The sequence below is a fragment of the Rana temporaria genome, chromosome 10, assembly GCF_905171775.1.
Source record: "Rana temporaria chromosome 10, aRanTem1.1, whole genome shotgun sequence".
In the NCBI taxonomy this organism is placed as follows: Eukaryota; Metazoa; Chordata; class Amphibia; order Anura; family Ranidae; genus Rana; species Rana temporaria.
Genome location: NC_053498.1, coordinates 11,724,399 through 11,868,577, shown reverse-complemented (window position 1 = coordinate 11,868,577; position 144,179 = coordinate 11,724,399). Strand labels below are relative to the sequence as shown.

Here is a 144,179-nt window from a genome sequence, read left to right as displayed (position 1 = left end):
GACGGTCTATACCATGTTATGTACAAATGTAAGCCAGTGTGACAAGAGTGGAAGTGTCAGCCTCCTCTTTGGAAAGAAGGTGAAGATAGGTACATCCTGTTGTACCACTGACCACTGCATTCCAACTTTGCCCTCCCGTAAGACCCTCCTTCTGTTTTTTTCTTTGCTGTACCCTGTTCTGTAATGCAATAGGTGCACAGGCAGCAATAAAATCCCTTCTCTGCTCTACCCAAATTTAGATAGAATGGCCCAGATTCACATACATCGGCGCATATTTATGCGGGCGTAGCTTATCTAATATACGCTACGCCTACGCAGCGCACAGAGGCCATCACAGTGTCCCGCAATGAAACTGACACAGCCACCCCCCTGGGCAGGGCCGGATTCGCTCTCCCTGCCGCCCCAAGGCCAGGTTCCGCAATGCACCCCCCTCCCCGCCAACCGAACCCCCCCCCCCACCCAAATCAACTGAGAATGGCAACCAGGTGGCACAGTTCTAATAGTTTTTATTTTGTAGCGTGTCATTTACTTTTTTTATTTCTGTCTAATTTTACTATTATTTTTAATATTGTTTTTCTTGTTCTTTACTTTTTAATTTTAATAATTTAATTATTTTTTTATCAATTTTTTTTTCACTTGGTAATAAAGTTATCACACAGGAGAAAACAATTCCCTGTGTGATGGCAATTGGAAGTGACAGGTTCTCTTTATTGACTCTGTCACCTCCAAAACACGAGTCCTAGCACTGTGCTAGAACTCCTGTCACAGCTCAGCTCAGCTCATTGTGTACATCGGTGGCAGGGACAGTCACTGGAGACAGACTCGGCAGCCTGGGGGAGGACGGAGTCCCGAAGACAGAGCCAGTAGAGAGAGGTATGTGGGGGGGGGATGGCAGAATACATTGCCGCAATCACTTAAGGAGCAAGCGGATTCCGCCCCTTGGTGCCCTGCCGCCCCGAGGCCTGGCCTCAGTGGCCTTGTGGGAAATCCGGGCCTGCCCCCGGGCCAATCTGACGCCCCAAAAAAGGCCGCCACATCACCGCTTTACTCACTGACAGTACTTGCCCTGGCCGGGAATGCCTGGAGGAGCACAATCCCCGCCCCCTGCTTGTGATTGGAGACATTCTAAATCCCACCTCTTGTGTCCAATCACTGTGCTGTGATTCGTTACAGCACAAGCTGATTTTTGGGAAGGGAGGGTGTCCCTGATTGGTCGTTTGGAAATGTGGTCAACTTAACCAGTTCCCGACCGCCGCATGTATATGTACGTCCACAGAATGGCACGTACAGGCAAATGGGCGTACATGTATGTCCTTGCCTTCTAGCGGGTGGGGGGTCCGATTGGGACCCCCGCTACATGCGGCGGTCGGGTTCCCTCGGGGAGCGATCCGGGACGACGGCGCGGCTATTTGTTTATAGCCGCTCCGTCGCGATCGCTCCCCGGAGCTGAAGAACGGGGAGAGCCGTATGTGAACACGGCTTCCCCGTGCTTCACTGTGGCGGCGTATCGATCGAGTGATCCCTTTTATAGGGAGACTCGATCGATGATGTCAGTCCTACAGCCACACCCCCCTACAGTTGTAAACACACACTAGGTGAACCCTAACTCCTACAGCGCCCCCTGTGGTTAACTCCCAAACTGCAACTGTCATTTTCACAGTAAACAATGCAATTTAAATGCATTTTTTGCTGTGAAAATGACAATGGTCCCAAAAATGTGTCAAAATTGTCCGAAGTGTCCGCCATAATGTCGCAGTGACGAAAAAAATCGCTGATCGCCGCCATTAGTAGTAAAAAAAAATAATTAATAAAAATGCAATAAAACTATCCCCTATTTTGTAAACGCTATAAATTGTGCGCAAACCAATCGATAAATGCTTATTGCGATTTTTTTTACTAAAAATAGGTCGAAGAATACGTATCGGCCTAAACTGAGGAAAAATTTTTTTTTAGATATGTTTTTGGGGGATATTTATTATAACAAAAAGTAAAAAATATTGAATTTTTTTCAAAATTGTCGCTCTTTTTTTGTTTATAGCGCAAAAAATAAAAAACGCAGAGGTGATCAAATACCACCAAAAGAAAGCTCTATTTGTGGGGAAAAAAGGACGCCAATTTTGTTTGGAAGCCACGTCGCACGACTGCGCAATTGTCTGTTAAAGCGACGCAGTGCCGAATCGCAAAACCTGGCCTGGGCATTTAGCTCCCTAAAGGTCCGGGGCTTAAGTGGTTAATCAGGACTGTATTAGCAAACAAGGGACTCATATACATTAATACAGATGCAATAGTTATATAGTATAGCTTACAATAATGATATATAATATAAATATTATTGCGTGATTTTATATTTCACAAAAGGAACAAATACAAAGAGAACAGAATACTTTTTAATAGAAGTACATGGTACAACAGAAACTTCTCGGGCATATGATATGTTTTGGTAACATTTTAGGAACCTTGGGCCAGATTCACAGCGGAAATACGCTGGCGTATCTACTGATACGCCGGCGTATTTTCAAATTTGCCGCGTCGTATCTTGATTTGGAATCCTCAAACCAAGATACGACGGCTTTTGGCATAGATCCGACAGGCGTACGGCTTCGTACGCCTTCGGATCGTAGGTGTAATTCTCCGGCGGCCGCTGGGTGGAGTTTGCGTCATTTGCCAGCGTCGGGTATGCAAATGAGCTGTTTACGGCGATCCACGAAGGTACGCGCGTTCGTCGCATTCTCTTATGTCGTCGCTAGTCGGTTTTTCCGGTCGCAATTTTAAGCCTGCTATTTCATGGCTTAGATTTAGACCAGCCATGTTAAAGTATGGCCGTCGTTCCCGCGTCGAATTTCAAATATTTTTTTTTTGCGTAAGACGCCCGGGAATACGAAAGTACGTTACGCACGTCGCCGTTCAAAAAACACGTCGGGGCGCCGTAATTTTGCGCAAAGCACGGCGGGAAATTTTCACACGGAGCGTGCGCAGAACGTTCGGTGGGGGAGCGCACCTAATTTAAATGGTACACGCCCCATTTGAATTAGGCGGGGCTTGCGCCGGACGGCTTTACGTTACACCGCCGTAAGTTTACACGCAAGTGCTTGGTGAATCAGGCACTTGCGCTGAAAAGTTGCGGCGGTGTAACGTAAATGAATTACGTTACGCCGCAGCGCAGGTACATGATTCTGGCCCCTTGTCTGTAGAAGGTTTACCGCATTAAAAAATATGTGCCCTTTATATTCCATTTTTTTTTTTTCTTCTTTAAGTACCCGCTGGCAATTCAGTGTCCAATGGATTGAAATGCCCATCCTGCTTGTCGTTTTATTCTCCTTGGTGTAACTCTTCAGATACCATGCAATGCACAGGGAATGAGAACATATGTCTTCTTCAGACTGTACACATAAGAGGTAAGTATAACAGATGGAGGCAACGTTGGCTAAGAACATTATTTTTTTAACATATCATTCACCCCTTTCTATTATTAGATGAGAAAAGTATTTATATGAAAAATATAATACAATTCGAAGCAGCACTATACCAAAATTATATTTTTCTTTTATCATTGAAAAAGTCATTGGGCCAGATCCACAAAGTTACGCTGGCGTATCTATTGATAGCGTAACTTCTAGGTTGCTCTGGCGTATCTTTGTTTTGTATCTACAAAACAAGATACGCCTGAAGCTGGGCTAGATCCGACTGGCGTACGTCTTAGTACGCCGTCGGATCTAAGGTGCATATTTACGCTGGCCGCTAGATGGCGTTTCCGTCAATTTCCGCGTCGAGTATGCAAATTACCTAGATACGGCGATCCACGAACGTACGTCAGGCCGGCGCATTTTTTTACGTCGTTTTCGTAAGGCTTTTTTTGGGGTATAGTTACCCCTGCTATATGAGGCGTACTCAATGTTAAGTATGGACGTCGGGCCAGCGTCAAATTTTTAAAATCTTATGTCGTTTGCGTAAGTCGTTCGCGAATAGGGCTTTGCGCAGAATTACGTTCACGTCGAAAGCATTGGCTTGTTGCGGGTTAATTTGGAGCATGCGCACTGGGATACCTCCACGGACGGCGCATGCGCCGTTAAAAAAAAACGTCATTTACGTCGGGTCAAGACGTATTAACATAAAACACGCCCCCATCTCATCCATTTGAATTGCGCGCCCTTACACCGACAAAGTTACACTACGCCGCCGTAACTTACGGCACAAATTCTTTCAGGATAAGGAAAATACGCTGTAAGTAAAGGCGGCGTAGTGTATCAGAGATACGTTACGCCGGACGGAACAATGCGCCGCGCTACGTGGATCTGGCCCATTATACTCAAGTAATAAAAAAAAAAAATGCTCAGTGATTCTCAAATGTTGAAATGTATAATACAATAATAACTAGCCGCAATAAAAAAGAAACATAATACAGCTGCGCTGTGTGAATCTTATGTCAATAAAAAAAAAATACATAACAAAAATGCACCTCTAGTGACAAAATGAATCAAATAATGTCCATTTGCAATCACAATAATGTAATGTCCATCTTATCCTTAATATAAACAACGAAGTGTGAACAGTGAGCCCACCACCTCAACACATACAGCTTCTTACCAGATTACTAAACCCCCAATTATCGGAGGTCTGGCATAGCATGAAGCTAGGTGGGTCTTCAGCCACGGACTTTGATTAGCTGATCCCCTTGACAACGTCTGTTTAGACGAAACGGTGCGGGGTGGAGCCTGTTCTGACTTCACCCATGCTTTGCTGGAGCTGGCACCAGATGCTTTTTAACTGTTTAGTTCGCTAACAAGATGTTTTGTAAGTAAATTATTTGGCTGATATTTAATAAATATTCAAAGGTACTACACCATTGGAGACTTATGTTTTCTTTTCCCGGCTTAACCGCTGAGCAAAAGAGGGAGATTACATTGGAGTTCTCACTGGAGGTGCCGTATGTGTCAGAAGATCCATGGTGCAAGACCCATGCAGCTTCATGCTAATCTGGTAAGAGCAGCGGCGGCTAGTGGTACATTTTTTAAGGGGGGGGTGGCAAAAAATGCACCCACATCCGCCCCCCCCCTCCCCCCCGGTCGGTCGGGTCACCCCCACACCTCCTCCAATCAGTCGGTCACCAGCTCTGCACTTACCCCATCTAGGTCACGGGCAGTGCTTCCTCCGGGTGACGGCTTCCACTGGCATACTCAATGTTAAGTATGGCCGTCGTTCCCGCGTCTAATTTTAAAAATTTTAGGTCGTTTGCGTAAGTCGTCCGTGAACGGGGCTGGACGCCATTTACGGTCACGTCGAAAACAATGACGTCCTTGCGACGTCATTTGGAGCAATGCACCCTGGGAGTTTTTACGGACGGCGCATTGGAAAGTTCGTTTGGCGCGGGGACACGCTTCATTTAAATGAAACACGCCCCCCTACCCGCCCAATTTGAATACCGCCGCGAGAGATACACTACGCCGCCGTAAGTTATGGCGCAAATTCGTTGAGGATTCAAACCAAAGCCAGGTAAGTTACAGCGGTGTAGCGTATCTTACATCTGCGCCGGGCGCAGTGTATGTATGTGGATCTGCCCCTATATGTTGAGAACCAATCAGATGTGCTCATATGAATGATGTCATTTTGTCTATAAAGCTGTGCTGGCAATAAAGTTCCTACTCTTAACGTTGGGACGGTGAAGGATGTAGACTAAACTCTCCTTGTGTCTGCATGTTTCACTATTATGAATTTGAATCAGAGGCAGAATGGGTTATGCTCTAGAGTTGTACTAGAGGTTTATCCTTTTCAATACATTTCCCAATTTAATCATTTATATTTTGATATTTTTCAGAGGCTGTACCACGGTCAACAGCATATCGTGGTTGCACCACAAAAAGCATCTGCGATCTCGGCAACCTTTCTTACAGCCACAACGGAATATTCACAGACGTTCGGTTCCGCTGCACTAGTGGAGGCACCATGGGTCCCCAAACGCACTTCTACTTCCCGTCTATCATTTGTCTTTTATTCTTGAAATTACAATTTCTATTGTGAACAATTACTTTGATTACTTCAATAGCAAAAAAGCATGTGCCCATGTGGAAAAGAACAGTTTTCTCTGCAATACTCACCTTTAATCGAATAGAACGTTCACTCAATCCTTCTGTTGACATCATTGTTCTGCTTGGATAAGGACCATCCTCATCCAACCTACTTCCCATGAGCCCAAGCTGTCATGGACCCTCCTCTTAGGCAAGGGTCCTGACAGAGGTGTATTTAGGTTTTGTGCTGCCCTAGGCCTGACTCTGCACCTCTGTCCCCTCCCCGCACCTCTGTCCCCTCCCCGCACCTCTGGCCCCTCCCCGCACCTCTGGCCCCTCCCCATACCTCTGTACCCTCCCCGCACCTCTGTACCCTCCCCGCACCTCTGTCCCCTCCCCGCACCTCTGTCCCCTCCCCGCACCTCTGGCCCCTCCCTGCACCTCTGTCCCCTCCCCATACCTCTGTAACCTCCCCGCACCTCTGTACCCTCCCCATACCTCTGTCCCCTCCCTGCACCTCTGTCCCCTCCCCGCACCTCTGTACCCCCTCCCCATACCTCTGTCCCCTCCCTGCACCTCTGTCCCCTCCCCGCACCTCTGTACCCCCTCCCCGCACCATCCCCGCACCTCTGTTTATGTCTGTACCCTCCCCCTAAATTTATGAGGGAGCCGGAAGGCGGATGCGGGAGCCGATTAAATAAAAGGACGGATCAAGGGTCTTTTCTTTTCATGCGGGGGGCGGCTTTGGTGCCCGTGGGTGCCGCCCCCCACAAAGTGCCGCCCTAGGCCTAGGCCTTGTCGGCCTAGGCCAAGATACATCCCTGGGTCCTGAATTGGGCATCGGGGGGGCTGTGGAAAATTAGAGTTCAGCTTCTTAAAAAAAATATATATATTTTTTTTTGCAAACTGCATAACTGTTTTCCTTTCTTTCAAATTGTAACAATGTAACACACTTTTGGTATTAATAAAACTACAATTCCTTCTGTTTTTTGAGACACGACTTAAAGTGGCTGTAAAGACTAAGATAATAAAAATAAATAACAAACATGTTGGGCCAGATTCACATACAAATACGTTACGCTGCGGCGGCGTAACGTATCCCATTTATGTTACACCGCTGCAAGTTTACAGCGTAAGTGCCTGATTCACAAAGCACTTACCTGTAAACTTGCGGCGGCGTAGCGTAAATCCGCTCGGCGCAAGCCCGCCTAATTCAAATGGGGCGGGCACCATTTAAATTAGGCGCGTTCCCGCGCCGAACGTACTGCGCATGCTCCGCCCGTAAAATTACCCGGCGTGCATTGCGCTAAATGACGTCGCAAGGACGTCATTGGTTTCGACGTTAACGTAAATGGCGTCCAGCGCCATTCACGGACGACTTACGCAAACGACGTGAAATTTAAAATTTCGACGCGGGAACGACGGCCATACTTAACATTGGTTACACCACCTAGAGGGCATGCTTAGTTTTACGCGACGCATCTCTACGGAAACAACGTAAATTTAGATTGACGGGCAAAGCGGACGTTCGTGAATCGGCGTAACTAGTCATTTGCATATTCTACGCCGACTGCAATGGAATCGCCACCTAGCGGCCGGACTAGAATTGCAGCCTAAGATCCGACGGTGTAACACAGTTACACCTGTCGGATCTTAGGGCTATCTATGCGTAATCTGAATCTATGAATCAGCCGCATAGATACGACAATCGTATCTCAGAGATACGACGGCGTATCAGGAGATACGCCGTCGTATCTCTTTTGTGAATCTGGCCCGTTATACTTACCTGCTCTGTGCAGTTGATTTTGCACAGAACAGACCAGATCCTCTTTTCCTTGCGTCCCTCTTGAGTGCTTTTGGCCCCTCCCACCAGTTGAGTGCCCCCACAGCAATCAGCTTGCTATGGGGGCACCCGAGCTGAGCCACAGCTCCCTGTTTCCATTCAGACATGGAGCCGTGACCCGCCTCCCCCCTTCTCTCCTCATAGGCTGACTGACTTTGATTGACAGCAGGGGAAACCAATAGTGCTGCGCTGCTACCTCAACCAATAAGGAGGGGTGGATCTAGATGGATACACACAGATCCACGGTCCTGGCTCTGTAACTGCCAATCGCGGGTGCCTGGCGGCCATCGCGGCCGCCAGGCACGCTCATCGACACCTGAGTGACGCGGCGGGCACACGTCGCACACCAGTGGCCTTGTGGCCGTCATTCTACAATAGCCGGGATGCCAAGTGGTTAAACGAGATTCTACATTGACCAAATATCCGAGGATCCTACACCTGCATTGGATCATGACAGGGAGAGCGATGAACAAGAACCTCTAACAATCATATATAAATATATTGAGCTATATCATGAAGAACTTTCAAAGAAATGCGGTGCTAAGATATGTCTGGTGAAAGTGTTTCCTTGGGGACAACCAGAGAAGGCTGTCGGATGTATGCTCTTTTAGAAGACCAAAGAAGTCATTCATTTTCCACTTCAGAGTTCTTCAACATGTTTAATGTACTGTCCTATACCCTGCAATCATGTGCTGGCCAATTTCTGTTTTGATATAATACATGTATGAAATCTTTTGCCTACTTAGGCAGGTCCGCAGGCAATATGGATTCAGGAATACCTCTGAGTTTGACATTATTCCTGCGAGACCTGTCTTCTAAATCGGCCAGTATGGCGCGCATCCACATGTTTGTTCCTCTCTGACATCATCGTACACATCAATGACTCCATTTATTGTGGAGGCACATTCATTCATGCTCCTTTCTATGTGTGTCACTCTATCATCCAGAGAATGGATATCTGAGGTGATCTTAGTGAAGAGTGAGGAGAGATCAGTCATTAACCACTTGACAACCGAGGACGTCCATGGACGTCCTCAACTTTGTGCGGTGATATCTGAGACTTCGGACCAATTATATCTGAATGATGCCTGCAGCTTCAGATTACTTTGTCACTAAGCCAAGTCCAACGCATTTCATCACAATGAACGTCGTCCAGGGGCATGAGATTCTTGAAAACTCATCTTTTCAGGGAATCCTATCCCCCTTTACCTAAAAACGTAACTGTTAATTCTCTCATCAGCTTATTCCTCACACTTATTGCCTTTTGCACTATTTGCCTCTCCCTATAAGATTATAAGCTCTTATGAGCAGGGCTTTCCTAACCCACTTGAATTGCATTTTATTGTAACTGTATTGTCTCCCTTTATAATGTGAAACATTGCTCAAATTGTTGGTACTATATAAACACTGTATAATTATATGATAATGATTTGTTACCACACACTGCCTCCAACAGTTCCTTCTTGCACGTGTTTTTGTGCTTAGAGCAGGATTATGTCTAAATTAAGCCCTGCATAGATTCTTACGCACGATCGGAATTTCCGACAACAAAACCGTGGTTCCTTTTTTCCGACAGATGTTGGCTCAAACTTGTCTTGCGATCCTGTGGATCCTATCAATTATTAAATCGCGGGGGGTGGCGCCTCAGGGACAATGATATATATGAGATCTTTTGCCTACTTAGACAGGTCCGCAGGCAATATGGATTCAGGAATACCTCTGAGTTTGACATTATTCCTGCGAGACCTGTCTTCTAAATCGGCCAGCATGGGGCATCCATGTTTGTTCCTCTCTGACATCATCATACACATCAATGACTCCATTTACTGTGGAGGCACATTCATTCATGCTCCTTTCAATGTGTGTCACTCTATCATCCAGAGAATGGATATCTGAGGTGATCTTAGTGAAGAGTGAGGAGAGATTAGTTGCAGAGACAGGAGCATATCTTTTAGAGTGGAATCAAGTACAGGTTGGCCTGAGGTGGGGAAAGAGGCCATTGACGAGTGTAAGGCCTGGATGGAAAGGAGGGGGTTGAAAGCCGGGGTCTCAATTAGTGATGGAGCCGGCCGCTGCGGCGGCGTGTCAAGCCGCATTTTTGCTTTTACTGGGCTGCTGGTGAGGGGGTCTCGGTCAGGGGAGTGATCGGAGGGTACAGGGGGATTCTGGCTGCCCGATCCCTCCGGAATATAATCCGGGAGATCTGTGTATGAGTCCCACGGCGCGGCCTGGCCGGCGCCATCCTTAATTTCACTGACCTTCCCCGCCGGCTTGAAGGAGAATTCCATCAGTTTCTGAGGCTTATACTCAGTCAGCCTCTTCCTGCACATGTCTCCTGTGATCCTGGGTGCTGTAGGAGCAAGGACGGCGATGGATGGAGTTGCTCGCAAATTCAGATGGTCAAGAACGCGGAGACGTACAACACTACGACAAGCCGAGAAAAATTAAGTACAATGATTCCGAGCATGTGTCGAATTGGTTCCGAGCGTGGCTACACACAAATCGGAATTTCTGACAAGAACTTTTTGTCGTCGGAAAAATTGAGAGCCTGCTCTCAAACATTTTTTGTCGGAGAGATAGAAATATTGCCTGTGGTTTATAAGATTCATTTGTACCTTAACCTGACGTCTGTAGCTGTCAGACGTATGTCATGCATGTATTAGCATGACCAATATATCTGCTTACACTTGTCTGTTCCGAAAGCTAGAGAAGTCATCATTGTCACACCTATTAATAGCATCTCAAACCTTTTCAGAGCAATGAAGAGTCTCCTCCTGTTTTGCTCCACACCTGCAACTAAATACAATATGATTGAGGATTTTACCGGACATTTTTCAGAAAAGACTGAGACTTCGGACCAATTACACCGATCTATGGGAAGCTGTATAATGCAACCCTTTCTTGGAATTCTGCTGGCGGTGCTTTCGGCTCTTGTAGCAACGAGTAAGTAGATTGTAAATGTTCAAATAACATCTAAATGTTAATTTTAATATAATGTTAATCGATTTCAGAGCGCCTAGTTTAATCAGACCTATAGCTCTGTCTAAGTAAGGGGTGTATCAGACCTCTGCAGGGAGACCACTGCTTTCACACAGAGAGCAAGTGTCCATCAATGAAGCATGCTGGATGACTTTTCAACTCTGATGCCGCGTACACACGACCATTTTTCGGGTTCTAAAAAATGACGTTTTTAAGGGTCTAGAAAAAAACAACGTTTTTTTTCAACCCGATTATTAAAACGGCCTTGCCTACACACGATCGTGAAAAAAAAATGCTCTAGAAAAGCGCGGTGACGTACAACACGTACGCCGACACTCTAAAGGGGAAGTTTCATGCGGATGGCGCCACCCTTGGGGCTGCTTTAGCTGATTTCGTGTGAGTAAAAGACGATTTGCGCTTTTCTGTCTGTTACAGCTTGATGAATGTGCTTACTCCATTACGAACACTAGTTTTGCCAGAACGAGCGCTCCCGTCTCATAACTTGCTTCTGAGCACACACGACCGTTTTTTTACAACCTTAAAAACGACATTGTTAAAAAACGTAGTGAAAAAATAGAGCATGTTCGAAATTTTTAATGCCCATTTTTTAGATCGTGAAAAATGCTCTGGAGCCCACACACGATCGTTTTTAATGACATAAAAAAAAAACGCAATTTTTTAGAACCCAAAAAATTGTCGTGTGTACGCGGCATGATAATGGCTGCTTTCTACAGAAAACAAACTTTAAGACTTTGAACAAATTTGCTTTGATGTACCTGGAATGACTTAAAGGGGTTGTAAAGGTCCGTTTTTTATTTTCTAAATAGGTTCCTTTAGGCCCCTTTCACACTGGGGCGGGAGCCGCGGTGGCGGTATAACGCAGCTAAAAATAGCGGCACTATACCGCCGGGATTGCCGCGGGAATCAGCCGCTAGCGGTGCGGTATTAACCTCCGCTAGCGGCCGATAAAGGGTTAATACCGCCCGCAATGCGCCTCTATAGAGGCGCATTGTGGGCGGTATTGCCATGGTTTCCCATTGTTTTCAATGGGAAGGAGCGGTGAAGGAGCGGTATACATGCCGCTCCTCTCACCGCTCCAAAGATGCTGCTGACAGGAGATTTGTTTGTCTCCCGCCAGCGCATCGCCCCAGTGTGAAAGCCCTCTGGCTTTTTACATTGAGTCTGCAGTGAAGGAGTTTTTCAGGTAGGAAGGCTGTCGCTCCAGGTGAGCACACTAGAACAATCAATGTCCACTCAGGAACCAATGGGTGCCGGCAATGCACGGGATATGCAAAGGAAGAGAGATATGGACAGCCACACTCCAATTTCTTAAAAAGACGTGCCCTTTATTGGGTAAAGGAAAAATGCACTACAAGTATCAGCACACAGTGGGAAAAACAGCTGACGCGTTTCGCATTGGATATCAATGCTTAGTCATAGCTACCAAATGACTAAGCATTGATATCCAATGCGAAACGCGTCAACTGTTTTTCCCACTTTGTGCTGATACTTGTAGTGCATTTTTCCTTTACCCAATAAAGGGCACGTCTTTTTAAGAAATTGGAGTGCGGCTGTCCATATCTCTGTTCCTTTGCATAAGGAGTTTTTCAGGCGGGATAGCAGTCTTAGGGTCTTAGGGTGTTTTTGCAGTGCCTCAGTGTGAAAGGGCAAGACGTTTTTACAGCGCTTTCAATTAATTTTAATGGAGAGGGGCGTTTTTGTAGCGTTTTTTTCAGCGCCCAAAAGCTGCTCCAAAGATGCTGCTTGCAGGACTTAGGCCTCGTACACACGACCGAGTTTCTCGGCAAAAAACAGCAAGAAACTTGCTGGGAGATATTTTTTTGCAGAGGAAACCGGTCGAGTGTACAAAAGAGAGCAAGTTCTCTATTTCCTCGATGGGAATGGAGAAACTTGCCTTGTCGAGTTCCTCGACAGCCTGACAAGGAACTCAACGAGGAAAACGATGTGTTTCGCCCGTCGAGTTCCTCAGTCGTGTGTACGAGGCTTCAGTGTGAAAGGGTCCATTGAGATGCATGGAGAGCATTTTATGAGCGTTTTAATAGCGCTATTTTTAACGCTAAAAAGCTGTAAAAACGCTTCAGTGTGAAAGGGGTCTAAGAAGGGAAATGGAAGGAAAAAGTAAGTGAACCAACAATGAACTAGCTTAAAGGTACCTATTACAAATATAAAAAACATACCTTTACAACCACTTTAACTACTTCAATACCGGGCATTTTCACCCCCTTCCTGCCCAGGCCAATTTTCAGCTTTTGAATGACGATTGCACAGTCATGCAACACTGTAGCTATATGAAATTTAGTCTGGTCTTTAAGGGGGAAAATCTTTTGGTCTGTAAGTGGTTAAACTGTAAACATAATGTATCTAATTTTAGGTTACTCACTCTCCTGCATACAATGTTCCTCTGAAACATCCACCTCCTGCTCAGGATCCAGTGTTTCTTGTTCTTCGGGCTCTTTGTGTACGGCTATATACACACTACAAACTATAGGTAAGTTATCTTTCAACATGAAACTCTATGTGGAAGGAGCATTACGTTTTTTATCCAGGGATGGGGGGGTCTCATTAGAAGGCACCACCTTCCCATAATAGAAACATTAGTAACAAAGTGCAGGAATGGGAGTTTCAAGGTGCCAAATTAATCAATTGAAACAAAATAAAAAAAATAACAAGATTTTATTAAATAAACATTTAAAAAATTTCAAATCAACAAATGAAAATTCATACGATCATAGTACATGTTATGTTCATCTCTGAGCTGAAAATACCATATACTATGATTGTATGAATTTTCATTTGTTGATTTTAACATTTTTAAATGTTTATTTAATAACATTTTGTTATTTTTTTTTTTGATTTTGTTTCAATTGATTTGGCACTTTGAAACTCCCATTTCCGCACTTTGGCCCGGATTCACAAAGCACTTACGCCGACGTATCTCGAGATACGCCGCGTAAGTGCAAATATGTGCCGTCGTATCTGTGCGCCGTGCCCACAAAACTAAGATACGCCTAAAAACAGGCTTCATTCCACGACGCAACTTGCCTACACCGGCGTAGAGTGGGCGCATATTTACGCTGGACGCATGTGGCGCTCCCATTGATTTTCTATTCAAATATGCAAATAAGGGAGATCCGCCGATTCACGATCGTACTTGCGCCCGACGCAGGCTACGACTGGTGCGCGTAAGTTGTACGTCCGGCGTAAAGTTAAGCCCCATAAAGGAGGTGTAACTCAGCAGCATCCATCGATGCAAAGGGCTGCACCAGGGAACACAAGCCGGCGTATTTTACGTAGTTTACGTTGGACGTGAATATGACTAGGCGTAGGTTACATTCACGCCGTAGGCAGTGATCCGGCGTATCTTAGGCAGTTGTTCCGACGTACAATAGGAGAGGTAACTGTCAGCGCAGATACAAAGCACATGTATGGGTAGGGGTATGGTGATTAGTCCATTGGAAATAATAGTAACAGGCAGTTCAGTGGTTAAAAAATGCAGGTGATTTGGCTGTTCAATGGCGGCTGCTGTCCTCAGAGAGCTGACTCTGTGGTAAACAAAAGAGGGGTAGAGAAAGGAAGCGCCACCTAAGTGCAGTATTAAAGAGGTTCTTTTAATGACACATTGTACAAAACACACTTACAAGAAGGTAAGGAAAGAAGGCTCATCTGTAACATCCTGTAGTCCTCGTATCGGATCCATGGGCTGCATAGAAGTGAAGAAAGAAGAATGTGTGGAGTCTTCAGGCCTGTCATGTGGCCATCAGGATGAGGCCTGTTCCAGCCTCACAGGTCACGTGACAGGTCACGTGATTATTTCCGAGGAACACTTCCGGGAGGAGGGTCAGACAGGGAGAACAAAGGGTGATTGGGCTATGCGCTCGGAGCCACTTCTCCTTCTATTGGCCTGATCCACACATTCTGCTTTCTTCACTTCTAAGCAGCCCATGGATCCGGGACGAGGACTACAGGATGTTACAGATGAGCCTTCTTTCCTTACATTCTTGTAAGTGTGTTTTGTACAATGTGTCATTAAAATAACCTCTTTAATACTGCACTTAGGTGGCGCTTCCTTTCTCTACCCCTCAGTTGTTCCGACGTGATTGTGAGCATGCGCACTGAGATGCGCCCACGGGGCGGCGCATGCTCAGTTGGCGATACGTATCTGTCTGGCGCTCAGCCCATCATTTGCATGGGGTCACGCCTCATTAGCATGGCTCACGCCCACTTCCACTTACGCCGACTTACACCTGAGAAACCCAGCGCAGATTTGGGAGGAAGTGCTTTGTGAAATCAGTGCTTGCCTCTCTGCGCTGCGTGAGCGTAAAGGAGATACGCTACGGCGGCATAAATATGCGCCAGTGTCTGTGAATCCGGGCCTTTGTTACTAATGAAACTCAATGTGTTTGCTCCTTTACTCTTATCTCCAATTAGATGTCAAGATGGACAAGTCACGCCTTTACCATTTTATTGGTCTATCTTTTGAACCACCCCTGATTAATATGGCCCCTTCCTCCTCTTTTTAACTACACTCTGTGAGGGTCCCTGTGCCTCCAAGTGCAGAATATTTCTATTAGAACATCATGTCTCTCTTGTGTTGTGTACAAGAAGTGTAAGTCTTGTGAGGGGTTAGCTCGGTAGCGGGGTGTGTGACCCCTTGGTTGGGTTCACCACACACTGAATTTCTACAGACTGGCAGTCGAAGACGGTTGAAAACAAAGTTCTTGGTTTATTCTTCCATCCTGCTGGAAAACAATTGCAAGCATCCAAACAGCATAAACAAAATCAAACATAAAATAAATCCTAGCCACTCTGGGCGTCTACCTTCCACATAGAAATCTATGGAGTCTGGCTCAGCCTAACGCTGGGCAGACAATGCTGGTCATACAGCACAAACAGTAGTCTTTTGACATTTATAACACAGGAAAAAGTCAATGGTCTCCTCACCTCATCAGGAGACTTTCTGGCACTGCTCTCCTACTCACACAGCCTTAGGAGTGATGCAGCCAATTAGTGGTTATCCTCTGGGCTACTTTATAGAGGCCTTTAATTGCCTCACTCTGAACAGCTGGAGTCTTCCAACGGCCCTTAGCCTTCCTGGCTATTTCTGGCAGCCGACGCCTAATAATGATTGGTGTATTGTCTAACAAGGCAGAAATGTATGTCCCGACTGTGACAACACCCACAGATTTACCTGACTTCCTGTCACAGTCTTCAATGTTTTAGACAAAATTTGGGTAAGATAAATGCTTTATCTTTGTCACCCCTTGAAGGTTTTACTTTACCCATAACAACTTGATAAAAAAATAATGTTCTTTAGCAGGGAACATAAATTCCACAATTATAATAATGCCACCAAAATTAGTGTGTGCTTTCCCCATTATTATTTTTTTATTATTCTGTAACCCTTCTCTCCCTTTCCTAGGGTATTTACATCTAAGCATCATGACCCCAATGGAGAATATGCTTGATATTTAGAGATATTTCGACATGTTTTATTGTTGTTCTGTTGTAGCCTACCTATCAGTGGTGGTCCGTCTATAGAGGGCGCTGGAGCGTCGCCCCCTCTGGTGGCTCCGCACCTCCACTGAAATAACATACATTCATGCATTGCATGAATGTATGTTATTGTTGCCGCTGCCGCTGGTCTATTCAGAGATGGCCGGAAATTGAGCCCCGACCACCTGAATAACGGCAGCTGGTTGGCTGTGCGGAAGTGCCTATCAGAGCCAGCTTTCCGAGTAGAGCCCTTGTCTCCCGGAAGCTTATCCTTGGAGCGTATGGGGGGTGCGTCCCTTGGATAAGACTGACGGCCATCTCAGCCAATCAGGTTCACCGATTCTGGTTATCGGTAACCTGATTGGTTGAAGCGTCACCAAGGCAGGAGAAGACATCGAGGGACATGGAAGGAGAAAGGTAAGTGCATTTTACAAGGCACAGCGGCGACAATTGACACAGAGGCAACAAAGGGCACAGTGCCATCAATGGGCACAGTGGCGACAAAGGGCACAGTGGCATCAATGGGCACAGTGGCAACAATTAAAAGGAACAGTGACATGCACAGTGGCAACAATGGGCACAGTGGTGACAATTAAAGGACACAGTGGTGACAATTGGCACAGTGGGGACAATTGAGGGGCACAGTGGCTGCGTTTGATGGCATGGCACAGTGGTGACAATTGATGGCACAGTGGCTGTGTTTGATGGCATGGCTCAGTGACAGCGTTTGATGGCATGGCACAGTGGCTGCGTTTGATGGCATGGCACAGTGACTGCATTTGATGGCATGGCACAGTGGTGCGAATTGATGGCATAGTGACTGCATTTGATGGCATGGCACAGTGGTGATAATTGATGGCACAGTGGCTGCGTTTGATGGCATGGCACAGTGGTGATAATTGATGGCACAGTGGCTGCGTTTGATGGCATGGCACAGTGGTGACAATTGATGGCACAGTGGCTGCGTTTGATGGCATTGCACAGTGACTGCATTTGATGGCATGGCACAGTGGTGACAATTGATGGCACAGTGGCTGAATTTGATGGGCACAGTGAGGCTGCAATTTTTTTTCTTTTTTTTTTTTTTTCGTTTGCGCCCCCCCCAAAAATTTTGAGCACCAGCCACCACTGCTACCTATGTGACTATATATGGCTCATAGACTCATTTCTACCATTCAAATATTTTCAATAAACCGGTTATGTAAAAATTTGTGTGTGTGGTAAATTGCTTCTAGCATTGTTCCTGTTTCCTATTGCAGGACGCGGCCATTTTGCTGAAGCCCAGAGCCCCTGAACAACAGCAAATCATAAAGCGTAACTAAACCCATCGATTTAAAGTTTAAAAAAAAAAAACGGTTAAATTCCTGGAATGCCGGGATTGCTGACACATTGGCTTGTGTCCTCAACCAAACTGTTGTGATAACTGATCACATGTGCAGCATCATGGCAGTTGCAGATGAAACAGAAGCAGCTTTCTTGGTTGTAAAGGGTAAGAGGTTTGAATTCCACTTTAAGCCTGTCAGCTGATCGGCCTCTACAAATTCAGCAGTGCCTAAAAATGGAGAGCATCTGAGCATGTGCAGAGCAGGGTGAGACAGTGCTTTACGGTGTTTTAAATAGTATAGGCCAGGGATATGCAATTAGCGGACCTCCAGCTGTTGCAAAACATCATGCCTCTGCCTCTGGGTGTTATGCTTTGTGGTTATCAGAGTCTTGCTATGCCTCATGGGACTTGTAGTTCTGCAACAGCTGGAGGTCCGCTAATTGAATAAACCTGGTATAGGCCCTTACGTTTAATGTTTTACATCGCTATACCTACAAAAGGGGCCTGGCTGAAGTGATCTAGCAGGACTTAATTTTCTGACTAAAGTTCCACTTTAAGCATTTCTTGAATTCCGTGATAAAAGCGGAGTTCCACCCAAAAATGGAACTTCCGCTTTTTGGAATCCACCCCGCCCCCCCTCCGGTGTCACATTTTGCACTTTTCAGGGGGGAGCAGATACCTGTGTAATACCGGTATTTGCTCCCACTTTCAGGCATAGATCATCACGGTGACCTACGCCACGTCTGGCACCTTCTCTGCCCCCCCCCCACTGTCTTCTGTGAGACACACAGGTCCCAAAAGACAGCAGGGACCAGTGGGATCGTGCAGCGTGACTCGCGCATGCGCAGTAGGGAACCACTTCCTGATTCGCTTACCAAAGATGCCAGCGCCTTCCCCCGAGAGCCAAGGGACAGATTGGCTTTGGGTGCCAACTGGGCGCCCTGGACAGGTAAGTGTCCTAATATTAAAAGTCGGCAGCTGCAGTATTTGTAGCTGCTGACTTTTAAACATTTTATTTTTTTCAGCGGAACTCCCCTTTAAGTTTCATGACAGAATTGGCAGTTGCTTGTTTATTTCCAGGTAACAGCAGCTTAACTTCCTATACAATGACATGTGCACCCCAAAGCCAGTGTGACGTCAATGGAACCATTGGCATCACCGTAGGAAACATTAAGATGGCCTCATCATGCTGTTCTACTGACAACTGCATACCAAGTTTGCCTTCTTGTAAGTAGTTTTTACTTTCTCTGCACAGCACATTATTGTAAAATAAAACACTCAATTATTACTAAAGCATACAGAAAAGACACAATTAGGCCTGATTCACACCTAGGGCATTTTTAGTGCTTTTTGCAGAATTGCACTACAGCCCATTTATCATGGTTTCCTACGGGACAAGTTGTGTAGTGCAAATCTGCAAAAAGCACTAAAAATTGCCATAGGTGTGAATCAGGCCTTATGCCGCGTACACGCGACTGGTTTTATCGGGTTCTAAAATTTTTTTTTATGTCATTAAAAACGATGGTGTGTGTGGGCTCCAGAGCATTTTTCACAATGTAAAAAAATGGGCATTAAAAAATTTCGAACATGCTCTGATTTTTCACGTAGTTTTTAAGGTTGTCGTATTTTACGTCGTAAAAAATGGTCGTGTGTGGGCTTTGACGACGTGAAAAAACGCGCATGTTCAGAAGCAAGTTATGAGACGTGAGCGCTCGTTCTGGTAAAACTAGCGTTCGTAATGGAGTAAGCACATTCATCACGCTGTAACAGACAGAAAAGCGCAAATCGTCTTTTACTAACACGAAATCAGCTAAAGCAGCCCCAAGGGTGGCGTCATTCCGCATGGAACTTCCCTTTATAGTGCCGTCGTAAGTGTTGTACGTCACCGCACTTTAACAAAGGTATTCGGCACAATTATATTACAGAAACACACACATTGTACATTATATATACTGTAATAGAATGGATTATAGGATTTTACAAGCATTTTAGCTCAGTTCACACTGGGGATTCCTGACAGGCAGGGAGGGAGAGGGGGAGAGAAGACAGCACATTACATGGTAAGACCTACCCCGAAAATAAGCCCTACTGTGTCTTTTGTTGTCAAAATTAATATAACACCCAGGCTTATTTTCGGGGGAAACACGGTAGTATCAGAGGCGCAGCAGCGGCGGAGGACTGTGTCTGTGTCCCAACTGAATGGTAGCAAAAATTCATTGATGGGCACTGGTGAGGCTGCATTTGAGGGGTACTGGTGAGGCTTGCATTGATGGTGCTCGTGAGGTTGCATTTGATGGTTCTTGGGAGGCTGCATTGATGGGCGCTGGTGAGGCTGCATTTGATGGGTTCTTTGGAGGCTGCATTGATGGGCGCTTATGAGGCTGCATTTGATAGGCGCTGGTGGGTTGCATTTGATGGGTGCTTGGGAGGCTGCATTGATGGGCGCTGGTGAGGCTTCATTGATGGGCGCTGGTGGGTTGCATTTGATAGGTGCTTCATTAAAAAGGTGCGGCATACATGGGCAGGGCAAAGGGGGTGGGGTCAGGGTGAAGCCAAGGGGGGCTGCAAAATGAGGTTTAGCCTAGGGCAGTAATGGCGAACCTTGGCACCCCAGATGTTTTGGAACTACATTTCCATGATGCTCAGCTACTCTGAAGAGTGCCTAAGCATCATGGGAAATGTAGTTCCAAAACATCTGGGGTGCCAAGGTTCGCCATCACTGGCCTAGGGTGTCCTTGCACCAGTCCTGGCTGTTCCATATCTCCTATTGCAACAAGAATGTATAGGAGAAGTAAAAAAACAAGTTGTCCACCATCCAACACCAGTTAAACTGCCACATTTCAGAAATTTGCCAGTCACAGGAGCCCAAACACGCACAATAAAAAAGGTTCATATCAGTTGTTCTAGAATTCTCTACGGTTGCAATATGGCCAATAGTAACTATACAAGGATCTTCTAATTTCATACTGTTGTGACTGACTCTTTTTTCCTTCTCTAAGTACCAGCAATCAGCTCAGTGGTCCAATGGGTTGAGATGTAGAAGTTGCGTTTCTTCGTATTCCACCTGGTGCTACAGTTTATCCAACATCCAGTGCATGGGCAATGAGACCATGTGTCTTCTGCGGAGTAAAACCCAATCAGGTAAATAGTATAGAAAGCCTCCCTGCTAATCAACAAATGTGTTCTCTTAATCATATCACTCACAGACCAATAATACCGGATTAAGTGAAAGTTATCATTATTATTTTATACAGGATTTATATAACAGTTTATGCAGTACAGTGGAACCTCGGATTACGAGCATAATCCATTCCAGGAAAATGCTCGTAATCCAAAGCACTTGCATATCAAAGCGAGTTTCCACATTGAAGTCAATGGAAACTAAAAAAAAATGTTCTGCATTGACTTTAATGGCATGCAATACCACATGTGGCCAGAGATGGGGGGGGGCGCCGGAGAGCCTCGGAAACAGCCGAAGGCCTTGAGGACAGCTCGGTTGACCTCGGCAAACCTTGGGAACGGCGTATTTCCGAGTCTTTCCAAACATTTCCATATGGTTTGCCATCGATTAAGATTGCCCCCCACCTTAGGCCAAACGCGGTACCGCACGACGCTTTGGCCTGAATCCTGAGACAACACTCGCAAAGTTAGGATTTTTCAATATACAGTGCTTATAGTGCGAAACACTCGTTAACCACGTTACTCACAATCAGAGGTTCCACTGTACTTTACAATACAGAATAGACATGTGCACAGAATTTTTTTTCGTTTTTTTTTGTTCTTTTCGTATCATTCCGTAGGCTTCGTTTCCGTTTCGTTTTTCGTAAGACGCCCGTTTTCCTGTTCGTTCCCGTTCGTTTTTCGTACGACGAGATTTTTCGTATTCCGATCGTTTCGTATTTTCGTTACCGTTTTATTTTCGTACATGCGGGATGGTTCGTTATTCTGTTTAATTCATGTTCATTTCACTTGTTAGACAATAATTTTCGTGAATTTTCGTCAATGATTTGCATTCTGTGTTTTGGATTCCTTTTTCTGTTCGTGTTTTCGGTCGTGTGTTCGTGTGACATCTATGACAATTTGTTGTGGATGTCATGTGGGCATGCGACTGAAGATACGAACAGAAAAAGGATTTTCGTCATTTTGTAGTTTCGTAGATTATATCGCGGGATTCGCGGCACTTTCAACACGCGGCTCATCCATATTAACGATTGTTAAGCCCCATACTCTTGGTCAGACTTTTTTTAACAACAAACATAAAAACGATCGTTTTCCGTTCGTTCTCAGAAAATTTGTTCGTTTTTAAACTCCATCAGAAAACGATTTTTGGGTTCAAAAGGCTGCCAACTGATCTCCCTTCAGATGAAAATCCACAGAAAAGTTTATTTTGCTTTACTGTACTACTCAGCACAAAAGAGAAGCTGCTTTACTAACTACACTCACTGCCCATTCAAAAAAAAGAAAATTACATCTGTGGCAAGGGATTTGCATTCTGTGTTTTGGGTCCCTTTTTCTTTTGGTGTTTTCGGTCGTGTGTTCGTGTGACATCTGTGGCAAAAGATTTGCATTCTGTTGAATCCAAAATACGAACAGAAAAAAGGAATTCAAAATACAGGGTGCGGGTCTTTTTGTTGTGGATGTCGTGTGAGCATACGACTGAGGGTGCGAACAGAGAAGGGATTCAAACAGGATACAGAATGCAAATCTTTTGTTGTGGATGTCGTGTGAACATACGGCTGAGGATACGAACAGAGAGGAGATTCAAACAGGATACAGAATGCAAATCTTTTGTTGTGGATGTCGTGTGAACATACGGCTGAGGATACGAACAGAGAGGAGATTCAAACAGGATACAGAATGCAAATCTTTTGTTATAGATGTAATTTTTGTTCTTTTGCCGTTTTCGTTTTGTCGTATTTTCGTCAGATCGTTCGTTTCGTATTTGCGGTTGTTCGTTATGCAGCTCATTCGTAATCCTGTCATTTTCGTATTTTGGTGCTTTATTTTTTTTCGTATGTACACATTATCTGAGGGGTACGATAATGAACATTTTCGTAAGAAAATAACATTCGTGACGAACGGGAAATGCACATATCTAATACAGAATAAAGGGGGACAGTACAATTACCATACAGTTCAATACAGAAGGAATAGGAGGCACCTGCTCTTGGAACTTACAATATAAAGGGAGGGGAGGGTGGTACACAGGTAGATAGCTGCAGGGGAGGATCTGATGTAGGTGACTCAAGTACAGTTCTTAGGTTGAAGTAGGGTGGGCTTCCTAAATAAATGCGTTTTCAGGGATCGCCTGAGGTGGACAGGGTAGGAACTGACTAGACATACTGTGGAATGGAGTTCCAGAGGATGGGAGAGGCTGTGGAGAAGTCCTGTAAGCGAGCATAGGGATGAGGTAACAAGGGAGCTAGAGAGCAGGAGGTCTTGGGAAGAGCGAAGAGGACGATTTGAGTGATGTCTGCAGATGAGGTTGGGTGATGTAGCTAGGGGCAAAGTTGTGGATGGCCTTGTATGTTGTGGTTAGTATTTTTTTATTTTATTTTTATACGGGTGGAGTAGGGGAACCATTTCGATATATCTAGGGAATGCAACTTTTAGGAACTGGGTAAAACACATGTCCAGTAGTAGTTAAAAATGAATAATGATAGTGTAATGGCGCATACACGCGGTCGGAATTTCCGACAACAAATGTTCGATGGGAGCTTGTGTCACGTACCTGGTAGGAGTCTGATATGAAGAGGTCGGCCTCCCTTGTATCTCTACCCAAGCCCCACTGAAGGGGGGAACAGATGGCGGCTAGGGACAGGAGGAACACGAGAGCCAGGGAATGTTGCTTGCAGAACTTGCGATGAGAGTCCGGAGGCTAGGTGATACAAGCAGGACAGCAGGTAAGGAGCTGGGTATGAAACTCAGAAGACCAGCTGGTGTTAAAGAAGAACTCCAACCCACTCACAGGTTCAGGCCTGGTGGCTCGTCAGAACTTCCTGTGGTCAGGAGACAGGAGGATACTGGATCCAGGAGAGCAGGGATGGTAGGAAACCAGCACAAGTTCCCAGAGGCAGCGTTGGTGCCGGACAGATGATGGAAGCAGGATCGTGAGGGAAACCGGGTTCGGTAACAGGCGGGCTGCAAGGTACAAGTGTCACGATCGCTATCGTGCCAAACAGACAGCGAGGCGTGGTCACGCCCCCAAGTGGCTCTGGGTGGGATTGAACCCAGGACTTCTTCTTCACTGCTCCAGATCTTTGCCACTGAGCCACTTCTCAAGTTCATATTCTGCTTGCTGTCCATCAAAGCCTGGTTCTGAACTATGTGCTGATTGCCTAGTCTTTGAATCTCCCTGCAATCTGCACCTGTTTATCCCTGGTCCAGCTGAGGCAGGTTTCCTATCAACCAGGGTATAAAGCCCAGGCCTCACTATGAGGCAGGTGTCAGTTCATTGTACTCTGCTTGTCCTGTCTGTGCCAACGGTTTCCTGTGTTCCTGTGATTGACTTCATTTACAAGACTGACCCCGGCTTCTGACCCTTTGGCTTACGTACCCTGGATTTGCTGTACTCCTGCCATCACCTGGAACTGCTCTAAAGGCTCAGGCTATCTCCTAATTCAGCCATCTCCAGCTACAGGCATCTCCATCTGGAGCCATCTCTACCTACAGGCCGGACTTCATTCCACAGCCAGTCACAACCTGGGAACTCAACCCAGCCTGGAATGGTCATCAGAACCGCAAGTATCTTACACATAATACCATATACAGTCATACTGTGATCCGCCTGTTTTGCTTACCTTTAGGACTTGGCTTGCTGAACATTACATTGCTTGTCAGAACTTTCCTGGTTACTTATCTGAGTACTGCAAGTTATTGCTATCGGTTTTTCATTACTTATATCATTGCCATAGACTCATGCATTAATCCGGCCTGCTTACAAGTCACAGCCTAGCTAATTACCTAAACAGCCATTTAAGAACTTTATTCCTAAGTATTTACATCTGCTTATACATAGCTTATGAATTAATAAGCATTCATGATTAAGTTGATTCTCTAAAAAGAGGTTGTGATGAACTAAACCCTAAACTCTTTGACCATACAAGAGAGTGAAGTAGTGGTTTAACCCTGAGAAACCTCTGCAGATGAGATCCAATTAAATCATAACTAAACTCATACGCAGGAGCGTTACATATGAGCATACAAACCTGCAAAATGGACTCCACTCAAGGTAAGCCCTTACAACAAGGCATAAGCAGGAGCAAGGTCAGGTGGAAGCCGGAGTCAGGTACCAGTAATCAGGATATATCAGAGTTCAAGCAGAGTCAATAGGAAGCCATGATCAGTAAATGGGTATCATGCAGGTATAACAGAGTTCAGAGGATCAGGACACAGCTGAAGACCAGTCAGCACTGAAGAGAGTCTGAGAGAGCCTTATATAGACCATCTAGCGCCAACTAGCGCTAAGGATGCGCTCCTACGCATGCACGTCAATCATTGCGCATGCGCAATGGTGTTCTGGAAGTCTGTTGTTGTCTGGGAACACGCGCATGCGCACCTGTGCGCGCCAGGCGTGAATTATCAGTTCTCTTACATTGCAACCCCTTAAGGGCAGCCTCGAGTATAAACGGTATGTCCTTCTTTTTTTTTTTTATTCAGATTTTTTTTTTTTCATAACAAATAAACAACAGAAGCAACCAATAAAAAAACAAAACAAAAGAAGAAACCAACTAAAATCTAAACCAAGGTCAAATCACCATTGCAAATGGTATCAGCATTAGTACATGTGATACATCATCATCTAATTCTCCCATAATGTTCACAGATATTCAGAGATACAGAAATCTCTATCAGATGTCCGTAGTTGAATTTTTTTCTCTTTTTCTACAGGTTCCCAACCAATGGCCCTCCGTGGATGTGCCACTAAAAGCATCTGCGATCTCAAAGTCCAGTCTTACAAAGTCAGTGGCCTGTCAACCAACATTGAGCATATCTGTACTAGTGGAGGCAACAGCAACAGTTTCTGCATCCTCACTGTTGTCTGCATTTTGCTGTTGAAGCTTTTACTTTAAAATTAAAAAAAATATATATTTATGCACGTATTTCTTTCTATTTAATGAACATGAATTAGTTAGCCTAATAAATTCCACTTGTTATCACAAGGAGCAACCGTTTCCTTCCAATATCTGTTTTTGTTAAGCACATAGCTAAAGAATTTCTCCATTCTGCAACACCCCACACCCCACACCCTACACCCCACACCCTACACACCACACACACACCCTACAACCCACACCTCACACCCCCCCACACCCAAACCCTACACCCCACACCCACACTCCACACCCTACACCCCACACCCAAACCCTACACCCCACACCCAACACAGCACACCCTACACCCCACACCACACACCCCACACCCCACACCATACACCCCACACCCAACACCCTACACCCCACACCCTACACACCACACACACACCCTACAACCCACACCTTCCACACCCTACACCCCACACCCTACACCCTACACCCCACACCCTACACCCTACACCCCACACCCAACACAGCACACCCTACACCCCACACCCCACACCACACACCCTACACCCCACACCATACACCCCACACCCTACACCCAACACACCACACCCTACACACCACACCCAACACACCACACCCTACATCCCACACCCTACATCCCACACCCTACACCCTACATCCTACACCCTACACCCTACATCCCACACCCCACACCCTACACCCTACAATCCCACACCCTACACCCTACAACCCACACCCAGCACCCCACATCCCACACCCAACACTCCACACCCTACACCCCACACACACACACCCTACAACCCACACCCCCACCCAAACCCTACACCCCACACCCACACTCCACACCCCACACCCTACACCCAAACCCTACACCCAACACAGCACACCCTATACCCCACACCCAACACACCACACCCTACACCCTACATCCCTACACCCAACACCCCACACCCTACATCCCACACCCCACACCCTACATCCCACACCCCACACACTACACCCTCCGTGGCTAGAACAGCCTCAACTCTTCTGGCAAAGCTTTCCACAAAATGTTGAAGTGTGTCTGTGCAAATATGTGTCGCCAAAAGGTAAGGTACTGAGGTTATACACAAAAATGGATAAAGGCGTTGGCGCTCACAATGTGGAATGCTATTCAAACATGCGCTAATCTAAAAAAAATCAATAAGCGTATATTGATTGGTTTGCGCAAAAGTTATAGTGTTTACAGTACAAACTATGGGAAAGATTTATGGCATTTTATGGCATTTTTATTTTTATTTTTTTACTAGTAATGGTGGTGATCTGCGATTTTTAGCGGTACTGAACAAACACTTTTGACACTTTTTTGGGACCATCGACAAATATACAATGTTTTAGGAAAAACCTAAAGACCCACCTCTTCTGAAGGACCAGGACCAGGACAACACTGGATGACACTGGATGCAAAGCGCCTTGAGGCGATTAAGTTTGCATTTGTTGCGCTATACAAGTTATTCACTCACTCAGTGCTATAAAAAATGCACTGATTACTGTGTAAATGTCACTGGCAGTGAAAGGATTAACACTAGGGGGCGATCAAGGGGTTAATTGTGTGTTCTAACTGTGTGGGGATGGGAGTGACTAGGAGAGGAGACATATCTTTTTCCTACTTAGTAGGAACAAACTATATGTTTCCTCTTCCCTGACAGAACAGGCATTTGTGTGTTTATCCCCATGCTGGCGCTCGTGTCCACCTGCTACGTGCATCGGGTTCCCCGCCGTGGAACGGGGAGATGCTGATGTAAACAAGCATTTCCCCGCTCTGCCTAGTGACAATGACAGTGATCACGGCTTCCTGTAATCGGAAGCGGTAATCACTGTCTTGTCACACACAGCCCATCCCCCCTACAGTAGGAAGCACTCCCTAGGGCACACTTAACCTCTACAGCGTCACCTACTGTAGTGGTTAACCTTCACTGCCAGTGTCATTTTCACAGTTATCAGTGCATTTTCATAGCACTGATCGCTGTCAAAATGACAATGGTCCCAAAAATGTGTCAAAAGTGTCCGATGTGTCCTCCATAATGTCACAGTCACGATAAAAATTGCCGATTGCCGCCATTACTAGTAAAAAAAAAAATTATGAATAAAAATGCCATACAACAATCCCCTATTTTGTAGATGCTATAACTTTTGCGCAAACCGATCAATAAGCGATTATTGCGATTTATTTTTACCAAAAGTATGTAGAAGAATACGTATCGGCCTAAACTGAGGAAAAAAACAATTTTTATATATATTTTTGGGGGATATTTATTATAACAAAAAGTAAAAAATATTTAATTTTTTTCAAAATTGTCGCTTTATTTTTGTTTATAGCGCAAAAAATAAAAACCGCAGAGGTGATCAAATACCACCAAAAGAAAGCTCTATTTGTGGGAAAAAAAGGACGCCAATTTTGTTTGGGAGCCACGTTGCACAACCGCGCAATTGTCAGTTAAAGCGACGCAGTGCCGAATCGCAAAAAGTGGCCTGGTCTTTAACCAGACTAATGGTCTGGGGCTTAAGTTGTTAATAATAAAAGTTGGTTTAATTTTTAAATGTGCACTTAAAAATATGTGTTGAGGCTAAACCCAAAGGGGAAATAACAGATATAATAAAGATAGATAAAAAAAGAAAGCAGAAAAGTATAATTCAGTCAGATGGAGTACATTGATATACTGTTTGTTTTATTAAGATATTAGAATATCCAATTCTACAAGTGTTTTATGCGTTTTGTCAAAAAAAAATTGTCTAAAAATTGAAAATCAATAAAAAAATATAAAAAAGATCAGAAAGAACGTTGCCTTCAAATTTAATCCGATCTTTTGAAGGTGTTTTTTTATTTATTTATTTTTTCCACAGTCCATTCCACTCCAATTAAATTGCCACACCTCAGAAATATATGGAGCTTTGTTATTTTACTCAGTTGTTCACCACGGGTTTTTCCAAATGAATTGACCTCAGCCCTAGTAATAGACTAAATAAATTCATTGATGTATTTTATGAACTTTTTAAAAATACAAAATTGGGGACCCTTCACAAAACGAATACAGAGGCCAACACTAGTAAACAAGCTGTTAATAATCTACCTATAGCCAGGGATGGACTGGCCATCGGGAGTTTTCCGGTGTGCCGATGGCTCAGTGGGCCGGCTTCAGTGACAGCGGACCGCCGCCCCCCCTCCGCGCCTCTGTCTCTCCCTCCCCGCAGCGCTCACCTGGGGGGGGGACAGAGAAGCAGGGGGAGGAGCAGAGGAGCATGGGGGGGACAGAGGAGCATGGGGGGGACCAGAGGTGCAGAAGGGGATGACAGAGGAGCATGGGGGGGGACCAGAAGGACCACGGGAAGGGGACAAACAGCTGACTCAACAGCTATGGCCTGGGAGTTTCTCTCTTCTGCCTAATCTTGTCCCATTAGGGGGCACCAAACTGATTCTTTGCCCCCGGGTGAAATAATGTCTAGCTTCCCCACTGGTACTGCCTGTAAGCAGGGATGGACTGGCCATTGACTACAGGGAGTTTCCCGGTTGGCCGATGGCTCAGTGGGCCGGCTTCAGTGACAGCGGACCGCCGCCCCCCCCCCTCCGCTCCTCTATCTCTCCCTCCTCGCAGAGCTCACCTCCTCTCCCTCCCCGCAGCGCTCACCTGGGGGGGGACAGAGAATCAGGGGAAGGACCAGAGGAGCAGGGGGGAGGATCAGAGGAGCAGGGGGAGGGGACAAACAGCTGACTCAACAGCTATGGACTGGGAGTTTCTCACTTCTGCCTAAACTTGTCCCATAAGGGGGGGCACCGGACTGATTCTTTGCCCCGGGTGAAATAATGTCTAGCTTCCCCACTGGTACTGCCTATAAGAGTACCAGTACCAGCCGTTCTACTCTAAGTGGCTAGTGAAGGGGGAGAGGGGGGTTGGGTGGCCGAGGGGAGGGGTGCGGGAGTTGTCCGGCAGCCATGGGAGAGACCTGTCAAAGTGGGCCAGTCTGGATGAAGTCCAGGGCCAAATTTTTGTCCCAGTCCAGCCCTGCCTATAGCTAAAATAAAAAAAAATCTCGAGGAAGAATTTTGGGGGGTGTGGAAGGAAATTGGAGGCAGCATATAAATATGATACAGTACAATGTTATTGTTTTCCTCATATTTCTACGTAGATATTTAATCTTCGATTTAATAAATGTCAAAACAAAATACTGATTTTAGAATGATATTTTACTTGACAGTTTTTCAACAATGTACACAGGGATGTGACCTTTACCGGTTGTATCACCTCTTTCTATTGAAGGACAAACAATAACTGACACGGTACCTGCTACACTCCTCCTTTTTGTGTGAAACTGACAACCTCTATTTTTCCACATTTTAAGAAGACTTGCATTGTTTTTTTGTAAATAAAAAGCATCTGATTGCTATTTTTAAAATATATTTAATGATCCAGTATGGTTGTATGTGTAAAAATGTGCAAGCTATGTTTTTCACACTTTTATTCACTAAAATATATTTTTGTTTTTAAATATTTTTTTATTGAGATTTTAATTGAAAAATTTCAATAATTAAACATTTCAATAAATAAATCATTTAACATTTTAATAATTAAAAAAAGGAATAAAAATTAAATACAGAGGATGCACATACACCTACAGAGGATTTTTTTTTTATATAAATGTAACAAATCGGTACAAAATTAAATAATAATTAATTTGCTTTGAGAAGAAGAAAGTAAAAAAGGGTGGGTATGGGATTTGAAGATTTTTTTCAAGATTAAAAAAAAAAAGAAATGTTGAAAATATTTTTTGCGGATGTATAAATAAGTGGAGGATCCCAGACTTTCCAGAAATTTTATTTTTATCATTTAAGACAGCTAAGAGGTCATTGAGCATTAGCCAGTTCAGTTTTGAAGTAAGCCAGATATAATATATACTGTAGGCGACCGCGATATTGTGTCAATCTCGCTCCCTTTCTCGACGAGATTGACCACCTGGCCTTCAGGAGAAAGATCAAGACCCATCTCTTCTGAGGGTCCAGGGAATGGATACCAAGCGCCCAGAGGCGATTCAGTTCGCATGTGTTGCGCTATATAAGTTTCTCACTCACTCACTTACTCACCTACGAGATCCGACTTGGATTCCCGCCAATTCTAGCCGCAGTGTTTGGTATGAATCATGAGGGGGAACTCCACGCCAAATTTTAAATAAAAAAACCATGGTTTCCCCCCAGGGGCATACCAGGCCTTAGGTCTGGTATGGATTGTAAGGAGAACCCCCTACGCAGAAAAAACGGCGTGGGGGTCCCCCCACAATCCATACCAGACCCGTATCCAAGCACACGCCCGGCCGGTCAGAAAGGAGTGGGGATGAGAGCGCCCCCCCTCCTGAGCCGTACCAGGCCGCATGCCCTCAACATGGGGGGGTTGGGTGCTCTGGGGCAGGGGGGCGCCCTGCGGCCCCCCCACCCCAAAGTACCCTGTCCCCATGTTGATAAGGACAGGGCCTCTTCCCGACAACCCTGGCCGTTGGTTGTCGGGGTCTGCGGGGGGGGGCTTATCGGAATCTGGGAGCCCCTTTAATAAGGGGGCCCCCAGATACCGGCCCCCCACCCTAGGTGAATGAATATGGGGTACATCGTACCCCTACCCATTCACCTGGAGGAAAAGTGTCAAAAAAATAAACACACAACACAGGGTTTTAAAATAATTTATTAGTCAGCTCCGGGGGTCTTCTCCGCTCTCCGGGGGGTCTTCTCCACTCTCCGGGGGTCTTCTTCCATCTTCTCCGCTGTCATCTCGGCGCTCCCCGGTTCTTCTCCCGCTCGCTCTCCGGGCCTGGCCGCCGCTATCTTCTTTTTAGCTCTATAGCGGGCGCAGCCCGCTCTTCTTTGCCGTCTTCTGCCTTCTTCTTTTCTTCCGATGTTGACGCAACGCTTCTTCCCGCTGTAATGCCGGGTGCGCGGCTCGCACCGATTTATATAGGCCTCTTATGACGTCACAGTCCCATCATGCTCCTGTGGGCGCCCCCCTGCCCAGAGCACCCAACCCCCCCATGTTGAGGGCATGCGGCCTGTACGGCTCAGGAGGGGGGGCGCCCTCGTCCCCCTCCTTTCCTGACCGGCCGGGCGGCGTGCTTGGATACGGGTCTGGTATGGATTGTGGGGGACCCCCACGTTGTTTTTTTCGGCGTAGGGGGTTCTCCTTACAATCCATACCAGACCTAAGGGCCTGGTATGCCCCTGGGGGGGAACCATGCCGTTTTTTTATTTAAAATTTGGCGTGGAGTTCCCCCTCATGATTCATACCAAACGCCGCGGCTAGAATTGGCGGGAATCCAAGTCGGCTTTTTCCCCATCGCAGAGAGCCGGCTCTGCGCTATCTCCCGCGACGGGGCTTGTAGGTGGTCAATCTCGCCGAGAAAGGGAGCGAGATTGACACAATATCGCGGTCACCTACAGTATTTTGGGAGAGGCCTGGAAGCTTCATTAAAGGATGCACCGTGTACTGAGAGGCTTGATGATCGCCTATCAGACTTGAGTTCTGCGAGAATTAACCTAAAGAGATCCGGGTGCTGAATCCTGAGCTAGGGGATTCTGGACCAAAAGTGTCTCAACTCAAAGGAAGGTCTGTGGCAGAGACTGTAATTTGTTCCATGCGCCACTCCGGTTGCTAGGCCGGTGAGAGAGTCCAATCCGGGTGTGCAATACCCACTCTGGCTAGAGTGGCGACGAAAGCTGTGTTGCTGGAAGCAGAAGTGTTTCTGGATTGAAATCCTACACCTGAACCTATCTACTTGTTACCCTTCCACCTTTTTTCATCCACTTCTTCTTTCCTTTCCAAGTTCTACAAACAAATCTTAGAAAAAGAAGTGTAAAGTGTGGACATTGAACTTTCTCAACTCTCATCTACCACCCTGGACGGCGAGAAGATAGAGGTAACATGCCGCCCGAAAATATCCAGCAGCTCCTTCGGGGGTAGTGCTACATATATAAATATATATATATATATATATATATATATATATATACGACTGTGTAAATATATATATATACATATATATATATATATATATATATATATATATATGTTAATACACTGCCTGACGTCTATTAGATACTGTGTACACCGCCTGCACTGTATTGGCTACTATACAACGGCTGCACTGTATTGTATATTGTGTACACATCAGAAGTGTAGTAGAAACTGTACACACTGTGTTAGATACTGTGTGCACTGCCTGAAGTGTATTAGAAACAGTACACCATATAGACTACACTGAATGCAGAGTATACTGTATATATATATATATATATATATATATATATATATATATATATATATACATATATATATCTATATATATAAAACTCAACGTGTGTGTGTATGTATGTATGTATGTATGTATGTTCCAGCATCACGTCCAAACGGCTAAAGATATTAACATGAAACTTGGCACACATGTTACTTATATGTCAGCAACAAACATAGGATATGTGGTTTAACCCTTACCCACCCCCATTTGCCATGGTCGGGGTTTTCCTTTAAAGTCCCATTCAACTCTATGGGAAATACATGTTACTTCATAACTTCCAAACGGCTGTACATATTTCGATAACACTTGGTCACATGTTACTTATATGTCCACTTAAACTATAGGATAGTTAATTTATCCCTTAACTACCCCCATTTGTGAGGGTCGGGGTTTTTGTTTAAAGTCCAATGCAAATCAATGGGAAATGTATGTTCCCACATAACTTCTGTACGCCTGGAGATATTTCAATAATACCTGGTTAACATATTACTTATATGCCAAATAAAAATATATGACAGTTAAATTAACCCTTACCTACACCCTTACCTACACCCTTATATAAAATGGGTATATTTATATTACTATGATTTTCCTCCCCAAAAGGTTAAGATAGGAAGACCGGGCAACGCCGGGTATTCAGCTAGTATATATATATATATTTAATACACTGCCTGACGTCTATTAGAAACTGAACACACTATATTGGATACTGTGTACACTGCCTGCACTGTATTAGCAGCTGTACACCACTGGATGCACTGTAGTTATAGGCTACACTGAATGTGGAGTATATATATATATATATATATATATATATATATATATTAATACACCACCTGAAGTGTATTAGAAACAGTACACGACCAAATGCACTGTAGATATAGGCTACACTGGATGCAGAGTATATATATACATTAATACACTGCCTGCACTGACTGAATATGAAGTAAACACTGAATATATAGTCTATGCTAAATGCAGAGTACAGTGGAACCTCGGATTGCGAGTAACGCGGTTAACGAGCATTCCGCAATGCGAGCACTGTATTTAAAAAAAAAACTAACTTGATTTGTGAGTGTTGTCTCGCAAAATGAGCAGGATTCAGGCCAAAGCGGTGTGCAATACCACGTTTGGCGTGAGGTGGGAGGGCACCGGAGCCAGGCGGAGCCGAACGGCGCTGTTTCGGAAATGCACGATAGGCTCGAGGACAGCTCGGCTGATCTTGGCAAATCTCGGGAAAGGAGTCTTTTCCAGGTTTGTCGAGGTCAGCCGAGGTGTCCTCGGGCCTTTATGGACATTTCCGAGGCTCTCTGGTGCCCCCCCCACCTCTGGCCGCATGCGGTATTGCATGCCATTGAAGTCAATGCGAAACAAATTATTTCCGTTTCCATTGACTTCAATGGGGAAACTTGCTTTGATATGCGAGTACTTTGGATTAAGAGCATTCTCCTGGAATGGATTATGCTTGTAATTCGAGGTTCCACTTTGTGTATATATATATATATATATATATATATATATATATATATATATATATAGTACAGACCAAAAGTTTGGACACACCTTCTCAATCAAAGAGTTTTCTTTATTTTCATGACTATTAAAATTGTAGATTCACACTGAAGGCATCAAAACTATGAAGTAACACATATGGAATTATACATAACAAAAAAAGTGTGAAACAACTGAAAATATATTTCATATTAGGTTCTTCCATCTTTTGCAGCAGACACATCTCTAGAACTGGTAAGAGGAGACTGTGAGAATCAGGCCTTCATGGTAGAATATCTGCTAGGAAACCACTGCTAAAGAAAGGCAACAAGCAGAAGAGACTTGTTTGGGATAAAGAACACAAGGAATGGACATTAGACCAGTGGAAATCTGTGCTTTGGTCTGATGAGTCCAAACTTGAGATCTTTGGTTCCAACCCCCGTGTCTTTGTGCGACGCAGAAAAGGTGAACGGATGGACTCTACATGCCTGGTTCCCACCGTGAAGCATGGAGGAGGAGGTGTGATGGTGTGGGGGTGCTTTGCTGGTGACACTTTTGGGATTTAATCAAAATTGAAGGCATACTGAACCAGCATGGCTACCACAGCATCTTGCAGCGGCATGCTATTCCATCCGGTTTGCGTTTAGTTGGACCATCATTTATTTTTCAACAGGACAATGACCCCAAACACACCTCCAGGCTGTGTAAGGGCAATTTGACCAAGAAGGAGAGTGATGGGGTGCTGCGCCAGGTGACTACCTCTTGAAGCTCATCGAGAGAATGCCAAGAGTGTGCCAAGCAGTAATCAAAGCAAAAGGTGGCTACTTTGAAGAACCTAGAATATGAAATATATTTTATTTATTTTTATATTTCGTTTTGATGCCTTCAGTGTGAATCTACAATTTTCATAGTCATGAAAATAATGAAAACTCTTTGAATGAGAAGGTGTGTCCAAACTTTTGGTCTGTACTGTATTATATATTAGACTGACTGTAAATATATATACATAATATATATATCAATCAAATACACTGCCACTAAACTGAATAAACATCCTGCTTAATCTAACTCAAGCTATCTCTCCGTCCACACCAACAACACTACACACGGCCGCTCTGTAAGCAGCCTTATATAGTGCGGGGCGCGGACTTAATCCCCCTGAGCCATGATCGGCCAAAGGCATCTTGGCTTTGGCCAATTATGGCTCTCTCAGCAGAGTGCGCTGTGATTGGCCAAAGCATGCAGGTCAGGTGCATGCTTTGGCCAATCATCATATAGCAATTCACTGCGATCTCGCAGTGCATTATGGGGCATTCCGCGGCACTCTAATTTTCTGCGAACGCCCCATATTCTTTTCGGTTTGTTTTCAAAACAGACGAACACCCGATGTTCGAGCCAAACTTAAGTTCAACTCGAACCGTGGGCTCATCCCTATTGTTGAGTATTGGAAATTTTATGAGTTCTTGCAGAGCAATATTTCAATGACAGGTCCTCCTATTCTATGACATCACTGAAAACAAATAGGTGTTGCCTTATTGTAAGAAGGTCACCACTCCTTTTTTTTTTTTTTCTAAATGTAGTAAAAGACCCTAAGGCACTTCGAAAGGGACATCATGCCACTCCTACATACTGTACATCTACAACTACCTGAAGGTTTGCATTCCTAGTAAGTGACTTCACCTAGTTCTAATGACCCATTCGACTCTCTGCTGGAATGAGGTTAAGATCAAGGTAACTCTTTCAAGATACCGAGAAAAACCAAATTGCACGATGTTTTCTATTAGGGATCCTGTGCCTACTCTCGGCTCTCACAGCTCCTTGTAAGTATTATTTTAAATCATTTTAATTTTAATAATTTTTAACTATAGATATATAAGAGTTTTTATTTAATTCATGTGACTGTAATTTTCACATCTCATTGATCTCAGCTTAAACATTGAAAACTGAAAAGAATCCCTATTCTGGTGTGTTAACTTTGTGAAAGTAGAACTTTGTCCAAAATAAAAAACTACATACTGTAAATGATGCCTTCTTCAGGAACATTAATACAGCAGTTTTGATTTTCTAAGTCCCCCAGTAGGTCTATATATTTTCTTTCAACACTTTCTTTAACAGAGTGACAAAGCTGTTCATTTGCATGAAATACACAGAAGTGTTGTCTCTCTTTGGCCATGATGGTCCTAGATGGACATATCATTTTACTAAAACTTTTTGGGCAGTTGCATTAACTTCTTCTTCTTCTTCTTCTTCTTCTTCTATATTTACATTACATTATATTACATTAACTTCTTCTTCTTCTTTTACATTCATTTCTTCTTTTTCTTCTTCTACTTTTACATTAACTTCTTCTCTTCTTTTACTTAACTTCTTCTTCTTCTTCTTCTATATTTACATTCATTATATTACATTAACTTCTTCTTCTTCTTCTTCTTCTTCTCTTCTTCTTCTTCTTCTTCTTCTTCTTTTCTTCTTCTTCTTCTTCTTCTTTCTTCTTCTTCTTCTTCTTCTTTTCTCTTCTTCTTTACTTCTTCTTCTTCTTCTTCTTTCTTCTTCTTCTTCTTCTTCTTCTTCTTCTTCTTCTTTCTTCTTCTTCTTCTTTTCTTCTTCTTTTCTTTTTTTTCATTCTTTCTTCTTCTTCTTCTTCTTCTTCTTCTTCTCTTCCTTCTTCTTCTTCTTCTTCCTCTTCTTCTTCTTCTTTCTTCTTCCTTCTTCTTCTTCTTCTTCTTCTTTCTTCTTTCTTCTTCTTTTTCTTCTTTTTTTTTTCTTCTTCTTTTTCTTCTTCTTCTTCTTCTTCTTCTTCTTCTTCTTCTTCTTTTTTCTTCTTCTTCTTCTTCTTCTTCTTCTTCTTCTTCTTCTTCTTCTTCTTCTCTCTCTGTTTCTTCTCTTCTTCTTCTTCTTCTTCTTCTTCTTCTTCTTCTTCTTCTTCTTCTTCTTCTTCTTCTTCTTCTTCTTCTTCTTCTTCTTCTTTCTTCTTCTTCTTCTTCTTCTTCTTCTTCTTCTTCTTCTTCTCTCTTCTTCTTCTTCTTCTTCTTCTTCTTCTTCTTCTTCTGTTTCTTCTTCTTCTTCTTCTTCTTCTTCTTCTTCTTCTTCTTCTTCTTCTTCTTTCTCTTTTTCTTCTTTTCTTCTTCTTCTTCTCTCTTCTTTTTTTTCTTCTTCTTCTTCTTCTTCTTCTTCTTCTTCTTCTTTTCTTCTTCTTCTTTTTTTCTTCTTCTTCTTCTTCTTCTTCTTCTTCTCTTCTCTTTTACATTACATTACATTATATTACATTAACTTCTTCTTCTTCTTCTTCTCTTCTCTTCTTCTTCTTCTTTTCTTCTTTCTTCTTTTCTTCTCTTCTTCTTCTTCTTTCTCTTCTTCTTCTTCTTCTTCTTCTTCTTTATATTTACATTACATTACATTATATTACATTAACTTCTTCTTCTTCTTCTTTTCTTCTCTTCTTCTTTCTTCTTCTTCTTCTCTTCTTCTTCTTCTTCTTTTATATTTACATTACATTACATTATATTACATTAACTTCTTCTTCTTCTTCTTCTTCTTCTTCTTCTTCTTCTTTTATATTTACATTACATTACATTATATTACATTAACTTCTTCTTTCTTCTTCTTCTTCTTCTTCTTCTTCTTCTTCTTCTTCTTCTTCTTCTTCTTCTTCTTCTTCTTCTTCTTCTTCTTTCTTCTTCTTCTTATATTTACATTACATTACATTATATTACATTAACTTCTCTTCTTCTTCTTCTCTGATGATGATGATGATTATTATTATATTTATCTGATAATGATGATTATTATTATTATTATATTATTATTATTATAAAAGCTGGCCATTGTAGGTGCCCCAATAGTGTTAAAGGGTTGTAAAGGTATTTTTTTTCTCTAAATAGCTTCCTTTACCTTAGTGCAGTCCTCCTTCACTTACCTCATCCTTCCATTTTGCTTTTAAATGTCCTTATTTCTTCTGAGAAATCCTCACTTCCTGTTCTTCTGTCTGTAACTCCACACAGTAATGCAAGGCTTTCTCCCTGGTGTGGAGTGTCCTGCTCGCCCCCTCCCTTGGACTACAGGAGAGTCAGAACGCTCCCACTAACACACAGCTCCTTTCTCTATCTGCAACGTAGAGAGCGTCCTGACTCTCCTGTAGTCCAAGGGAGAGTAAAAAAAAAATTACCTTTACAACCCTTTAAGCTGGCCAAAGGCGGTTTTAACCTTCACTTCCTGTCCCATAGTTAAAATGAAGTGAGAGGAAATCTCTCAAAATCTAAAAAAATGAAGGAAATACATTGGGTTCCCCAGGTCACCAGAACGAATGCCCCCATTAGAAGATTTCTCTTCTATAAGACCCCTTTTACACTGGGGCGGGAGGTGCGGTGGCAGTATAGCTATTTTAGCGGCTCTATACCGTCGGAATTGCGGCGGTATTCGGCCACTAGCGGTGCGGTTTTAACCCCCACTAGCAGGCGAAAAATGGTTAATACCGTCTGCAGAGGCGCATTGCCGGCGGTATAGCCGCAGTTTCCCATTGCTTTCAATAGGAAGGAGCAGGGAGGAGCGGTGGAGGAGCGGTGGAGGAGCGGTAAACACACCGCTCCTCTTACCGCTCCAAAGATGCTGCTAGCAGGACTTTTGGAGCGGTCCTGCTAGCGCACTGCTCCAGTGTGAAAGCCCTCAGGCTTTCACACTGGAGAAACAACAGCCGCTGTTTAGGGTCGGTTTGCAGGCACTATTTTTAGCGCAATAGCGCCTGCAAACCGCCTCAGTGTGAAAGGGGCCTTACTGTTCTGGGCAGTGCCGATCCTGACCTCCCTGGGGCCCTAAGCAAAATTACATGTCACATTAAAGTAGGAGAAGTGGGGGGGGGGCGCTGCCGACAGTGACATGTCACATGTCACATTGAAGATTAAAGTTGAGAAGCGGGGGGAGGGGGTGTTCTGCTGTCGGAAATGATATCTTAAATTACAGTGAGAAGCAGGGGTGCTGACTTCTTACCCCTTCTCCCATGCAGCCAGCGAGTTGTGAGAAGCGGGGTGAGGGGATAAAAATGACTTCTCACCAGGCGGGGCCTCTAGTAATTTGGGGGCCCTCCGCAGCTTTGCGGGGCCTAAGCGGCTTGCATAGTGAGCCTATAGGGTGGATCAGCCCTGGTTCTGGGGATAACCCACAATTTGGTATTTTTTGTGACTTTCACTTTAGATGATACTGGTAAACAGGACTAATAGAGAGGGTGAATCTCCCTAACCAGGGCAGAGGTAGCAATAAAAACCTAGAAGATGTTTTAACCCCTCTCCACTTTGTCTAAAGCTCTAAAAAAGTTTTGCTTTTAGTTATACATTGATCCCTCCCTACTTTATCCAAAACTAAAAAAACTTAATTTGAAAAAAACTAATTTTGAATATCCATACACTTTACGACAGAAGAAAATCAAAAGTCAATCTCCAAATTATTTTGAACTTGGTCGAAACTCGTAAACCCCAATTCTTCCTCTGACCTGTAAGACATGGCGTCAGTTTCGTTTATCTTTCAGTCTGGAATCCTTTCCTCCGTCACACAAGCATATCGTAGAGCAATGTTTTTTTACAAAAAATTCCTGTCTGTCAATGACATTAGGTTCACTACAGGCTACCTAATTAGTCAACTAACAATAGCCTTTGTTCGTACTTGAAGAGATTTTGACATGAAGTCTTAAGCCTCGTACACACGCTCGGTTTTCTCGGCCGAGTAAATCGAGCGTGTGTACGAGGCTTTCAGGTTTTTGGAAATGTGGCCAGAATCTCAACGAGAAAAATAGAGCTCCTCTCTATTTTCTCGGGATTCTTGTCGGCCTGTTTCCCGACGAGAAACCCGAGAGTGTGTAAACTTACCTGTAGCCGTGGAAACCCGCGCATGCTCGAAATGACTTTGACATCTCCCTTGGCTTCCTTTTTTAAATAAAAAAACAGCTTGCAGACCCCAAAGGTCCCCCAAAATATATAGCAGAATCTAAGGGGTTGATTTACTTTAACCAGTAGAATGCAAACTCTTGTGCAGCTGTGCATGGTAGCCAATCAGCTTCTAGCTTCAGCTTGTTCAATTAAGCTTTGATAAGAAACCTGGAAGCTTATTGTTTTTATGCTGAGTTGCACTTTATTTAGCATTCTCCAGTTTAAGTAAATCAACCCTAAGGGTCTATTATGTATTGTGGGTAACGCAAACTGTTAGGCCCCGTACACACGACCGAACATGTCCGCTGAAACTGGTCCGCGGACCAGTTTCCGCGGACATGTCCGACCGTGTGTAGGGCTTAGCGGACATTTTTCTGGCCTAGCGGACAGGTTTCCAGCGGACAAAAGTTTCTTAGCATGCTAAGAAACTTGTCTGCTGGAAACCTGTCCGTCGGACATGTCCGCTGGTTAGTACGTCTAACCAGCGGACCGAAATCTCGCGCATGCGTCAAATTGATTCGACGCATGCGTGGAAGCATTGCACTTCCGGTTTGAGAACGTCGGTTTAGTCTACTTCACTGCGTTCTCTGTCCGCGGGGATTTTGGTCTGATGGTGTGTACACACATCAGACCAAAATCTCCCAGCAGACATGTCCGATGAAAACGGTCCGCGGACCGTTTTCATCGGACATGTCTGCTCGTGTGTACAAGGCCTTAGACAGGATAATTTGGTTGTTTGCAGGCTGGTTGGAGTTAAGCTGGGAATTTCCTTTGGTTTTGTTTGACATGTATTGTGGGTTAACCTTTGGAGGAGTCTGTGTGGTGATGTCATAATGGTTGGTGAGGATGTGGCAGGTGAAAGCACCTGCTACTTCCTTAGCAACTGTGGACAGCTGGAAGCTGTCACATTCATCTATGGTGCACGCCCTAAACATTCGCCATTCAGATGAACATCTGAACAGCCAGTGTCTGGTCCGAACCTCCCTTATTAAAGGAGTTGTAAAGGCACACCTTTTGTTTATCCTAATGCAATCTGTGCATTAGGATAAAAAGCCTTCTCTGTGCAGCAGCCCCCCTCAGCCCCTCTAACACTTACCTGAGGTCCCTCTCTTTCCAACGATGTGCACAAGTGTCTCAGCCGTCCGAGATTCTCCCCTGATTGGCTGAAACAAAGCAGTGGCGCCATTGGCTCCCGCTGCTGTTAATTAAAGTCAGCCAGCCAATCAGGGGAGAGAGGGGGTGGGGGCGGGTCACGGCTCCATGTCTGAACGTGACTCAGCTTGGGTGCTCCCATAGCAAGCTGCTTGCTGTGGGAGCACTGAACTGGAGGGAGGGGCCAGTAGACCAGAAGAGGGGCCCGAGAAGAGGAAGATCTGGGCTGTTCTGTGCGAAACCATTACAGAGAGCAAGTAAATATAACAGGATTGTTAATTGTATAGGGAAAAAATTTAGACTTTACAATCACTTTAAGATTAAATTAGCCAGACCAAACATAATAAAATACACATGTATCTCAATATCTGAGTATATATAAGTTGGCAATGCATCCGTGTATGTTAATATATTTCTGTTTTGAAAATTGTATAGATAGGCAAATTCTATCATCATATTGATTGGTGGTTCCAAATTAATAATAACTACTGCAGTAGGGAACAGATACAAAAAGATACACTCAACATCTTTCCAAATACATTTATTTTTCGGACAAAAACGAAATTCCGAAACAAAATATTTCAGTGTGCACATGTCTATTTACAATATTACTGTTTTACTTATGCCTGCAATGCAATGCCAAATGTAACCCTTTTATTCCCCAAACCAGGCCATTCTCTCAACTGTACAGAATGCATGTCAACAAACGCCACATCCTGCACAGGTTTTGCCGTCAGCTGCCCTGATCGCTATGTGTGTGCAACCTCATATACAGAATCCACTGCAGGTGAGTTCCATTCAAAGGTTAGGTCACTCAAAACATGTCTAATTCCAAAAAAACTGCCCTAACCCTACTATTATTTATACCCCATTAAATACAACCCCCCACCCTCCTTCTTCCATAGCAGATGTTCATAAGTGGCCTAGGCACACCTAACCAAATCACAAATCGTATTCCCAGAGCTACAATTCATACATAATTTAATAGGTACCATTTCTATTGATTTGTGATAATAAAATGTATAATGCCAAAAATCTATCAATGTCCCAATTAATCTTCCCCACCAAAAAAATGTGCTCAGTGCATAAAGCTGCTTGGTGCTTAAAAGAGAAGTATGAACTTTTCTTTATTTTACATTTATACTTACCAGTGGATGGTTTATTGCCATTTTTATTATTATTATTTTACTAGTAATGGTGCAGATCTGCGATTTTTATCATGGCTGTGATATTGCGGCAGACACTTTTGACGCTATTTTGGGACCATTGTCATTTATACAGCGATCAGTGCTATAAAAATGCACTGATTACTGTGTAAATGACACTGGCAGGGAAGGGGGTTAACCACTAGGGAGTGAGGAAGGGGTTAATTGTATCCTAGGAAGTGATTCTTACTGTGTGGGGGCTGGGGTGACAGGGAGCAGTAGATCACTGTCCTGTTTCTAGGCAGAATAGGGAAATGCCTTGTTTACACAGGCATCTCCCCGTTCTGCCGCTTGGTGACACGATCGCGGGATGCCGGTGGACATCGAGTCCGTGGTCAGTCCATATAGTTCAGTCCCTTATTACACGCCCCTGTGACGTCTGTTCTTGGCATACTGCACACGTTTCAAAGTCCTTTAATTAGCACAAAATGTCCTTGTGTCATACAGGGATCCCATTGAATTCACAGGGGTTTTCTCTTCAAACCCATATACTGTAGCTAAGGGAGAGAAGAAGGAGGAGGGATGGTTTTGATATTATTAGTCTCTTTGTCCAATTGCTGAGATGTATTGTAACTTTAAAACATTATGGCCCGGATTCACAAAGCACTTGCGCCGACGTATCTCCAGATACGCCGCGTAAGTGCAAATATCCGTCGTCTTATCTGTGCGCCGTGCCCACAAAACTAAGATACGCCTGAAAATAGGCTCCATCCGACCGACGTAACTTGCCTACGCCGGCGTAGAGTGGGCGCATATTTACGCTGGACGTATTTGGCGCTCCCATTGATTTTCTATTCACATATGCAAATGAGGAGATAGGCCGATTCACGAACGTACGTCCATCCGACGCAGTGCGCGTAAAGTCATACGTCCGGCGTAAAGTTTAATTGCCCCATAAAGGAGGTGTAACTCAGCAGCATCCATGCAAAGGCTGCACCAGGGAACACAAGCCGACGTATTTTACGTAGGACGTGAATATGACTAGGCGTAGGTTACGTTCACGCCGTAGGCAGTGATCCGACGTATCTTAGGCAGTTGTTCCGACGTGATTGTGAGCATGCGCACTGAGATGCTCCCACGGGACGGCGCATGCCCAGTTGGCGATACGTATCCTGTCTGGCGCTCGGCCCATCATTTGCATGGGGTCACGCCTCATTAGCATGGCTCACGCCCACTTCCACTTACGCCGACTTACGCCTTGGAAACCCAGCGCAGATTTGGAAGCACTGGCTTTGTGAATTTTGTGCTTGCCTCTCTGCGCTGCATCGGCGTAGCGTAAAGGAGATACGCTACGGCGGCATAAATATGCGCCAGTGTCTGTGAATCCGGGCCTATATTCCGTTGTTTCACTTAAGGAATATAACAGTATTGTAGTATATACCCATACATACATATGCATATAATCTTATTTAGATCAAGCAATAAGGCCCCGTACACACGACCAAACATGTAATGCTGAAACTGGTCCGCGGACCAGTTTCAGCATACATGTTCGGTCATGTGTAGGCGCGAGCGGGCAGAATTCCAGCAAACATTTGCCCGCCGGGCCTTTTCCCAGCGGGCAAATATTCCTGGACTTGTTTTAAAACCGTCCGCTGGAATCCTGCCCGCTCGGACATGTATGGTCGTCAGTACAGACCTACCGTACATGTCCGAGCGCCCGCCGTCCCTCGCATGCGTCGAATGGACTTTGACGCATGCGTGGAAGCATTTAAAAGGCAGGCCCGCCCACGTCGCCGCGTCATCGTCGCATCATCATCGCGGCGACGGCGCGGACACGCCCCGCGCACTGTTTTATGTTTACGTGCGGACTTTCTGTACGATGGTTAGTACAGCCATCGTACAGAAGTCCCCGGGCAGACATGTACGGGTGAAAACGATCCGACGGACCCGGCTTTCATCGTACATGTTTTCCTGTGTGTACCGGCCTTAAAGGAAATAAAACAAATAAACAATATAATGAAAGAAAGGCAACACTTCAGTGGTTCTAATCATAACACAAAAATATTCATTTTAGTACTTCCATCACACCGCGGGCACGGTCACGGAGCTACAGTAGGAGACAGATTATCTACGTTAGGCAGTCGGCAAGTGGTTAACACTGAGAACCGAGCGATCAAATACCACAGACCGCTTTCTGCTGAAAAAGGGTCTCGGGAGTGCAAAACGAATTGCCCTCCTGTGAGGAGAAGCTCAGCCAAACAAACCAAGGCTGGACTTCTCCTTTAAAGGAGTGTCCCCGCATTGTTCGCCATTTTGTAAATGTCCTGACTTTAGACTGATGAGACTGAAGTCTAGTGATTTTATTTTATTTACAATGATGCTATAAATTGAATTGAACTAAGTTTAGCAATAATTCACATTAGGATGAATGTAGGTTGGTGTGTAGGCTGCATGCTACTCATCCAGAGGCTCCTAAAACGGTAATTGGCTTTTAAAGCGGCACACAAGGGCTTTTTGCTACATTTATTAAGTGCAAAGGAGTGTAGCTTTATGGCATAGGAATCACATATTAATAAAATGATTTGGTGTTGATTGGTCACAGGTGGATCAAACTCTACAAGGTACATCCGCCTCATGTGCACCTTTAAGTGTCTGTAATAAAGTCGGAAGCATTAGTAGTACTTATGGTAACGTAAAGACATCCACCTCATGTTGCTATACAGAGAACTGCACTGCATCCATTCTGGCAGGTAAGAGAATATATAAAAATTTTAGGTACAATTTTCTTCGATGTTTACTTTGTGTTGACTGATTAGATTTATAATTGAATATGTTTTGTAATTATCTTTATATGTACTGGCTATGTCTGCACACTTTCGACCAGGAGCTTACACAAAAATCACTATCTTTCTTATATCCCCCAAGGGATCATCACATGCACTCTCTTCTTTCTTGTCTGTATACTCTGGCATAAGCTCCCAGCAATAACACTGCCCAGGGCTTTTTTTCAGGGGGGAACGCAGTTCTGGCACCTCCAGCACTGAATGTATGTAATGGCAAGGGGTGCTGTTGTGTGCTGCAGGGTCTATTGATTATGGCTGCTGGGGAAACTATCATGTCTGGAGGGGATCTAGAGTTGCATGAGGTTGGGGTATCTATTGTTACTGGGGGAGGGTAATTTGTTAGTGGGATGGATCTACTGTTGAGGGAGGGGGTCTATTGTTGCTGGTTGCTGGAGGGTCTATTGATGCTGGTTGCAGGGAGATCTGTTGTTGCTGCCAGGGGTCTATTGTTGCGGGTGATCCATTGTTGCTGAGGGGTCTATCGTTTTATGGATGCTGGAGGGTCTGCTGATGCTGGCTGCAAGGAATCTGTTGTTGCTGCTGGGGGGTATTTTGTTGCAGGTGATCCATTGTTGCTGGGGGATCTATTGTTTCTGGGGAGTCTATCGTTGCTGGGTTCTGGAGGGTCTGCTGATGCTTGCTGCAATGGATCTGTTGTTGTAGTGGGGGTATTTTGCTGCAGGTGGTACATTGTTGTTGGGGGATCTATTTTTGCTGAGGCATGGGATCTATTTTTCCTCTTTTCCTGTTATCATTAAAAAATTCCATACTAATTACTTAAAGGGGTTGCAAACCCTTGTGTTTTGTTCACCTTAATGCATCCTGGCAGTCACCGGCCCCCCAGCCCCCCTCATTTTACTTACCTGAGCCCTTTCATCTCCTTGGCGCGTCCCTGCTGTCCTCCTCACCATGGTGTCCTGGCTTTGATTGGATAGATTGATAGCAGGGCAGCTATTGGCTCCCACTGCTGTCAATCAAATCCAATGACGCAGGTGCCAGGAGGCGGGGCCGAGTCATACACTCGGCATCTATGCAATCAGGAGTGCGCCCGCAAGGTAACCCCCTCAGGAGGGCACTTCTCCTAGGGGGTTATCTAATGCAGGAGGAGCCGCTAGAGCCGCCAAGGGACGAGACTGTAATGCCACAATAGTTACTTGGTTCCGTATTCTCTAAAAGGGGCAGTACTGGGAGGTGGGTAGGGGTGTGGAATCAAGGAACGGTGCTTGGAGGTTGGTAGCAGTGGAGACAAGGGGTGACTGTCATAAACCATGAATCAGAACGAGACATAAGTACAGTTAATTCACACTTGTTTAATAATAAAAATAAAAAGGTGAACAGAGTAAGCGTAGTCAAAACATAGCCAGAGTTCAGTAACCGGATTGGGAAGTTGGCCAAGCCAATGTCCAAGAGCCAGCGATAAAGGTAGACATACAGCAAGCAGGACCTGTAGCCAGAGGGATCATCAGTCAAGCAGGTCTTCAACAGGAACGCAGGAGAAAGTCTCTTGTGATGTTAACACAGGCGAAGGCAAAGAGCAAATGAACTGGAAGGCTTTAAGTAGGCAGAGCTGATGAGCGGGATCATCTACAGGTGGATCACTGTGGAGAGATGGGAGCTGGCAATTAGCTGACAGCTGAGCTGCCAGCACAGAGAAGGAAGGGCTGAGCCCAGCCCTGACAGTGACTCAAAAAGAGGGAATTCCTGCGCCTATTCTCTACAAAAGAATTTGAATCCTGGGTGTCACTGAAGGGTGACCGCTGACAACAAGCAGAGCCAAACGCAATACAGAATTACAGAGAAGGAACATAATCTAACAGCCTATGGGTCAAGGAAGGTGTCTAAAAAGCATTGTCAAAGTTATAGCTGAGGTCAGAGCAGACAACAGGCAAAGATGGGAAATGGGGCTTAAAGCGGGAGTTCACCCATTTGTAAAAAAAAAAAATTTCTCCCCTTAGCTTCCTGCTCGTTCGGTCTAGGGGAATCGGCTATTTGTATTAAAATATGAGCAGTACTTACCCGTTTTCGAGCTGCATCTTCTTCCGTCGCTTCCGGGTATGGGTCTTCGGGAGCGGGCGTTCCTTCTTGATTGACAGGCTTCCGACGGTCGCATCCATCGCGTCACTCGTAGCCGAAAGAAGCCGAACGTCGGTGCGGCTCTATACTGCGCCTGCGCACCGACGTTCGGCTTCTTTCGGAAAATCGTGACGCGATGGATGCGACCGTCGGAAGCCTCTCGGAAGCCTGTCAATCAAGAAGGAACGCCCATTCCCGAAGCCCATACCCGGAAGCGACGGAGAGGATGCATCTCGTAAACGGGTAAGTACTGCACATATTTTAAAATAAATAGCCGATTCCCCTAGTAAAAACGAGCAGGAATCTAAGGGGGAAAAGTGCCCTCTAAGGGTGAACCCCCGCTTTAAGTTATATAGATTGTTTCCCTAACCATTTTCTATGGACATTTATGTTTAGTTCACATGCTGCCATCTAGTAACCCTTTGTGGTATGCATTTGTATTTTCTATGATCCTTTCTCTGATGTATGACACACTTCCTTTGTATGTAATGCTCCACTCCTTCTTCCTGAGATTGTACTATCTGTGTAATGGAGGCAGCTAACAGGCCACATGTAACAGGGCACATGTATTCTGCATAGTAAGCTACAGACAATATAATTTTTTGACCACATAAGTACCACAACCCATTCATCTAAAAGCACCTCTGCGAATAGAATCGGTACTTGGTGAGTTAAGCTATCTGATGAGGATTGTCTTCAGTGATTATATCTTCTTATACAGGCCAGGCATAGAGGTCTCACAAGGGATAAATCGCTTCACAACAGTCGGAGTCAGAATAGGAACCAAGGGACCAAAGAATAGTCCATAGCAAGAATAATCTATTAGCAGGGAGTGCCAGACATGTGGAATCACAAATATTTGAACTGGCACTCCTTACATTTTCTCAGCCTAATTTACGCAATCATGCTTGAGGTCAGGAGTGCAGCAACAGAGTGACTATGCCGTGGTACTGAGTTTCATCCAGCAGATGGCAGAGGATGCCATCTGATCATTACAATAGCATAGTACTTTCCTTCTATTGGTGACCGCATCTGAAAGTAATGTATTTTTTCCTACAGTGCGATAGGCACATTCGTCTTTAATCTTCTGCAATCATTTGCTTGATAAAGAATCATTCATCTTTTTCCGTATACACCTTTCTTTTCTTCTGAAAAAAAAATAAAAAATAAAGTTTAGAGTCATAATGCTTGGATCCACCATCTAGATCAGACTTTCTTAATATTTTCATCCCAGAGAAAAACCTTGAAAAAATGTTTTGATCTCAGGGAACCTCTGCTAAAAAATGACTAAAGCTACAAATCATGAGCATGATGGAAGAATGCTCCTTGTACTTGAGGTCATTGGGAAGGATTCTCCCCTTACAGATCATTAACAACTTCCGGACCGCCGCACGCTAGACATGTGCACACTGAAATATTTTGTTTTGGAATTCGTTTTCGTCCGAAAAATAAATTCATTTAGTTACTCCAGAAATTTGTTTTTGATCTATTTCGTTTTTCGTAAAAAAAATGCAATCGTCCGAAAATCCGAATGAATTAAGCTTGAATCTGTCAGGCTTATGGTGTCTGTCGCATGTTCTAAGAAGATTCGACGGAGCAGCGAAAACTTACGACGCGGCAATCGTACATTTCTGGTCGAATGTTCCGCCTACAAGCTATAGTAGAATTCTAATGTTGTATGACACTAGAAATAATTATATTTATAAATTATTATTACTAGTCAACCAACATTAGAATTCTTCTATAGCCTATGGGCGGGGCATTTGACCATAAGACCCGGTTCACACTGGGGCTCAGCCGCCTGGCGTGTCGCGTCCCATTTAATGCAATGGAACCGTTCTAATAGGAGCGAAGCAAGTCGCTCCGACTTAGAAAAAAGGTTCCTGTAGTATTTCGGGGGCGGCTCGGGGCGCTCTGCATTGACTTCTATACAGAATTCATTTTGCGAATCGCCTCTGAAGTCGTCCTCAGGACGACTTGCAGAGTCGCCCCCGAAGTCGTGCCGGCGATCGTTTGTTTTAGCTACTTCGTCAAATCTTCATGTCGAATCTTTTCTCTCTATGTCAAATCTTTTCCTTCTATGTCAAATCTTTTCTCTCTATGTCGAATCTTTTCTCTCTATGTCGAATCTTTTCTCTCTATGTCGACTCTTCTTCACGTCTCTATAATGTCGAATCTTTTCTCTCTATGTCGAATCTTTTCTCTCTATGTTGAATCTTTTCTCTCTATGTCGAATCTTTTCTCTCTATGTCGAATCTTTTCTCTCTACGTCGAATCTTTTCTCTCTATGTCGAATCTTTTCTCTCTATGTCGAATCTTTTCTCTCTATGTCGAATCTTTTCTCTCTATGTCGAATCTTTTCTCTCTATGCCGACTCTTCTTCATGTCTCTATAATGTCAAATCTTTTCTCTCTATGTCGAATCTTTTCTCTTTATGTAGAATAATATTGGACTAATAGAGTTAAGGTTAGGCACATTTGTTTATGTCGGATCTTTCGGTTTTCACTTTCTGCGCTTTCGTTATCGACAAAAATGCATTCGGACGAAAACGAATGCACATGTCTACTGCACGCCAATATATAAGTCGGCTGTTTAAAGAGGGAAATCTTTGTTATGGCAGCAGCTAGCGTCATTGCTCTTAAAGGGACATTTTTTTATTTTTCAAATACTTTTTTTTTTAATTGCATTTTAGTGTAAATATGAAATGTGAGGTATTTTTGACTTCAGATCTCATATTTAGGAGGACCTGTCATGCTTTTTTTTCTATAACAGGGGATGTTTACATTCCTTGTAATAGGTATTACCGTAAAGTGACACTTTTTTTTTTTGTAAAAAAAAAAAAACAGGCTAAAAAAATTTAAATAAATAAGAAAAAATTACACCAAGCTCGCGTGCAGAAGCGAACGCATACGTGAGCAGCGTCCACATATGAAAACTGTGTTCAAACCACACATGTGAGGTATCGCCGCGATCGGTAGAGCGAAAGTAATAATTCTAGCCCTAGACCTCCTCTGTAACTCAAAACATGCAACCTGTAGAATTTTTTAAACGTTGCCTATGGAGTGTTTATCGCCATTCCACGAGCGGGTGCAATTTTAAAGCGTGACATGTTGGGTATTAATTTACTCGGCTTAACATTATCTTTCACAATATAAAACACATTGGGCTAATTTTACTGTTGTCCTATTTTTTAATTAAAAATATATATATTTTTCCCCAAAAAAAAGTGCGCTTGTAAGACCGCTGCACAAACACGGTGTGACAAAGTATTGCAACAACATTTTATTCTCTAGGGTGTTAGAAAACATTTATAATGTTTGGGGTTCTAAGTAATTTTCTAGCAAAAAATGTTTTTTTTTATTTTGAAAAGAACAAATCTCAGAAAGAGGTTCGGTCCTTAAGTGGTTAAAAAAAGATCAAATGTGTCAGTGGGAACTTATCTGAGAGCCAGAAATTGCTCATTGCTCAAGGAACCCCTAGCAACCCTGGTGAAGAAAGTCTGATCTACTGTAGATGATATTATTGAAACACCAATGGCCTGTGGGTTAGAACAGGGGTCTCCAAACATTCTAAACAGAGGGCCGGTTTATTGTCCTTCAGACTCTTGGAGGGCCAGACTTTGGACAGCGGTAGTGAAAATTTTCCTGGCATCAGTGGGAGTAAACATCCGATATTAGAGGAGAGGAATAGTGCCCCATTGCTGGTATCATAGGGAGGAATAGTGCCCCATTAGTGGTGTCAGTGGGAGAAATGGTGCTCCATTGTCAGTGTCAGATGGCAGAATAGTGTCTCGTATCATTGGGAGGGATAGTGCTCCAAGGGCCAGATAAAGGCAAACAAAGGGCCGCATCCGGCCCTCGGGCCGCAGTTTGGAGACCACTGGGTTAGAAGATACACCCTGCAAACAGCTTTTAAAAAAGCATAAATTTTTTTTTTTTAAGTACCATCTGTCAGCTCTGAACCCAATGGAGTGACATGTCCGACCTGCCAGTCGTCTTCCTCCAGTTGGTGTTACGAAGAAAAGACTGTTGACTGTACCGGAGAGGAGAAAGTATGTGCTCTTTACTCTACTGACATAGACGGTGAGTCTTTTTTGTTTTTAGGTCTGTTAAGTGTATACTATTGAAAATGTATTATTATACGTGTTTGATAAGTATTTTTTTTTTAAATAGGATTATTATTATTATTACAGGAAACAGGTCCTCCATTAGAGGCTGTGCCAACCAAAATATCTGCAGCACTCAGAAATATACGGTCAATGGAACAAACATTTCTTACCAGTCTACTTGCTATTGTGGAGGTATTCTATAATGTTGTAGAAAGGAATACAAACATGAAACCAACTATCTGCAATTTCTTGAACTAAGCCTACAGTTAACGAGAAAAATTGAAAAATAATCTCTTTCTCCTCCACTTCGTTTTAGCTTTTGAATACAGTGGAACCTTGGGGCCAGATCCACATACAATTAGAAAGGCGCAGCGTATGTGAGATACACTACGCCGCTGTAACTTACTTTTTAATTCTTTGAATCCACAAAGAATTCGCGCCGTAAGTTACGACGGCGTAGTGTATCTCTCGGCACGTAATTCAAATCGACGAGTAGGGGGCGGGTTTCATTTAAATGAAGCGCGTCCCCGCGCCGAATGAACGGCACATGCGCCGTCCCTAAATTTCCCGCCGTGCATTGCGCTAAATGACGTCACAACGGCGTCATTTTTTTAACTTAGACGTGAATTACGTCCATCCCTATTCACGGACGACTTACGCAAAAAAAAATAAAAAATTAAATTTCGATGCAGGAACGACGGCCATACTTAACAAGGCAAGTCTAACTATATGCCGCAAAATACCAGCTTTAAGTATACACCGGAAAAAGCCGACTAGAGACGACGTAAGAAAATGCGACGGCCGCGTGTACCTTCGTGGATCGTCGGAAATAGCTAATTTGCATACCCGACGCGGAAAACGACGCGAACTCCACCCAGCGGACGCCGAAGTATTGCATCTACGATCCGAAGGCGTACGAAGCCGTACGCCTGTCGGATCGAACCCAGATGCCGTAGTATCTTGGTTTGAGGATTCAAACTAAAGATACGACGCGGGAAATTTGAAAGTACGCCGGCGTATCAGTAGATACGCCGGCGTACTCTCTCTGTGGTTCTGGCCCTTGGTTTATAAGTAACGCAGTTAACAAGCATTTTGAAAGACGAGCATCTTTTTTTTTTTTTTTTCTGACTCGGTTTGCAAATGTTGTCTCGCAAAACAAGCAGAATTCAAGCTAATAGTGCCACATTGCTGGTATCATAGGGAGGAATAGTGCCCCATCAGTGGTGTCAGTGGGAGAAATGGTGCTCCATTGTCGGTGTCAGATGGCAGAATAGTGTCTCGTATCATTGGGAGGGATAGTGCTCCAAGGGCCAGGGTGTCTCTGAGTCTTTCTGAGGGTTTCTGAGGTCAGCCGAGGCTCTCCAGCGCCCCCCCCCACCTCTGGCCACATGCGATATTGCATGCCACAAGTCAACGCGGAACAAATTATTTTCGCTTCCATTGACTTCTATGGGGAAACTCGCTTTCATATGCGAGTGCTTTGGATTGCAAGAATTCTCCTGGAACGGATTATGCTCATAATCCAAGGTTCCACTGTACATTTTTGTTTAAAAGGTTTGACACATAAGGGCTTTGAGGGCTGTAAGAAGCTTCTTTTGGCTTATTTTTTTCTGATTTCCCTAGACTGTGTCTCAATGTTTCCATTTGTTAGCCCCATCATAATCCCAGGTAGGGTTGCAGAAGCTTCCCAAAGCAATCTGCACCATTTTGCATAATTTGTAGATCTTTATTAACCACTTTTTTGGGTGCTGGTTTGGATTCCCACTGACTTCAAAGGGACTTCTAGTTTGGAAATTCTGAGTTTCAACTGTTAACGAGTTTTAAAAATAATCTAACTTTTTCATAAATTCACTCCTCTGTAGATGATAGTAATATGGGAGTAAGGTGTAATTAAGAAACCTGTGTGACACCAATGAGAAGGTAAATGAGCCAGTAGAGGAAACCCTACCCTCTGCTTTCTCAGGGAACCCAACAAAGCCAATATTGTTTCTTCTTTGGCGGTCCTCCATGTCCCCCAATTTATCAGTGTGGGCAGTGATTTCTCTTTGCATAGTTTGTGCCGTACTTTCTAATGGACGGACAACGTCCTCCACGGCACTCATTATGTGTTCAGCTTCTGTGATACTCTCTCCGATATTTTGCACATCTTGCTTAATAAATGAAATTTCTGCCCTCATGCCATCTATATGCGCCGTCAGGGTGGTTTGGCATGTGAATATGGCCTCCATTATTTGCTTCAGGGAAGGTTCCCCTTCCCCCCACTGCTAGCGCTGGGTACCCTGGCTCCGTGTGGGGCAGCCTGTCTAATGAGAGGCCCCTTCTCAGCCCTCTGACCTGTGGGGCAGCGGGCTTACCTTGCTGGAGGTAGTGGGGGAATGAGCCTCTCTGCCCTGCTGTATGTTGTCTGGGTCCCATTCCATCTCCTCGTGGTGGCCGCCATCTTGGGATTCCCATGCAAAGTGTGACAAACAATCTGATACCGAATCCATGAGTGCTGGCCTGTATTTAACCATTTCCCACCGTTCCGTCCACTCCAGGGTGTATTAGGGTGTAGGTTTGGTGCAGGATCCGTGTCTCTGAAACTCAGGATGTCCGTAGGAGAATTTGTCCCAGCCGAAGCTCTCACTCAGCGCTGCTTACATGTCCGCCACTAGCTCCGCCTCTGGCTCACCCATTTTTAGTTTTATAAATGATCATGGAAGCAGTTTCCTGCAGGAGAAACTTGCCCTTGCTTTTACAGAATTCTAGGAGAGAGGTGAGTGAAATTTGTACTTGGCTAGTGAAAGACACTGATATATATTTTTTTTTCTAATTTAAGGCAATTCTAGTAACACCTATTGCCCAGACACCAACGTAACCTGTCCTTCTGGCACCATATGTGCAAGAGTTCAAACTCTAAGTACTGTTGGTAAGTTGAACAAGCATTTTCAATACTAGACTAACATCACTATGTGGAAAGACTTTTCATCTTTAATAAGCAATTGTGCTCTTTTACAGGTAGTGCAAGTTCTGAAATAAATAGGACCGCATGTTTACCAATATACCAGTGTGGAATCTCCAGTAGTGCCACCTTTCTCGGTGGCACATTAAGAATGATGACCATCTGTTCAACTAATAACTGCAATCTAAGTAATCCAACTTGTAAGTGACCATTTGCATAGTATACTATATCAGTTTCTGGGACATGGTATGCTTTTGAGTTGATTTTTTTTATGTTGAATTGAGAATTACATTTTTTTATATACTAACTCAGATGTCTGTAGCAATCTGCTCCTTTTAATAAAAAAAAAAGTAGAAAAAAATACTAAAATTACCATAGTACCAACTATCCATCCCATATAAGGAAGAGTAACATTCCAAGTTCATCCTGAAATTCTACAGCGTGATTGAAACGTAACTCCCTATTTTAAAAATCTTATTTTTTAATCATTATTTTTACAAAAAAAATGAATATGAGAAGAACACACATAACATGGAGTTTTATTTAAAATTCGATATGTGCACCAGCATTCGTACAGAATATTGAAGACTATGGGCCAGATTCACGTAGAAATGGGCTACGCTGCGGCGGCGTAACGTATCCCATTTACGTTACACCGCCGCAAGTTTACAGCGTAAGTGCCTGATTCACAAAGCACTTACCTGTAAACTTGCGTAAGTGCCTGATTCACAAAGCACTTACCTGTAAACTTGCGGCGGCGTAGCGTAAATCCGCCCGGCGCAAGCCCGCCTAATTCAAATGGGGCGGGACCATTTAAATTAGGCGCGTTCCCGCGCCGAACGTACTGCGCATGCTCTGTCCCTAAAAGGGCCGTCCCTAAAATTTCCCGACGTGCATTGCGCTAAATGACGTCGCAAGGACGTCATTGGTTTTGACATTAACGTAAATGGCGTCAAGCGCAATTCACGGACGACTTACGCAAACGACGTGAAATTTAAAAATTCGACGTGGGAACGACGGCCATACTTAACATTGGTTAGACCACCTAGAGGGCATGCTTAGTTTTACGCGACGTATATCTACGGAAACTACCTAAATTTAGAGCGACGGGCAAAGCGGACGTTCGTGAATCGGCATAAGTAGTCATTTGCATATTCTACGCCGACCGCAATGGAATCGCCACCTAGCGGACGGCCTAGAATTGCAGCCTAAGATCCGACGGTGTAAGTCACTTACATCTGTCGGATCTTAGGGCTATCTATGCGTAACCTGATTCTATGAATCAGGCGCATAGATACGACAATCGTATCTCAGAGATACGACGGCGTATCAGGAGATACGCCGTCGTATCTCTTTTGTGAATCTGGCCCTTGATTTTTATGCAAGATGGTGCTTCTCCACACTTTGCTATTATTGTTCGTGAATGGCTTGACTATAGTAATTCAGATAAACCTCTCTTTACCATATTACCCAAAATTATACCTTAACTTATGAATAACCAGGCGACATCCATAACAAATTATTTCAAAATCTTTATTTCACTACACAATCCTTCACAGATACAATTGCCACCCTGTTAGGAGATGATTGAAGGCATTGACCAAATTTCCCTCGTACCAGCGTGGCCATCCAAGATCCCAGTCGCAATGCGCCGACTCAAGGACCATAGCACTCCCTAACCGCGAAAACCAACACAACACATTACATACAATCCCAACATAATAGGGCGGGAGGGTGGGAGCTTCCTCTTCCTGTGCTGCCCACAACTAAACTGCAGACCTTCCCCCAAGCCCCTCCTACCGGGAAATATTAACTCTGGCCACCCCCTTCAAGCTGAAAATGTCCCTCCCTACTTTTTAACCCCTTCTTCGGTTTCCATGCCAGTCCTCTGCCTATACTCTGTATTTAGCTCCGGGCTTCTCTGAATGAACATTTTCCTGGGAGATGGTTGGGTGGACGTGGTCCGTGTGAGTGGCCGGCCAGAAGACCTGATTTAACACCCTGCTACTTTTTTCTTTGGGGTTGGTTGAAGGAACAAGTTTACTCTATGAAACCAAAGACTTTAGAATAACTTGAAGGGCAACTACGAGAAGTTATTTCTGCCATCAGTTCTCCATGTTATGTGTGTTCTTCTCATATTCATTATTTTGTAAAAATAATGATTAAAAACTAAATTATATGATTTTTATATTAAAACTAAACTACATTAGACATTGTTCGGCAACATTTGGTTTCACTAACCAAAAATATTCTTACAGTCAAGGATTGCCTCAATCATTTTCTCATTTATTTTAAATCCCACAGGGTCAAGTCTTAATTCAACAGTCAATGGGGTGACATGTCCTGCCTGTATGTCCAGTAATTCTGAATGGTGTACAGCGAAGACTATCATGGGATGCACTGGGAGTGAGACCGTGTGTATGGTCCACACCGAAAAACTGTTGGGTATGTCTACTGCGACTTTCCATTCCACTGATGTTTTAGCTGTATTATCATCAGTTGTTTATCATTATAAAATTTAACATTTTGTCATTTGTATATGAATTCTAAAGCAGTTCTTTTTTCCCTACAACAGGAACCCCATCTGTCATGCGTGGCTGTACTACTAGAAGTAACTGTTATCTTGGCCAACTATCTCACAGTGCTAAAGGATCTGAATTTGATTTTAAGTTTATCTGCCCTACAGGAGGTAAGTACAAATTGTATAACATACCTTATGTATGCTAGAGTGACTGCCTAAAGGTGCCTACAGATTCCGGTTGCAGCCTTCTAAACTGTACCAGATGAATGGTGGCATCTTTGAGCCCCCCACAAAGCCCTACACACGCACATTTTTATTGCCACATCACTAGACGTAACTGTTATCTTGGCCAAATATCTCACAGCGCAAACAGATCTGAATATGATGTTAAGTTTATTTGGTCTACAGGAGGTACTAAGTATGATAGGGTAGTTGTCTACAGGTGCTTACTTATACCTCATACACTGTACGAGGAGAATGGTGGTAGCTTCAAGCTTGCCACTAAGTTCCTCTTGGCACATCACTGTAAAGAACAGTCTACTAGGCCACTTGGCCACTAGGGATGTGTAGAAGGTAGGAAGGGAAGGTCAAGCTTTGAAACCATCAGGAAGTGCTGAAGTTTGGCCAGGGGGGTCTCACAAGACCCCCGGGAACCGTTCTAACGATCGGGACCGAAATGTCCGATTCTGGGTCACCTGATCGCTGTGATAACCTCAGTCACTGTGAAGTCCGCCCCTTGCGTTTTCTGTCTCTGTGAATAGACAAGAGAGATACATTGTATATTTCTCTGTCCTTGCAGAGAGAAAAAAAAATTGTGTGTAGAAAAACAAATAATAATAATAATAATTACAAAAAAATGTAATTAAAATGTAACAAAATACCTAGATCAAGGTTTGAGGTAGTGTTTGGGTCAATAGTCAAGGTCAGTATTTTTTGGACAGTATTTTTTAATTAGTATCAGTGTCAGTTTATTTTAGGTAGGATAAAATCAAAACAAAATGGGCACTATTGTTTCTGGGCTATACTACGGCTACGAACAACAACTAACATACACATATGTGGTATCTCTGCGATCCTCAGGAGAATTTATTTTGGGTTGTTGTTTGGTGGTAGGTTATGGTAGTAGCAATAAGTTTACAGCTAAATGTAAAAAATATATACCGTATATACTCGAGTATAAGCCGAGTTTTTCAGCACATTTTTTTGTGCTGAAAATGCCCCCCTCGGCTTACACTCGACTCACCTTTTTGAGCCTGATCTCCCAGACTTTAGGGACCCATTACCGGCTGTTGTAGGTCCCCTGGGTCCCAAACTTGGCACACATGTAGCCCCACTCTTCCTCTATAAGAGTGCAAAGTTTGTTGTCCAGGGGACCTAAGGCCGGGGAGCACCGATTTTCCAATGCCGGGCACCCCTTCCATAGACTCCCATGTTAAATGGTAAATTCTCCGGTGACTCCGGAACGTGGCACACATGTAGCCCCATTTCTCCTCTACAAGTGTGCAAAGTTTGTTGTCTGGGGGACCTATGGCTGGGGAGCACCGATTTTTCAAAGCCGGGCACCCCTTTCATAGACTCCCATGTTAAACGTCAGTCTAGTCATGGACACAGTGAGGCATGGGCACAGTGAGGCATGGGCACAGTGAGGCATGGGCACAGTGAGGCATGGGCACAGTGAGGCATGGACACAGTGAGGCATGCACATGGACACAGTGAGGCAAAGTGAGGCACAATGAGGCATGCAGATGGACACCCTAGGCTTATACTCGAGTCAATGCGTTTTCTCATAGCTAGATTCAGAAAGATTTACGCCGGCGTATCAGTAGATACGTCAACGTAACTCTGAATCTGCGCTGTCGTAAGTTTAAGTGTATTCTTAAACTGAGATACACTTAAACCTAGCTAAGATACGACAGCCTGCGCTGTCGTATCTTAGGGTGCAATATTTAGGCTGGCCGCTAGGTGCCGCTTCCGTTGAGTTCGGCGTAGAATATGTAAATGACTAGATACGCCTATTCACGCCCGTCGCAGTAAAGATACGTCGTTTACGTAAGGCGTTTTCAGGCGTAAAGTTATTCCATCAAATAGCTGGACTAGTCAATGTTAAGTATGGCTGTCGTTCCCGCGTCGAAATGTGAACATTTTACGTTGTTTGCGTAAGTCGTCCGTGAATAGGGCTGGACGTAATTTACGTTCACGTCGAAACCAATACGTCCTTGCGGCGTACTTTGGAGCAATGCACACTGGGATATGTACACGGACGGCGCATGACGTTCGTAAAAAATGTCAATCACGTCTGGTCTCCCCCCATTAACATAAAACACGCCCCCTCATCCTAATTTGAATTAGGCGCGCTTACGCCGGCTCCATTTACGCTACGCTGCCGTAAGTTAGGAGGCAAGTACTTTGTGAATACAGTACTTGCCTCTCTGACTTAAGGCGGCGTAGCGTAAATACGATACGCTACAGCCGCCTTAAAGTTGCGGCGCTCTCTCTGAATCCAGCTAATATTTTTTTGTGGTAAAATTAGGGGCCTCGGCTTATATTCGGGTCGGCTTATACTCGAGTATATACGGAATATATATTTTTTACTATTTTAGGCCAGTTTTCCTTTGATAATAAAAACAAATAACAAATCTGAAGAAATACATTACCATTTACCACTAAAATTAATCAATTTATCTGAACATTTTTTGTATAATCCACCTGGATGCAAAAAATAGTTGCATTGATATGTATGGTTTTACTAACACACGTCAAAGTTGCAAACTTGGGCTTAGGCGTTAAGATTTGTTTTACCCTTAGGTGCAAAGGGGCTGAGCAAAAGACTAATGCCGCGTACACACGGTCGGAATTTCCGACAACAAATGTTCGATGTGAGCTTGTTGTCTGAAAATCCGACCGTGTGTAGGCTCCATCGGACATTTGCTGCCGGAATTTACGACTACAAAAATTTGAGAGCTGGTTCTCAATTTTTCCTGACAACAGAAGTTCTTGTCGGAAACAGTTCAACGCACAACAAATAGACGCATGCTCGGAATCATTGAACTCTTTTTTTCTCAGCTCGTTGTGGTGTTGTACGTACAAAACACCACATTCTTGATGTTCGGAATTTCCGACAACATTTGTGTGGCCGTGTGTATGCCAGACAAGTTTGAGCCAACATCCGTCGGAAAAAAAATCCACGTGTTTTGTTGTTGAAATGTCCGATCGTGTGTACGCGGCATAAGGCTTCAAAAATGTGCCCTCACTCTATCTTTTTTTTATTTTTATTCCTCAATTGTAGGCTATAACATCTCATGCATGGAGTGTATGGACTCAACCAACTGCACAGGAAATAGTGTCACCTGCCCTACTGGCTCTGTCTGTGCAACCTCATATACAGAATCCAATATAGGTGAGTTACATTTTCAAGAGCTTCTTTCAATAAAGTGCTAATTCTACTACGCACCACACGAACTAGAGGAGATTCCAGCAGAATCTAAGGCCCGGATTCACAAAGCACTTGCGCCGATATATCTCAAGATACGCCGCGTAAGTGCAAATATGCGCCGTTGTATCTGTGCGCCGGACCCACAAACTAATAGGTAGATTCAAGTAGATGTGCCTAAACTTGCGGCGGCGTAGCTTAGTCTGTTTAGGCTACGCCGCCGTAAGTTAGCTAGGCAAGTACATGATTCACAATGTACTTACCTGCTAAGTTACGGCGGCGTAGCCTAAATCGGCGGGCGTAAGGGCGCCTAATTCAAATGTGTTTGAGGGGGGCGTGTTTTATGTCAATGGGGCTTGACCTTACGTTTTTTACGTTTTTTGCGAACTGCGCATGCGCCGGGCGCCTACATTTCCCAGTGTGCATTGCGGCTAAGTACGCCGCACGGGCCTATTGATTTCGACGTGGACGTAAACGACATAAATTCCGATTCATGGACGACTTACGCAAACAACGTAAAAAATTTGAATTTCGAATCGGTAACGGCGGTCATACTTAACATTACTATTCCATTAGGGCTAAGCTCTAACTTTAGGCGGCATATCTCTAACGTAAACGGCGTAAAAGTACTGCGTCGGCCAGGCGTACGTTCGTGAATCGTCGTATCTACTCATTTACATATTCTACGCCGACCGCAATGGAAGCGCCACCTAGCGAGCATCCGAAATATTGCGCCGTCCTCTCTTAGATATTTTTAAGCGTATCTCTGTTTGAGCATACACTTAAACATAAGTCGGCTTAGATTCTGAGTTAGGTCGGCTTATCTACTGATAAAACAGCCTAACTCTTACTGAATCTACCTATAAGATACGCCTAAAAATAGGCTTCATCCCGCCGTCGTAACTTGCCTACGCCGGCGTAGCGTGGGCACATATTTAGGCTGGACGCATGGTGGCGCTCCCAATGATCAGCCATTTAAATATGCAAATGAGGAAAATACGGCGATTCAAGAACGTATGTGCGCCCGACGCAGGCTACGAGTGGTGCGCGTAAGTTGTACGTCCGGCGTAAAGTTAAGCCCCATAAAGGAGGTGTAACCCAGCAGCAGACATGCAAAGGTCTGCACCAAGGAATACAAGCCGGCGTATTTTACGTAGTTTACATTTGACGTGAGTCTGGCTGGGCGTAGGATACGTTCATGGCGTAGGCAGTGATCCGGCGTATCTTAGGCAGTTGTTCCGATGTGGTTGTGAGCATGCACAGGGGGATGCGTCCACGCCACGACGCATGCGCAGTTCATTAAATGTACTTGTCTGGCGCTCGGACCATCATTTGTATGGGGTCACGCCTCATTTGCATGGGTTTGCATGGGTCAAGCCCACTTCCACCTACGCCGGCCTGCGCCTTCGAAACCTACGCCGCGCCGAGGCAGCGTTGGGAGCACTGGCTTCCTGAATTCCATGCTTGCCTCTCTGCGCTGTTTTGGCATGGCGTACAGCGTTTGCGTTACAGCGGCGTAATGTGCGCCCAACTCTCTGTGAATCCGGGCCTAAGTCTTCTTCCGAGGTACGGCGGCTGCTAAAGGCAGTAGACCATTTCAGATACAAGTCAAAAGATCAATGGGTAGATTCACGTAGGGGCGCTTAAAATTAGGACGGCCTAGCCTACTCTTTTTAGGCTACACCGCCGAAAATTATTTAGGTTAGAAGTGATTCTCAAACCACTTACCTTCAAATTTTCGGCGGCGTAGCCTAAAACAAGTGGGCGTAAGCGCGCCTAATTCAAATGACTGGGAGGGGGGCGTGTAGTATTGAAATACACTGCGCATGCGCCGGGCGACTACATCTCCCAGTGCGCATTGCGGCTAAGTAGGCCGTACGGGCCTATTGATTTCGACGTGTACGTAAACGACGTAAATCCCGATTCGTGGACGACTTGCGCAAACGACGTAAAAAATTCGAACCTCGCAGCGGGAACGGCGGCCATACTTAACATTGTTATTCCACCTCATAGGTGGAATAACTTTAGGCGGCCTATCGCGTACGGAAACAACGTAACTCGACGGTGTAGGCCCGGCGTACGCTCGTAAATCGTCGGGAATCGGCGTATCCCCTCATTTACATAATCTAGGCCGGCCGCAATGTAAGCGCCATCTAGCGGCCAAAATAAACATTGCAACCTAAGATAGAATGGCACAAGCCAGCCTATCTTAGGTATGTTTAAGTGTATCTCTGTTTAAGAATACACTTAAACATAGGCCGGCTTAGATTCAGAGTTAGGTCGGCTTATCTGTAGATAAGCCGGCCTAACTCTTTGTGAATCTACCTACAAGAGTCAGGATTTCATGGTTGATTTCCAATGCTGTGGCAGGACCCCTCCTCATTACTATGCAGATGGGTCAAAAGGAAAACTAAATTAGGATATTATTTCCATGTCTTGACGTTTCATATAATTTATATATGTATAGGGAAATGTATAGTAAATTTATTTATTTCAAATAATTAACAGGTGGATCAGTTTCTAACAAGACAGTCATCAGGTCATGTGCACCTTTAGGCCAGTGTGGCAGAATTGGATCTGTTAGCTCCCCTTATGGTAACATAAAGATGTCTTCTTCATGCTGTGCTTTTGACAACTGTTCTTCATCCATCCTGACAGGTAATAAATGTACTTACATGCACCACACACACACACATTAGTGGGCCTTATTTGTTAAAGCAAGGGTGTAGAACTCATTGTTTTTTTTTATCGTGACTGTGACATTATGGCGGACACTGTTGACACATTTTTGGGACCATTGTCATTTTTACAGCGATCAGTGCTATAAAAATGCACTAATTACTGTGAAAATGACACTGGCAGGGAAGGGGTTAACCACTAGGTGGCGCTGAAGGGGTTAAGTGTGCCCTAGGGAGTGATTCTAACTGTCAGGCCTCGTACACACGAGGTCTGAAGGACCGTTTTCATCGGTCCAAACCGATCATGTGTAGGCCCCATAGGTTATTTAACCATAGGTTAAAAAAATGGCAACTTGCTTTAAAATTTAACCGATGGATTGCTAACCGATAGGTCAAAACCAATCGTTAGTAGGCACAACCATCGGTTAAAAATCCACGCCGGCTCAGAATCAAGTTGACGCATGCTTGGAAGCATTGAACTTTGTTTTTTTCAGCACGTCGTTGTGTTTTACGTCACCGCGTTCTGACGCGATCATTTTTTTAACTGATGGTGTGTAGGCGCGACGGACCATCAGTCAGCTTCATAGGTTAACCTAGGACAACGGTCCTTCAGACCGTTGTCCTCTGGTTAACCTATCGTGTGTACGAGGCCTTAGGGTGAGGAGCCACCAGTGACATGTAACTGATCACTGTTCCCAATCACAGGGAACAGTAGATCACTGATGTGTCACTAGGCAGAACAGGGGAAATGCCTTGTTTACAAAGGCATCCCCCTGTTCTGTCTTTGCCGACCAAAAAAACGCGGGCCACCCCGGGAACATAGAGTTCCCGGGACCCGCGGGCGCAGTCACGAGGCACGTGCACGCTCCCGCTGGGCGGCAGATTTAAAGGGACGTACAGGTACGCCCATTTGCCTGCCCGTGCCATCGTTGTGTGGCAGTCGGCAAGCGGTTAACCATTCCCTACTTTATCCAAAATCAAAAATCACTCAATAAAAAATAAATAAATAAATAGCTTTACACTTTAAGGGCCCTTTCACACGGAGCGGATCCGTAATTGATCCGCCCCGTGTGTGTCCGTCGGCTCAGCGGGGATCCTCCATAAATCCCCGCTGAGCTGTCGGCGGACAGGGCGGTCCCCGCACACTGTGAGACCGCCCTGTCTTTGCTCTGCTCTTCTCTATGGGGAATAGGATGACTACAGACCGTGTGTCCGTATTTATCCGATTGGTTTCCGCCAGATGGAAGAAAAATAGGGTTTTCTTCCGTCTGAAAAAGCGGAACTTTGCGGACGCGGATCGTTACGGACGTTAGCGGATGCATCATCCGCTAACGTCTGCAATCCCATAGGGAACCATTACAAGTCCGTAAACGACCCTAAGGCCTCATTCACACGACGGACCGTTCAGGTCCGCCTATCAGTTTTGACAGCGGACCTGAACGGCCGCTCCATGCAATCCTATGGAGCGTCGGATGTCAGCGGAGACATGTCCACTGACATCCGACCCTATCCGATCCGCTAAAAACAGACGTATGAGGCCTCGTACACACGACAGAGATTCTCGGCAGAATTCGCCGAGAAACTCGGTCAAAACCCGGATTCTGCCGAGAATCTCTGTCGTCTGTACAGTTTTGGCTCGATGGAGCCGCCGAGGAGCTCGACGAGAAAATAGAGAACATGTTCTCTATTTTCTCGTTGGCCGCGTTGTTCTATAGGAGAAGGCGGCCCGCCGAACTCCTCGGCGGCTTCATCCCAAAACGAGACGAGGAACTCAAAGTGCCAAGCACGTCGAGTTCCTCTGTCGTGTGTACGGGGCCTGAGGGGCACGTCCCCATCCGTCCATGCAGATTGGATCGGGTAAGGCCCCTTTCACATTAGCGGACCGTTCGTCCGCTTTTTACAAGTCCGGATGTAATGCATCCCTATGGGATCGCGTCCGTTAGCGGATGGAGCATCCGCTAACGTCCGAAACCATCCACGTCCGTCAGGATTCGGTTTTTCGGACGGAAGAAAACCCTATTTTTCTTCCGTCCGGCGGAACGGATCGGATGAAGACGGACACACGGTCCGTCTGCATCCGATTCCCCATAGGGAGAGTGGAGAAGAGACAGGGCGGTCTCTGCACAGTGTGCGGGGACCGCCCTATCCGCCGACAGCTCAGCGGGGATTACGGATGCTCCCCGCTGAGCCGACGGACACACACGGAGCGGACACAAAAACGGTCCGCTCCGTGTGAAAGAGGCCCCTTCTTAAGCCCCATTCACACGAGGCGGACTCCGTTCCTACGGAGTCCGCCTGCTCCTGCCAGCTCAGCGGGAGATCAGTCCGAAGATCTCCGCTGAGCCGACGGATGACAAGCTTCTCTCTGCTCACTGAGCGGGGAGGGGTATGTCGAGCGCCGCTGTCTCCTATGGAGCGATCTGATGAAAACGGACAGCATGTCCGTTTTCATCAGATCGGCCTCTCTTTTGTGGCATCATTTGGTGGTATCTACGAGCAAGAGACATCAGAATGATAAATACTTGCCTGCATACTTGAAAGTAAATAATTGCCAAGAATAAATGTTTCCTGTACCAAGATGACTTTACTGTAACTCCAGAGAGAAGCTGCTCTCCCGAATTTGACTTTTTGAAATTCATTATTGAATATCTATTTTTTATTTCAAAGTGCCATCTGTCAGCCCTCAACCCAACGGAGTGACCTGTCCCACCTGCCAATCATCTTCCTCTGGCTGGTGCTATGATGAGCAAACCGTGGAATGTACCGGAGAGGAAAACGTGTGCGTTCTCTATTCTACAAACATAAATGGTAAGCAATTCTATGTTGATTTTAACCACTTAAGACCCGGACCAAAATGCAGCTAAAGGACCAGGCCCCTTTTTGCAAATCGGCACTGCGTCGCTCTAACTGACAATTGCGTGGTCGTGCGATGTGGCACCCAAACAAAATTGGCGTCCTTTTTTTCCCCACAAATAGAGATTTCTTTTGGTGGTATTTGATCACCTCTGCGGTTTTTATTTTTTGCGCTATAAACAAAAATAGAGCGACAATTTTGAAAAAAATGCAATATTTTTTACTTCTTGCTATAATAAATATCCCCCAAAAATATATAAAAAAATCATTTTTTTTCTCAGTTTAGGCCGATACGTATTCTTCTACCTATTTTTGGTAAAAAAAATCGCAATAAGCATTTATCGGTTGGTTTGCGCAAAATTTATAGCGTTTACAAAATAGGGGATAGTTTTATTGCTTTTTTATTGAAATTTTTTTTTACTACTAATGGCGGCGATCAGCGATTTTTTTCGCGACTGCGACATTATGGCGGACACTTTGCACAATTTTGACACATTTTTGGGACCATTGGCATTTTCACAGCAAAAAATGCATTTAAAATGCACTGTTTACTGTGAAAATGACAGTTGCCGTTTGGGAGTTAACCACAAGGGGGCGCTGAAGGGGTTATGTGTCACCTAATGTGTGTTTACAACTGTAGGGGGGTGTGGCTGTAGGTGTGACGTCATCGATTGTGGATCCCTATAAAAGAGATCACACGATCAATGACACCGCCACAGTGATCAACGTACATATACGTTGATGTGCCCAGCCGTGCCATTCTGCCGACGTATATCGGCGTTAGGCGGTCCTTAAGTGGTTAAACCAAATTTTGGTTAAGTAAAAAGAAAATGTTTGCCAACAAAGAAATGCCGCGTATACGCGACCGGTTTTTCTATCGGAATAAACTCTGACGGGTTTTTCCCGATGAAGTTCCGCTCAAGCTGTCTTGCATACACACAGACACACCAAATTCTGACCGTCAAAAAACGCGGTGACGTACAACACTCCGACGAGCCGAGAAAAACGAAGTTCAATGCTTCTGAGCATGCGTCAAATTGCGTCAAATTTCCGATTCTGTCTGAGAAAAAGAGAACATGTTCTCTTTCTAAGTCTGTCGGAATTTCCGACGGAAAAAGTCCGATGGGGCATACACACGGTCGGAAAATCCGATGAAAAAATTCCGTCTGGCGTTTTCATCGAAAATTCCGAATGTGCGTACGCGACATTAGAAATGTTGTTACTGTTGACTGTCTTTTGTTCTCAACAGGGAGCTTGTCATCGGTTCGAGGATGTGCCAGACGTACATGTGGAAGTGAGAGATACAAAGTCAATGGAACAGGAATTACTTACACATCTAACTGTTATTGTGGAGGTAAAACTTATGAATGAATGCATCTGGAATCCATGGCCCGGATTCAGATAGATTCGTCTGTCTATCTGCGGGCGTAACGTATCTCAGATACGTTAAGCCGCTGTAACTTTGGGCGCAAGTTCCGTATGCAGAAAGAACTTGCGCCCTTAGTTACGGCGGCGTAACCTATGTGTGGTGGCGTAAGCCCGCCTAATTCAAATGGGGATGTTGTGGGCGTGTTTTATTTAAATTTATGATGACCCCGGGTATTTTACGTTTTTTGTGAACGGCGCATGCGCCGTCCGTGAAATATCCCAGTGTGCATTGCTCCAAAGTACGCCGCAAGGACGTATTGGATTCGACGTGAACGTAAATGACGTCCAGCCCTATTCGCGAACGACTTACGCAAACGACGTAAAATTTTCAAAACTCGGCACGGGAACGACGTCAATACTTAACATTAGCTACGCCTCATATAGCAGGGGTAACTATACGCCAAAAAAAAGCCTAACGTAAAAGACGTAAAAAAATGCGCCGGCGGGACGTACGTTTCTGAATCGGTGTAAATACTTTGGGCCAGATTCACAAAGGTTAGCGGATCTTTAGATCCGTGTAACCTATGTGTTTTAAGATCCGCCCTCGCAAGTTTGTGAGGAAAGTGTCAAATTCACAACACACTTACCTCCAAACTTGCGACGGCGGATCCTAACTCCCCCAGCGGAATTCAAATTCCGCGGCTAAGGGAGTGTCATATTTAAATCAGGCGCGTTCCCGCGCCGATTTAAATACGCATGCGTCGTCCGGGGAATTTCCCGGCGTGCATTGCTCCCACTGACGTCAATAGGACGTCAGTGGTTGCGACGTGAGCGGGACTTGCGACGCGCGTGTTCGTGAATCGGCGTACGCAAACGACGTAGGAAATTTCAAAATCGACGCGGGAACGACGGCCATACTTAACAATACTTACCCCTGCTTTTAGCAGGGGTAAGTATACGACGGGTACCGCGCTACGGAAACGACGTAAGAACACAGCGTCAGGTCCGCGTACGTTCGTGAATTTCGCGTATCTCGCTGATTTACATATTATTCAGTGTAAATCAGCGGGAACGCCCCCGGCGCCATTTTTAAATCCAAAAAAAGATCCGACAGTGTAACACTGTCGGATCTAGCCCTATCTATGCGTAACTGGTTCTATGAATCAGGCGCATAGATAGGACCAGTAAAAATCAGAGATACGATGGTGTATCTGAGATACTCCATCGTATCTCTTCTGTGAATCTGGCCCCTAATTAGCATATTCCTCGCGTAACTATACGGAAGCGCCACGTAGCGGCCAGCGTAAATATGCATCCTAAGATACGACGGTGTAAGACACTTACGCCGGTCGGATCTTAGGGAAATCTATGCGTAACTGATTCTCTGAATCAGGTGCATAGTTACGACGGCCCGCTCTGGAGATACAACGGCGTATCTCGTATCTGAATCCGGCCCTGTGAGCCGACAAAAAGGGTTTTAGATACACTTGTAAGGGGGTGTTGGCGCCATTGTCAGTCTGGCGAAAAGGTGGTATGATCCCCATTGATAAATAGTGTGTTACGTAAAAGAGTGGGAGGAGTTTGGGCAGAAAGTTGTGAGGACAAAAAATGGGACTGTGAAGCTGTCCCACATGGGACCTGATGGAATCCTTCCTTTAGAGATGTAGCGCTTCCAATGATTGGTATTCTTCAGCTGGGGGATACCTGGAGAGGTCCTGGTGCCCTGAATTGGAGGGGGTAAGGGACAAGACATAGAGTGCCCAACCTCGTAAAGTGCCAAAAACTGCTACGAAAATTGGTGAGAAGCTGTATGCCCTGAAATCGTGTGCCTTAGGCCCCATTCACACCTCCGCGACAAAACGCCCGACGCCGGACGCTCGTGCCGCTGGAGGGGAGAATTCCCATTGCTGTCTATGAGATAGTTCACATCTCATAGACGCCGTACGCCTGCCGCCTGAAAAAAAGTCCCGGACCCTTTTTTTCAGGCGGCATTGGCGTTCGGCCATACAAAGCAATGGGAAGGCTTTGTTAAAAAAAAAAAAAAAAAGTTACACACTCGCGGCAAAATACGCGGCGTACGCGGCGTATCTTGTCGCGGAGGTGTGAATGCAGCCTTAAAGTTGTCTGCTTTAGTAAAGAAAATAAATATCCCAGAGGTGATCAAATACCACCAAAAGAAAGCTCTATTTGTGGGGAAAAAATGATAAAAATTTAGGGCCAAATCCTCAAAAGGGATACGCAGGCGGAACTGCTGTTCCGCCTGCGTATCCCTGTGCCTATCTTTGGAACTGATCCTCAGAAGCAGTTTTCCAAAGATAGGCAGAAGATCCGACATGTGTAAGAGACTTACACTGTCGGATCTTAGGATGCAGTACCGCATCCGCCGCTGGGGGCATTTCGTGTCGAAATGCCGCTTTGCGTATGCAAATGAGGACTTACGGAGATCCACAAAGCTTTTCAGCTTTGTGTTTTCTGCGTAAGTTTACGTTTGCATACGTAAAATTAGTTCTGCTTTTACAAAGTGTAAACTAGTAACACCTTGTAAAAACAGACCTTTTTTTCGATCGCCGCGTTTTTTTTTTAAATTTTGAATTTTTTTTCCCGGCGCGTAACTTTTTTTTTACCCGACGCAACTTTATTGTCCCGTCGCAATCCACAAAGCCCGGCGTAACGTAATTTCGCGCACTGCCCGTCGAGGAAAATGACGTCACGAGCATGCGCAGTACGGCCGGCGCGGGAGCGCGCCTCATTTAAATTGTCATCGCCCCCTGGAGAAGAGGACCGCCTTGCGCCGGAGACATTTAAGTTACACGGCCTGAAATTTCTACGTAAGTGCTTTGTGGATCGGGCACTTAGATAGAAATTTTAAGTCAGTGTAACTTAAATGGGAAAAGATAAGTTAGGCAGGATTTTTGAGGATTTGGCCCTTAGTTTGGGTACAGTGTAGCACGACCGCGCAATTGTCATTCAAAGTGCAACAGCGCAGAAAGCTGAAAATTAGTCTGGGCCGGAAGGTGTATAAGTGCCCGGTATGGAAGTGGTTAAAGAAGGACTTGTCCTTGGCTCAAGAGACGTGGTACAAAGAACAGACATCTGTACCTGCATGGAGCAATACATTAATGTCTTCTTGTTGGCTTTATGTTTTTAAGGCAACGCCAGCAACACCTATTGCCCCGACGCCAATGTTAGCTGTCCTCATGGCACCATCTGTGCGAGAGTGTATGCTGTGACCACCATGGGTAAGTTCTACACACACATATAGTTATCGTATTTGAAAAGTAACTGGTCCCATTGCATACTGACGACTACTTCTCTACAGATAATACAAGCGTGGAAGTGAATAACAGTGCGTGTTTGCCAATCTATCAATGCGGCATCTCTGGGAGTAGCACCTTTCTCAATGGAACACAAAGGCTGGTGACCATCTGTTCAACCAATGGCTGCACCCTACCTGACCCCACATGTAAGTGATTACGTAAGACCATGTACTATTTCAGAGTCAGCGGGGGGGGGGAAATTTGGTCTATCTATTGTATGTAACATTATCTCATTCAGTAATACATTATTTTATGAATGTTAAACCACATGGTCTCTGGAAGGTTTTACCTCCTCTTCATGACCAGAGCATTTTTTGCTACTTAGCTCTGCGCTATTTTAACTGGTAGTTGCGTGCAACACTGCACACAAATTACATTTATATCATTTTTTCCCCCACAAATAGAGCTTTCTTTTGGTGGTACTTGATCACCTCTGTTTTTTTTTTTTTTGCTATATAAATGAAAAAAAAATGTAAAAAAAAAACTAGTACTACTACATTTTTTTTTCTTTTTACACACTCTCATAGGAGTACTTTAGTGTCACCATAGTGACACTGTACTACTGTGGGGGGGGGGGGGGGGGGGGGGGGGGGCTTACACCTTGTTCACACCAGCTTCGATGAGGATTTGGTGGAGCTTTGATGGGGCTTCGATGAGACTTTGGCGGGGTTCAATGAGGCTTCGCTTCGATGAGGATTTCGTGGAAGTTCGATGAGGCTTCCATGGGGCTTCCATGAGCTTTTGGTGGGGCTTCCATGAGGCTTCGATGAGGCTTCCATGAGCTTTTGGTGTGGCTTCGATAAGACTTTGGTGGAGCTTCTAGGAGGCTTCGATGAGGCTTTGGTGGAGCTTCAATGAGGCTTTGGTGGAGCTTCGATGAGGCTTCGATGAGGCTTCGATGAGACTTTGGCGGGGTTCAATGAGGCTTTGATGAGGATTTTGTGAAACTTCGATGAGGCTTCCATGGGGCTTCCATGAGTGTTTTATGTTAATGGGGGGTGACCCGACGTGATTGACGTTTTTTTACGAACGGCGCATGCGCCGTCCGTGTACATATCCCAGTGTGCATTGCGCCAAAGTACGCCACAAGGACGTATTGGTTTCGACGTGAACGTAAATTACGTCCAGCCCCATTCGCGGACGACTTACGCAAACGGCGTAAAATTTTCACATTTCGACGCGGGAACGACGGCCATACTTAACATTGACTAGTCCAGCTATTTGATGGAATAACTTTACGCCTGAAAACGCCTTACGTAAACGGCGTATCTTTACTGCGACGGGCGCACGTACGTTCGTGAATAGGCGTATCTAGTGATTTACATATTCTACGCCGAACTCAACGGAAACGCCACCTAGCGGCCAGCCTAAATATTGCACCCTAAGATACGACGGCGCAGGCTGTCGTATCTTAGATAGGTTTAAGTGTATCTCAGTTTGAGAATACACTTAAACTTAGGTCGGCGCAGATTCCGAGTTAGGTCGGCGTATCTACTGATACGCCGGCCTAACTCTCTCTGAATCTAGCTAATAGCAACCATTTATTTTTCTGGATCACCAACATTTTTTTTTTTTTTTTAGTGCCAGCCGGGGATAAATGACATACGGTCGAAATTGTGCCACAAAAGCCTAAAATGTGATTTTATTTTTGTTTTTATTTACAAAGTGACAGGGCCAGCCCCCAACTCGTCATACAACGGAGCGACGTGTCCCACGTGTACGTCCAAAAATGCAGAGTGGTGTACAGCGGAGGATACCATGCAATGCAACGGGAGCGAGAGCATTTGTTCCGTCCATTCTGTAAAGATGACTGGTAAGTGGAATGTTTGTGTGTTTTTTTTTAAAGCGGTGGTTCACCCTCCATAACAACATTTTAGCATAAAATGAGGCATAGTAGCGCGAGCTACAGTATGCCTGTATTTATTTTTTTAGCCCGGTACTCACAGTGCAATCGTAGAGACAAGATTCCGACTCCCCGCGGGGAATGGGCGTTCCTATGGAGAGGGAGGGTGATTGACGGCCGGCTCTGGCACGTCGCGCTCCCCGAAGACAGCCGGAACAGGTCTCGGCTCTTCACGGCGCTATACGGCGCCTGCGCACAGACTATGCGCAGGCGCCGTGAAGCGCCAAGTCCTATTTCGGCTATTTCCGGAGAAGCGTGACGTGCCAGAGCCGGCCGTCAATCACCTTCCCTCTCCATAGGAACGCCCATTCCCCGAGGAAGTCAGAATCTTGTCTCTACGATTGCACAGTGAGTAGGGGGCTAAAAAAATAAAGACAGGCATACTGTAGCTCGCGCTACTATGCCTCATTTTATGCTAGAGGAAAACATTTTTTTATTTTTTTTATTAATAGGGTGAACCCCCGCTTTAAGTAGATCTGAACCCTAAGGCCCCTTTCACACTGAGGCGTTTTTCAGGCGGTACAGCGCTAAAAATAGCGTCTAAATACCGCCTGAAAAACTCCTTCACTGCCTTCTCAATGTGAAAGCCGGAGGCGATGCGCTGGCGGGAGAGAAAAAAATCTCCTGCAAGCAGCATCTTTGAAGTGGTGAGAGGAGCGGTATGTATACCACTCCTTCACCGCTCCTTCCTATTTAAAACCGCGGCCGAATACCGCGGCAATTCCGACGGTATAGTGCCGCTATTTTTAGCTGCGCTATACCGCCACCGCGCCTCCCGCCCAAGTGCGAAAGGGGCCTTGGTGAGTGAAAATTAGAGAGAGTGCAAAATTTGGTACGGCTGTGCATGGGAGCCAATCAGCTTCAAACTTCAGCTTGTTCAATTAAAGAGGAGGTCCGGCGGTAAAAAAAATTCAATAAAATTAAAAGTCAGCAGCTACAAACACTGTAGCTGCTGACTTTTAACCACTTAAGGACCCCTTCACGCCGATATACGTCGGCAGAATGGCACGGCTGGGCACATCAACGTACCTGTACGTTGCCCTTTAAGCCCAGCCGTGGGGTCGTGCACGTGACCTGGTCCGAAGCTCCGTGACCGTGGCCGCGGGACCCGCGGACCCGATCGCCGCCGGTGTCCCGCGATCGGTCCTCCGGAGCTGAAGAACGAGGAGAGCTATGTGTAAACACAGCTTCCCCGTTCTTCACTGTGGCGCTGTCATTGATCGTGTGTTCCCTTATATAGGCAAACACAATCAATGACGTCACACGTCCAGCCCTGCCCCCCTACAGTTAGAAACACATATGAGGTCACACTTAACGCCTTCAGCGCCCCCTAGTGGTTAACTCCCAAACTGCAACTGCCATTTTCACAGTAAACAATGGGAACCACACATAGTAGAGGGAATACAGCATTTTTTGTCCTGATTGTGAAAATGTTTGTCTATCTGCACAACAAATGTTTTATACATAGATCTCTTAGAATTTAGAGCTACTTAAAGCGGAGTTTCGGCCACAATTTCACTTTTTAAATATAAATACCCCTGTAATACACAAGCTTAATGTATTCTAGTAAAGTTAGTCTGTAAATTAAGGTCCGTTTTGTTAGGTTGTTACAGCATTTAGACACTTTATAAAATAGAAATTGACTGGGGCCATCTTAAGTGTGGGCATCATGAAGCCAGACTGTATGACTTCCTGGATTTCAGCTTTGCAGATCTCGCACATGCTCAGTGCTGCACAAGCAGTGTAATAGGTTTCAGATCAGGTTTCAGCACCTTTACTGTCCAAGTCACATGATTCTTCGAGACTGGGGAGTGCACAGACTCCTGGAAAGTTACACCCACTACATTCCCAGGAGTCTGTGCGGTGTAGGTTAGGAAGCATTAAGCACCTAGGTGCAGGAAGAGGGAAGATTAACTATTCTGCCTAGCAACAACACTTTGAAGGCATCTAAAAAAAAAAAAAAATTCTTAAAGGACTAATGAATTTTTTTTAAAACTACTGATGTAATGTTATATTTATGGGTGGAACTCCACTTTAAATGATTTAAGTTATCTTTTTTTTTTGGTTCATTTTCTTCTAACAGGAGCTTCGGCTGTGATTCGGGGTTGTGCTACTAGAAGCTTGTGTAGTCTGGGCCACCTATCTCACAGCGCAGGATCGATATTTGACTTTAAGTTCGTCTGTCCGAATGGAGGTATTTTTCTTATATTGCCGCTATGGGGGTTTCAGTTTTCATAGGCAGTATTTTGTAAGCAGGGATGAATCAATTCGGATTTCTAAGCGGTTGAATTGATTTGTTTAAATACAAAGAGATCTTGGAAGACAGTTATCGGTGGGACATTGGATACTTTTTTCTAAGGCTTCTTTCACACTATGGATTGTATGTCCGTTTTATAATATCGGTATTACACCTATTAACGGACGTTTATTAACGGATTTAATAACGGATACATACGGATAAATATTTTACCATTCTTCCTTTATTGAAAACGGATAATGTTTATCCGTATATATCCGTATACATCCGTTATATCATTCCTTTCTAACGTCCGTTAATAAAAACATTTCACCCTTTCTTGAAGTCCAGCTCCAGAAGTCGCATGGATATTCAGGGGAACCCCGCCGTCAATTTAAAACAAAAATGACGTGCGGTTCCCGGTAAATATCCATAACCAGACCCTTCAGGTCTGGTATGGATATTCAGGGGAACCCCGCCGTCAATTTAAAACAAAAATGACGTGCGGTTCCCCCTAAATATCCATAACCAGACCCATTATCCGAGCACGTTGACCTGGCCGGCCGCAGAAAAGAGGGGGGGACAGAGTGCGGCCCCCCCTCTCTCCTGAACCGCACCAGGCCACATGCCCTCAACATGGGGAGGATGTCCCCATGTTGATGGGGACAAGGGTCTCATCCCCACAACCCTTGCCCGGTGGTTGTGGGGGTATGCGGGCGGGAGGTTTATCAGAATTTGGAAGACCCCTTTAACAAAGGGGACCCCCAGATCCTGACCCCCCCCCCTGTGTGAAATGGTAATGGGGTACACTGTACCTCTACCATTTCACGAAGGAAGTAAAAAGTATTGTAAAAAAACACACTGACACAAAAGAATAAAGTCCTTTATTAAAAAAAAAAAAAAAAAACTCCAGCGCTGAAAAATCCACTCGTTCCCGGCTTCCAGCGTTGTCCTGATCCTGCGACGGGTGCGGGTGATCTCCCGCGATGAGAAGATCCAGCGTCGGGTGATCTCCGCTCCGGCGATGTGAAGATCCATCCATCTGGCGCAGCAGCATCCCGGACCTCCTCTCACCGCTGGGCACAGCCCAGCGAATGAGCGGCTGAAGCGGTGACATTTCTTATATAGAGGAGGCAGAGCCACCCGTCACGTGACCCCGCCCCCTCTGACGTACCTCTGCTACGTCACTGGGGAAGACCAAGCAGAGGAAAGGTCTTTCCTCTTCATGGTCTTCCCCAGTGACGTAGCAGAGGTACGTCAGAGGGGGGGCAGGGTCACGTGACGGGTGGCTCTGCCTCCTCTATATAAGAAATGTCACCGCTTCAGCCGCTCATTCGCTGGGCTGTGCCCAGCGGTGAGAGGAGGTCCGGGATGCTGCTGCGCCAGATGGATGGATCTTCACATCGCCGGAGCGGAGATCACCCGACGCTGGATCTTCTCATCGCGGGAGATCACCCGCACCCGTCGCAGGATCAGGACAACGCTGGAAGCCGGGAACGAGTGGATTTTTCAGCGCTGGAGTTTTTTTTTTTTTTTTTAATAAAGGACTTTATTCTTTTGTGTCAGTGTGTTTTTTTACAATACTTTTTACTTCCTTCGTGAAATGGTAGAGGTACAGTGTACCCCATTACCATTTCACACAGGGGGGGGGGTCAGGATCTGGGGGTCCCCTTTGTTAAAGGGGTCTTCCAGATTCTGATAAACCTCGCGCCCGCATACCCCCACAACCACCGGGCAAGGGTTGTGGGGATGAGACCCTTGTCCCCATCAACATGGGGACACCCTCCCCATGTTGAGGGCATGTGGCCTGGTGCGGTTCAGGAGAGAGGGGGGGCCGCACTCTGTCCCCCCCTCTTTTCTGCGGCCGGCCAGGTCAACGTGCTCGGATAATGGGTCTGGTTATGGATATTTAGGGGGAACCGCACGTCATTTTTGTTTTAAATTGACGGCGGGGTTCCCCTGAATATCCATACCAGACCTGAAGGGTCTGGTTATGGATATTTACCGGGAACCGCACGTCATTTTTGTTTTAAATTGACAGCGGGGTTCCCCTGAATATCCATGCTCAGTAAAATTAACGTCCGTTAACATAACGGACATTTACGGAGACATTTACTAACGTCCATGTGCCATAGACTTCAATGTTAAAATATAACGGACGTTAATATATCCGTTACTTGCAACGGACAAATAATTTACAAAAAATAGTGCAAGACCCGTCACATATTCCGTTATAACTAACGTCCGTATGTTATAACGGACTATTACGGATCTTTACGGAACATAAAAAAATCCCATAGACTTTAATGATATTTTATAAAGGACGTATAACTTCCGTTTTTTAACATTATCTGACGGATTTTAAAACGGATTATTAAAACGGATTTATTTTGTAGTGTGAAAAGGGCCTAAGTGTCCTCATCTACTTCCTGTACCAGGCAAAGGGAAATAAATGTGGCTGGTAGCCAATCACTGGGATGAAAATAACGCCTAATGATTGTGATTGGCTGCCGGAAGCTATGATTAAGCACTAATTTATAGTGCGAAACGCGTCATCTGTTTTACTCCCGCGTTGTGTGCTGTGACTTGTAGCGCATTTTTCCTTTTTTAAATAAAGACAACCATCAAGGGTTTTTGGAGTGCGGCTGTCCATATTTTCTTTTTCCATTTGTTGCCAATACTTTTGGTAATACAGTGTGTATATATATAAATATTGGCCCAGATTCTCAAAGGCGTTACGACGGCGCCGTCGTAAGTCCTAATCTGGCCCCGGGTATCTATGCGACTGATTCTTAGAATCAGTTACGCATAGATACCCATTAGATCTGACATGCGTAAGGCTCTTACGCTGTCAGATCTTAAATGCAATTTTTTTTCCCGCCGCTAGGTGTCGCCGACATTGTTTTCCCCGTCGCTTATGTAAATTAGCAAATTACGACGATTCCCGAACGTACGCGCGCTCGACGCAGAGAATTTACGTCGTTTCCGTAGCCTTTGCGACGCGTAAAGTTGCCCCTGGGTCTATGGAGGCGCAGCCAATGTTAAGTATGGCCGTCGTTCCCGCGTCGAAATTTAAAAAATCTACGTCGTTTGCGTAAGACGTCCGTGAATGGCGCTGGACGCCATTTACGTTAACCTCTAAGCAAATGACGTTGGTGCGACGTCATTTAGCGCAATGCACGTCGGGTAATTTACCCGACGGAGCATGCGCAGTACGCTCGGCGCGGGAACGTGTATCGTAAAAGAGCCAAGCGTTTTTACGATACACCGCCGCAAGTTTACAGGTAAGTGTTCTGAGAATCAGGCACTAACGCTGTAAACCTGCGGCGGTGTAACGTAAATCACATACGTTACGCTGCCCAGGAGCAACGTAATTCTATGAGAATCTGGCCCATTGTATATAGCAAACATGCCTAACACATTTTAAAATTGTAAAAATGAAGTTCGCACAGGAAAACCACCCAGTTCTAAGTGTACCAGAAAGGCTTCAGCTTTGCCTCCCCCCCAAGCCATGCCCTCTAACATGTTTCACCGCCTCATGGGCTTCATCATGGAAATGTACCTCTCTTTATTTTTTTCACCTGCAGGCTATAATCTATCATGCTCAGAATGTACAGACTCAACAACCTGCACAGGAAGCAATGTCACCTGCCCTTCTGGCTCCGTCTGTGCAACCTCATATACCGAATCCACTGTGGGTAAGATATTTTTAAAGGGATTCTCCACTTTTAAAAGGGGAGTGGAACGCTGCTTTAGAGTCCTCCCCCTTCATGTGGCTTCCATGAGCAGAAATGTATTTTGGACTTACCACTGCTGTTTACAGTTCACATAAACCCGGTGTCATTAGATCATAGCTCCCAACTGCCCCTGATTTCGAGGGACTGCCCCTGGTTTGGAACAATGTCCCTCTGTCCTTCTTATTTGTCCCTCATTTTGGTCTGATCGAAATAGTTTTATATAAAATGCACTTTTTATCTATCAAAAAGTGTTTCCCAGCGCTAAACTTTTCATCCAATTTCTAAATTGCTGTATTTGTAAATTTTAAAAGCCAATATAAAGGAATAGTGGTGGTAAAAAAAAGCACTTGTGGATTAAATTAACCTTTTTTTTTTGGTTAATTCTCCTTTAAGGGTGTGTGGCAGGGGGCGTGTCCTATGCCTACATACGTTTGTTAGTAGGTGTCCCTCATTCCCATCTCAACATTTTGGGAGGTGTGTTATATTATAATGGATGGATTGGATTTAACCACTTACCACCAGCCACATGCACATATGCGGCGTCTTGACACATGGGCTGTAACGCCGAGTAGCCGCATATAGACACCCCTAGGTAAGCACTTTACTCTGCTGAGAGCATGCCCCCTGCACAGTTTGTGCTTAAAGTAGAACTATAGGCAACACTTTTTTTTTTTTTCATTTTGGATAGAGTAAGGGAGGGTTATAGCTAGGGTTGTCCCGATACCACTTTTTTAGGACCGAGTACGAGTACCGATACTTTTTTTTATGTACTCGCCGATACCGAATACCGATACTGTTTTTTTAAATGTGTCCCCAAATGCAGCCATGTCCCCCACATATGCAGCCATGTCCCCCCCACATATGCAGCCATGTCCCCCCACATATGCAGCCATGTCCCCCCACATATACAGCCATGTCCCCCCACATATACAGCCATGTCCCCAAACATATGCAGCCATGTCCCCAAACATATGCAGCCATGTCCCCAAACATATGCAGCCATGTCCCCAAACATATCCAGCCATGTCTCCAAACATATCCAGCCATGTCCCCCATATACGCAGCCATGTCCCCCCATATGCAGCCATGTCCCCCCATATGCAGCCATGTCCCCCCATATGCAGCCATGTCCCCCCACATATCCAGCCATGATCCCCATATACGCAGCCATGTCCCCAAACATATTGCAGCCATGTCCCCCGTATATACAGCCATGTCCCCCGTATATACAGCCATGTCCTCCGTATATACAGCCATGTCCCCCGTATATACAGCCATGTCCCCCGTATATACAGCAATGTCTCCCGTATATCCAGCCATGTCCCCCGTATATACAGCCATGTCCCCCGTACCTACTGTGATGCCGCCGCTGCCGCGTTAATCACCGCGTGGGGAACATTACAGCCAGCGTTCGTTTGAATAGGTGTTTTCCCCGCCGCGCTGTGTATAGAGACACTCCCCCTTTCTCACGATTGGACAGATCCGTCCAAGGGGGAGTGTCTATGCGCGGCGGGGAAAACAGCTATTCAAACGAACGCTGGCTGTAATGTTCCCTGCGCCGCGGTGATTAACGCAGCAGCGGCGGCGGTTGCGGCATCGGCGGTGGTGGTGGCGGCGGAGGCGGCGGGGGGGGGGGAAGTATTCTATTTTAGTATCGGCGGTATTAGCGGGAGTACGAGTACTCCCGCTAATACTCGGTATCGGTCCCGATACCGATACTGGTATCGGTATCGGGACAACCCTAGTTATAGCCCCTGTCAGTTTATTTTTTACGATCCCTGTCCAATTGCAGAGATTTCCCTTCACTTCCTGCCCAATAGCCAAACAGGAAGTGACAGGAATTCTATGCAAAGTAAGGGAATCCATTTCTGACTTAGGGTTAGGGTTGGGGTTAGGGTTTCCCATTGAAGAATATGGCTAGGACTCAGGAATTGGAACAGGGACCTCCCCCAAAGGTCAAAGGTCAGAAGGCAGGATCCCAGACGTCAAAGGTCACATGGCGTGGCTGACCTACCCCCACCAAAGTGTACCGCCTACCCCAACTAAGTCGGGGAATGAACAAGTCGGGGAAAGCGTCTTGTTCAGACTCATGTCACTCAGGCGAGTTTAGACTCATGTCATGCCTGATCTCACCCCTACTCAGGAGGGCGCCTCGGGCGCTGGCAACTCATGTTATTCCACTGATTGGGAAATAGTTAAAGATCATGAGCAGTAAATATATGCAAATATAACTGAAGATACTTTATATCAGGTGGATCAAAGTCAACAAGATACATCCGATCGTGCGCACCTGCAAGTCAATGTGATAAAACCGGAAGCGTCAGCACGCTCAACGGGAACACCAAGATGACTACTTCTTGTTGCGCTTTTGACAACTGCTCTTCATCCATCCTGCCAGGTGAGCACACAATCACATACATAATTAATTAATTAATGCAGCTCTATATTCATGAATAAATCCATACGCATTATGAATGTCCTTGAATGTGTTACATTGTCAGGAGAACTCACTTTCTTTGTAGCTGTAGCCTGCTCACCTATAAAAGCCAAACTAATCTTCACCTGCTCAGGCTAATACCATTGTTATCATGATAGTAATCTCTCTAATGGGGTCTCCAATGGCATTCAAGGGTTCTAACCCTTCCTTATCTTATTCAAAATTTCAAAAACGTTTGTTAGAACCTGCACTTTTTAACTTTCAGAAATAAGGAATGTAGATTTCACCCAGGTGAAGCCTACAATTCATAGTTACTTAGTTCCATAGTTAGGTTGAAAAAAGACACAAGTCCATCCAGACATAGGGGCCAGATTCACAAATGAGATACGACGGCGTTTCTCCTGATACTCCGTCGTATCTCTGTTTCTATCTATGTGACTGATTCATAGAATCAGTTACGCATAGATAGCCCTAAGATCCGACAGGTGTAATTGTTTTACACTGTCGGATCTTAGGATGCAGTACCGCGGCCGCCGCTGGGGGGAGTTTGCGCCGTAAACCAGCGTCGGGTATGCAAATTAGGAGTTACGGCGATCCACGATGGATTTTCGCGTTCGCTATGTCGCCGCTAGTCTAGTTTCCCGTCGCAAATTTAGTCGTCGTTTTGGGTGCCCTAACTTTAGTCAGCAATCATATTGCTGTCTAAAGTATGGCCGTCGTTCCCGCGTCGAAATTTAAAATTTAACGTCGTTTGCGTAACACGTCCGGGAATACGGAAGTACGCTACGCGCATCGCCGTTCGAAAAAATGACGTCACGGCGCGCAAAGCACGACGGGACTTGCGAAAACGGAGCATGCGCAGTAGGTCCCGCACGGGAGCGCGCCTAATTTAAATGGCACACGCCCATTTGAATTGGCCCGCCTTGCGCCGGAGGCCGCCAGCGTAGTTTTCATCGCAAGTGCTTTGTGAATCAGGCACTTGCGATGAAAACTTGCGGCGGTGTAACGTATCTACGATACGTTACCCTGCCGCGATTCTACGTGAATCTGGCCCATAGTGCCCCAATGTTGATGTCAGTGGGAGGAATAGCACCCCAAGGGCCGGATACAGGCTAGCAAAGGGCCACATCTGGCCCTCGGGCCGCAGTTTGGAGACCCCTGTATTGGACAATGCAAGCTTCTCCATAGAAATGAATGTCACACATATTTAGCAATGGTTGCCCCAATGACAAGTTGATATCTGTGTGACACCAGGTAACTGTAGCAGACCAGAAACACCCCCTGTATTCAACTTTTGAAAGTATAAATGTTTACATGTGTGTATGTTGAGGATGTTATGGCCCAGATTCACAAAGGACTTACGATGACGTAACTCCACGTACGCCGTCGTAAGTCCGAATGTGCGCCGTCGTATCTATGCGCCTGATTCTTAGAATCAGTTACGCATGAATTTTGCCTAGATACGAGCGACGTAAGTATCTTGGGGTGCATATTTACGCTGGCCGCTAGGTGGCGCTTCCGTATATTTCCGCGTCAAATATGCAAATGAGCTAGATACGCCGATTCACAAACGTACGTGCGCCCGGCGTACGTCAAGATACGTCATTTACGTAAGGCGTCTGACCGGCGTAAAGTTTCCCTCATAAAGCAGGGGTAAGTCATGTTAGGTATGGAAGTCAGAAACGTCCGAACAGCGTCGTATTTTACGTCGTTTGCGTAAGTCGTCCGTAAATGGGGCTGGGCGTAGGTTACGTTCACGTCGACTAAGCATTGAGCGGGCGTAATTTACTTTGAAAATTCGACGTGATACTGAGCATGCGTGCGCATGCACCGCTCGTTAAGCGCGTCATTTACGTGGGGTCACGAATCATTTACATACAACACGCCCCCTACCAGCCTAGTTTGAATTAGGTGGGCTTACGCCGGCCCATTTACACTACGCCGCCGTACCTTAGAGTGCAAGTTCTTTCTGAATACGGGATCTGCCGCTCTAAGTTACGGCGGTGTAGTGTATCTGAGATACGCTATGCCCGCCTAAAGATAGGTGTTTCTTTGAGAATCTGGCCCTATATGTTTACATATGTGTGGAGCTTTTATAGAATTTTTTTCTAATTTGCGTTGCAATGACAATAAAGTATTTATCTATTTCTCTTATCTATGTAAATGTGTGTTCTTTTCAAAGTGCCATCTGTCAGCTCTCAACCTAATGGAGTGACCTGTCCTGCCTGCCAATCATCTTCCTCCGGATGGTGCTACATGGAGCAAACCGTACAGTGTACTGGAAATGAGACTGTGTGTGTTCTCTATTCTACAAACATAAATGGTAAGCAATTGTATTTTTTGGATTTACCTCTAATTGCTAAAGTCATCTTTTAAAAGTTTCATATTAACAAGATTTTGCATTAACATACAGGCAAATTAATGAGGAAATTGTGACTAATTGTCTAGAAGAGCATCTTCCAATAGAACTATTAAATATACTACAGCATATTATTTCCTAAAGAAACTTTACAAGAAGAATATATCAATGTCTGATACAATTGCACCGCTAAGATTTTTTTTTCTTTTTTCATTTGTGTTGAAATTGTCTCAACCACTTAAAGACCAATATAGAAAGCAAAAAGGGTGCAATCAGCGCAAAAATTAAATAAAATAAAATAAACCTCCCCCCTTCACAAATGCAAGCTGAACACTGACAGGACAATCACAAAATCCAAAAGATGCAAACATGTATAGGAAATCAAGGCCCTGCCCCGCTGAGGAAGTTGCTACAACGTAACGCGTACGGGGGAAGGAGCCTGAAGTCGCTTGCTGCCATCTCTGAGAAGACACATGTTGTGTGTATTTCCTTTCTGCCGTTTTGGCTTTCGGGCCAATGTGAGTAGCCTGTTAATGCCTGATTAATAAACCTAAGCCGTTTTTAAAGCAGAGAGCACTTAGATCTGTTTTTTTCTCTTATCCTCGATCTCAATGCTGCCGAGCCTAAGAGGTTTGCTATCCACATATTGCACCAATCTGTTTATCGATTTCTGCTGGTATGACTGCCTGGTAAAACAGGGGTCCATACCTTAAGGTGAGAGTAGCCATTCTTAATGGTGGAGGGATCACTTATTTAAAGTTAAAGTCACCAGTGAAGATTTGGAGTGGTTGTCACCCTATTCCTTTGGAATTTTTCACTTTTTGGACTGTTTTTTTTGCATTATTTATGCACCATTCATGATTAATTTGTTATTGGTATAACAACTGTGTTTTGCACTTTAGTTTAATTGTATTTATATTGCGCTGCATTATTTTCTATACACTTAAAGACCAAGGGCCAGATTCACAGATGAAATACGCCGGCGTATCTACTGATACGCCGGCGTATTTTCAAATTTCCCACGTCGTATCTTTAGTTTGAATCCTCAAACCAAGATACGACGGCATTTGGGTAAGATCCGACAGGCGTACGGCTTTGTACGCCTTCGGATCTTAGGATGCAATACTTCCGCACCCGCTGGGTGGAGTTTGCGTCGTTTTTCGCGTCGGGTATGCTAATTAGCTGTTTACGGCGATCCACGAAGGTACGCGCGGTCGTCGCATTCTCTTACGTCGTCGCTAGTCGGCTTTTCGCGGCGTAAAGTTACGGATGCTATTTCAAATGCTTATATTTAGACTAGCCTTGTTAAAGTATGGCTGTCGTTCCCGCGTCAAATTTTTTTTTTTTTTTTTGCGTAAGTCTTCCGGGAATAGGAAAGGACGTAACGCGCGTCGCCGTTCAAAAAATTACGTCGGTGTCTTCAGCAGAGACAGGGAAGCTGGTCAGAGTTGATAGGAAGATGGATGGAGCCAAATACAGGGCAATCTTAGAAGAAAACCTGTAATGCCGTGTACACACGATCGGTTTTTCCGATGGATTTTATTTTTATCAGAAAAAAACGATCGTGTGCGGGCCCCATCAGACTTTTTTCCACCGGAGTAAAAAAAAAGAACATGTTTTAAAAATCCACACATGCTCAGAATCAAGTCGACATATGCTCAGAAGAATTGAACTTCATTTTTTTCGGCTCGTCGTTGTGTTTTACATCACCGCACTTTGGACGGTCGGAATTTAGTCTGATAGTGTGTAGGCAAGACTGATGAAAGTCAGCTTCATCGGAATTGCGACGAAAAATTCCATCGGATTTTATCGGAAATCCGACCGTGTGTAGGCGGCATTAGAGTCTGCAAAAGACTTGAGACTGGGGCGGAGGTTCACCTTTCAGCAGGACAACGACCCTAAACATACAGCCAGAGCTACAATGGAAGGGTTTAGATCAAAGCATATTCATGTGTTAGAATGGCCCAGTCACAGTCCAGACCTAAATCACATATTTATTTGTAAAGACATTTGAAAAACATGTATCATTTTCCTTTCACTTCACAATTATGTGCCACTTTGTGTTGGTCTATCACATAAAATCCCAATAAAATACATTTATGTGATGAGTTGGCCGGTCGTATAATATGTCTATTTTATTTCACTGCTGATGTATTTTTATAAAACTGTGTATTCCCTGGCCCAGATTCAAGAAGCTATTGCGCCTGCGCAACCATAGGTTGCGCGGCGCAATAGCTGTTTTGCTCCCACGTAGCGAATGCCCCTGATTCAGGAACATCGCTACGCGGACTGCAGCCTAGGATATGACAGACATAAGCCTCCTTATGCCTTCATATCTTAGGCTGCATTCTTGCGTTGGCCGCTAGGGGGCGCGGCCATTGTGATCGGCGTATAGTATGCAAATAGCATACTATCACCGATTCACAAAACTTGCCCGGGCCCAGCGCACGCCAGGTACGGAGTTTCCGTACGGCGGCTTTAGCGTAAGGCTGCCCCTTCTCATAGTAGGGGCAGCCAATGCTAAAGTATAGCCGCCCTTCCCGCTCGTGAAATTTGAATTTCACGTTGTTTACGTAAGTGATTCGTGAATGGCGCTGGACGCCATTCACGTTCACTTAGAAGCAAATGACGTCCTTGCGACGTCATTTGCCGCAATGCACGTCGGGAAAGTTTCCCGACGGAGCATGCGCTGTTCGCTCGGCGCGGGAGCGCGCCTAATTTAAATGATTCCCGCCCCCGGCGGGATCATTTACATTAGTCGCCCTTACGCAGGGCAAATTAGCATAGCGCCCGCGCAATTTACGGAGCTACTGCTCCGTGAATCGCGGGCAAATCGAAATATTTGCGTGGGCGCAGAGCAAAAATCGTTGCCCTTTGCCCACGCAAATATTGCGCGGCTCTACCTGAATCTGGGCCCCTGTTTTTTGATGTTATTTCGAATAAATTGTATCATTTTTTACCTCTAATACATTTCTCTTCCTAAACATACTTACCTAGTACCTCTATAGTCCCCTTGCCCCTACCTACCTCTTTGGCTTTTTTGGGCCTCTGGGGTCCCAACAAACCCTACTTCTATTCAAACTTATGCTTAGGATGATGGTACTATAATTCTGTATGTATTTTCGCTACTGAGAGGCTTCCATATAAAACAATTCTGATTCTGTCTACTAGTTACACTTTTATTTATTTTCTCTAATAGGAAGCTTGTCATCCATTCGTGGTTGTACCCAACAAGGAACCTGTAGTAGTCAGAAATACAGTGTCAATGGAACAGCTATTACGTACCAGACTACCTGCTATTGCGGAGGTATTCTAATTTAAGTGTTCATACAGTTATGTAATTATTTGAGAATATTATGATACAGAAACCTTATGACAAGGTGGGCTGAAAGGAACCAAAAAGTGCCCCCCCCATTTCCCTCACAATTATAAAACAAACAAACAATAGAGCCTTCTTAAAACAGAAGGGCCCAGATTCTCATAGGAGATACGACGGTGTATTTCCAGATACGCCGTCGTATCTCTGAGTCTGGGCAGTAGTATCTATGCGCCTGATTCATAGAATCAGTTACGCATAGATTTCTATTAGATCCGACCGGCGTAAGTCTCTTACGCCGTCGGATCTTAACTGCATATTTACGTTGGCCACTAGGGGCGTGTACGCTGATTTATGCCTAGAAATATGTAAATCGGCTAGATACGCAAATTCACGAACGTACGCCCGGCCGACGCAGTACAGATACGCCGTTTACGTTAGGCTTTTCCCGGCGTAAAGTTACCCCTGCTTAATGAGGCGTACATGCGGCGTACCAATGTTAAGTATGGAGGTCGTTCCCGCATCAAATTTTGAATATTTTACGTCGTTTGTGTAAGTCGTCCGTGAATGGGGCTGGACGTCATTTACGTTCACGTCAAAACCAATACGTCCTTGCGGCGTACTAGGGAGCAATGCACACTGGGATATGTCCATGGGCAGCGCATGCGCCGTTCGCGAAAAACTTCAATCACGTCGGGTCACAAGTTATTTACATAGAACACGCCCCCCTGTTCCAAATTTGAATTAGGCGGGTTTACGCCGGCCTATTTACGCTACGCCGCCGCAACTTACGGAGCAAGTGCTTTGAGAATACAGCACTTGCCCGTCTAAGTTGCGGAGGCGTAACGTAAAATAGGATACGTTACGCCCGCACAAAAATACGCCAATCTACGAGAATCTGGCCCAGGGTATTTGCAGGTTTCATGTCCATCACAGATCTAAAAATGGAGGAGTTTATGGAAGAGCTTATTCCTCATTTGGGAATGTTAAAGTTAGAATTTTCTGGAAGAATTCCAAAATATGATGAACTCTTCCTAAACTATAACTATAAGATATTCCTAGAAGGGCCATTCTTTTTTTAACTGTATCAAGGAGACCATGGTTCTAGAATCACAGACCACTAGCTAGAATGGAGTCATATATCAGTTAACACTGGACTAGGGATTCCTCCCGTTTAATAGACATGTGCATTCGTTTTCGTCTGAATGCATTTTCGTAGAGAATTTCGGGGATTTTCGTGTTCGTTTTAACAAACGATAACGAGAGCGCAGAATACGAAAACCTCGCATTACTGTGTGGAGTTACAGACAGAAGAACAGGAAGTGAGGATTTCTCAGAAGAAATAAGGACATTTAAAAGCAAAATGGAAGGATGAGGTAAGTGAAGGAGGACTGCACTAAGGTAAAGGAAGATTTTTAGGGATTTTTTTTTGTACCTTTACAACCCCTTTAAGTTCATCTCCAATTTTAAGAACTACTGGGTAGTTTCAGGTAGGGGCGCGCAAAACTAGGTCGGCGTAGCCTAGCGTGTTTACACTACGCCGCCTTAAGTAAGAGAGGCAAGTACATGATTCACAAAGTACTTGCCTCCTTACTTAGGGCGGCGTAGTGTAAATGCGGCGGGCTTAAGGGTGCCTAATTCAAATGGGTTGGGGGGGGCGTGTTTAATGGTAATGAGGCTTGACCTCACGTTTTTGACGTTTTTTTGTCACTGCGCATGCGCCGGGCGACTACATTTCCCAGTGTGCATTGCGGTTACGTACGCCGCACGGGCCTATTGATTTCGACGTGGGCGTAAACAACGTAAATCCCGATTCGCGGACGACTTACGCAAACGACGTTAACATTTCGAATCTCGCGGCGGGAACGGCGGCCATACTTTAACATTGTTATTCCACCTAATAGGTGGAATAACTTTAGGCCTCCTAAGGCCTTACGGAAACGGCGTAAAACGACTGCGGCGGCCGGGCGTACGTTCGTGAATCGGCGTACAAACGAATTTACATAATCTACGCCGACCGCAATGGAAGCGCCACCTAGCGGCCATCCGAAAAATTGCAATCTAAGATAGGACGGCGCAAGCCGTCGTATCTTAGATATGTTTAAGCGTATCTCTGTTTGAGCATACGCTTAAACATACGTCGGCGTAGATTCTGAGTTGGGCCGGCTTATCTACTGATAAGTCGGCCTAACTCTTACTGAATCTACCTATACACCTTCAATACTTTGCCCCAGGTTCATACCCCTTGAGAAAATGTATCCAAATTTTTTTTTTTAGGCAATTCCAGCGATACATATTGCCCAGACACCAACGTAACCTGCCCTAGTGGCACCATCTGTGCAAGGGTTCATGCTCTATCTACTATGGGTGAGTATTACATATGCCAAAACGAATACTTGCCTTAAATCTGAAGCTTCACTTCAAATACCAATGAAGCTCTTTTTAAACAGGTAATACAAGTGTTGAAATAAATAACAGTACATGTCTGCCGATACATCAATGTGGAATCCCTGGAAGTGCAAGCTCTTTGAATGGAACGTTAAGACTGGTGACCATCTGCTCTACCAACACTTGTAATCTACCGGAACCCGTATGTAAGTGATTGCTCGAAAATCACACCGTATCCCATTCATCGTAGAGATTTCATTGTGTTTCATATGAGATTAACTTGGTTTGTCCAAAGGGAAAGATACAAAGTGCCATTGCTTATATGAATCAAAACGGGATTTCCAAGAACACCTTGATTGACATTTTCAAGTTCTTGCAACCAAAATTATTATGGCAAATTTATGGAATTTGCCTCTATAACCGGCTAATAACTTTTTTTTCCATTTACTTCTATGGTTATTAGTACCGTATTTGCCGGCGTATAAGACGACTGGGCGTATAAGACGACCCCCTATTTTTCCAGGAACAATTTTGGTTTTGGGATATACTCGCCATCAGGGGAGGGCTGGCAGCCTTAGGCCTGGGGGGCAAGTCAAGTAGCCCATTGAACCTCTGAATCAGCTCACCATCCATGGCCCATCTGGTTTTTCAATGCAACCTCACCAGTGCCCATCAGTGCAGCCAACTACAGTGCCCATCAATGCAGCCTGATCACTGGGACAGGTTACATGGGGTGTATGGGGGGGAGATGGGGGTCAGCTAGGGGTGTCAGAGTCTCTCACCTCAGTGATCTCAGGTGAGCAGGTCCTTGCACGCCACGGCCTTCTGGGGGGGTAATGCTCCTGGTCCTGGGGTCAAGTTGCAGCCAGCGCCCAGTCCTGCAGCCCTGCGTCCCTACTACCTGTTTTCAAGAATCCAGTCCCAGGGAGTTGTAGTCTCCTCTGCACTGCTCTGTTTTCCACCCACCGGGAGCTTGAGCGTGGACTACAACTCCTAGAATGCAACAGCTAGTGGTCAGCCCGACTTCCAAGACCAGAATAAAAAATAAAATGGAAGCAGGCATTTTGAACATAAGTTAGGGTGGCCTGGGAGGCAATTTCCACCCTGCCCCCTGGCCCAGCCCTCCCCTGCTCGCCATATAATGCATCCTATGTATTAAGGTGAAAAAAGATCCGATGCTTACAAGCCCCCAGCCCCCCGTTTACTTACCTGAGCCCTCAAAAGTCCTGCGTTGTGAACGCGCTGGCTTCTCGGCCCGGGCTTCTCGGCTCTTCATTGGATAGATTGATAGCAGCGCAGCCATTGCCTGCTGTCAATCAACTCCAATATAGTAGTTGGCGGCTATTGACGCCGAATACAGGACTCAGGAGCGTGCCCACAAGGTAACCCCCTTGGGAGAGCTCTTCCCAGAGGGGGTTATCAGAAGTGGGGAGGAGCTGAGACAGCCGCCGGGGGACCCCAGAAGATAAGGATTGGAGCCACTCTGTGCAAAACGAACTGCACAGTAGAGGTAAGTATGACATGTTTGTTATTTAACCACTTGCCGCCCGCCTTATGCAAAAAGACGTCGGCAAAGTGGTTTCAATATCCTGAGTGGACGTCATATGACGTCCTCGGAATATTGAGCCGCTGCTCGCCCCCCGGGGGCGCTCATCGCGGCGATTGTTGTTGCAGGATGTCAGTCTGACACCCGCAACACCGATCAAGGTAAAGAGTCTCTCCCGGAGACTCTTTACCACGTGATCAGCCGTGTCCAATCACGGCTGATCAAGATGTAAACAGGAAAAGCCGGTAATCGTCTTTTCCTCACTCGCGTCTGTCAGGCGCGAGTAGAGGAGAGCCGATCGGCTGCTCCTCAGACAGGGGGGGTTTGTGCTGATCGATTATCAGCACAGCCCCCCCGAGGATGCCCACACTGGACCACCAGGGATGCCACTAGACCACCAGGGATGCAAAACACAGGTATGCCACCCTAGACCACCAGGGATGACAATGACAGAAATAATGGATGCCAATCAGTGCCCACAATGGGCATCACTGATTGGCAGGCATTGTTTGGCACTGATTGGCATCCATTAGTACAACACATACGTTAGTGCCACCTATCAGTGCCCATCTATGCCTATCAGTGCCCATCCATGCCGCCTATCAGTGCCCATCCATGCCGCCTATCCGTGCCCATCCGTGCCGCCTATCCGTGTCCATCTGTGCCGCCTATCCGTGCCGCCTATCCTCGCCTATCAGTGCCGCATATTAGTGCCCATCATCAGTGCCCATCAATGCCACCACATCAGTGCCACCTCATCGGTGCCCATCAGTGCCGCCTTATCAGTGCCCGTCAGTGCAGTACCATCAGTGCCCATCAGTGAAGGGCACTGATGGTAGATTAGGGGGCCAAACGCATGGATGGGGGGGGGCGGCACCCATGTGCAAGTCTAATACTTTGCCTGGTAAAGCCCGATAAAACTGTTACTATACATGGTTTTGTTCTTAAATTATAGTAAAATAGTAGGGAGTGTTGCAGTTTTGTTTTTCCCCTGACATAATGTTTTTTGACAAAATCAACATCGTTTGACAAATTAATTGTATTTGTTTCCTAAGTGACAGGACCAAGTTCCAGTTCAGGGTACAATGGGGTGACATGTCCAACCTGTATGTCTGAAAATTCTGAATGGTGTGCCGCAAAGGATACTACCATGCAATGCACCGGGAGTGAGAACGTCTGTTTAATTTACACTTCAAAACTGTCAGGTAAGTGCAATTAAATTCCACTCATTTGTAACTGTAAGCTGCCTCACAATGCTTAATGTCATAGAATATTGGAAAAGCAATGGGGGAGATTTACTAAAACTGGAGAGTGCAAAATCTGGTGCAGAGCTGCATAGAAACCAATCAGCTTCCAGGTTTTATTGCCAAAGCTTAAAGTGGAGTTCCACTCGTTTTTTTTTTTCCCTAAAAAATCTTAAAATAAATTTTAAAAAAAAGAATTGGAAAAAAAAAAATTATACTGACCTGAAAGGGCCGTTGCTTTGCGGAAGTAGGTCTTCTGCCTTTTCTTCCACCGCGGTGGATCTTCTGGCTCGTCCTCCATCGCGGTGTCTTCTGTGGATGAGCCGGGCTGCCTTCTGTGAACTGTGTGTATCCCAGGAGGCAGCCGCCCATTCACAAAGCGCCGCGCGAGTCGCGCAATGCGCAGTAGGAAACGGGCAGTGAAGCCATAAGGCTTCACCGCCTGTTTCCCTTAGTAAGAATGGAGGTGCCAGGACGTAATGGAGGTGCCAGGCCGTAAGGCTTCACCGCCTGTTTCCCTTAGTAAGAATGGAGGTGCCAGGATGTAATGGAGGTGCCAGGCCGTAAGGCTTCACGCCTGTTTCCCTTAGTAAGAATGGAGTTGCCAGGATGTAATGGATGTGCCAGGCCGTAAGGCTTCACTGCCTGTTTCCCTTAGTAAGAATGGAGGTGCCAGGACATAATGGAGGTGCCAGGCCGTAAGGCTTCACCGCCTGTTTCCCTTAGTAAGAATGGAGGTGCCAGGACGTAATGGAGGTGCCAGGCCGTAAGGCTTCAGCGCCTGTTTCCCTTAGTAAGAATGGAGGTGCCAGGACGTAATGGAGGTGCCAGGACGTAATAGAGGTGCCAGGCCGTAAGGCTTCACCGCCTGTTTCCCTTAGTAAGAATGGAGGTGCCAGGACATAATGGAGGTGCCAGGCCGTAAGGCTTCACCGCCTGTTTCCCTTAGTAAGAATGGAGGTGCCAGGATGTAATGGAGGTGCCAGGCCGTAAGGCTTCACCGCCTGTTTCCCTTAGTAAGAATGGAGGTGCCAGGACGGAGCGATTGCCGTCGGGGGACCGACATCGCGGGCGACTAGGACAGGTAAGTGTCCTTATTAAAAGTCAGCAGCTACAGTGTTAGTAGCTGCTGACTTTTAAAAAAATAATTGCGGGTGGAATGCCGCTTTAACCACTTAAGCACCGGACCAGAGCACTTTTTGTGATTCGGCACTGCGTCGCTTTAACTGACAATTGCGCGGTCGTACGACGTGGCTCCCAAACAAAATTGGCGTCCTTTTTTTCCCACAAACAGAGCTTTCTTTTGGTGGTATTTGATCACCTCTGTGGTGTCATTTTTTTTTTGCGCTATAAACAATAGCAATATTTTTTACTTTTTGGTATAATAAATATCCCCAAAAAATATATAATTTTTTTTTTTTCCTCAGTTTAGGCCGATACGTATTCTTCTACATATTTTTGGTAAAAAAAAACGAAAAATTAATAGCATCTACAAAATAGGTATTAGGATAGTTTTATGGCATTTTTATTAATATTTTTTTTTGTTTTTTATTAGTAATGGCATGGATCAGCCATTATGGGACCACTGTCATTGATACAGCGATCAGTGCTATAAAAATGCACTGATTACTGTAAAAATTACACTGGCAGTGAAGGGGTTAACCAGTAGGGGGCTCTGAAGGGGTTAAGTGTCCTAGGGAGTGATTCTAACTGTAGGGGGGGATGGGCTACGTGTGACATCACTGATCACCGCTCCCGATTACAGGAAGCTGTGATCACTGTCCTGTCACTAGGAAGACTGGGGAAATGCTTGTTTACATCAGCATTTCCCCCGTTCTTCCTCTCCGTGAGACTATTGCGTGTATCCCCCGTGGACATCGAGTCCACAGGACCCGTGGTCGGACTCACGGAGCTTGCGGCAGGCGCGATGCCCACAATGCCGCATCTTAACGGGGACGTATATATACGTCGATCTGCCCACAAGAGCCATTGTTTTGACGTATATATGCGTGACCCGGTCTTAATAAAGATAAAAGTACCTTTTATTATTCTTTTAAGCATCATATATAAAAGAGAATTGAAGTACAGTAACAGGTGTACCCATCTCAATACACAATGTTTTTTCTCCTCCATAGGAACTCCTTCTGTCGTTCGTGGCTGTGCCACTAGAAGTAACTGTTACCTTAGCCACCTGACCCACAGTATGACAGGATCTGGATCCAATTTTGATTTTAAGTTTATCTGCTCCTCTAGAGGTACATACAAAATTTGATTATAGTTTTAGGTATTCAAAGGCTTTTTTTTTTAAATCAGCGGTACAATAATGGTAGTGAGATTGAATGTATAGTCCTGTACATGTCTTGGCTTTTTAATTTTTTTTTATAATTTTTTTTAAGCCTTTTATTTCAAAAGTAAGTAAAAGAAAACAGTGGTGGTTATTTACGAAAGGCAAATCCACTTTGCACAAATTGCACTTGAAATTGCACTGAAAGTGCACCTGCCTGCCAGTAAATTAGGAAGAACTGATCTAGCTAAACTATACAGTGTATAAATATATGTACAACACCTGGGATGCATATATATCCTCTACACACTGTAACATTAACTGACTAGCCTGCCTGCCTGCCTGCTCTATCTACCTACAAAAAATGACACTCTCTCTGTCCTCTCAACCAATGCAACACACTACACAAGGCCGACCTGCAGGCGGCCTTTTATAGTGTGGGGCGTGTACTAAACCCCCTGAGCCATAATTGGCCAAAGCCACCCGTTTTTTGCAAGCTGTGATTGGCCAAGCATGCGGGTCATAGTGCATGCTTGGCCAATCATCAGCCAGCGATGCCGCAGTGAATTATGGTCTGTGAAACGTAACTCGAATTTGGCACAAACGACCCGTTTTGTTCGTGTTTCGACGAACGATCGAACATACGATGTTCGAGTCGAACATGAGTTTGACTCGAATACGAAGCTCATCCCTACTACTCATTCACTATCTGGATACCCACTGGGGTTTTTCAATAATATGACTGGTTTTATATACATTTTCATATTGTCCATGTGGAACTAGGGAGGATGTACTGTTTTAGATTGCAACTATCATGTTGAAATCTGTGTACAGTTATGCATACTTTATGGCCTGTTATACCTTTGTGATGATGATTTTTTTTCTCATGAATTTATATGTCAATAAATATTACTACTTATTTCATCTGTTTGCAGCCCATGTCTCATTTAAAGTCCCGACCCTCTCTTTTCAAACAAATATATAGGGGTGGAGGTACATGACGATAACAAGTCATGGCCTCATTTAAAGTCCCGCCCCTCCTCTTTTTTAATTAAATAATATCTTGACTTTCCTTTTATAAATTAATTTGCAGGCTATGCTTTATCATGCGCGGAATGTATGGACACAACAAACTGCTCAGGAAACAACGTTACCTGCCCTTCTGGATATGTGTGTGCAACCTCATATACAGAATCCACTATGGGTAAGTCACATTTAAAGGAACAATAGACCCCTGATACATGTAAGTACTTTATATAGGGGGTGTCCTATCTCTCCTATAACCTAGTTCCTTCTGGAGTAGGTTCCATTGTCTTATATTTCTTCCAGTGTATATCTGCTGGGAAATCTGCCCACAGACCATTAGCTATAATAGCAGTTGTGAGGCACCCACACACCAGCCAGATATGTGCACAAGCAGGTCAGCCTTAAGAATGATGCAAGGTCACACAGGGTGCAAGGTCTAAGCACTAACTGGTAATCATCAGAGCTCCTGATGGTGGAGATCGATTTGGCTGAGTGTCAATACCAGGTCACAGTACTCAGGATTGCACCACCAGGAGGTGAGCAAGCTGGGGCCCAGTAGCAGATATAGCAGGTAGGGATCAAGCAGAAGAACAGTTAGTAAACAAGCCAAAGGTTGGTAACAAGTGGTTGTAGGTTAGGAACAAGCAGAGGAGTAGTCAAGGAACAAGCCAAAGGTCAGTAACAAATGGTTGCAGGTATGCAAAGGCGCAAGACATTGACTGGAGAGAGCACAATTGTCATGGATATGCAATAAAGTCTGGCAGCTTACCTGATCTCCATGTGTTCATTAGAGGCCTGACCCTCCTTCTGACTGTCTTTTATCACCTTCCTCCCTGTATTGCTCCACCCTAGGCCATCCCAAGAAGCCTATATTAACCACTGCACTGCTAGTCTGCTTTGCTGTTTAACCATGTTGTTAGCTTTAGTTCCTGTCTGCAGTGTGCTACGATTATCTTCCTGTGTACCGTTTTTGGCTCATCCCTGACTTCTCCTGTTTACCTGTGATCCTGACCTTTTGCCTGTCCCTCGGTTACCCTTGTCTGCCTGTTGCCCTGACCTCGGCTTACCCATCACTATCGCTTGTCCTGCTTGCTGCTTCCCCTCTCTCCCTGCGGAGCATGACCTAGGGGATCCCAGGGGTTACGACCTGGATCCAGCTGCGGCGAAGGCCATCCTCACCACTAGTGGCTCTGGTGAACACAAAGCTGGGTCTTAGACTCCGCGCCCTGGGCGATCTTGGGTTCACGCTTCCTCTCTTATCGCAGCAGTCGGCCATAGGGTTCACTACCCTGTGGTGCATCCCTGACCCCAACGGGGTGCACTTGTCACCTGGCCACAGGTGACCTGACAACAATTATCTAGGAAACAGGAAGTGCAGAGACATGGCTTAAATTAGAAAATTTTTGGGAGGAGCAAAGAGTTTAAGGTTCACCAGAGACAAGAGACAATGCAAGATTAAACAGACAGGGAGCTGTCCAGTATCTCAGGGGGCTCAGCAAGACCACTTGCAGGCACAGTAGAGGTTGTGGGTTCAGATCCTGGTCCTGACAGCTATAATGACATTCAAATACAGTTATGTTATCATGTGATGAAAATATTTCGAAGAGAAAAAGCACATACAATGATTGAGAGTCCAAATATTTATATCTGAAAAAAAACAAGCCAGCACATTTTGAGACTGCAAGAATATACTTGTAGGGTACTTTCAAAACTTGTGAGTCTGTTTTATATATATATATATAGGGTGGGCCATTTATGTGGATCCACCCGGGTGGGCCATTTATATGGATACACCTTAATAAAATGGGAATGGTTGGTGATATTAACTTCCTGTTTGTGGCACATTAGTATATGTAAGGGGGGAAACTTTTCAAGATGGGTGGTGACCATGGCGGCCATTTTGAAGTCGGCCATTTTGAATCCAACTTTTGTTTTTGGTGCATCCATATAAATGGCCCACCCTGTATATATATATATATATATATAATACATTTATCTGTAGTTAGACCTTGTTTAGAAGAATAAGTAATATATATATATATATATATATATATATATATATATACATACAAATAAAAAAAATTGAGGCTGACTCGATGGACCACTTGGTCTTTTTTCTTTCTATGTTTCTATTGGTGCCATATATATATATATATATATATATATATATATATATATATATATATATATATATATATATAGTATGTGGTGTACCTAGTTTATCAGATAGTACATTTAATTAGCATAAATTATTACCAGGTGATTCGAAGTCAACAAGGTACATCCGCTCATGTTTACCTTCAAGCCAGTGTGACAGAACGGGGAGCATCAGCATACTTGATGGTAACACCAAGATGTCCTCTTCGTGTTGTGCTTTTGACAGCTGTTCTCCATCCATTCTTCCAGGTAAAGTACCATGCTCTAACCTCTTTTTAAAATAAATCTCTACTAAGAAAACTGTGTAGGCTGCCATTGTTCATTTATTTATATGAAAATGCTAGTTGCATGGCTGTCATACATTTCTTGCTGCATTGACCTCTCAGGGCCATCACAAGGGTCCCCCTCTCCTTACTCCTTTTTCTCCTCCCATCACTTGAGTCCAAATATCCAGTCTGCAGATCTAGGGCCAGATTCACAGCAGAGATACGACGGCGTATCTCTTGATACGCCGTCGTATCTCTGAGATACGCTTGTCGTATCTATGCGGCTGATTCATAGAATCAGTTACGCATAGACAGCCCTAAGATCCGACAGGTGTAATTGAATTACACCATCGGATCTTAGGATGCAATTCTAGGCCAGCCGCTAGGTGGCGATTCCATAGCGGTCGGCGTAGAATATGCAAATGACTAGTTACGGCGATTCACAAACATCCGCGTTACCCGTCGCTCTAACTTTACATCGTTTCCGTCGAGATACGCCGCGTAAAACTAGGGATGCCCTCTAGGTGGACTAACCAATGTTAAGTATGGCCGTCGTTCCCGCGTCGAAATTTAAAAAATCACGTTGTTTGCGTAAGTCGTCCGTGAATGGCGCTGGACGCCATTTACGTTAACGTCTAAACAAATGAAGTTCGTGCAATGTCATTTAGCGCAATGCACGTCGGGTAATTTTCCCGACGGAGCATGCGCAGTACGTTCGGCGCGGGAACGCGCCTAATTTAAATAGTGCCCGCCTCATTTGAATTAGGCGGGCTTGCGCCGAGCGGATTTACGTTACACCGCCGCACGTTTACAGGTAAGAGCTTTGTGAATCAGGCACTTACGCTGTAAACTTGCGGCGGTGTAACGTAATTTAGATACGTTACGCCGCCGCGGAGCAATGTAAATGTACCTGAATCTAGCCCCTAGTTCCTTCCAGACAAATTCTTGGTCTTTGCTATTGCTATTGAGATGTGTATCTCAATGTCAGAAACCATGAATCAGACCGAGACAGAAGTACAGTTAAATCACACTTGTTTAATAATAATAATAATAATAAAAAGATAAGCAGAGTAAGCGTAGTCAAAACATAGCCAGAGTTCAGGAACCGGATCGAATAGTCAGCCAAGCCAAATGTCATAGAGCCAGAGATAAACGTAGTAGAACAGCAAGCAGGATCTGGAGCCAGAAGGAACGTCAGCCTAGCAAGTCTTCAATAGGAACACAGGAGATAGTCTCTGTGATTTTGACCAAGGCAATGGCAGAGAACAACTGAGCTGGACGGCTTAAGTAGGCAGGACTGGCGAGCAGGATATCATCAGCAGGAGAGATAGGAGCTGGCAGTGGCAATAAGCCGACATCTGAGCGGCCAGCTAAGAGAAGGAAGGGCTGAGCCCAGCCCTGACACTCATTCTCTCTGTCCAGATAATGGCTGCTGTTGCTTTCACACTTTGTGCCCAGACCTCCCCTTTTTCTAGTGTATTCCAGTGTGTAGGAGCTTATTGAAAGATTGACCAGTTATTTGTCATAAATGGTGCAGTTATGGTCAGCTTAATAGATACAGGAAACCTCAACTGTGGCCCCCGATGTCACTAAAGGGCCATACACAACATTCACTATATGCAACGCTACAGTAGATAGTCAGAGACCGTAGACATGGTACAGGACATGGTCAAAGATTGCAGACATAACATAGAAGTGTTTTGTGACTAAAGGCGTACTGCAGGAGACAATCATGGATTGGGCATTTGAGACTGCTATAGTTTACAGTCCCTTTAAAAAACAATGTTCTGTCTATTGGGGCTTGAAGACTGCACAAGTACAAAAGGGCCATGTTTTCCTTAAGGCCTCAGGTTGGACACTAAGGCTGCGTACACACGATAGGATCGCCAGAGGAGAATGGTCTGAAGGACCGCTTTCATCGGTCCAAACCGATCGTGTGTAGGCCCCATAGGTTCTTTAACCTTCGGTCAAAAAAATGAGAACTTGCTTTAAAATTGAACCGATGGACGCCTAACCGATAGGTCAAAACCAATCGTTAGTATGCAAAAGCATCGGTTAAAAACCTGCGCATGCTCAGAATGGAAGCATTGAACTTCGTTTTTTTAAGCACGTCGTTGTGTTTTACGTCACTGCGTTCTGAAATGATCGTTTTTTTAACCAATGGTGTGTAGGCGCGACGGACCATCAGTCAGGTTCATCGGTTAACCGATGACAACGGTCCTTTGGACCGTTCTCATCAGATGGACCGATCATGTGTACGCGGCCTTAGGCTGTAAACTCTACTCAGACTAAGGCCCGAGCTAAGAGAAGGGCTCCTCCAGGGGAGGACTGAGCCAGGGAATTCCACCACAGACATGCCTAAAGTCTTCCTGGTGAAGAGGAGTAAAAAGTTCCCGCCAGTGTCCTACCGAGTGGGGGATGAGGACAGAGTGCCGGCTCCCCCCCCCCCGGCATTGATGGTGTATGCCATGTACAAGCAGGGGCTAGCTCCTTGCCCTACCAAAGGCTCTGCTTGACTGATCCACCCCAGCTCCCTCTGCTGCCCCTGCTGGCCAGCTCAGGAACCTGGAGTCGGTGTGGCAGGCGCTGTCCAGCTCGACCTGCCTGATGATGAGCAAAGAGTAGCTGGAGCTGAGCCTCAGCCTGGAATGGGAGTCGAGAGGAGGCAGGGAAGAGAGAGGACTAGAGGAGCGACCAGAGTGCTGGGTTGTACTTGTCCCCTTGGCCTAAAGATGTCAGTCAGCCCCTAGGCTCCTCTCACCACAGTGCCTGTCCAGGGCCGATCCTAGGGTCACAGGCGCCTGGGTGCAGAAATATTTCTGGCGCCCCCACATGGGCGTCGTAATTTTACTAACTCCTCCCCTTTACAAATGTTTCTATGGCAATGACTCAACCACAGAGATGCTCCCCCCGCGAAGTCTTCATAACCCTGGGATCCTTACATGATCTCTTAACAACAAACAAAATATAGGAAGAGAAGCAGAGTACTTTATTGGGACCTGGAGGGGGGCCTCTCTGATGGACACAGAGAGGGCTTCTGTTAGAGAGTCTGTTAGATCTTTGGTGCCCCCTCCTCTGCAGTCGCCTGTGCACCCTGCCTAGGATCGGCCCTGTGCCTGTCTCGCAAATGGCAAATGAGGTGCTCTGTGTGATCATTTTCTGTAACTGCCCATTGATAACATCCCTGGAAAATTAATAGCGGCCAGCATGAATGAATAACATAAAGCAAATCAACTTAAACAAGAAAGAGAAACTAAGCTTAATTACATGAACCCATAAAAATAATACAGCCACTTACATAATTAGGCAATAACAATTACGCAGTAAAATGGCATAGAGCCAGTACAATTAAGAAATGATATATGCGCATTACTAAACTCAACACATACAGTACATCCCTTGAAGGCACATTGAGGAAGACATTTACCACATTTGGGTGGCATCTTACATAGTATTACTTTCACTTTACTTGTTCACTGTATGTTGCAATGCTGTCATTATGTTATTATGTTATTCCAGTACTGATCTCTACACAGGTATAGATGAGACAATGAAAGTCCCTGCCCCCATCACTGGAGCTACAGAATAGTGGTTGTACACTCCCCTTACACTAAATTCTGCTATGATCACTAATATCCAGTCAAAACCCAGAAAAGTAACCACATGACTCCAGAAAAGGAGTGGGGGTGGGAATTAAAAAAGAATGCCTGTCTCCAGGCTAGTGCATGAGATATGTAAATAATAGACATGTGCATTCGTTTTAGTTAGAATGCATTTTCGTCCGAAAATCTGTTTTTTTTCGTTATCGTTTTAACAAACGATAACGAAAGTGCAAGAAACGAAAACCGAAAGATCCGACATAAAAAATGCTTTATTTTCGTTTTCGTTGCGGTAAAAATTCGATATAGAGAGATTCGACATTATAGGGAAAAGATTCGACATTATAGAGAAAAGATTCGACATTATTACTAGTCATACAACATTAGAATTCTTGTATAGAAATAATAGATTCGACATTACAGAGAATAGATTTCGATTTATGAGAAAATAGATTCGACATTATAGAGAATAGATTCGACATTATTACTAGTCATACAACATTAGAATTCTTGTAGGTGGAATATTCGAACAGAAATGTACGATTCGGCGTAAAGATTCGACGTTCCATCGAATATTTTTTGACCCTTAGACAGGAACAAACAAAGATTCGACATTCCGGCGAATATTCTTTTGACCATTCGACAGAAACCAAGTATTATTTGATTTTCGGACGAAAGCTATTCCCCAACGAAAAACGAAATAAATCAAAACGATTTTCGGGAGTAACTAAATAAATGTATTTTCCAAACGAAAACGAAAAAAGAAACAAAATATTCCAGTCTGCACATGTCTGGTAAATAACCTGTCACTCACAGCAAGGGGGCGGAACGGACTAAGGTTTTTCTCTGTAAGTCCGTTTTATTCCACTGAACAATAAAAAAGGATTGCTCAGCACTGGATTAACTCTGTGTGGCAAGACTGGGCACAGATGATAGGAAATCTTATACTCTACATTGTGACATAAAAAAAAAATAAAAAAAAATTGGGGTTTACATCCACTTTAATTCATTTGGATTTTCGGACGAATGCATTTTTTAACGAAACAAAATAAATAAAAACAAATTTCGGAAGTAACTAAATAATTGTATTTTCCAGACGAATACGAAATTCCGAAACGAAATATTTCAGTGTGTCTAGTTATGAGAAGGCTTCCACATTTCTCCCGGTACATTGAAAAATATTGAATCCACTGTGAAAATGACCGGTGGGGGAGTGGCCAACTTCTGCATTCCACCATTTGAAAAATTATAACTGTTTATGTTCTGATTTAAAGTGCCACCGGTCAGCCCTCAACCCAACGGAGTGACCTGTCCTACCTGCCAATTGTCTACTTCTGCCTGGTGTTACAACATGCAAACAGTGAACTGTTCTGGAGAGGAGACTGTGTGCGCTCTCTATTCTACTACCATAGGGGGTAAGTCATTTGCCTTTTTTGAAAAAAAGAAAATTGTTCATAAAAGCAATGGAGTCAGGGCCGTCTGAAGGAATTTGGGGGCCCCAAGCAAAATGGACATGGAGGCCCCCTGAACCCCCCCCCCCCCCGCACGCACGCAAAGCCTACAGCCCCTCACTCTGTTTTTTTTTTACTCCCCCCATGTTCTTTTTACTCCCCCTCCCTGTGTCCTTCTTCCCCCCCTCCCCCCCCCCCCTATGTCCTTCCCCCCCCCCCCATGTTTTTTTTTCTCCCCCCTCCCCCTTCCTATGTTTTTTACCTCCCCCATGTTCTTTTTACTTCCCCCCTCCCTCCCTATGTTCTTTTTACTCCCCTCCCCTATCATACAGTGCGGCAGGAGATTCAGTTTCCTGTTCCCAGCCGGACTGAAAGGAAGTGAGCACTCAGGAACAGGAAACTGAATCTCCTGTACCGCGCGGTACCCGGCCGGACTGACCGGAGGAAGGAAGAGGAGCTCGGCCACGCTACAGGGAAGGGGAAGAAGTGACGAGAGAGGCAGCAGTGCTGCAGCCGCCTGAGGCTTTCTATAGAGCGCTCAGGCGGGTGCAGCATTTATAGGAAGCGCGGCAAGGGCCCTGCTTGCGGGCCCCAGGCCAGCTCGGGGGCCCCAAGCAATTGCTTGGTTTGCCTGCCTTGTCGCGACAGGCCTGACTGGAGTTCTACGATAAAATTAAGTGTCCCGATCAGAACACTATTTGAATGGCGTTTGAATGGCGTGCTTGTGCCGGTTTCCTTAAATTTTTTTCCCCCACATTCCAAAGACATGTTGGTAGCTTAAAGGGGTTGTAAAGGTTTGTTTTTATTTTCTAAATAGGTTTCTTTAAGCTCGTGCATTGTTGGTTCATTTACCTTTTCCTTCCATTTACCTTCTAAATGTTTTTTTTTCTTTGTCTGAATTTCTCACTTCCTGTTCCTCCTCGGTAAGCTGTTCTCAGGGCCATTTGAAGGAATTTGGGGGCCCCAAGCAAAATGGCCCCCAAGCACCCCCCCCCCTGCAGACAAAGCCTACGCTAGCGATACACTCATTTTTTACACCCATGTTCTTACCCCCCCTCCCTAGTCCCTATGTTTTTCTATTCTCACCTCCCCTTCTTCCCTGTAGGCTGTCGCTGTAGCGTGGCCGAGCTCCTCTTCCTCCTGTCAGTCCGGTGTTCTATCATTATGGGTCCCCAGTCCCCTATCAGATAGTTTCCTGTGTTCCCAGCCGGACTAAAAGGAAGTGAGCACTCAGTGTGCACTTCCTGTCAGCCCGGCCGGGAACAGGACTCCAGGAGGAAGGAAGAGGAGCTCGGCCACGCTAAAGCCTGGGAAGGGGAAGTTGGGGGCCCCAGGCCAGCACGGGGCCCCAAGCAATTGTTTGTTTTGCCTGTCCTGTAGCGACGGGCCTGGCTGTTCTAAATTACTTTCCACCACCCGGATGATGGTGGAAAGCTTACTGAGAAGAAACAGTATAAATGTGAATGGTCTCAAAATAGTGCCAAAAGTGTCCGATGTGTCCACCGCAATGTCGCAGTCACGATAAAAATCTCTGATAGCGGCCATTACTGGTAAAAATAAAATAAAAAAATAATAATGATGCCATAAATCTATTCCCTATTTTGTAAACGCTATAACTGTTGCGCAAACCAATAAATATACTCTTAGACCTCTTTCACACTGGAGCGTATTGCAGGCGCTATAGCGTTAAAAATAGCGCCTGCAATACGCCCTTAATGCGGGCAGTTTGAACCCTTTAACCCTCGGCTGCTAGCGGGGGGTAAATGCGCCCCACTAGCGGCCAAAATACTGCACAAATCCGCCCATAATGTCGGCGGTAAAAATAGCAGCGTTTTACCGCTGACGCTATGGGCGTTCCGGTGTGAAAGGGCTCTTATTGCGAATTTTTACCAAAAATTTGTAGAACAATACATATCGGCCTTAACTGAGGAATTTTTTTTTTTTTTTTGTAATTGGGATATGTATTATAGCAAAAAGTAAAAAAATATTGTGTTTTTTTCAAACTTGTCGCTTTTCTTTTGTTTATAATGCAAGAAATAAAAACTGCAGAGGTGATCAAATACCACCAAAAGAAAGCTTTATTTTCGGGGGGGGGGGGGGAAATAAAAATGTCATTTGGGTACAGTGTTGCATGACCGCACAATTGTCATTCAAAGTGCGACAGCGCTGAAAACCGAAAATTGGCCTGGGCAGGAAGGGGGTGAAAATGCCCTGTATGGAAGTGGTTAAACTTTTAAAAATATTATTACTGTTGCCCCTAACATTTATCTTTACGTATTTTTTATTTCTTTTTTACAGGAAAAGCGTCATCTGTTCGAGGTTGTGCCCGACAAAGTACCTGCGGCAGTCAGAAATACAGTGTCAATGGAACGGCGATTAGCTACCAGTCTACCTGCTATTGTGGAGGTATTGTAATTCCATTTATGGAATAAACAAACATGCACATTTAAATATTTTTGGGATACTCAGGGTCGATCCTAGGCAGGGTGCACGGGGTGCCCGGCACCCAGGCGCCGCAGAGGTGGGGGCGCCGAAGCTCCAAAGTGCTCCCCTCCCTCCTCCTTGTCTGTGTCCAGAGGCAGAGCGCATGTAGCGGGTGCTGCGGTTCCCCACCCCGCTTTCTCTCTCCGCTGGCAACTGACAAGAGCGCATACCTCCCGCTGTCCCCGGAATCTGGGCTGGGTACCACAGCGGAGCCTATTATGGGAACACATTCCGGTACTAGGCTCCACTAATTAATTCTGTCCGGTGTGCATGTAGCAGTCTTCTGTCTGCCCCGCCCCCTCTGCGTGTGTCAGCTCTTCTCCCAAAGGCGGTGTGATGAGAGGCTTCTGGGTTGGCCGAAGCTGCTGCCAATCATCCCGTGCACTCCCAGAAATGCTCTCCGAGTGCCACCTTCCAAGTAACCAAAGATGCCACGTATGCCCCGCACCCTGTAATGTGCTTCTGCTCCCAACGCGCCCGAGCTACAGGGATCTATTAGACAAGTACTGATCTATGGGGACACCTGCTGTGGGGGGGCTCTGATGGTGGACACCTGCTGGGGGGCTCTGATGAGGGGGCTCTGATGGGGGACACCTGCTGGGGGGCTTTGATGAGGGACACCTGCTGGGGGGCTTTGATGAGGGATACCTGCTGAGGGGGGCTCTGATGGGGGACACCTGCTGGGGGGCTTTGATGAGGGACACCTGCTGAGGGGGGCTCTGATGGGGGAAACCTGCTGGTGGGGCTCTGATGGGGGACACCTGCTGGGGGGCTTTGATGAGGGACACCTGCTGAGGGGGGCTCTGATGGGGGACACCTGCTGGTGGGGCTCTGATGGGGGACACCTGCTGGTGGGGCTTTGATGGGGGACACCTGCTGGGGGGGGCTCTGATGGGAGACACCTGCTGGGGGGGCTTTGATGGGGGACACCTGCTGGGGGGGGGCTCTGATGGGAGACACCTGCTGGGGGGCTCTGATAGGAGACACCAGTTGGGGGGCTCTGATGGGGGACACCTGCTGGGGGCATTTAAATTGATTTTCCCTGCACGCTTTCTTTATTTTGTGAACAACGGCTTGAGGAGCCAGTCTGTATGATGAGGTCACATTTTAGTGCACTCAGGACAGGATTAGAGATTTTTTGGGGAATCTCTCAATGCAGATACCAAAGGAATGGTACTGAAAAACATTTTTAAATTCTGCCCCAGTTTAGAGGTATATTCTAGTGAGAAGCGTTATAACCTTGAATAATTTTTAAAAGAAAATTTGTATTAAGGGAAAACTTGCTCTTGTTTCAAGAGAGCTCTTAAATATTGGAAAAAAACGAATAAACAAATCATTTATATTATGTTTTAAGGCAATCTCAGCAATACCTATTGCCCAGACACCAATGTAACCTGTCCTAGCGGTACCATCTGTGCAAGAGTTCGCGCTCAGACCACTGCGGGTAAGTTGTATAAACACAAGCTTCAACTCAACGTGAGTACCTACCTATGTCAAACATGACAGTTCCACATTAATCACCAGTACTACTTTTGCACAGGTAATGCAACTATTGATATATCTAAATCTACATGTTTGCCAATATACCAGTGTGGAATGCCTGGCAGTGCCAGTTTTCTCAATGGCAACCTAAGGCTGGTGACCATCTGTTCAACTGATAACTGCAATCTACAAGATCCGGCATGTAAGTGGTTCTTTAAGACATTAGTAGTTTAAGATATTAGTGTTTCCTGTTATACCAGGTAACATTTTTTACAGTTATCTAATTAAATTACATCTTAAAAATATATATATACTGTATATATATATATATATATATATATATATATATATATATATATATATATATACTGTATATATATATATATATATATATATATATATATATATATATATATATATACATATAGGGGCAGATCCACATACATCTGCGCCGGGCGCAGCGTATCTAAGATACGCTACGCCGCTGTAACTTACTTTTGTTTTGTTTGAATCCTCAGTTTGAGTTACGGCGGCGTAGTGTATCTCTTGCGGCGTAAGGGCGCGAAATTCAAATGGATGTAATGGGGGCGTGTTTTATGTAAATACGTCGTGACCCGACATAAACAAAGTTTTTTTTTAACTGCGCATGCGCCCCTGGGGGTATCCCAGTGCGCATGCTCGAAATTTAACCGGAACAAGCCAATGCTTACGACTGTGACGTCATTCTACTTAAATTCCTATTCGCGAACGACTTACGCCAACAACGTAAAAAATTCAAAATTGTACGCGGGAACGACGGCCATACTTAACATTGAGTACGCCTCATAATAGCAGCTTTAACTATACGCCGGAAAAAGCCGAACGCAAACGACGGAAAAAAATGCGCCGGGCCGACGTACGTTCGTGGATCGCCGTAAATAGCTAATTTGCATACTCAACGCTGATTTCGACGGAAACGCCACCTAGCTGGCCGCCGAAAAATCGCATCTAAGATCCGACGGCGTACGAAGACGTACGCCTGTCGGATCTAGCCGAGATGCCGTCGTATCTTGTTTTGAGGATTCAAAACAAAGATACGACGCGGGAATTTTGAAATTACGCCGGCGTGTCAATAGAGACGCCGTCGTAATTTCTTTGTGGATCTGCCCCATAGTCTTCTATAAGCTTCTGCACTTATATACGTTTATATATATATAACTTGGTTAAAAAAAACACGGAAACTCTTTGAAGAACACACATATATATATATAATTAATACTCCATTCTACAATAACATTAAATTGACTTATAAAATAGTACTACTAATATATATATACACACACACGGTATATCACTCCATTCTATCCTAACATTAAATTGACTTACAAAAAAATACTACTAATATAGATATATATATATATATATATATATATATATATGTAATAATTTTTTTCAATATAATGTTAGGGTAGAATGGAGTGTTTTTTCATTATAGAAAATAAAGCCGTGGCTACAGCAAAAGACAAGCAGTATATATATAATGAACATCATGTTTCTTTAAAAAGAATGTACAATATACAGTAAATATTCCTTTTTTTTTTTTGGTAACTGTGAAAAATGTGAATATAAATATTTTTGCAACTTTCAACCAGCAGTGGGGGCGCTCTAGGCACAATCGCCACAGCTGTAGTGTGAAAAAGGCTTGAGAAACAGTAGAGATCAGATTACAAAGATTGCAAAGAGGGGAGGGACACACTCACTCTTGTTTATCTAGATTATTTGGGATCATTTTGGCTTAGTCACATTGCTCAGAACGTCACCAATATTGCAGGCAGTGCTGTATAAAGTGAATGCTCTGTGGATGACTCTTGTATTTAATATTAAAGTGAAAAATAAGATTATACAGAAAATTGTTACATGGTGTCACATTAAAGTGTATACATTTGTAAACATAAACAAAAATTATTATTTTTTTTTTTACTAAAAACAGTGACAGGCACCACTTCAAATGACAATGGGGTGACATGTCCCACCTGTACGTCTAAAAATTCTGATTGGTGTGAAGCCAAAGACTCCATGCAATGCAAGGGGAGTGAGAGCATATGTTTGCTCCACACTGCACAACTGCCAGGTAAGTACTTTGAAAGCTTAACTTTGACTCTGCTTCATGATATTATCAGTGTGACGGGAGTCACTTTGGGTGGGAGGGGGTTTGTGCAACTCAGCTTACCTTGGAGAGCTCTGGAAACTCTGTGTCCGGCTTCCCCAGGCCCTCTTATGTGTACATCACCCTCGCTAGTGTCTCTAATAGGGGTACATGGTGAATGAGAACCCCACTATGATCTGTACTAGTCAGACTCAATGTTGTATATATTGTGTGTTGTCTCATGCTGTTGTGTACTATTTGCTGTTATGGTTTGGGGTGTGAATGTATTCTATTGTTCTATTGTGGCTGTCTGCCTAAAATATTATGGGATGTGTAAGTGTGTTTGCTGTGAGGAAAGAGGGAGGGGGATTCCTCCAGCAGCCTCCCTGCTGATAAGACTGTTTACTGATGAGAAGTTTGAACACACCTGATCTGTGTGTCCATTGTCATTGGACAGTTTAACCCACCCTGTTTTCCAAGGGTGGGGGGGAAGAGTCTCTGAGTTATTTATCTGTTGTGTCCATGTGTGATAATAAATCAGTTTGTTGTTTGCCACTCTACACTGTGTTGTGGCTGGTGACTAGGTGGGCTAAAGAGTCTTGTATAGTGCTGGTTCTGGACAGAGGAAGCATTGACGGCGGACAAAGTCTGGTTTGAGGACGAGGGTTCATCACAATCAGTATAAAATATTAGATATGCACCCCCCCTCACTGTACCACCCAAAGATACTATTATAACCCAACTCCAGCCATTGTTTTAAAAAAAAAAATAATTGGAGAAAGTGGGGATATGCTAAAACCTTCATCAATTTTTTATTTGGGGTTTCTGACTGTAACGGTCACCACCGTTTACGATTTCCCTTCCTTCAGCCACGACAGCTTATCTGACACTCCAACCATCCAACAGACATCAGACACGATCCATCCCATTTCCCAGAAAGACGAGACAAGCTCCGTTCTCTGAGTCAAAATGTATGAACGAACTTTAATGGTACACTCTCAGCTTTTTATGCAGTTACAGGCATGTTACAGGGACAATGAAACTCTCCACCCACACATCACACAATTGGGGGGCTTCAATACACCTTCTCTTAGACAATGACATTCAGTTGAGTTAATTATTAGTCATTATCCAGACAGCCTGTCTCCGCAACAATAAGTGATTCACCTGCATAATACACATTTCTATGTCGGACATTTTGGCACCGATCTGACATAATTACTACAGTTGACAAGTACGTTCCACACATAAAACAGTATTAGCATACATAATGAGAGGTCTTAGGAGCCAGGCTGAATTAACACCTAAAAGCTAGACATCTGACCTTTACAAACTGAATTAGCATCTCACAATGGAATGTCTAGGAGCAGCCCCAATAAACACCTCAAAAGCATGTGTCCTCACATTGAATGAAAACACTCCACTGACCTGGTGGGGTCAGAATAACCACTTGTAATATCTCAAGATATCCTGCCATATGAATTATCAGTTATCAGTCACCCTATGCCCAAAAGGGGCACAGGGTGACCCTAGACCCAAGAGTCATTAGTGACGCTGGCACAGGAGTACCCCCCATCCTTCAAAAGTCTCTGGGTGTCACGGGTCATTCCGTTACACTGACCCTACTAGTAACATTTCTGTGGTCAGGACAGAAAGTGAGGCGTAATGTCTCTGGTCAAGAGAATAAGTGTGCTAACGTCTCTCTAGTCAGGCAATTAGGTGGGGTGAAATTTCTCTGGTCATAACAGGAAGTGGGGGAAATATCCCTGGTTAGAAGAGGAAGTGAGGTTAAATCTCTCTGGTTGGGAGAGGAAGTGAGATGAAATCTCCGTGGTTAGGAGAGGTGAAATCTCTCTGGGCAGAAGACTAATGCAGCGAACACACGATCGGAACATTCCGACAACAAAACCGTGGATTTTTTTCAGGCGTACGATGTTCGCTCAAACTTGTGTTGCATACACAAATGTTGTCGGAAATTGCGACCGTCAAGAACGTGGTGATGTACAACACTATGACAAGCCGAGAAAAATGATTCCCGAGCATGCGTCAAATTGATTTTGAGCATGCTTAGAATTTTTGTGCGTCGGAATTTCACACAGACGATCGGAATTTCCGACAAGAACTTTTGTTGTCGGAAAAAATTGAGAACCAGCTCTCAAACATTTGTTGTCGGAAATTCCGACAGCAAATGTCCGATGGAGCCTACACACGGTCGGATTTTCCAACAACAAGCTCAAATCAAACATTTGTTGTCGTAAATTCCGATCATGTGTATGTGGCATTAGGCTAGGTTCACACATGTCCAGTGCAAATTTCCCCACCATTTTCACTGTGAATCTCCTAAGCAGCTGTTCAGTGGCGATTTTTAGATGCAGTTCAAATGCAATTTTTAGGGATCTGGCGGCCACCAGCATCTTTAACATTAGCTGGTTGTTCAGGAGCGGGCCGGGAAGCTGGCCGCTGTATCCTTATCAATGGATGACTCATTGCCGGCGATCTGCCAATATGGTTCCGGCTATCCAGATGGTTCCTGTAAGGACTGCGCAGGGCAATCCTTGCCGACGGAAATCTCCGAACCTCGGCCGGCATCCAGGGCAACGTGGAATTTGAGGAAAGTGGCCAGTCGGCCTCATGTCCTCGCTTCGCTCGGACGGCTGGCTCCGCTCGCTCGGCCTCCTGGCTCTTTTTTTAACATCCTCCAATCCATGGGGATATTAAGGAATGAGCCTGGATGCCGGCCGAGGTTCGGAGATTTCCGTTGGCAATGATTGCGCCTGCGCAGTCCTTACAGGAACCATCTGGATAGGGGAACCATACTGACAAGTCAACGGCAATACAAATTGTGGAAAAAATGGCATGGTGAGTCTCCCCCCCTCTATACCAGGCCCTTCCGGGTCTAGTAAGGATGTTAGGGGGAACCACACACCAAAACATAAAAAAAAAACGGTGTGGGATCCCCCCCCCCCAAATCCATACCAGACCCTTATCAGAGCATGCAGCGCACCACCCCAAAGCATCTTGTCCCCATGTTGACGGAGGGGAAAGGGTCTCTTCCCCATAACCCTGTGCAGTGGTTGTGAGGGGGTCTGAGGGGAAGGGGGTTTATCGGAATCTGGAAGCCCCCTTTAACCCTTTAACATTTCAATGCCCTGTAGTCATTTACAAGCAGTAATGTCGAGTATAGTCTTGCATTATATTTAAAGCCCCATTATTTTTGGCTGATGCTATTTGGGGTTCTACTGTTTGATGATAGTAATCAGTACATCCAAGTATTGAACTTGAATGCCTCAATCACTAAATGAACTGTGTTTTTCCCTCTGGCAGGAACCTCGTATGTCTTTCGTGGCTGTGCCACAAGAAGTACCTGTTATCTTGGCCGACTGCTTGACAGCCTAAGTGGATCAGAATTTGATTTTAAGTTTATCTGTTCCATTGGAGGTACAAATGTATATTGCTTTTAGGAATCTTTTTTTTTTTTTTTACAGGAAATGCATGCAATCTACTATGAACATGGTAAGGTGCTCTACAGATATGGGGCTCCCAGCTTACCTACCTGCGATTTTTAGGGTCGGGAGAAACACACTTTGGGCTCAATTCACAAAGCTAACACACCAAGCCAAGTATCCTTATTGTGAAAAATGTGATAGATACATTGGGGTTGATTTATTAAAGGCAAATAGACTGTGCACAGTTGCTCCAGAGATTAGTAAAAGAGCAGAAGCTCTGCTGACTTCCATCAGCCAATTATGTGCAAGCAAAAAAATTTTTCTCCTTGCATGTGATTGGGTATTCTTTGCAAAGTGAAACTTTTACCTGATTTACTAAGCTCTGGAGCAACTGCACTTGCAGAGCACAAGCACACGTTGCAAAGTGCACAGTCTGTTGTCCTTTAGTAACCAACCCCTGTATGTTTAGCTGTTATCCATCGAGATTTACAAAATATCCACAAGGCTTAAAATTAAGATTGTTGTTCAAGTTTTGTGAAATGAGGCCATTTTGTTCCCCCTTACATTGGTGATTCAGCAGTCATTCTCCCCTTCCCAGTGATAACTTAGCATCTCAGCTCCTATTACTTCTCTTCCCAGCTTAGCACAGTGGTCTCCAAACTGCGGCCCTGGGGCCAGATGCGGCCCTTTGCTTGCTTTTTACCGGCACTTGGGGTGCTATTTGATTCACTGTCACCGATGAAGGGCACAATTCCTCCCAATGACACTAATGATGGGGTTCACTTCCTCCCATTGACACCAACGATGGGGCCCGATTCCTACCAACGTCACCAACAATGGGGCCCAATGAAACCAATGTTAGGGCACAATGCCTTTCCAATGACACCAATGATCTGGCTTGATTCCTACCAACGACAACAATGGGGCACAATTCCTCCCAATGACACCAATGATGGGGTTCAATTCCTCCCAATGACACCAATGATGGGATACAATTTCTGCAAACGACACCAACAATGGGCACAATTCCTCGCAGTAACACCAACAATGGGGCCCAATGACACCAATGTTAGGGCAGAATGCCTCCAAATGACACCAATCATGGGGCTCAATCCCTCCCAATGACACCAATGATGGAGCAGGATTCCTACCAACGACACCAACAATGGGGAACAGTGAAACCAATGTTGGGGCACGCTTCCTCTTAATGATATTGGGGACTGTTAACTCTCACTGACATTGGGACATTTTGTACTCCCAATGGCCACAGTCTGGCCCCCCTAAAGTCTAAAGAACAGTGAACCGGCCCTTTATTTAGAAAGTTTGGAGAGACCCCTGGCTTAGCAGCTCAGCTCCCCAAATTCTTCCCAATGATGGCTTAGCAGTTCACCTCCCCATACTTCTCTTTCCAGTGATGACTTAGCAGCTCAACTCCCCCAATTCCTTTACGTAGCGATGGCTTAGCAGCTCAGTTCCCCATAATCCACTTCGTAGCAAAGGCTTAGCAGCTCAGCTTCCCATAATCCTCTTCCCAATGATGACTTAGCAGCTTAGCTCCCCATACTCCTCTTCCAAGTGATGACTTAGCAGCTCAGCTCCAGATACTCGTTTTCCCAGTGATGACTTGGCAGCTTAGCTCCCCCTACTCCTCTTCGTAGCGATTGCTTAGCAGCTCAGTTCCCCATAATCCACTTCTTAGCAAAGGCTTAGCAGCTCAGCATCCCATAATGCTCTTCCCAATGATGGCTTAGCAGCTCAGTTCCCCATACTCCTTTTTCCAGTGATGACTTAGCAGCTCAGCTCCCCATACTTGTTTTACCAGTGAGTGATGACTTAGCAGCTCAGCTCCCCATACTTGTTTTACCAGTGAGCAGGGTTCAAGTCCTGCGGGAACGCGTGGGAACGGAGTTCCTGCACTTTTTTCACAGCAGGAACTCAGTTCCCTTTGCAGGACTAGAGCAGCCGAGAGCAACCGAGCCGCCCGATCCAATCCTTCACTAAGCGGCGATGCCCAGCTCGAGTCACTGTCAGGGGCAGGCGAACCTTAGTAATCCTTTATGTTACTGGCCGCTTCCTATATATGGATTCATCAGGTAGTGTGCGGGTAGTCCGTCACTTCCTCGATGCCGCAATGTCTCCTGGGAGCTTTTGTCATTGTTCCCAGGAGACATTGCGGAGGTCTGCCGCGAGTTATCGTGGGATTTAGAAAAAACATGCGGTTTAGTAATTATGCATATGAGCGTATCATTTGATTTTTATTGGTGGGGGAGTGGATCTTGGGTGGGAGTTCCCACACTTTTTTCCCCAGGACTTGACCCCTGCCAGTGAGTGATGACTTAGCAGCTCAGCTCCCCCTGCTCCTCTTCGTAGCGATGGCTTAGCAGCTCAGTTCCCCATAATCCACTTCGTAGCAAAGGCTTAGCAGCTAAGATTCCCATAATGCTCTTCCCAATGATGGCTTAGCAGCTCAGTTCCCCATACTCCTCTTTCCAGTGATGACTTAGCAGCTCAGCTCCCCCTGCTCCTCTTCGTAGTGATGGCTTAGCAGCTCAGTTCCCCATAATCCACTCTGTAGCAAAAGCTTAGTAGCTCAGCATCCCATACTCCTCTTCCCAGTGATGGCTTAGCAGCTCAACACCCAATACAGATACCTAGTAGCTCAGCTCCCCCTACTCCACTTTCCAGCTATAATTTAGCAGTTCAGCTTCCCCTACTTCTCTTCCTAGCAATGACTTAAAAGCTTTGCCCAAATCCCCTTTCCAACAGTGACTTAGCAGTCTTCCAGCCTTCTAATATTCAATATAAACATATAGCAGAAGCTCTGAGAACGAGGACAGTGGTAAGGTGCTAAAGAGAAGGACTTTAGCCCTTCTGCTTTATTTTTTGAAGACACATTTCTCCACAGTGCTGGCAGAGGTCAGTGGAGGCTTGTTTTTAAACTCATTTACTACTTGTTAGGAATATGTAAATACTTGAAAGTCCACAGCCTTCCATAGGTTGACTTTACCGTAACTATTGTTTGACTGATTGTGGATCAGATGATGGTGTGGGAAGCATCGGATGTTTTTTACACTTTAATGAATAGGATGCATTAAGGTGAAAGAGCGAAAAGCTTTACAACCCCTTTAAGCTCTTGTTGGGAGCTTATAAACTGGCCACCAATGCCAGCATTATGTTACAGCAAGGCCAATCTCCATCTCCTCCTCATCGTCATAAACCAATTTTTTGGGATTGACCCTGTTGTTGGCCAAGGGCTGCATGCAGCTTCCAAGGTCCTAGAACTGTGGTTCTCAACCCCCGCCCTCAGGACCCACTAACAGGCCAGATTTTAAGTATTACCTTGGGGAAATGCATTCTAGAATACTGCAATCACTGAGCAGCAAATGATATCACCTGTGATATATTTCAGTTATCTTGCAAACCTGGCCTGTTAGTGGGTCCTGAGGACAGGAGTTGAGAACCACTGTGACCTAGAATGTTTCTTGGCTTTGTGGACTGTTATGGTTGCATCATCTCTAGAGTCCTCCCCTGGTCTTAAACATAAGCCAAAGTTTGCAACATATTGTACTGACTTCTCTCCTCTGTTTCTATTCATTTTTAGGTTATAATTTGTCATGCATAGAATGTATGAACACTACGGACTCAAACTGCATGGGTAAAAGTTCCACTTGCTCTCCCGGCTACGTGTGTGCAACCTCATATACAGAATCCACTGTCAGTAAGTTACATTTAAAGGCATTCTTCCTTTTAGAATGAAAGTGGACCTCCGCTGCACTAATTCCAGTATTTTTAACCACAGTGAGCGATTCGGCTCCTGATAAAAGTGGTCCCGGCAGTGGATTAGCCACGGGATCACTTTTATAGGCAGTAGGAGAGGTGCCCCTCTCGCCGCTTCCTGGTCATTTCCCCGCTTACCAGAGCCGTTGGTAAAGGAGAAAAGATCCGATCCCCTGTTGCAATGGACAGGAAGTTGAGTGAGGGCGAGATGGCCCCCACTCGACTCTATGCCCTTGGAGGACTGGAGCGACGTTCCAACGTCACTTCCGCCCAATGGCCTTTAAGGGCATTTTTTGGAGACCTGAGGTCTTTTTGATCCCGGATCTCACAATAAGGAGGACCTGTCATACTTATTTCTATTACAAGGGATGTTTACATTCCTTCTATTATGAAAAAAAGTGATCAAATATTTTTTTTTTAAAGGGTCAGTGTACAGCGCCCACATATGTAAACAGTGTTCAAACCAGTGTTCAAACCACACATGAGGTATCGCCGCGAATGTTAGAGAGAGAGCACTAATTCTAGCACTAGACCTCCTCTGAAACTCTAAACAGGTTACCTGTAAACAGGTTACCTGTAAAAAAATGTAAGCGTCGTCTATGGAGACCGCAGTTTGTTGCGATTTCACGAGTGTGTGTAATTTTAAAGCGTTACATGTTGGGTATCTTTTTACTCAGCATAACATCATCTTTCAATTTGTACAAACAAATTGGGCTAACTTTACTGTTTCCCTTTTTTTTTATTCAAAAAGGTGTATTGTAAGACCACTGCGCAAATACGGTGTGACATAAAGTATTTAAAGTAGATAAAATGGGGGGAGGTTTTGGGACTTTAAATGAGATGCGTTTTTAGCAGTATGCGATTAAATATATATATATGGAATATAAAAAATGTTTCCATAATAGCCAGGCTCAAAGTTACCAACCAAAAAAGCACTAAACCAAATTAATCTGTCTAGCTGTACGCATTAAAAACAGAGGTTTAGTTGCATGTATTTGCAAATACCTGTGTAAGCTGCAGGCCAACGACAAGGCACTCCGTGTACTGCAGTCCTAACTGTGTCTCCTAAAAATGAGCACAGGAGTGCTAATCAATAGATAGGGGGCAAGTGATCACCTAAACCCGTCCCTACCTATAGTTGGTCTGGCAAAAAAGAGCACTGGAAAAACAAAAGAAATGCAGGAGTGGAACCAAGCATGCCTACCAAACCAAAATACCACCAAACTAAAGGCGGACCACTTCAAACTGGGTCAGCTAGTCAGAAAATGACAATGCATAATTGACTGTCGGTGGTAGATCTGTGGAGGCACTTTATTCCACTCCTGAAACGCATCTCCATCCCTGGATAGTGTTAAAAAAAAAAGGGGGGGGATAGGGTTGGGACTTTAGATGAGGCATATGATGGAAACTACCACAGGCCTCCATCCCTAGATGGATAAAAGGGGGGGAGGGTTTGGGACTAAAAATGATCACCATTTTATCTTCTAGGGTCTCTGCTAAATATATATATATATATATATATATATATATATATATATATATATATATATATATATATATATATATATATATATATATATAATATATTTGGGGGTTCTATGTAATTTTCTATAAAAAAAAAATACTGATTTTAACTTGTAAGCAGCAAATGTCAGCAATAGGCCACAATGGTCCTTAAGTGGCTAAGTAAACTGATGTAATCATGTCATGGTGGGTGGACAAATGCAATGGGCAAGCAAAGGTTTTGATTTTGTGTGCATGTTTTATGTGAGACAAGGAACTCAGGTTACTTTGCAAAAGGCTTTATTCAAAAAAAAAAATTGTGGCTTTATATATAATTAGGAATGAACACATACAGTGATGCTGTATAGTGGGGAGGCAGGAGGAGCAACATGTTTTCCACCAGTATATTTTATTTTATTTCTGTACACTAATAACAGGTGGATCAAAGTCAACAAGATACATCCGATCGTGTGCGCCTCAAAACCAATGTGACATAGCTGGAAGCGCTAGCTCTTTTAATGACAACATCAAGACATCCACTTCATGTTGTGCTTTTGACAACTGTTCTTCATCCATTCTGTCAGGTAAGAACCCTCCCTCAACTCATCGAGGCGATTATAATTACTAAATCAGTGCACAGAAGTCAAGAATCGCCATAACAGAAAACTAGCCCCATAAAGCCATGGTTTGAGGAGTTTGGTGTAAAGCAGTGGTTCTCAACCTGGGGGTTGGGACCCCCTCAGAGGTCAAATAATGATTTTCCAGGGGTCACCGAATCCTGGGCTGTTCCTAAAGCCCGTGCTGCTCTCCCAGCCTTTTTGCCACCTTTCAGCAGGGCTGTTCCTGGAGCCTGTGGCCGCCCAGTAGGGCTGTTCCTGGAGCCAGCGGTCGCCCACTCAACCACTTTGCAGCCGCCCATTCAGTTCATGACATGGCTGGGGGGACAGAGACTAGAGGCCAGCTGACTGGTGAGGAATGTGAAGTGGGAGGGGCTGGAGGAGACCCCATTTACTGATTTCGGCATAGGTGTCACTGCTACGAGACACCACAAAGTCAGAGAGACAGTGAAGCCGGAGACACAGTGAGTAACACTACCTGTAATTATAGTTGCCATTAAAAGTCAACACTACTGTTCTCAGATCAGCAGTTGACCTTTATCAAGAGCACCTGAGTTGGCTGATCAGAGCTCCCCCCAGCGTTGCCACTCATCCCAACTCCCCGCCAACACTACCACTCATCTAATCCTACCCCCCCACCAAGGAGTAAGAGAAGGAATAAAAATAGAGAATACATGGAAAGGAGAGGAAAAGAGGGGGGGGGGGGGGGAAAAGAAAAAGGAAGAGAAAGAATAAGAGAAAGAACAAGAAAGACGGCTAGAGAGAGGGATGGGGGAAAAAACAAGAAATTAGGATAGAGAGAGATAAAAGGGAAAGAAAGGAGAACAAACCACTACCACTCATCTAATCCTACCCCCCCACCAAGGAGTAAGAGAAGGAATAAAAATAGAGAATGCATGGAAAGGAGAGGAAAAGAGGGGGAGGAACAAATAAAAAGGAAGAGAAAGAATAAGAGAAAGAACAAGAAAGACGGCTAGAGAGATGGATGGGGAAAAAATAGTGATGGCGAACCTTGGCACCCCAGATGTTTTGGAACTACATATACCATGATGCTCAACTACAGTGCAGAGTTCATGAGCATCATGGGAAATGTAGTTCCAAAACATCTGGGGTGCCAAGGTTCACCATCACCGTCCTAAAATATACCATAAGGGGTTTTAATGTTGTACGCGTGGAAGGGACTCAGAGCGCTAAATGTCCGTGGGTTGGGGATGCAAATCACTTGTCTTGCCTTGGGTGCTGGCAACCCACGCTACGAAAATAATTTTACTGTTAGGAGTCCCCACAACTTGGGAAATGTTATCAAGGGGTCACGACACTTGAAAGGTTGCGAACCACTGGTGTAGAGGAATTCAAGTGGCCTGCACCAAGCCCTGACCTCATCCCTATTGAATACCTTTGGATGAATTGGAATGCCCAATGTGGGCTAGGTCTTCAAGCTTTTGGCCATATAGTATATCATGTGGCACATTGCAGAGTACAAAAAACTGTTTATATCATTTAGGCTGGAAGGAAAAAGTGCCTACCACTTAGCCACCATGCAATCATGTACGTGTCCTTAGGCTTTGGTTGAGTTGACATCATTGCTGCACAACAACTTGTGAAAGATAAGCTAAGCTTTTATGTTCATTTTTTTTTTTTCAGTATCATCAACTGGCCTTCAGCCCAACGGTGTGACCTGTTCAGCATGCCAGAATCCTTCCTCCAGTTGGTGTTACAATCAGCAAACTATGCAATGCACAGGAGAGGAAAATGTGTGCGCTCTCTATACTACAAATATAGCTGGTATGCCATAGTTACTTCAACCCCCAATTTCGACATGTCCAAATAACCACTTAAGGACCCGCTCACGTACATACACGTTGGCACTTTAAAGATGGATATCTCGGTAACGGCAGCAGCTGCTACCACAACCGAGATATCCATCTTTCCTGTGAGCAGTCCTGTTAACGATAACGGTGATCTCCGCCGCACAAAGTCGAGGACATCATATGACGTCCTCGGGAGGCAACTGGTTAAAGACGGTGGGGGGATGTAGAGTCTTGTTGTGAAATATCATGTGAAAATGAAATGCCACAGTTCCACATGTTTTAGTCCCAAACCACCTCGGCCATACAGTGGATATATGATTTACCTTACCGGATAATCAGGATCTCCAGATTATAAGAGATCACTAGCGCAGGATACACCAAATGCGAATCACACCAGGGTACGGTAACAACCTCCACACCCACCAAGTCCTCCTGTCAGGTCACCTGTGGCCAGGCGACAAGTGCACCCCGTTGGGGTCCGGGATGCACCACAGGGTGGTGAACCCTATAGCCGATTGCTGCAAGCAGGAACGAAGTGTGAACCCAAGATCACCCAGGGCATGGAGTCTAAGACCCAGTTTTGTATTCACCAGGGCCCCTGATGGTGGGGATGGTCTTGGCCACAACTGGATCCAGGTCGCGTCCCCGAGATTCCCTAGGTCACGTTCCGCAGGGAGAGAGGGGAAGCAGCCAGCAGGACAAACGGTGGTGATGGGTAGGCCGAGGTCAGGGTAACAGGCAGACAAGGATAACCGTGGGACAGGAAAATGGTCAGGGGCACAGGCAGACAAGGATAACCGTGGGACAGGCAAATGGTCAGGGGCACAGGCAAACAGCAGAAGTCAGGAACAAGCCGAAAACGGTACACGGAAAGATGATCGTAGCACACTGGAAACAGGAACTAGCAAACTACACTGTTGAACAGCACTGCAGACCTGTAGAGCAACAGTTAATAAAGACTTCCTGGGCTGGCCTGGGTGGGGCCATACAGGAAGAGGAAGTGATAAAAAGGGAACCAGAACAGAGTCAGGCCTCTACTGAACAGATGGAAACACAGGTAAGCTGCCAGGCTATTGCATATCCATGACAGCTATTGCATATCCATGACACCTCCACTGGATGTCAGGAAAGCGCAATTCTCCACAGTAAGATTTAGAGGAAAATACAAAGGACCATAGTGTAATATTGCTTAAAAACCCAATTTATTTCATGCAGATATACTCACAAGCTTATTAGGGTAACAAAAGCTCAAAAATACCACGCAGCAGTACACCTGCCTGTGTGATGATGTCATAGGCTGCTAGCTTCCTCTCTACGTGTTTCGTCTATGCAAAGGACATCCTCAGGCGACATAAAGATTTTTCTGGTTAGAGATTTTGTGCACTCTGTTTATTATTATATACAGTGCACACTAATCGCAAAATCATTGGTGGAAAAACATCTAAGAACCAGTGATGGTGTTACCCTTTCTTGGCAACCCTTCTTTGCTTTTTGAGCACACGTTGGGGAAAAGTAAACTTTAATGTGTTTTCACTATTCAAACACTGTTGGTGGCATTATTGTAACTCTTATCTGAACACGTTCCTTTAATATCTCTAATGTTTTACTGTTCTAGTTCAAATTTCAGATTTTTATGGAAAGTATTTATATAAATTTCTTTGTACAGGAAAAGTGTCAGCAGTTCGAGGGTGTGCACGACAAAGCATCTGCAGCAATCAAGAATACAGTGTCAATGGAATGATGGTGGTTTACCAGCCAAACTGCTACTGTGGAGGTAATTAAAGTATATCTACTTCAAGCGGAGTTCCACCCAAAAGTGGAACTTCCGCTTAAACCACTCATTGGCATGTAATTTTTTTGGGGGGGGGGAGGGGTGGGGGTCTTCAGTAGGAGTGGGACTTCCTGTCCCACTTCCTCCTTCCGCCCAGGGACCGCTTAGGCCAGGGCTCGACAAATCCCGGTCGCCATGGCGACTAGAAATAGCATCCTGGCGACTTGGCTTGGAAGGTGGGCAAAACATTTTTTTTTTTTTTTGTGAAGTCCCCAGCTCTTCCTTGTGTGAGCTGGCGCCATCTGGTGGTGGCCGTTGGTATTACAAGTTAAGCATTACAAGTTAAACAGCAATTCTAATGTAATTTTTCACTATTTTCACTGCCATCTTCTTCCCTCTAATTAGAACCCCCAAACATTATATATATTTTTTATCCTAACTCCCTAGAGAATAAAATGGCGATCGTTGCAATACTTTCTGTTACTCCCTATTTGCGCAGCGGTCTTACAATGCACTTTTTTGGGAAAAAAATACCCTTGTTTTATATAAAAAATAAGACAACAGTAAAGTTATCCCCATTTTTTTTAATATTATGAAAGATAATGTTACGCCGAGTAAATTCATACCCAACATGTCATGCTTCAAAATTACGTTCGCTCGTGGAATGCCGACAAACTTTTACCCTTTAAAATTTTCATAGGCGACGTTTAAAAAAATCTACAGGTTGCATGTTTTGAGTTATGGAGGAGGTCTATGGCTATAATTATTGCTCTCGCTCTACTAATCGCGGCGATACCTCACATGTGTGGTTTGAACACCGTTTACATATGCGGGCGCTGCTCACGTATGTGTTCGCTTCTGCGCGCAAGCTCGTCGGGACGGGGCACGTTTTCAGGCTCCTAACTTTTTTAGTGGGCTCCTAGATTCCAAGCAAATTTGTCAACCCCTGGCTTAGGCGATACGTCATATCGCCTTTTGGCGGCCCCTCCCTGTAGGTGATCACCTGGGACACTTAACAGGTCCCAGGCGATCGCCTGTCCATTCAGGGAACGCTGCGTTGTTCGCGCATTCGCAGTGAGTGCCCCGGCCGTGAAGCCAAAAGCTGTCATGGCCAAAGTGCCCACAGTTACAATGGAGGCGCCGGCGGAGAAGTGAGGGGAGACGAGCGAAGCTCCGGGCAGCGTGTCGCTGGACCGTGGAACGGGTTATGCCGCGTACACACGATCGGTCCATCCGATGAGAACGGTCTGATGGACCGTTTTCATCGGTTAACTGATGAAGCTGACTGATGGTCAGTTGTGCCTACACACCATCGGTTAAAAAAAAACGATCGTGTCAGAACGCGGTGACGTAAAACACAACGACGTACTGAAAAAAAACGAAGTTCAATGCTTCCAAGCATGTCGACTTGATTCTGAGCATGCATGGATTTTTGACCGATGGACTTCCACACACACACGATCGTTTTGTCCGATGAAACTGGTCCATCGGTCTGTTCATCAGACAAACCGATCGTGTGTACAGGGCTTTACTGTTATTTTTTTTCCAAAATGTTAATATGTTGTTATTTGTACTTCAGGCAATGCCAGCAGCACCTATTGCCCAGGAACAAATGTAAGCTGCCCTAGTGGCTCCATATGTAGCACTGTCCATGCCCTAACAACGATGGGTAAGTTGGAGAACCACTTGAAGTCTTTACTATATCCATGGAAGATCCACTATAATAATTAATATTACTTGGTTCTGACATTCTACACAGGTGATGCCAGCTATGAAAGATATACCGACACGTGTTCACCTATATACCAGTGTGGCATCGCTGGTAGTGCAACCTTCCTCAAAGGCACAATGAAGCTGGTGACCCTCTGTTCCACCAACAACTGCAACCTACCTAATGCTGAATGTGAGTGATCACCTAGAGATATTGTCATACATGATACACCTAGAGATATTGTCATACTGTACATGATACACCTAGAGATATTGTCATACATGATACCCCTAGAGATATTGTCATACATGGTACACCTAGAGATATTGTCATACATGGTACCCCTAGAGGTATTGTCATACATGGTACACCTAGAGATATTATCATACATGGTACCCCTAGAGGTATTGTCATACATGGTACACCTAGAGATATTATCATACATGGTACCCCTAGAGATATTGTCATACATGATACCCCTAGAGATATTGTCATACATGATACCCCTAGAGATATTGTCATACATGATACCCCTAGAGATATTGTCATACATGGTACACCTAGAGATATTGTCATACATGGTACCCCTAGAGATATTGTCATACATGATACACCTAGAGATATTATCATACATGATACACCTAGAGATGTTATCATACATGATACAAAAGAGGAAAAACGGAGGGCGCACCGACCTAGTGTGATACTGTTTGGTGGATTTTATTAAATCAATAAAAACAAATCATAATACTCACAAAAGGAGTGTTAAAAACAGGCCTTGAATCACAATGCAGCAAAGAACCAACACCATCGGCATAGCACGATATTGTTTCGATCCGTGACCGTGGCTAGGGCTGACGCGTTTCAGGGGAGAACCCCTTTCCTCAGAGCTAAAAGGTCTGCAGTGCTTGATACATGCATGATACACCTAGAGATATTGTCATACATGATACCCCTAGAGATATTGTTATACATGGTACACCTAGAGATATTGTCATACATGGTACACCTAGAGATTTTGTCATACATGATACCCCTAGAGATATTGTCATACATGATACACCTAGAGATATTATCATACATGATACACCTAGAGATGTTGTCATACATGATACCCCTAGAGATATTGTCATACATGATACACCTAGAGATATTGTCATACATGATACACCTAGAGATATTGTCATACATGGTACCCCTAGAGATATTGTCATACATGGTACCCCTAGAGATATTGTCATACATGGTACCCCTAGAGATATTGTCATACATGGTACCCCTAGAGATATTGTCATACATGATACCCCTAGAGATATTGTCATACATGATACACCTAGAGATATTGTCATACATGATACACCTAGAGATATTGTCATACATGGTACCCCTAGAGATATTGTCATACATGGTACCCCTAGAGATATTGTCATACATGATACCCCTAGAGATATTGTCATACATGATACCCCTAGAGATATTGTCATACATGGTACCCCTAGAGATATTGTCATACATGATACACCTAGAGATATTGTCATACATGATACACCTAGAGATATTGTCATACATGATACACCTAGAGATATTGTCATACATGAAACCCCTAGAGATATTGTCATACATGATACACCTAGAGATATTGTCATACATGATATACCTAGAGATATTGTCATACATGATACCCCTAGATATTGTCATACATGATACACCTAGAGATATTGTCATACATGATACACCTAGAGATTTTGTCATACATGATACCCCTAGAGATATTGTCATACATGATACACCTAGAGATATTGTCATACATGATACCCCTAGAGATATTGTCATACATGATACACCTAGAGATATTGTCATACATGATACACCTAGAGATATTGTCATACATGATACACCTAGAGATATTGTCATACATGATACCCCTAGAGATATTGTCATACATGGTACACCTAGAGATATTATCATACATGATACCCCTAGAGATATTGTCATACATGGTACACCAAGAGATATTATCATACATGGTTCACCTAGAGATATTATCATACATGATACCCCTAGAGATATTGTCATACATGATACCCCTAGAGATATTGTCATACATGATACCCCTAGATATATTGCAATACATGATACACCTAGAGATATTGTCATACATGGTACGCCTAGAGATATTGTCATACATGGTACCCCTAGAGATATTGTCATACATGATACCCCTAGAGATATTGTCATACATGGTACCCCTAGAGATATTGTCATACATGATACACCTAGAGATATTGTCATACATGATACACCTAGAGATATTGTCATACATGATACCCCTAGAGATATTGTCATACATGATACCCCTAGAGATATTGTCATACATGATACCCCTAGAGATATTGTCATACATGGTACACCTAGAGATATTGTCATACATGATACCCCTAGAGATATTGTCATACATGATACACCTAGAGATGTTGTCATATATGGTATTCCAAGCCACCTGACGAGTCGCGTGCCATTCTATTCAATAGAACCGTTCTAATAGGAGCGACGCAAGTCGCTCCGACTTAGAAAAAGGTTCTTGTACGACTTTGGGGGTGTACAGAAGTCATTTTGCAAGTCGCCTCTGAAGTCGTCTTCAGGACGCCTTGCCGAGTCGCCCCCGAAGTCGTGCCGCCCCAGTGTGAACCAGCTCTTAATCAAACAAAGAAGTTGTCTATGTAAAGGTTCATAATTTGTCGAATACTTACTGTAAGCATTTGTAGTACTTGATTTTTAGGTGCTTTTTGGCGACAGAGTCTCTTTAATTGACCTTCATTAATTTTTATGTTTTTTTTTTTTCCCCCCTAAAGTTTCAGCAGACAATTCAACCCAAAATGGAATGAAGTGTCAAAACTGCATGGCGCAAGACACCGACTGCCTCACTACAGAGAGAGTGCAATGTACAGGGAACGAGGACTCGTGTTTCCTCCAGACTTCAGGTCTAACAGGTAGAGAAAATGAAACCCTATGGGGGCTGATTTCTAAAGTCAGAAATGTGACATTCACCAAACATTCACCACAGGTGAATCCATCACTATGATTTAAAACTCATGGGCAGATTCATAAAGAGTTACCAGTAGATACGCCGACGTAACTCGGAATCTGCGCCGTCGTAAGTTAAAGTGTATGCTCAAACTGAGATACACTTAAACCTATCTAAGGGTGCAATATTTATGCCGGCCGCTAGGTGACGCCGATTCACGAACGTACGTGCGCCCGGCGCAGTAAAGATATGCCGTTTCCGTAAGAGTTACGCCGCGTAAAGATAAAGCTGTCCCCTAGCTGGCCTAGTCAATGTTAAGTATGGCCGTCGTTCCCGCGTAAAAATTTGAAATTTTTACGTTGTTTGCGTAAGTCGTCCGTGAATGGGGCTGGACGTCATTTACGTTCACGTCAAAACCAATACGTCCTTGCGGCGTACTTTGGAGCAATGCACACTGGGATATGTACACGGACGGCGCATGCATCGTTCGTAAAAAACGTCAATCACTTTGGATCACCACCCATTTACATAAAACACGCCCCCCTCATCCTCATTTGAATTAGGCGCGCTTACGCCAGCCCCATTTACGCTACGCCGCCGTAACTTAGGAGGCAAGTGCTTTGTGAATACAGCACTTGCCTCTCTGATTTACGGCGGCGTAGCGTAAATACGATACGTCGCCGTAACAATGCGCCCGGCTACCTGAATCTAGCCCACAATGTTTTACTGATTTAACGAAGGCCTTTTTGTGACTTTCCCAACAGAAACGACATCTGCGAAGACCGCCATTAGAGGCTGCAGCACCAGAAACATCTGCGAACTTGGCGCCCAGACTTACAACGCACTCGGGATCGCATCCAACGTGAAATACGTTTGCTCCAGCGGGAGAAAACATTTCCCTACAAGTTTCTTCACTATGTTTGTCTTGTGCGCTTCAACCCTGAAGTATTTGTTTTAGAGCCTTTGTGTTATTGCCAAAAAAGATGCTCAGAACTCGAGAAAACCAAGGGCCCTCTTGTATCTGGACCCCCAACCGAGAATATGGACACCGAAAATGTGCTTCCTAACAGATGACAAGGATTTCAAAAACTTTTTATCTCTTGGGGACCTCAAAATCTCACACACGGGACGCCGGTTTGGGATTATGAAAAAAAGTGAAACATTTATTTATTTGTGAACATTATCTTACGGTTCAACTTGCGCTTGTAAAAAAAAAAACAACGATGGCGGTTCTTGCTGCAGAAGCGTTGGCACAGTGTGGGGCTGCTGATTTTGACATGGGGGGGGTATCAAGTCCGCGGGACCCACGGTCGGACTCACGGAGCTCACGGCGGGCACGCGTGTGCCCTAGTGTTGCCACCTTTTCTTTAAGCCAAACCCGAACACTTTGGCTGAATCCCGGACAGGTGGCAACCCTAGTGAGCCCACAGTGCCGCATCTTAAAGAGGACTTACCTGTACACCCATTTGCCCAGCCATGCCATTGTATCGACGTATATCGTCGTGTGCTCGTCGGCAAGCGGCTAAAGAACATCTGGCAGTATTCTGCACTCTAGAGTGCCAATCCCAGACCACTGGCAGTATGCACATTTTTACTTTTTGAAAAGTTGCCACCAAGGAGTGCCCCTGGGTTGAGCAGTCTTGCATTGAATTGTTTCCTATGAAGCACACAATCTACGTAGAGTTTGTATGTTATTCCAGGTTTACTTGTTTTCTTATTTTGGCCCCATCATGTGAATGTGAATGACCACCCTAGGGCAGTGTCCTCTTAATAGCATCATGGGCCCCTGGGCAAAGTAATTCGCTGGGGCGCCAATGAGTCTGCATCAGGACCCCCTTACATCATGTTTCCCTATCACTGTAATCATATACATCAGATGTCCCCATACATCAGGTTCCCCCATCACAGTTTTCTTCCTCTCTCTCATGTGCTGAGACTGAGGTGAGTTCTCAGTCTCAGTGCCTGCTCTCTTCCACCCCCTACAGGAGGAAGGAGAAAGCTGAATCCTCTCTCAAGCAGAAGCCAGCCATGTGCCCCCTCTGACAGGAGTGACATTACAGCTACTCCTGTCAAAGAGTACACAGCACCCGCACCTTTTCCATGCCCTGATCATGTGCCCCCCATGCACCTGGGGCCCCTGGACAGTGCCCAAGTGTGCCCATGCATTAAGACAGCCCTGCCCTAGGGGCATTAGAGTGTACAGGATGCTCCTTTGAGGGTAGGGACTGATAAGAATTGTTACATTTTCCTTAAAGAAATGTTTTCCATGTTATCTAAATGAGTAATAATGGAAATGATAAGCTTATCTATTGTATGTTGCCATTTATTGTCTATTGACCCATCACAGTGTAAAGTCCTTTTCCATTACAGTAGATACGGAGAATAATTGTAAATGACAGTGTTAAAAAAAAGTTATCCTGCCAGTGACCCTTTTGGGGAGATTTTTCCTCACTTCCTGTCGTTGTGCAACCATGAGAAGAATCTAGGGGAAGCGGTTGTCATCTGAGCATAAAAGCGCAGGCAACAAAAAAAAAAAACTTTTCCAAAAGTTATAAAAGAGCTTTACCTAAATATATGGGTTGAAGGGGTAGCAGAGGCACATTTGCCACCCCCATGACTAAACTTTTTGGGTAAAGTTATTTCACTATTAAATATACTGTGGGCCAGATTCACAAAGCACTTACTCCGACGTATCTAGAGATGCGCGGCGTAATTCAAAAAAGCGCCGCGTGTATCCTTGCGCCGTATCCTCAAAACGAAATACGCCTGAAAAACAGATTTTTCCGTCCGACGTAACACGATTACACCGGCGCATCTTGAAGCGCAAAATACACTAGACACACCATTAATTTGCTGGTTAAATATGCAAATGAAGGAGATACAGCGATCCACAAAAGTACGCTTGTGCGGCGTAGGCTACGCCCTGTGCGCATCTGCTAGTTTCACGGCGGAAAGTTACACCTTATAAAAGCTGCCCTAACTTTACACCAGCCGTGTAAATGTCAGCTAAAGCAACACCGTTAGGGAAGAGCTGAGCACACACACTTGCAGGACAACAATCTGTATGCCAACATGCCAGGGGCATCCATGCTCATAGCTATACTAGTGACTTTAGTAACCAAGAGTACCCCCTCTTCTGAGGGAACAGCAGCCAGGAGACGCCTCGCAGAATGCATCTTTGCACAGTAAACACACACATTATTCATGGCACAATGAGAATGCATGCATGCACACCCACTGTGGTCCCTAGCACAGACACATCACATCCTCATCGAATTGGATTAGACCCAAGTACCCCCCATGGTACTAGGGAGCAGCAACGCCCCGTCAAGGCTCCAATTATGTCACTGTGCATTCATACACCATTCACATGGACCTGGGATCACTTCTCCCTGGTCCTGGGGATCCCTACTCCACCAAAACTGAGGGTGACACCCTTTTTGACCAGGAATGTCACCCCCACATTCATACATCATTCACACACATAAACCAAATCATAATCACAGTAGAATAAAAAATAAAAAAAAGTACATCCTACATTAATGGCGGCGGCGTGAGCTACGCCTGGGCCGGCCACGGCCAACCAGGGGAGACTCATGGGGGGGAGCAGGGGAAGGAGGAGCCTCCCCTGGTGACTGTCCTCCTGCTGGCCTGCCCTCCAAGGCCACGGCTATCCTGATCAGGCCCACAGTGAGGGCAGCCATATTGGCCTGGACAGCCTGGGTATTTGTGTTGACAGCCTGGGTCAGGGTACTTACCTCCAGGGCCACGCCTGCTGTGGCGTTCTGCAGGTCACAAATGCAAGTTATGACCGCCAACGAGTTTGTGCTCAATTCACTGACCGAGTCCTTAATTGAGCCCAGGCTGTCCTCCATTTGGGCAAAAAGTCCGGGTGACCTGACCCAGATGTTGGGTCTGCCGGGCCTGGTCCCTCCGCAGATTGGCCGGCATAAACTTGGCCACCCCCCTGGTCTTCTGGGTGGCCTTCCTGCCTGCAGCTGAGGCTTGTGGCCTGGGAGGAGGGGAGAGAGAGACCCTTGGGGCGGGAGCCCTGTTGGGGGAGGAGTGGGAGGGGCTACCCCTGATGGAGGCCTGGCTGCTGCCAGCCTCAGGGGGAGCCACATCCAAATTCAAAAGGATTTCCCTGGCAAGGTCCATCCGATCATCCACAACCAACCCCCCTCATCCTCCTCCCCCTCACTCTCCTCATGATGTGAGGTGTGGCCACTCCCCTCCCCTGAGGTCTCCTGCCCTTCTTGGGGCTCTTCTGCAGCCTGTTGTCCGGGGGATGGTGCAGACTGGCCTGATGGCCCAGCAACCTCCTGGCCATCTGTGGATGACACAAAACATACACAGGTTGGAGGATCCACACTCTTGGCACGTATTCCCTTCCCCCACCCACACATGCTACTCACCAGATAGAAATAAAAACTTACCTGTCCTGACGGCCTCCTCGGAGTCAAAGCCAGGCAGGCCCACCACTTGTTGGCTGTGGAAGCACCGGGGCACTGCCCACTCCTCCTCAGTCAGCCTGATGGGGCAAGGTGGCCCCCCTCCAGTGCCCCTGGCATGCGCTGTAATCTTGGCCACCTTATCACAGACCAGGCTTCTGAGATCATTGATCTTCTTAGCGATGCCACTGGGGGTCCTCGTCTCCCCCCCCCCCGCGTTGATCTGATCCGTAATCTCCTGGAGGATCGCCTTCTTCCTGGCCAGGGGGGCATCCCGGCTCTCAGGGCCATGTAAAAAACGCCCATATCGGGTGATGGCCCTAGCGAGGATTTGCTTCTCCCTAACAGAGAAGTTCAGCTTTCTCCTCTTGTGTGCCATAACACCCAACACTCAGCACCAAACTGACAGCTAATACAGACTCCAAAAACCACACAGAAAAAACAGACACAAAAAACACTCAGAACAAATAAACACCTAATACAAACTCCTCTAACACTATCCAATAACTCTTACCTACTACTCTCCTACACAAACCAACACACAGCCACAGACAACAGAGCAAAAGCACCTTGCTTCAGGAAAGGGAACACAGGGATGTACTTTTGCAAAGGAAGGGCGTTTGTCTGGGGCTATTTATACACAGGGCGTATCTCACTAAGTCTGCTTGGCCTATTTCCTATCTCACTGATTGCGCCGGGCCGAGTTCTGAGCATGCCCAGTGAGGTGCAGATTCGTGCGCGCATGCGCAGTACGGCCAGCCCTTCATTTGCATGGGGTCACGGCTCATTTCAATGGAGCACGCCCACTTCCTTCCCACTTTCAATTACCCTGCCTTACGCCTCGGAATTTACGTTACGCTGGCGCACATTTGGGCGCAAATACTCTGTGGATACGGCACTTATGCCACAAAATTCAGCAGCCGTAACTTAAATGACACGTGTTACGACAAACTAAATATGCGCAGCTCTACGTGAATCTGGGCCTGTATTACTAAGTCCAACCTGAATACTTTTTTTTTTTAACAAGAAAACCCCAAACACTTTAGCGACACACAGCAATTTTTTTTTTTTATAGTATAAACTATACATATATTTTGCCATTCAATAACATTTCTAATCATATGAAGTTAACCACTTGCTGGCACAATAGGGTTACTAAGATTGAGGAGATGGAAAGGATCATCCATCAAGCAAAGGACATGGCCGAGAAATTTAAATACACATGGGGGTGCTGGACACAATACAGGGAATCCCTGTCCACGGGTGCTCCGCTTACACCTCCTGACACCCTAAACCAACATACCCCAGCTGTTAATACCTGAACGCTGGATAAAACGACAACCTTTTCTTCCCTGCTTCAACCCCCCCCCCCCCCCCCTCCCCCAGCTTTCTTTCTCATTGGCTGTGAACTTAAGTCAGAGTTTAAACTTCAGTGGGTGCCACCAGGGGAACATACTCTTAGTGGAAGTAGACCTACATGGGTAGTCCACCCCTACATGCGTTGAGATAGTTTTCAGTCTACATTCCATATCGCATTTCTACCACCCCGGCCTGGCTGACTCTTACCCTTGTTTCAATTGTGGGGACCCTACGAGCCTAAGGACCATGTCAACCCTCACCCACTATGTTAGTGCCACGGTTACCCTCCCGTCCACAGATTAGTTCCCTTTAGGGGTGGACGGTAGAGGGTTTGGCTGGCGATGGTCCATTTCGCAATTCTTTTAGAGACAGGGTCCCCGACCCCCTACACCTCTTCGGATTGACCTTTGCTCCCTTGTTCGGGGTTTCATGAGTGGGTCAGTCCCTCTCCCCTTCGGAGGATCCCCAATATATATATGAAATGGTTATCTTTACATTTTGCAATACTGGAATAGATGCCTTGTTGCTGTTTGCTTACTTCTGTATACGCATTGTGAAATTATCAGCCTTGTGAAATGCACTGTACATGTTAATGTTTCTGATTATCTCTATATTTTCAATAAAACATTTTGGAAAAAAAAAAAGTTAACCACTTGCTTACTGGGCACTTAAACCCCTCTCCTGCCCAGACCATTTTTCAGCTTTCAGTGCTGTCGCACTTTGAATGACAATTGCGCGGTCGTACAACGATGTACCCAAATGACATTTTTATCATTTTTTTCCAACAAATAGAGATTTCTTTTGTTGGTATTTGATCACCTCTGCGGTTTTTCTTTTTTTTGTTAATTTTTTTTTAAAAAAAGACAGATTAAAAACATTTTTTTTTTTTTTAGATTTTGTTTTAAAATTTTGCAAGCGGTTAATTTTTCAGTCATGTACGCTGATGAGGCTGCACTCATGGGCACTGATGGGCACCAATGGGCTGCATTGATGGGCACTGATAAGGCGGCACTGGTGGGCACTGATAGGTGAATCTGAAGGCAGATTTTGTGGGACAACAGACATTTCCAGGTGAGTAAAAAATATATATATATATATATATATTTTTTTTAGGTCTAATGTGCACTATAATGGAATTTTTTTTTTGATGGAAACTCCGCTTTAACCACTTCACCCCCGGACCATATTACTGGTCAATGACCGGGCCACTTTTTGCGATTCGGCACTGCGTCGCTTTAACTGACAATTGCGCGGTCGTGCGACGTGGCTCCCAAACAAAATTGGCGTCCTTTTTCCCCCACAAATAGAGCTTTCTTTTGGTGGTATTTGATCACCTCTGCGGTTTTTATTTTTTGCGCTATAAACAAAAATAGAGCGACAATTTTGAAAAAAATGCTATATTTTTTACTTTTTGCCATAATAAATATCCCCCAAAAATATATAAAAAAAAAAAAAATTCCTCAGTTTAGGCCGATACGTATTCTTCTACATATTTTTGGTAAAAAAAAAAAATGTTTATTGATTGGTTCAGCGATGTGAACTTGTGAAGAAAACTGCTGCCAAGAAAGGTGATCAAGTGAAATCCAATGTTCTGGTAATTAAAATGGTTCTTCACACCGCACACGTGAATTAAGACTGCTTGCTTACCAAAGGGAGAGACTGTTTTGCATCAGTCTCATGGAGCATAGGGAAGTCAGGTCTCCCTGGAACCAATCCGTGTAATGATCAGTAGACACTCAGCAATGGGTCCGGGATAATATATAAACGATAGAGAAGAAAGGACTCACATAGCGTATTATGTATGTCGAAAACAGGGGTTTAATAAGTAATGCACTTACAATTGGTTGATGGGAATCAAGCATATAATGTACTGAAGAGCCGTAGTCTCTCCACTCCGATGCCTCTCGCTACTCGGACGAAAAACACCGCCGACGTACAGGACGGAACGCGATGACGTCACGGCACCCTACGATCGTTTCGTCTTGACAGGACTTCAACGGCGGATCCCCCGACGGATTGGTTCCAGGGAGACCTGACTTCCCTATGCTCCATGAGACTGATGCAAAACAGTCTCTCCCTTTGGTAAGCAGGCAGTCTTAATTCACGTGTGCGGTGTGAAGAACCATTTTAATTACCAGAAAATTGGATTTCACTTGATCACCTTTCTTGGCAGCAGTTTTCTTCACAAGTTTAATGATGGACTTTTCTCATTTAACCCTTCATCACTGAGTGGCTTTCTGGAGAATTTTTCTTTCACATCACACTGAACTTTTTCTTTTTTTCTTGCTCTCTTTATTTATTTAGGAAGAGCCTGTATTTATATTTATATATATTCTCATGTACTATATATTATTTATCATTCACTAGCTCTGCATTTCCTTTTGTTTTTCCTATGTTTTATTGAGTTGTTGTACATAACTTTTTAGTGCTAGCAGCTTACAGTTTATTTATTTTTCCACTATCATTAATTAAATATTTCACGCTAGCGCAACGTCAGCCTTCTGTTTTTTTTTGTTTTTCTTTTATAATAGTTTGCGCAATATTATCCCACATTCCCACATGTACATGTAGTGAGCAAGTATACTACTCATGGATCAATAGACATCAAGCCTTTGTAATGTAGGCTATTACTTATTAATTACATTTCCTGGAAAACTTCTCAGGTTACATGTTCATTGTAAGACTCCCACATTGTTTTTCCACCGGCTTGCCAAAGTCCAAGTGATAATGGGTGCACCTTTCCTATTTACAAACTGCGAGAGGAAAAAAAATGGATTCCGCTCAGCTGTAAAGTACGATTGTAAAGATTCCCAATGGAATGAACTCATGATCTCAGATTGTACCGCAGGATAGGGAATCCTCTCACTACAAACACTTAGGCCAGCCTGGGATAGACCAATAACACGTGGAAAGGAGCAAGCCTGGCCAAATTTGCTTTACCGGAGTTGATTACTTCGCTATATTGTACATAATCGCGGTCAGGCAGCGCGTCATTGGCCACCCCGCGACCCCCCGTCACGGGAGCCAGCACCAAGCTCTGTCGATCCGTTCGTCGCCCGAAATACAATCCTATGGATGCGCTGCATCTCGTAAGGATGGCGAGCGCGAGAAGCACAGCCTCACAGTGGCGATATCCAGCACCATCCCATCGCGCTAGATATATAAAATTGGCGGCACCTACTGTATACATTCATAAAAAAGGCAACAGAAATGTGTACCATCTCCTCAAAAATGTCTATTGCTATTTGGAATTTTTTTTCCTCTTTTATCTAAAGGACCTCAAAAAACAACAAAGTACACAAAAAAAGGCCAAAATCTATGGGCTAGATTCAGCATACATTTACGGCGGCGTATCTCCAGATACGCCACCGTAATTTCAAATCTGCGTCGGCGTATCATTACGCCGATTCTCCAAGGCCGATACGTCTAAAAAATAGGCTTCCTCCGCCGACGTAACTTGAATGCGGCGGCGTATAATTGTGTGCAATATTACGTTGGCCGCTAGGGGAGCTTCCGTTGTTTTTGGCGTAGAATATGCAAATTACCTGCCTTTACACACACATGAACTTTAATGGCATCCCACATAAGGCGCGTCACGAGTTTCCGAAAGAAGCCGAACTGCGAGTCGGCTCTATAAGGTGCCTGCGCACCGTCGTTCGGCTTCTTTCGGAAACTGGTGACGCGCCTTATGCGCCGGGGGGAAGTTTTTGTCATCACGTCAATCACTTAGCCTTTGCATAGAAACGCCCACTCCCGCAGGATCCACTACCCGGAAGCCGGGGGGGGGGGGGGGAATAGCTATACGACGGTATGTACAGCAAAAAAATAAAAATAAATCAGCATACTGTCAATGTTGGAAGTGAGCACAATGTAATGTTAGAAAAATGTTTTTAGGGTGAACCTCCGCTTTAAGGTCCTGAAATAGACTGGGGGGACTCCACCCACCCCTTTTTATGAATCAGCCGCATAGATACGACAAGAGATACGACGATGTATCAGGAGATACGCCGTCGTATCTCTTCTCTGAATCTGGCCCAGAGTGTTTTTTTGTTTTGTTTTTTTATGCAGAAAATGCAAATGAGGCTACCCTGTAACGAGATCCTGAAATGGGATAAAAGGACTCAATCTTTAATATCCATTTATTGGGTGCAAACACAACCAAAAGGTATGTGCGCACAGCCACAGCACTTATTACAAGGGAGAACCTCTTGGTTCTTCTAGGAGTCAGGAGGGAGACCATACATGTGGTGATGTAGTTGGGGCTACCCTGTAGCTGTCACAGGGGTCTCAAACTGGAAACCTTCCAGCTGTTGCGGAACTACAAGTCCCATCATGCCTCTGCCTATGGGAGTCATGCTTGTAACTGTCAGCTTTGCAATGCCTCATGGGAATTGTAGTTCTGCAAAAACTGGAGGGCCACCAGTTTGAGACCCACTGCTGTAGCAGAACCCCAAAACGTGACAAAAGAAAAGGCCCAGATTCACAAAGCACTTACGCCGACGTATAACAAGTTACGCAGACGTAAGTGCAAATGTGCGCCGTCGTATCTGTGCGCCAGACCCACAAACTAATATGCGCCTAAAAACAGGCTTCACCCCGCCAACGTAACTTGCCTACGCCGGCGTACGGTGGGTGCACATTTAGGCTGGACGCATGGTGGCGCTCCCATTGATCAACCATTCAAATATGCAAATGAGGGAAATACGTCAATTCACGAACGTGCGTGTGCCCGGCGCATGCTACGCGAGGTGCGCGTAAGTTGTACGTCCGGCGTAAAGTTATGCCCCATAAAGGAGGTGCAACCCGGCAACAGACATGCACCGGTTGTATCTGTAAGATTAGATGTCCTGCGCATCCCCTCCTCTTACATTAAATGTTAACAGCCCCCCACCATCAGAAGTTGAGTCCCGCACTCTCCCTTACATCACAGTGAACCCCCTTTCCTTAAGCTGCTGCTGGGAAGAAGCTGGATGCATTGCTTAAAAGCAGAAAGTAAGGGTCTTAAGGAGGACCAGAGGAGGGAGAGGGCCACATGAAATGGCCTGAAGGGCCAGATTCGGCCCACAGGCCTTGTGTTTGATATCTGTGCTGTACAGTCTGGCTTCCACCCACAACATTCTACTGAAACTGCCCTACTAAAACTCACCAATGACCTACTAACTGCTAAAACCAATGGCCATTACTCCATACTCTTAGACCTCTCTTCTGCCTTTGACACAGTTGACCACATGCTCCTCCTCAGCAAATTACACTCCCTTGGCCTTTGTGATTCTGGTTCTCCTCCTACCTATCTCAGCGCACTTTCAGTGTGACTTACAACTCCATCTCCTCCGCTTCTCTTCCTCTTTCTGTTGGGGTACCCCAAGGGTCTGTCCTTGGGCCCCTCCTATTCTCACTCTATACCTCTTCCCTGGGCCAGTTTATAACCTCCCATGGCTTCCAACACCACCTCTATGCCGACAACACTCAGATCTATCTCTCCACTCCTCAACTCACCCCCTCATCTCCTCACGGATCTCAAACATACTGTGGATGTCGCACAACTTCCTCAAACTCAATCTTTCTAAAACTGAGCTTGTTATATATCTTACTTCACCCCCTCCCCCCCATTTGACTTTGCCATTAATATTAACAGCTCAACTATTGGTCCCTCCGCACACGCCAGGGTGCTGGGTATAATCCTTCACTCTGACCTCTCCTTCAGCCCCCACATCCAATCACTGGCTAAATCCTGCTGCCTTAATCTCCGCAACATCTCCAGAATTCGACCCTTCCTGACTAATGAAACCACAAAGCAACTTATTCACTCCTTGATTATTTCCCGCCTTGACTACTGCAACTCTCTCCTTAATGGCCTACCCTTACGCTGGTTATCCCCCCTTCAGTCTATTATAAATGCTGCTGCTAGACTAATACACCTCACTAACCAATCCGTGACTGCTGCTCCTCTCTGCCAATCCCTTCACTGGCTTCCCCCACCCCACTGTATAAAATTCAAAATGCTAACCAGAACATACAAGGCCATCCACAACATCGCCACCAACTTCATCACCAACCTCATCTGCAGATATCACCCAAATCGTCCCCTCCGCTCCTCCCATGACCTCCTGCTATCTTTCTTTAACCACTTCACGTCAATGAACAATTGACGTCCGGGAAGTGGTTGTGAAATCCTGACTGGACGTCTATTGAAGTCCTGCAGGATTTCATGCTGGCGGCGCCCGTGGGGGCGCGCAGCGCGGCGATCGGTGATGCGGGGTGTCAGTATGACACCCTGCATCTCCGATCTCGGTAAAGAGCCTCCGGCGGAGACTCTTTACCACGTGATCAGCCGTGTCCAATCACGGCTGATCACGATGTAAACAGAAAGAGTCGTTGATGGCTCTTCCTCACTCGCGTCTGACAGACGCGAGTAGAGGAGAGCCGATCGGCGGCTCTCCTGACATTGGGGGTTCGCGCTGATTGTTTATCAGCGCAGCCCCCCCTCGGATGCCCACAATGGACCAGCAGGGAAGCCCACACTGGACCACCAGGGAAGGGCAGTAAAAAAAAAGGGCAGTAAAAAAAAAAAGAGAATAGATGCCAATCAGTGCCCACAAATGGGCACTGACTGGCAACATGGGCACAAGTGATGCCCAGCAATGCCATCAGTGCCACCCCTCAGTGTCCATCAGTGCCACCCCTCAGTGTCCATCATTGCCACCTCTAAGTGCCCATCCATGCCCAGTGCCCACCTATCAGTGCCCATCTGTGCCACCCATAAGTACCCATCAGTGCCACCCATGAGTGCCCATCAGTGTCGCCTATGAGTGCCCAGTGCCGCCTATGAGTGCCCATCAGTGCCGCGTATGAGTGCCCATCAGTGCTGCCTATGAGTGCCCATCAGTGCCGCATACCGGCGCCGCCTATCAGTGCCGCCTATCAGTGCTCATCATTGCCACCTCATCGGTGCCCATCAGTGCCACCTCATCGGTGCCCGTAATCAAAGTAGAAAACGTACTTATTTACAAAAAAAAATTACAGAAAAAAATAAAATTAATTTTTTTCCAAATTTTCTGTATTTTTTTAGTTGCTGCGCAAAAAAAAATCGCAGAGGTGATCAAATACCACCAAAAGACAGCTTTATTTGTGGGAACAAAATGATAAAAAAATTGTTTGGGTACAGTGTAGCATGACCGCGCAATTGTCATTCAAAGTGCGACAGCGCTGAAAGCTGAAAATTGGCTTGGGCAGGAAGGTGCGTAAGTGCCTGGTATTGAAGTGGTTAAAGGGTAAATTTCATTCATTTTTTTCCCAAAAAAATAACACAGGTTTACATTCTACAAAGCAAGTTTGTTACATAGGAGATTAACCCTCGGATGCCAAATCAGTAACTCGTATGTACGATATCAGAAACAACATGCAGATAGTACACATATTACACATAGATTGAGTAATCATCTGTGCTTAGGGCCAACTTCCCCGTCTCCAGGGAAATACCCCTATGTAAATGTATATAGAGAAGGAATATGTAAAAAATAACAGATAAACAAACAACAAAAATAATTAAAAAAAAACAACAACAAAGGGGGAACCCAAGAACAAAAGAACCTTGTGACAGAGGTTTTCCACATTTGGAGGCCAATCTGTATGCTCATCATCCCTATGATACCTTAGTGTATTTCCTACTGAGGAGGTCCGGAACCCCTTTAGGGTCTGTCCAGTCCACCTCACACCTCTATCTCCCCTGACAGCGATTTGATCCATCCAGCCCATATTTTGTAAAAAAAATTCGGACAACCCCATGAGATGTAAGTCAGCTTATATTTTGGGAGGGCTCCATTAACCAGGTCAATCCAGCAATGAAGCGATGGAGACCGCCTGCTCTCTAGCTCCCTTACCACCTCACATTCTCGCCTTCGGGACTTCTCCAGAGCCTCTCCCACCCTCTGGAACTCCCTGCCCCGGTATGTCCGATCAGCCCCTAACCTCTCCACCTTCAGGAGATCCCTGAAAACGCCTTTATTTAGGGAAGCCTATCGCACGCCCACCTAAGAACTGTCCCCAAGCCCCCCCCCCCCATCAAATCATCCCCCCCCAGCTACTACCTTTTGTATTACCTTTTGTACCACCACCCCCTCCCTTTAGTATGTAAACTGTATGAGCCAGGCCCTCCTGTACCTTTTGTATTTAAAGGGTCACTAAAGGAAAAAAAATGTATGCCTAAAATTAATGTCTACAAGGTAGACAGACAGAATAGTGTAATGATTCTGTTAAAATACAAGTAAATACCTATTAAATTCCTTCATCTATATCACCTCCGGCGTTCTAGTTTCTGTTCTCTCATTCACTTCCTGGTTTGCATCGTTTCTTCATGTAAGAACTACATTTCCCAGTATGCATTGCGGCACGCCCAGTAATTCACAGCTCCTTGAAGTCTCTAAGGCCCCGTACACACGAGAGGATCTATCCGCTGGAATTTATCAGCGGACCGGTTTCAGCGGATAGATCCGCTGGTGTGTACGATCCAGCGGATATTTTTCCGGGCGATGGATTTCCAGCGGATCAAAATTTCTTAGCATGCTAAGAAATCTATCCGCTGGAATCCAGTCCAGCTGATTGATCTGCTGGTCTGTACAGACTCAGCGGATCTATCCGTCCGATTCCCTCCCTCGCATGCGTCGTAATGATTCGACGCATGCGTGGAAGTCCTTATATTTCAGCGTCGCGCACGTCGCCGCGTCATCATCGCGGCGACGGCGCGACACGTCACCGTGGAGGGAATTCCGCGCGGATTTTGATCTGATGGTTAGTACAACCAGCAGATCAAAATCCGCCAGAGGATTTATCCGCGGAAACGGTCCTCCGGACCGTTTCCGCAGATAAATCCTCTTGTGTGTACTAGGCATAACACGTAGAGAGCGTCCTGCCACACAGATGAAGTTCCCAGGAGGGGGTGAGCACGTTACTGACCACCGCAGTAAAGCCTCCCTTCACGGTGGTGAGCAGGGCCGCTGATAGAAATCATGGGGCCCCGTACAGCCTACCTGACGGGGCCCCCTTCAGCTCCACCCCTGGTCCCGCCTTTAGCACCAACCCTGGCCCGCCTTGAAACTGTCTCTGCAGCACGTTACGGTATTGGCGGCATTGGTAGGCACCAGGAGCAGAGAACCGGGGGGGGGGGGGGGGGGGCTGCCGTCTGAAATTGAAATTGAGAAACGGGAGGGGGGGCTGCTGCGAATTGAGAAGCGGAGGGGGGCCCTTTACAAATTATTAATAAAAATGAAAAATAAAAAAAATAAAAATAAAAAAATATATAAAATAAATAAATAAACATTTATAAAAAAAAGGGGGGGGGGGGTTTGCCATTCAGGGCCCTGGGGACCTCTGGGCCCTTTAATTAAAAAAAAAACATTTATAAAAAAAAAAAAAAAAAAGGAGGTATGCCACATGGAGACCTCATGAGCCCTTTAATATATATATATATATATATATATATATATATATATATATATATATATATATATATATATATATATATATATATATGGAATAAAAAGGAAAAAAAATGAAATAATATAATATTAAAAAAAAATAATTTATAAAAAAAGGGGGATTGCCATCCAGGGCCCTGGGGACCTTTAATAATATATATATATATATATATATATATATAAATATATATATATATATATATATATATATATATATATATATATATATATATATATGAAATAAAAAAAATATATAAAAATGTATTTTTTTTTTTATAAAAAAAAGGGGTGTTTTCATCCCGGGCCCCTGGGGACCCCCGTACCCCTAAGACAAAAAATTGTCCCTTTAATAAAAAAATATATATATTAGAAAAAATATATTTTTTTTTATAAAAAAATAAATAAAAAAAATCGGGGTTGCCATCCGGGGCCCTCGGGGCCTTCGGACCCCTGGGGACCCCTGGACCTCTAAAAAAAAAAAAAAATGGCCCTTTAATAAAAATTAAAATAAAAATATATTAAAAAAAATATATATATTTTTTATAAATAAATAAATAAATAAAAAAAAGGGGAGTTGTCATCTGGGACCCTGTGGGCCTCCGGGCCCCTGGGGACCTCCGGACCCCTAAAAAAAAAAAGGGGGTTGCCATCCGGGCCCCTGCTGGCCCGGGGCCCCCTACAACAGGGCCAGTTGTACTGGCTTATCAGCGGCCCTGGTGGTGAGTAACAATCAGACAAGCAGGAAGTGAACAGAACAGAGAAGAAATAGAGCAACTTCTGAGCAAAAACGAACAATGAGGAAGTGAAAAGAGGAAAGTCTGCAGGTAAAGGATGCTTATTATGAAAAAAAAAATCCTTTACAACCCCTTTAACTGTACTGTAATTGTGCTGTCCCCCTCTACATTGTAAAGCGCTGCGTAAACTGTTGACACGATATATATTGTGTATAATAATAATATTTGTTGGATAGATTTTCTTTTCTTTTACAAAGTATTTTATTGCAAAACAAATAAATTCAACAGGTTACGTTGACAATGGGATGGTTGCATGATACTGAACATACAGAAAAAATTTTTTGGATAGATTTTATTGAATTTATGATTGCACTATGAATCTGCACAAGCACTTTATTAGCTAGATTCAGGTAGGGGCGCGTATCTTTAAGGCGGCGTAGCGTATCGTATTTACGCTACGCCGCCTTAAGTCAGAGAGGCAAGTACTGTATTCACAAAGCACTTGCCTTCTAACTTACGGCGGCATAACGTAAATGGGGCCGGCGTAAGCGCGCCTAATTCAAATGAGGATGAGGGGGCATGTTTTATGTCAATGTTTGGTGACCTGACGTGATTGACGTTTTTTTACGAAGGGCGCATGCGCCGTCCGTGTACATATCCCAGTGTGCATTGCTCCAAAGTACGGCGCAAGGACGTATTGGTTTCGACGTGAACGTAAATGACGCCCAGCCCCACTCACGGACGACTTAAGCAAACAACGTAAAAATTTAAAATTTCGACGCGGGAACGACGGCCATACTTAACATTGACTAGGCCACCTAGGGGGCAGCTTTATCTTTACGTGGCGTAACTCTTACGGAAACGGCGTATCTTTACTGCGACGGGTGCACATACATTCCTGAATCGGCGTATCTACTTATTTACATATTCTACGCCAAACTCAACGGAAGCGCCACCTAGCGGACAGCCTAAATATTGCACCCTAAGATACGACGGCGTAGGAGACTTACGCCGCTCGTATCTTAGCCTAATTTAAGCGTATCTGGTTTCCAGAATATGCTTAAATTTAAGACGGCGTAGATTCAGAGTTACGTCGGCGTATTTACTGATACGCCGGCGTAAAGCTTTCTGAATCTAGCTGTATATATGCATTGTTTTATTTATTGGATTTAGAGCAGCACCAAGTATAATATTTTGCACTATATCCTTTAAATTGTCTATAGTGCCTCCTTGAAACCCCCCCTCTAAAATAATTGGATATTCACAGGTGCCTGACATTTTACTTTGTCATGTATGACTGTAGCTGTCAGCTTTTATTCAAAGATGTTTTGTGTCTAGTCAATTCAATATAAAATAGTTCTTTATTCAAGATAATGGTTTAAAAAAAAAAAAAAATTATGAAACAAAAAATGAAAAGAATGACACCTATTGTGAAATACTGGATAGCAGCATTTGTGCAAATAATCGCATACAATTTCCCCAAAAATTGTGTTATATTTATTATATTATATCAGAAATGACAGAAAATACAGCGATCTGAGAGACGTAGATGCCAACATTAGAATCATTTTCTACCTATTAGGAGAA

General features: G+C 44.9%; 1 protein-coding gene across 1 annotated transcript; it reads left to right on the top strand.

Moving 5' to 3' along the window:
* Positions 1 to 36,201: 36,201 nt before the first annotated feature.
* Positions 36,202 to 128,880, top strand: LOC120916321 (G surface protein, allelic form 168-like). The gene is made up of 41 exons (XM_040327226.1): positions 36,202 to 36,347; positions 42,265 to 42,381; positions 45,345 to 45,492; positions 51,600 to 51,740; positions 51,851 to 51,958; positions 54,585 to 54,674; positions 54,764 to 54,907; positions 57,012 to 57,152; positions 57,283 to 57,396; positions 60,515 to 60,625; positions 63,167 to 63,316; positions 66,004 to 66,144; positions 67,439 to 67,543; positions 70,707 to 70,796; positions 70,877 to 71,020; positions 72,541 to 72,687; positions 74,861 to 74,971; positions 78,601 to 78,711; positions 81,002 to 81,148; positions 83,370 to 83,510; positions 86,746 to 86,853; positions 89,140 to 89,229; positions 89,313 to 89,456; positions 91,852 to 92,001; positions 94,176 to 94,295; positions 95,418 to 95,528; positions 97,610 to 97,756; positions 102,647 to 102,787; positions 105,122 to 105,229; positions 106,662 to 106,751; positions 106,848 to 106,991; positions 108,759 to 108,899; positions 112,239 to 112,352; positions 115,962 to 116,078; positions 118,078 to 118,224; positions 119,902 to 120,042; positions 121,735 to 121,842; positions 123,419 to 123,508; positions 123,599 to 123,742; positions 126,403 to 126,540; positions 127,340 to 128,880. Exons 2-41 carry the CDS (start codon positions 42,346 to 42,348, stop codon positions 127,531 to 127,533), a joined length of 5,007 nt encoding a protein of 1,668 aa, XP_040183160.1. The 5' UTR covers positions 36,202 to 36,347; positions 42,265 to 42,345; the 3' UTR covers positions 127,534 to 128,880.
* Positions 128,881 to 144,179: the final 15,299 nt, after the last annotated feature.

What these genes read in the sequence shown, in the direction of transcription:
- LOC120916321 (XM_040327226.1), top strand. Translation starts at nt 42,346, where the DNA reads ATGTGTGTGCAACCTCATATACAGAATCCACTGCAG. An exon ending in ATATACCGAATCCACTGTGG is followed by an intron (nt 78,712 to 81,001) that starts GTAAGATATTTT and finishes ACTTTATATCAG; the next exon opens with GTGGATCAAAGTCAACAAGA. An exon ending in GTTTATCTGCTCCTCTAGAG is followed by an intron (nt 94,296 to 95,417) that starts GTACATACAAAA and finishes ATTAATTTGCAG; the next exon opens with GCTATGCTTTATCATGCGCG.